The sequence below is a fragment of the Lotus japonicus genome, chromosome 1 (assembly GCF_012489685.1).
Source record: "Lotus japonicus ecotype B-129 chromosome 1, LjGifu_v1.2".
Classification (NCBI taxonomy): domain Eukaryota; kingdom Viridiplantae; phylum Streptophyta; class Magnoliopsida; order Fabales; family Fabaceae; genus Lotus; species Lotus japonicus.
In genome coordinates this window covers 18,544,275-18,673,398 of record NC_080041.1, presented here as the reverse complement: position 1 = coordinate 18,673,398, position 129,124 = coordinate 18,544,275, and the positions used below count along the sequence as shown (strand labels likewise).

Sequence of the window (129,124 nt, the reverse complement as noted above, 5' to 3'; positions counted from 1 at the left end):
TAGCTCCACTAATATAGAGGTAGTGGAGCTAGAACTTCATTTCTAGCTTATATAGAACTTCCATTCCCTTCTTTTCTTGATGTATAACCACTTACTTAAGAGAAAAATTTTGATGCACCAACGGTGTAAAGTTTTTTTACACCGTCAACCAATCAGATTTCAAGGATGTGAGAAAATCTCTCTTTTCATTTAATTTCTTTAATTGACATGTCACATCCTTGAAATCTGATTGGTTGACGGTGTAAAAAAACTTTACACCGTCGATGCATAGAAATTAAACTCCTTACTTAATGTATTAAACTATTTGATTGTTATTTAGTTGATTTTCCTTATGGATGGTTAGAGTTCTGTTTCTTATTTGTTCTAGCATCTTTAATTTTAAGATTTGGATCTTGCAGTGTCTAAATGATGGTATATGAGAAGTGAGAGTTTCTTTTTCTCCTTATCTTGGTCATTTTCAATTTCATGGTGTTTAGCTCTTGCCTTGTTATGTATATCGTTGAAACTATACTTTTTAGCATGAAAGTTTTCTTTCTGAAATCCATTTGTTTCTTATTTTAGTCTTCCTCCAAGTACAAAGGTTTATGACACTATTGGGCATTGCAAATTCAAGAGATGAGTTGCATTTTATATTTTGTTTCTGGTGTCTTTTGCTGAAACTTGAAGATGCTACCAAAAATCATTTTCTGTTTTAAAATATCTTGTTTTTTCTTTTTGCATAGTATTAATAGCATTGTACTAAATAATCAAATTTTATTTGTAATAAATATATTAAACTGAAAATTTTATAGTGTCAAAAATCATTCAACTACTTACATTAAATAGCAACATTCATAAACTTAAAATTTACTTGAGTTTTTCATTTCAAAAATATTAAAAATTAAAGCCAATATTAAAATAATATTTCTTAAAAAATAATTTCAATCAAATTGTTTTAAAATTAAATAATTTCTATATATATATATATATATTATATGTAAAGAAGACTTGAGGTTTATCATTAAATACATTAAGAAAAAAAACTTAAATATCTTTGTATTAAAATACACTAAATAATAAAAAAAATCTTTTGTAATAAATATATAAAGTAATATGATTAAAAACTGAAGAAAAAAAGTATTGTCAAAAGCTATTCAACTACCTACATTAAATATTCACAAAAACTTACATTAGATAATAACATTTATAATTTTAAAAATTAACTTGAATTTTTCATTAGTAACAAAAATTAAGAATTAAAATTAATTTTGTTTGACAGCAAAATGCATTATTATTAATGCAATATTATTTTTATATTTTTTATATCTTATAATTAAAATGTTTTTTAGGGTATATTTATTTTTAAACTATAATAATTCTATGTAATGTAAAAATATTGTATATAAACCGTTGCACGGGTATAATATCTAGTTGTAAAAGTGATACTTACTATATATGAATTGAGGGAGTATTAATTACGTTGATATAATATGATCAAGTGGGGACATGACCATTTAAATATGATCAAGTGGGGACATGATCAAGGTGTCAAACAGGTTTTAACATTTAATGATACATTGAGTAATTTTAAAATAAAATTGTTTTTATGTTTGTTCTTGCCATGAACATTGAGAGAGGGTATAGTCCCTAGAGTAGAGAGAAGTAGAGATATTGCACTTAGATAGAGAAAGTTAGAGAGAGAATATAACTGAATGTCATGTGTTATTTAGCAAATGAGCCAAAGGTCCTTTACAAATGGTAACCGCTCCCTATTTATAGTAGGAGAGGTGGGCCTAGTATGCATAACTGCCTCTGTTGGGCCGGTTGGGCCTCGCTAAAGGAGGCCCAATTCCCAGGCTAGGCGACCGTCCCTCGGTGGGTAATCCCTGGACGTAGGCACCCTAGGGGCTCGCTCAGTCCAATGTTAATTTGCAGGCTTAATCCTCAAATTGGTACCTGTATTTGTCTCGCCATCTGAGGTAGGTCTCTCCCTGGAATTTTTTTAGCAAAAGGTCCTCTATTTTGCATAACATATGAACTAAGTCCACACCGGAGCTCCTGTGAGTGATGACATGTCCTGCTGATTGTATTAATGAGGCTTAGGTGGAATTAAAAAAAGTTACAGATCAGAAAATTAAATTAAATTAAAAACTCGAATTACCCCCAAATTAATCCAATTCTAAATCCCTAAATCAGAAATACTAAGTCCCAATTTCTAACCCTAAATCAAACACAACTCTTTCATCTTCACTGCAGGTTGTGGCACAACGAGCTCTCTCTCTTTACTCCAATATTTGCTCCCCTCATTCTTTCCCTTCTCGGTTTTTCGTCGGACCGGCACGATCGGAAGCTTGTTCTGATCTACAAGCTCATGCCCACCGGGGCATTTAGGACGCACTTCTAGACCGTCGCTTCCCTAAGCTCATGCCCTGGGCGATATGGTTCGACGTCGCGATTTCAGTTGTGATGGGGCTCGAGTACCTCCACCATCACTGCGACTAGCCGGTGATTTCAAGATTAAGATTGGGGATTTTGGGCTTGCGAGGGAATAGGGGAGAAAGTCGATCTCTCTCTTTTGATCTCTTCCTCTTCTCTTCAATGGCTGAAACAACATGGAGAGTCAGAGATTGAGAAAGGGTTCTATGAGTATGATTGGGGTTAACGAGTTGTTGAGCTTGTTGGAGGTGGGGGTGGGTTTCTAGGTAGCGGGGGCTCGGTTTGGGTGGTGGTGGCTCGATGGTTGGGTTTGAAAGAGGGAAGGTGGCTTCAAGGTTGTAGATTTCATGGTCAGGAAGAGAGGCAGAGGAGATTCTGCAGTTTGGGTTCATGTTGGACATCTGGTTGTGTAACCATGCCTAGTTCCTTGCGTGGTGTTGGTATTATAATTTTTAGGATGGCTCATGTGCCTCTTGCTCTGGCTTTCTCTTTGTATTTCTGCATTTCCTTTCTTGGCCTTGGTGGTTTCGACTATGCTAGTTGGTCCCCTTTGTGATGTGTATGTATCTGATTATGAGTTTTCCTCTCATGTTTCCCATTATATTCAATAAATTGTTTTGCTTGAAAACCGATCCAATGACCAAACTCAACCCACCAAAATGTGTTTGATTCAACTTGTATTGTTGAATACGCAAATCGGATCGTACCTGCTTACACCCCTAAGATTGTTCTTTCAAAAAGGATGAAGATGAAGATGATTCAACATATTGAATTTTTGTTTAGGGATTTAGAATTACGGTTAATTTGGGGGAAATTTGAGTTTTTAATTTAATTTTCTGATGTGTAATTTTTTTTAATTCCACGTAAGTCTCATTAACACAATCAACAGGACATGTCATCACTCACCAGAGCTCCGGGCTCCGGTGAGACTTAGTTCAGATGTTTTACAAAACAGAGAACCTTTTACTAAAAAAAATTCAAGGAGGAACTTACCTAACACAACGAAACAATCACATAGACCAATTTAAGGATTAAGCTTTAATTTAATTAAAGATGGATTTATTCTCTAAATATTTAATTTTGACCACAAATTTTGTTTTAAGTTTACATAATGTTTTTAAGAGGGAATTTGAGATGTTGGCAAAGATTAAAAAAATAGAAAACTTTGGGATTTTGATTTAAAAATTAAATACAAATTAAGAATTTTTTGTACTGTATAAATTTATTTATGTTTTTTTTATATCGGAAAGATAAATTGTACTCTCCAGGGATTGAACCCTGACCTTCCCCTACCCAACTCATATATCCTCTAACTCTTACCACTTAAACTATCATTCGAGGATAAATTGTGCACAAATATAAAATTATTTTTCACTTAAATACACTAGAATAAACTGACTATTTTCTTTTTTTATTTATTTTTAAGGTAAAATGAAGTTTCCAATAAGATGAAATTGAGTCTTTACAACAGTCATAAAACAAGAAAGGGTTAAAATCGGGTGGACCATCTTCAATCTTAGGGGTGTAAGCATGTACGATTCGATTTGCATATTCAACAATACGAGTTGAATCAAACACATTTTGGTGGGTTGAGTTTGGTCATTGGATCGGTTTGAATTATTTTACTGTATTCGATAACAATCTGTTCAGATAAATGAGGTTTAAATAACTAATGAATCTAAACAATAACGCAAAAAGAACATTTTTCTTACCATTCAGCCCAAGAGCTCGAGCTCATTATATTTATTCATTTAGGTTCCACAATTATACTTTAACACCTTTACTTTTACCCTGGATAACTTTTATTGTTTACTTATGAGCTTAACATTCTGCTGCATGTTTATGTTTGTTTTAGAGATATTGGTTTACATTGTTTATGTTGGAATATATTGAATGTTTTAGTCTTTTGGAGATGTTTGGATTATATAGAATTTCTTTTTTTAATATTTTAAAAATAAATTTGGTTCAAATTTTAAAAAAGTATTATTTTATTTAAAACCGACCATTTGAACCAAATCAAACTCATTGAGATTGGGTTGGTTTGTTCAAGTTCAAATGCACACATCAAAAAATTTGAACGAACCCAAGTCAAACTTATTTGATTAATTCCAACCTAAACATCTTAAATCTGAACTGGTCCAATCTGATTACACCCTAATCAATCGATGCATTATTTTGAAGCAGTAAACTAGTATTGAAATGAAGTTTGTCGTCCTGTTGCAATCCCGCTTAATATGAGTAAGATGGCAAGAAACGAATCATAAATCCATCTCTCTACAACCCCAGACAATCATGATTATGTTAAAAGCTACTAGAAATAATTAGATTTATGGAAAACTTTTACATGCGCCTTATGTTTTACAGTATCCAATGACTCGTTTGGTACGTCATATTAGTCATGATAGTATAAGCTTATACAATAAATTATGGACTTATCAATTGTTTGATTCTTACATTGTATTGTATAGGCTTATACATCAAAATGATGGATTATTTAATTCACCCTATAGATGATGGATAAGGCATAATAACAGTGTGATGTATAAACTAATTAAATATATTTAATTAACCGCCACAACCACCACCACCCTCCACCACCACAGCCGCCACTACCACCGTCGTTGCCACCACCACGCTCCACAACTGCCACCAACGTTGATACTGTCATCGTTATCACCACTACTACCACCACCACCGCTGTCACTGCTACCACTACAACCGCCACTACCTTCGTCGCCACCGCCTTCGTCGCCGCCACCACCACACTCCACCATTGCCACCATCGTTGATACAATCATCGTTATCGATACTACGGCCACCACCCTCCACCACCACCGTTGCCTCCAACACTGCTGCCTCCACCACCACTGTCACCGCCACCACCGCCCTCCACAACCACCATCGCCACCACCCACCACCACCACCACAATTGCCGCTACCGCTACATCTACCATCACCACCACCACCCTTCACCACCACCGCCACCACCAACACCCTCCACCACCACTGTCGTCACCATTCTCCATCACTGCCACCATCACCGTTACCACCACTACTACCACCGCCGTGCCACTATCCACCACCACCGTCATTATCATCACCTTCCAATACCACCACTACCAAATTATACAGTGCATAACCAAACACTGTACAGTATTAAAATTTTATCAGGTTTTATCGTCTCAGGTCTAATACAATCAGGTCTTACACTATCATGCCTTATACTATACAGCATATCAAATAAGCCCTAAATATCCGAATTAAGATGAGTCATGTGCCACAGAAAGTCAAAACATAAGAAATAAAATCCGCAAACAATAAAAAACGTAAGAAAATATTATAGAGAATTATATTTAAAACTCCAAGTCTAGAATAGAATTATTAGATAAAATTTATAAATGAGATTTCAGTATATAGATCCTACTGATTATGAAAAGGAAATAATATTAATCTGGCAATTACCTTCTTAATAAGAATGTTAAAATCAGAATTAAGAATGTTAAAATCAGAATAATAGAAAAGTTCCTAGAAAATTTAGTTGAAGGAACAGAGATACTGGTAGAAGGTTTTCCGATGTATTAAAAAAAAAATACTAGTAGAAAGGACACATACATTCTTTTGTACAGTTGAAGAATTAAATAGTACATTAAAATGAACGAAAAGATTGATGAAAATAATTAGGTAATTACAAGCAGCTTGTTAAACAGGTAAGGAGGATACCAGACGGTACCATATGGGAGGGTAATCTTAAGCTACCCTTAAAAACTGGCTGTGAATCTTCTGGATAGGGGTGCTGAGATTAAATTCAGGTGTTGCTTTGGTTAATGAGATGAGTACTTTCACTTGCTTTTCTCATGTTCATGTTAAACATCATCTATAGGTAAGCAAACTGGATAGCTTATGCTTTGGCCAATAATGAGATGCCCCTTCTCATATCTTAAAATATTGGGAATCGTTATAGGAAACCCACCCCCCACATATATTCCAACTTTTGTTATATTCGGAAAATTTGAAAAGATCTTTATAAATTTTTTCGCTCGTACTTTAAAAATGTGTTACTGTCGCATTTTGAAAGTGTGTCTTTGTCGTACTTTGAAAGTGTGTCTTTGTCGTACTTTGAAAGTGCGTAAGTAACGCATCTTGAAAGTGTGAGCGAAACACACATATTTCTTTATTTGTTTTCTTGTTTAATTTCTAGAAGGAATATGAGACTGTTATTTCTTAGTTAAGGTAATAGAACCATTCTGCACTCAAATATGCTTACATAATCTCCAAATTTCTGCACCTTCTAGGAGTCGCTTCACAATTAGGAGCGGTGCGATTTGAAAAATTTGACATTTTTTTGTCTCGGATGCGAAGTCGAACAACTACAAAGTTGAAGAGAAAAATAAAGTAATTGGTCCCTAAGCACCTGCGGTCCTATGCAATTTAGCTAAATTCCTTCATCTGATATTTTATTTTGAATTTCAAAAAAAAATTTATTTCACAATAAATCTCCAAATATTTTATCTTGATTTACTGTGTGGTGGTCTCATAATTTTTAAAAATCACCTGATATCAGTTTTGTTGAAATTTGCAGCTAAACGCACTTTAAAAGTGTGTTAACTACGTACTTTAGAAGTAGAGATGGTAGAAAAACCCACACCCGCGGGGCATGACCCAAACCCAACCCAAATTTCGGGCGAAACCCAATTTCTTTGGGTGTGGGTTGGGTTTGGGTTTCACCCGAATTATAAAACCTATTTGGGTTCAGGCGTGGGATTGATTAAACTCGCACCCAAACCCAAACCCGAAGTCTTATGCATGTAATTACCAGCCCCTATATATATTATTAAAGTTATTAATAAGTAGGGTTTTCTTTAATTAGACATTTAGAATTGCGATGTTTATAAATCTATTAATTATGTTGTTTATAAGCTTATGTTCATGAACTATATTTTCCTTTGTATTTGAAAGATGATGAAGTTTAATCTGCTTATGTTCATGTACTCACAAGTTGTTTCCGGGTCGAATTTTTGGATTTTTTTTGCGGGTTCGGTACTCACATCGGGTTTTGGGTTTGAGTTTGGGTGACCCGAAACCCAATGGTTTGAGTTTGGGTTTAACTTTTGCACCCACATTGGGCTTGGGTTTGGATTCGGGTTTGGGTGTGGGAATGACTAGACTCGCACCCACGAGGCCCGTTGCCAACCCTATTTAGAAGTGTGTGAGTCACGCACCTCTAAAGTGTGTTTAGTTGCAGAAAAAGAAATTAAAAACAATGTTAACAACAACGACGACGGGGATGTAGGAAAGATGAGAGAGGAGAAAATGGAGGTTGTGGTAGTGTGGTGGTGGTGGTGGTGGTGGTGGTGGTGGTGGTGGGACGAAGGAGGAAAGGAGACATGAGAGAGAATGTGAGAATGAATGTGCGGATTTTTTATAATTTTTTACATTAAAGAAATTTTAGTATTTTTTACCCTTTAAGAAGGGTTGGAATAGATATGGTATTATTGGAGGTTGGAATAACAATTACCTAAAATAGAGTGTATTTCTTTTTTTAGTGTGTGTTTTTTTTGTTTGGTCTACCTTTGGTAAAAAAGGACAAAAATATTGCTTAAAAAGCACGTCTTGCATATAATTTTGTTTTTGGTCAAATACGTGTTGCATATTGGATGACACTCTGCACATGCTCCAACAGATGGCAAATTTGCATTGTAGATTGGGTGTATGGTCCATATCTTCAATCTTCATCTCCCTCCAATTTTGAGTACTCATTTTAACCGTACAATTCCAATCAATCAATTGTTCATACAAATGATGGTATGACCATCCAAGTCGGTCTACTTCTTAAAACATTATCAAATTTGGCGTGAAGAGTAAAGTGAGTCATCATGACGTTATGTAATTTAAAATGTTAAGAAAAACAACTCAATTAATAGTATAGTAACTTAATTTAACCTGGTTTCAGGAAAAAAAATAACTTACTCTAATCTATTCATTTTAGGGGAGTTGAACCTGTTAATATGTTCAGAAAATTATGGTTATCTCTTTTTACATATGATTTTTCTTAAGTTTAGATTTGTATCATTACTCTTATAAAAATCTTGTCTAGACTAGTAAGAAATAAAGAGTTAATTGAAGTCTCAAGTTCTTATCTTTATAAATAACTTTTTGCTTTCAAAAAACGTAATATATATATATATATGTATATACAAGTGCCCGCGTGAGGAAATTTTTAAAAATCATCATGATTAAAGATCACATTTAGGGAATGTTGTACTCTTTTTTCTTCTCTAGGGTTTTTCCCATTCACTACTACAGAAATGACATTTTGCCACGCCTCAATTGCCACGGTTATAGGCGGAACCGTGGCAAAAGCTCAATTGTCACGGTTATAAGCGGAACCGTGGTAATAGGGGACAATATTTTATTATTTTTTTAAGGGACCGTGACAATAGATAGCCCTAAACCTTCTCCCTGCCACGCTCTATCCCACTCTCCACACTCCAACCCTTCAAAACGACGGCGGCAGACCCAAGCTCTCTCTTCTCGAGGTCGACCTCGCAGGCTCTCTTCTGTTCACGGCGACGGTACCATGGTCTCGCTTATCCTCTTCGTGAGGTCAAGCTCGTTACTCTTCCTCTATCATCTACAGGTCTCTGTCGCGTCTTCCTCCTTCGTTCTTTTGTTCTCCATCGCGTCGTTCTCTGTGGTTGTTCTTTGTCGCGCCATCGCCCATCATCGTCATGCTAGAGTCGTTTTAGGTATGCATTTCTGTCTCTCACACTCTCTCCCTCCCTCTATCTCTCACACGGCTATTTTATTTTCTAGCTAGGGTTTCAAGGGACCAAGGTTAGAGAAGGAGTGAAGGAAATTTTGTAATCTTTTTTGAATATGATGATATGAGTAGTTGAAATTGATTGTATAGGTTCGTTTCTGTGTTTATTCGATTGTTGAAGTGTGTGAATGTCATAGATATACTTGGGAATTTCTTTGAATCAATTCAGTCGAAAAGTGTTTGATTTTTGAAACTACTAATCAATTTCTTGTAATTTTCTTTTTTATGAGCAGTGGCTGCTCTCCAGGACCTATACAGAACCTTGAACTACCAACCAGAGCTTCAAGGATGGAATGGTAGCGATCCTTGTGTATAACTGATGGACTGGGACACCAGGCTCAAAATTGCGATTGGATCAGCCAAAGGACTTGCTTATTTACATGAGGATTGTAAGTGATATGCATGCTTATCTTCTCTTAAATAATCAATTTGTGTAGACTTTTTTTTTGTTAAAAGGATGAAATCATTGTTATTAACTTATGGGAAACATCAATCAGGTCACCCTCGCATCATTCACCGAGACATAAAGGGTGCAAACATTCTAATTGAAAACAACTTTGATGCCAAAGTATGTATATCAAATTTCATGAGCTAGAGATATTTTAAGAATTGTGGCTCTTGATTCCTATTGGTAATCATTGGTTTTATCTATTCAGGTGGCAGATTTTGGATTGGCAAAGTTTAATCAAGACACTAACACATGTTTCTACTTGTGTGATGGGAACATTTGGGTAAAATACTAATAAACCAAACAATTCACAAAGTTTTATATCATTATATGTGTATGTTTCTGTCTGCTAATACCAAATTGGTCTAATCACTTGGTTTCTTATTCAGGTATTTGGCTCCTGAGTATGCATCAAGTGGCAAATTAACTGTGAAATCTGATGTTTTCTCATTTGGTATCATGCTATTGGAGCTCATTACAGGACGACGGCTGGTAGACAACACTGGTGATTATGAAGAGGATAGTTTGGTTGATTGGGTAAATTACTTCAAAGTTTTGAGCTCATTTGCCATTCTTGTGTGGAGTCCTTTAGCATGCTCTGGGTCATCAGTTATACACCTGTAATGAAACAAACAACTCTATAGTGTAGAGTAGACAAATTAAATTTTATCGATATTGGGTTTCATCCAACTAAATTTAATGTGAAATCTCGGGTCATCAACCAAATTTTGTTTGAAGGAGCAGCCAAATAAGTGGGGCTTTATGAGTTTCCTAGTTTACTTTGTAACTTCGTCCTCATGCCAAATTATATTGTTTCTAATTCATCAAACTTGCATTTCCTTTGGGGAAGAACTGTGACTTGTTCAGAAATATTTTGACTTTATCTTTGCTGGTGAAGCACGTTGTGTGTAACCTCTTGTTCTCATTTTCTTAAAAACTTCCGTTCAGAATCACATTGACTAATATTTTCTAGTTAGGTGTGCTCTTGTGTTTGTTTTCATTTTCATTGGACTTTTGTTCTGAAGCACATTGTCTCTATCTTTACTAGTAAAGAACATTTCATGTTTGTAACCTCTTTCTGATTTTCATTAGACTTGTGCTACCTTTGGGTAAGAACTCTCCACTTGTTCAGAAGCATTACTAGTAAGGCATGTCTTCGTTATCCCATTGCTCATGTTTTCATTAGACTTCTGTTTCCATATTGAGCAGATCTCTTGCTTGTTCACACTATAGATACTTACATTTAGAACTAGCACCCTAACTCTTGCTTGAGCATTTCATTTTCCTCACAGGATACTGAGTGCTCATGTTCCATTTCCTATAGAATGGTCTAAAGTCCTGTACTAAAACAGCTCTTGTTTTCATGTTTCATAACTTGAGAATAACATGCTTTCAGTCATCCAATCTTAGTCTATTTTATTGTAAATTTGCCAACATTTGGGTTTTCAAATATGAAAGTTTAAATATTTGTGGTCTGATTTTATTTTAAGAATTTCTATTTGAAATTATTTGAGCTGCAATTGTGCACTTTGATCCTAAATCAGCAAGCTAAAGCTCTTAAGCAACTGGGTCAGAACTTCAATGGTAGTTCTATCAGTTCTTCCCACAGTCATGGTAATGATTCATTCAAGAACATATTTTTTGTTTTTCGTTTTTTTTTTCACTTTGATATGGCTTTGGCTTTTTAGTTGTTGGGGAAGCTTTGAGTTTTAGCATGTCATAGTAAATTTTGCATTTATTTATAATATGTTTCTTTTGCCTATTCGGATGAAGGAAGGTCCAAAATGGAGAAAGGCAAGGGACAGATGAAAGTCATGAAACAGACATAGCACAGAATGTTGTCTCTCACAGGGGACAGAGATTGTTAAAAAGTGTGGTTGCTGTTGCAGGGTTCTAATTTGGATTCTGCAATGATGTAAAAGATGATAGCATGGTAAACTTCTACACCAAGGTGATCATATTCATATTACATCTCAAAAAGTGTTCAAAATTGAAGTACTTAAAATGATTATCACGTTCAGTTAGATCTAAGCAGGGTACATTCACATCCTAGTAGAGCTAGCGCTCCTTGCTAGAGTTTTACTTTTATTTATACACAGGACTCAAACATAAGACATTAAGAAGATGGAACAGAAACTGCCTGAAAAAAAAACTGTGAAGGTGGGTAAGAAAAGGTCTATGGGGATGGCTATGAGCCTATGATAGTGGCTATGCTCATGGGTTTGACCATGGTGTTGGCTACGGCAGCAGGAAGGATGTATATAGGAACTATGATGACAACAACATCAGTAAATACTCTTAAGCATGGCCATGGCTCTGAGCTTGGTCATGACTGCATTGACAGTGGATATGGCTACTATGAAAATTATGGCAGTGAATATGCTTTTGGAGGTTATCATGGTGCTTTGGAGTGTGTTAGAGGACGTAATATAGTTAGTCTTCACAGTTATGTAATTGGTTAGGAAAGCTATTACATGTTAGTCTGCTAGTTGATCAGTTTGGTTTAATTTTGTTATTATGCTCCAACTAATTCTGTTTTGAGAGATTAACTTGTACAAGGTTTATAATATACCCTTCATTGCCACTAATTAATGAACCCCTTAATTACCTACTTTTTGTCTTTATGCAGCAAAATTCAAGGATTGAACATCACTAGGTATCTCGGAGGCTTGCTTCACAATCTACAAAACTTGAAGCATATGTAAGTAATTGTGTATATATTTCAAGTTGTTCTGTTTCGCTGTAAACATATGTGACTTACTTGTTTCCATATTCTTGTTTATTTAGGGATGTGATTTCTAACAACATAGTTGGTGAGATACCATATAGTTTGCCACCCAATGCCACACATATGTAAGCCTATTGTTTTGATGATTTTTTCCTTCATCAGTGAATTCTATTTGTTTATGTGACCCTGTGTCTTCAGCAGTGAGTTTTTCTGATGAATCTTCTTTATTGCAGAAACATGGCTTGCAATTATTTGAGCCAAAATATCCCTCATTATTTACCAACCATGAAGAAACTGAGACTTCTGTGAGTCATTTTCTTATTGATTTTAGTCCACTGGTTGCTTATTTTGTCTTATGTTCTCATTTTTGTTGAGTGAGATATAGTGATTCAGTTTTACAAATGACTGTGAGGTGTGAAAACTTTCAGGGTCTTGGAGTTTACTAGTGTTTTTTTATCCTATTCATGTATAATTTGTTTCAGTGTTTAATTTGAGCCCATGCCATTTTCCCCATTTTCCACATGATTCATGGCATCCGGGAATTGAAAGTATGTAGTGGTTTACAATTGGATCATTTCTTAGATGGAAAAAACAATCTATAGTCAGGGAATAACTTGGCCATGCCATTTCCCCCATTTTCCTCATGGTTCATGGCTTTTCTATCATGTTAATCAGTTTGCTTGCTTGCTTCACCATTTTTTTCTCCTTCTTTTCCTAAATGTACATACATAACTTCCCTCCCTCTTACCTCGTGTGTTGCTTTTTTGAAGGCTTGGTCCCTTGGAAAATCAACTCAAACAGAGCAAAGTAGCAACACAAGGATATACAACTCATAGCCCTACAATAATGACAAGGCCTAAACAGGTGACATGCATTTCCCTTTTTTTCCATGTTACTTCTGGTTTACTACTTAGTGCTTTGCATTTAACTAATATACATTCCTCCCTCTCAAACGACCCGTTTCCATGATTTATTTGCTACATGTTTCTTCCTAGAACAAAAAGGGTTTGGTTATTTTTAGCTTTATCAAAGTGCATGTAAACAAAGTAGTGGCTTTGACATAGTGTTGCTCAATTGTGTTTGCACTGTTGAAATTTGGCATTGTAGTATTTTTGTTTCGGCTTCTGCTGTGCTGTTGGTGATGGACTGCTGTTTTTCTGCTACAGTGTGCATTATGGCAAGTTGTTGCAGATGCTCTACTCTCACTCGCGTCTTTCTGGATGCAGCTAGATCCGATTCTAATTCCAACAAAACTTTGTTAATTCATGCTTTTAACTGATGTAGCTTGCTTTAATTTCTTGAGAGAGTATGTTCTCAACAACAATTAGTATTGTTTTAGACAAATTAGTAAAGTGACATGGATTTTAGTATTGTTTTGTTATTCAAGGCTGGAATATTTGAGTAATTCTGTTAGAATATGTGAATGTTGTTCTCAACATGAGATTTTATGAAATTTATTTTTCTTGAAAAAATGTACTGCAATTTATGCATAGACCAGATCAAATAAAAAAAAAACATAAATCTGGCCGTGGTAATTGCACAGCCCAGGTGTACAACATATTGCCACGGTTAAAAAACCGTGGTACAAAAGCCTCATATTGTCACGGTTACGTGCTTGACCGTGGCAATATGTGGACCCTATTGCCACGGTTATCCTTTACCTACTGTGGTAATAGGCGAATCAATTGCCACGGTTCGCCCTTGAACCGAGGCAATTGAGCAATTGCCACGCAAGCTATCGCCACGGTTAAACCGTGGCTAAAGGGCGTGCGGAACCGTGGCGAAAAGCCTTTTCTGTAGTAGTGATTGGGTTTTCCCTAGGAAGGTTTTAACGAGGCATGTGTCCTAGGTTTGGCCTTTAGGGTGGTTTTGTTTGGTTGGGTTTATTGGTTATGTCATACTCGTGAGAGGGTTATTCTTATGAAATCTTACTCAATAATATATATCTTTTGCTTTCAAAAAAAAAAATTGAACCCTAATTTGTAAACCTTATAACCATTCGGATTCCTTTGCTATTTTCTTTTGGTATTTCATATATTTTCTGTAATAATATTAGGGCTACATTTAGGCTGATTTATCTTATCAATTTATCCGACCCAAACTGATTCGAAACAAAAAGAAAGATCAGTTTGGACTCATAGATAGGAGATTATAAAAGGGGAAATCTGATGAGCTTGGTTTGGATTTTGGGTTCTAGAAAATGAAATATGAACCAAATTATTGATCCGAACATATATAACTATTAGTGTTTTGCTGGGATTAGTTTCAAGTGTCTTACATTTTGTTCCGAAAAGTTAGTAGCTCATTAATTCACCATTATGATAACCTGTTGTATTTGATTCACTTAGTTTCATGTTGCATTACTTTTTGCTTCTTTTTAATATATTTTTTTTTTCACTTTTTTACATTCCATATTTAATATTATTTTAGTAGAGATTTAATCAATTCATCTAATCCAACCCAAACATCATCGATTTGATTTAGTTCGGACTCCAATGTAAAATCCGATCCAACCCAACTTGCACACTTTTAATTTGTTCAGATCTATTTTAGTCATTGAACAATTCAAACCAATATGTGTGCACCCTAAATGATACTACCTCCAGTCCTATTTATAAGAATAAAAAAGCTACCTCACAGTTTAAGAAAAGAAAAGAAGTTAAAAGTAGTTAAATGTGATAAATTTGTTTTAAATTAATGTTGAACTTCCAAAATTACCCTTGTCCTTTTATGAGTTTTTAAGTGCATAAGAAAGTGTAATTAGTGTTGATGAGTGGGATGAGAGAGAATATAATCAATAAGTACACATTTTACTATACCAAAATTATTAAGGACTAAGATAATCACCTCATTTAGTTCTTATAAATGGATTGGAGATAAATACTCCCTTCATTCCTAATTATAAGACATAGTTTTACATTTTTAATGTTCATAAATATAGGACCTTTTACCATAGTTCAGAAATCGGACTGGACCGATCGGTCCACCCCAAAAAAATAAATCTTTAATATGATAATAGTGCATGTGGTTGATTTTTATATAACATATTTTTTATGATTTAAAAATATATTTAAGCAGTACTTATTCAACCGGTTAGACCCCCATTGGATCTTTGTTGGACCTTTGAACCTTGAAGCGATGCATCGACCGGTTCAATGACCGGTTCGATTTTCTAAACATTGTCTTTTACAATAATCCAGCAAAAAACTTTGTACTCTTTCATATATACCCCTTACATTAATTGTGTGTTTTCATTTTCAAAATTTTAATTATCACCTACCATTAATGCAATGTTTACTAGTGAGAGAAAATGATAAAGGGTAAATACAGAAGAATATATACATTTTTTTAAAATCAATACACTAATTAGACACATTTATTGCTTCCTTAATAAGCGCAATTTTTATATTAAACCTTATAATTGGAACAGAGGGACTACATTCTATAATAAAAATATCAAAAACAAATAAAAGTTTACCATTATTATTTCTCATGTTTTTTTAATAAAATTTTCTTTATCCTATCTGACAAGCTGTGTTGGATCCATGAATATGGTATAGAGCTAAATAAATGAAGCCAATCAATTATTTGTCAGGCCTCAGCAAACTGCATGCACCCCCAAAAATTGGCTATGTACATATCAACATTCTGCTTATCTAAAAAAAATGAAAAACATATCAACATTCTTCATACTCTTCTCAGGCAAGCAGATAATTCTTTAAACACATGCATCAAATAGTTCATTAGACATAGTTGATTATTCCATCTTTATATTTATCAAATTAGTTATGAAACTATAAATGAATTAATTCAATCTTTATTTTTCCTATTAATCTATAATTATTCCGGAAATAAATAATTATATATTATGCACCAATAGTTCAATTATACAGCACATGGCATGTAGATACACACCAGTTTATAATTTTCTTCTGACATATATCTCATCCTATCATCGTATGTGATCTTTTTGTCGCAGTTCACTGATAATTGCCACATGTGAAGAAGGATAAGAAGCCTAGTCAATTTCATCATCTTCTCTTTTCGAATTGAAATAATATTGAAAGGAAAGAGGAAAAATTGAAGGAAGATATATGAATAAATAGAAAAAATAACTTATGGACTTACAGAAATTAAAAATCCGTTTTAAGAAATGAGGAAGCTAGGATCAGGAATCCTTATAATTTCATTTGAAGTACCTAAAACAATCATTTGAGTATTGATTCATTACACCAAAAAAAAAATTATCTTATTTTTTCTTCATCATTTATCATATCTTTTATTATTTCTATCTCGTTTAATTTCTATGTTTCTCTATATATTGATGTGAGTGTGTTTGAAGAGTGAACAAACCCTAATAATTTATTATTTATATATTATGTTGTAAAGCCTCTTTTATGTGTAGATTTTTTTTTCGATGAGGTCTTTTATGTGTAGATACATACATGCATGCTTCTAGGGGTATTTATTTGAATTTTAATTGAGGTAAAACTTAAGTGGATCATATTTCCTTGGATCGGATTAGTTGAAGTTTTTAATTTTTTAATTAATCAAAATCAAACTAATTTGAAAGTCATATTGGTTTAATTAATTTGGTCATAGAGCTAGATTTAAAATAAACTATGTGGGTATAGAGAATGATTTGTTTGGAGAGACTACTCACTAGTTGCTGAGTGGGTATAATATAACTTCCGAGTCTAAAGGAAATTAGTCTTGTAGTTGACGGCTATGAATAACTTACGAAAACAAAATACCATGTGGCCGGGTTGGAATGTACTTCGTCTTTTAAGCAAATAGTTAGGGTTCAAATCTAAACTTTTGTGAAAGGAAAAAACTTTTTGACCAACTCCTACGGCTTAGTGTGGTGACCTTGAGGTGAAAGATTATTAGTTTCACAACTACCGACTATAGGATACCTTTTTCAAGAAATTTTTTTTTATCAACTTTTAAATTTTCACTTTTTTAAAAATATATATAAAAGAAACAACCCCTCTCAACCTAGGTTTAAAACCAAGCCAACAAAAGTTAATAAAAATTATAATGCAGCAAAAACCCTTAAATCATCTTTTGTTATGTAAATTTTGAATTTTATATTACAAGCTAAAAAAGTTCTTTATTTTTTAATTATTTTGAATAACCGTCCATAAGAACAAATTTAAATGTTGCTACTAGTTTTTTAATTTGGTCCCTGAAAAATAAAATCGATTTTAGTCCGTTAAACATGAGTTTTTCGTCCCTCATGAAGGACAAAAACCACATGACCTAAGTATTTTTAAGGATTAAAATCACTTGATTTTTTTTTTTACTTTTTAAGGATTAAAACATATGATTTGTATTTTTTAAGAACTAAGGTAACGTTTGGTAACGGAACGGAACATGACAGAACAGAACGGAACGGGACAGAACAGGATGGAACAGGACAATAATGTTCTGTGTGTTGTGTTTGGTAACTCTAAGTCAATAGAACATAACCTTGATAAGAAAATTAAAATTTAAGGGGATATATAGAAGAAAAAATATACTATACAAGGAATAAATTACAACCGACGCATATATAAATTACAAGCGACGCATTCATGATTAGATCTAACAGTTGTGATTTATTCTCACATAAAATCACTTTTTCTCATAGGATACATTCACATATAGGAGTATGCAACCAATCTCCAAATGGAAATAGGAGTCAACCCAACAAAAACTCACAGAGGAAGCTTCAGAAACAACTCAACAACACCCGATCCAAAAAAAAAAACCTAAAATCACCTACAAAGGTCTCAACCAAAAGCCAAGTAAGAGGACAAAAATCAAACAAGACATAACACCTCCACAAAAATTGCCTAAATTTATAGGGACCATAAATTTATTTAAGTCTAACTATATTTAATATTTAAAAATATAAATTCAACTTTTACATATTTCACTATATCTACACTTACAATATGATGAATTTTAAACAACAACGACATTGGAGCTCCCTCGATGGTGCTCTGCTAGGTTTCCAAACCCTAGCTCTTCCATGATTGCGAAGACTTCCATGTCTGCCTTTCCCCCAATTGTTACGTACTAGCTCCATCGGCCATCTTCTCTAGAATTCAGGCTTTGTGATTTTGGGCTTCTCGACTTCTCTCATTACCTCTTATTAATTCCTATGTTGTTTTGGACAACCCACACACCACTTATGTGTGTTGGATCCCTAGTTTCCTCCAAGGAAGTTTGGCTGATTTGGGCGGCGATAAATCGATGGAAGGTCAACTGGTGGTCGGCCCCAAGCATGGTGGTTTCTCCTATAGATGGTATGGAGCGACATAGGAAGACAATGGAGGACCCGATGACGACGAAAATGAATGGAATAACAATGGGGACTCGACATCAGTAGAGATATTCTGAAGGTGGAGGCAATGAGAATCTTTTCATTAATGGTATTTCAGATGGTGAAGCGTATTGTAAGATCAAGGACCTTTTTGCTCTGTTTGGAATTGCAAGTGTGTTTTCTTAAAGGGGGAGGAAGGAGGGCTAGCACTTGCGCTTGAGTTTGTTCGAAAATTGTCTGGAAGAGATTCCATTGAGGCCATGAGCAAGTTTTGTGGTGCTAGGATGAGTGAGTCATTTTTATCTCTCTCGATTGCAAAATTTCCTCATATGAAGAGTGCTTTTGAGGCTATCTTTAGGGAACTAAAGGTTTCGAGGTTGATTGGAGTTGAGGGCTTGAAGAAGAAGGCGACTGAATCACCTCAGGCGTGTCAATCATCAATCGTTAAAGGATAAATTTGTTTCCGCCTCTAGATCTTAATGTGAAGTTCTGACTAGGGAGCCTAATTTGCAGTGGAAGGATATTTTTTCTTCTGTTAAGGATAACTTTGTTTGATGTCATTTATGGTTATTGTGATATGGAGCAAATGATCCCTGATACAACTTTTTTTCCAGAGATTGTTGTCTTGGATTCCATAGTGGAAGGTGATAAAGGGCATGAAGATGAAGATGGAGATAATCTTCTTTTTCCATAAGTTATCTCTACTTTGAGCCTGGACTCAAATGGTGGGGGCTATTTGATGTTGAACCTTCCTCTCTTGATTTAGGGGCATGCCGGGATCTTGGATTTCTGGAGGGAATTGATGCTTCTGCTCTGTCCATTCCCTGTGTTACGCCGAGATTTAAATCGCGAGATTGTGTATGTAAGACCAAGATTTGGTCACGTAGTACAACTCTATGTTTTGATGATTACATGATAACTACTGCGTATGAACAATTATGGTACTCTAACATTGTTTTCTGAGTGTTTAAATGACAGGCTCTGACTCTGGTCAATACTCACAATTATCAGAAGCATTTAGCCAAAGAGTAAAAAATGCAACGCTTTCGCACTCACTATGTTCTGATTAAATAGTAGTATATGCTTCTGTAAGATCAAGATTTGGTCATGTGGTACAACTCTATGTTTTGATGATAACAAGTATTTATTTGTGGATGAACAATTATGGTACTCTTACGTTTGTCTTGAGTACTTTGACAAACAGGTTATGAAGATCAGAAGATCTGAGGATCAGAAGATCTGAAGACCAGAAGCTCTGAAGGTCCAGAAGCTCTGAAGGACCAGAGGCTCTGAAGGTCCAGAAGCTCTGAAGGTCCAGAAGCTAAGAAGTGAAGACTTTGAAGTCCAAGAGTAAGCTGGCTCTGAAGACCAAGTATTTTCTACTCTGAGGTCCAGAAGCAGAAGTTACGAAGGTCAGAGGATCCAAGCTTCCCTCTGACTCTGATCACCAAGCTTCACAAGTTCCAACATGAAGCGTCGTCAGATCAGAAGTCAATGGTTAAAGGCAAATGTCACTATCAAGAAGTACAAGAGCAGTGTACTATTATGACAAGCCTACCTACCAAGGTTCAGCCACAACAGGTTCTGGAAGTTCCAGAAATGCCCTCCAACGGTCACATTTTCTCAACAGAAATATCCTTTGCACCTTGGACTATTTAAGGCTGAAGAAGAGAAGAAAGACTGAGGAGAGAGAAACCAAGAGTTGCAATACAAGAAAAGATTCAAGCCTCCACTTTCTTCATCTGTTCTTATTTAGTTTACACTTAGCTTATTCAGAAGCAAACCTTTGTAAACACCAACCTCAAACAGTTGTTTGTTTTTCCTTAAGGGACCAGGTAGGTCAGTATCCTTAAGAAGACTAGGATCTGTGTATCTTAGTGGTGATTCCTTAATGGACCAGTTAGGTCAGTATCCTTGAGAAGACTAAGAGAGTGAATATTAGTGATAGCTAAGTCAGTGTATTGTTAGTCACTTTGCAGGTTGCAAGTGCAGTTGTAACAAACTCTGATTAGTGGATTGCCTTCATTCTAAGAAGGAAGAAATCACCTTAATGAGTGGACTGGATTAGCTTGAGGGATTTATCAAGTGAACCAGGATAAAATACTTGTGTGCTTTTCTCTTCTCTCAATCTTTATCCGCTACACCTTTTATCTCAGAGAAACCGAAAAGATTTACTTTAAATCTTAAGGGGAAAGTTTTTATATTCAAAACTCTATTCAACCCCCCCCCCCCTTCTAGTCGTTTTTCACACCTTCAGCTTCAAAAGTTCTGAAGATGATAAGCTCTGATGTGGATTCAGATCACTTAAAGTTCTGAAGACCAGAGGCTCTGAAGGTCCAGAGGCTCTGAAGGTCCAAAAGCTCTGAAGGTCCAGAAGCTAAGAAGTGAAGATTCTGAAGTCCAAGAGTAAGCTGGCTCTGAAGACCAAGTACTTCCAACTCTGATGTCCAGAAGCAGAAGATACGAAGGTCAGAGGATCCAAGCTTCCCTCTGACTCTGATCACCAAGCTTCACAAGTTCCAACATGAAGCGTCGTCTGATCAGAAGTCAACTAGGATAAGGCTCACGTCGCTGTCCAAGTACAAAAGCAATTGTACTATCCTGACGACCTTACCTAAGATGTTCAGCCATAGCAGAATCTGGAAGTTCATTTGCCCTCCAACGGTAGCATTTCAAACAGCGAATACAACCCTAATCCTTGGAGTATAAATAGAGGCTGAAGATTGAAGAAGCGGCTAAGAAACTTTGTACAAACTTAAGCAACCATTCAATATTCTCTTAGCAATCTTTCTTCAATAGTTCTTACTGTGTTTACCTTAGCTTTCTCAGAAGCACTCATTGTAAACCCAAAACCCTCAAACAGTTAGTTTGATTTCCTTAAGGGACCAAGGTTGGTCAGCTCCTTGAGAAGACTAAGAGAGTGAATCTTAGTGTTTGCTAGTTCATTGTATTGTTAGTCACTGAGGAGGTTGCTAGTGCAGTTGTAACAAACATTGAATAATGGATTGCCTTCATTCTAAGAAGGAAGAAATCACCTTAACGGGTGGACTAGATTAGCTTGAGCGATTATCAAGTGAACCAGGATAAAATACTTGTGTGCTTCTCTTCATCTCTTATCTTTGCACCTTGTGTTGTTTATTCAAGAGATCTATCTAAATCTCAAGAGGGAAAAGTTTTTAGTTGAAAATGTTATTCAAACCCTCCTTTCTATCGTTTTTCATACCTTCAATTGGTATCAGAGCGCAAGTTCTGATTACAACACCTAACCGTATTCAGTGATCCGGGATGGTGTGAAAAACTGTGATGGCTACCACCAGTGATGCGCAAAAGGATGTTTACAGTGCAAAGCCTCCTATCTTTGATGGACACAAGTTTGAGTACTGGAAAGATAGAATCGAAAGCTTCTTTCTTGGCTTCGATGCTGATCTTTGGGATATTATCGTGGATGGCAATACGCGTCCAGTTGATGCTGATGGCAAAAAGCTCTCAAGAGAAAATATGACGGCTGAGGAGAAGAAGAAATTCTCAGAACATTACAAAGCGAGAACTATTCTTCTCAATGCTACTTCTTTTGAAGAATATCAAAAGATAGCAGATCGTGAGTATGCTAAGTCTATCTTTGATTTCTTAAAGATGACTCATGAAGGAAACAAAGAAGTGAAAGAGACAAAGGCGTTGTCTTTGATCAGGAAGTACGAAGCTTTCCAGATGGAACCTGGAGAATCCGTTGAAGATATGTTTTCCAGATTCCAGTTGATTATTGCTAGAATAAGACCTCTCAACAAAAGCTATACCACTGCTGATCATGTCAAGAGGATTCTTAGAGGTCTTCCTGAAAACTGGGTACCCTTGATAACTTCCTTGAAGTTTTCAAGAGATCTTGACCAGTTGAGTTTGGAAGAACTCATAAGTATGCTGAAGAGTCATGAGTTAGATCATGAAGAGCATCAGACTCACAGGAAGAAGTCCATAGCCTTGAAATCTAAATCTGAAAAGGCAAAAGCTCTCCAAGCAGCCGAAGAGTCTGAAGGAACCTCTGGTGATTCTGATGAAGATGAGCTGACCCTGATCTCCATAAAGCTCAACCGCATCTGGAAGCAGAGGTAGAGCAAATACAAAGGCTCATCAAAGGGCAAAGGAAAGCATGAATCTTCATCTGGTCAGAAGAAGTCCTCATCAAAAGAAGTCACTTGCTTTGAATGCAAAGAATCAGGACACTACCAGAGTGATTGTCCAAAGCTGAAAAAGGACAAAAAGCCAAAGAAGCATTTCAAAGCAAAGAAAGGCCTCATAGTGACTTTTGATGACTCAGAGTCAGAAGAAGTAGAATTTGATGGTGAGATCATTGAAGGGCTCATGGCAATTGTCAAGAACAAAGATGCAGAGTCTAAGGATGCACCTAATGTTGAATCTGCATCAGAGGAAGAGCCAGACTCTAACGATAAGAATGAGCACAAAAAGTTGAAAAATAATTTCTATGCTGCCTCTGAAACTTCTGCTGAACATGAGAAAAAGATTTCTGAATTAAATGTGAGTAATCATGCTTTTATTAATTCTAACTCTGTGCTCAAAAATCAAATTGCCAAATTAGAAGAGGTTGTTGCTTGTGATGCCTCTGATGTTAAGAATGAATCTAAATATGAAAAGTATTTTCAAAGATTCCTAGCTAAGAGCGTAGATAGAAGCTTAATGGCTTCAATGATCTATGGCGTAAGCAGAAATTGAATGTATGACATTGGCTATTCTAAACCCAGTAGAAGTGAGCCTCCTATGCCTAAGGAAAAATCTTTATATGAACATTTTGTACCCTCTGGTACTATACTGCATGAACCATTGCCTGATAAAATTGCTAACCCCCCTCTCAAAAAGGGAACTTTATTAATGTCTAAATATAATGCTCATATTCCTTTGCATTACCATGTTGAGAAACCCAAGGTCGTCAGAACCTCTGGGGTAACTAACAAGAAAGGACCCAGAAAATGGGTACCTAAGGAAAAGATCATCTATGTTGCAGATATCCTTGATCGCTCCACTGAAACACCAATCATGGTATCTGGACAGTGGATGCTCGCGACACATGACGGGAGATAGGCTTATGTTCCAAGACCTGAAACTTAAGCCTGGAGGCGAAGTTGGTTTTGGAGGCAATGAGAAGGGTAAAATTGTTGGTTCTGGTACTATTGGTATTGATAATAGTCCATGCATTGATAATGTTCTGTTGGTAGATGGTTTAACACATAACTTATTGTCAATAAGTCAATTAGCTGACAAGGGTTATGATGTTATTTTCAATCAAAAGTCTTGTAGGGCTGTAAGTCAGATCGATGGCTCCACTTTGTTTAACAGCAAGAGGCGGAACAACACTTATAAGATCAGACTATCTGAGTTGGAATTTCAGAAAGTAAAGTGCCTTCTTTCTGTTAATGAAGAGCAATGGGTATGGCATAGACGGTTAGAGCATGCAAGTATGAGAAAGATTTCTCAGCTGAGTAAGCTTGACCTTGTCAGGGGCTTACCCACTCTGAAGTTCTCTTCAGACGCTCTTTGTGAAGCATGTCAGAAAGGCAAATTTACAAAAGTCCCTTTCAAGGCAAAGAATGTTGTTTCCACCTCAAGGCCATTGAAACTTCTGCATATCGACCTATTTGGACCAGTGAAAACTGAGTCTATAGGTGGCAAGAGATATGGGATGGTCATTGTTGACGACTTCAGCCAATGGACATGGGTAAAATTCTTAAGCCGCAAGGATGAGTCTCATTCTGTGTTCTCTACCTTCATTGCCCAAGTGCAAAACGAGAAGGGTTGCAGGATTGTGCGTGTCATAAGTGATCATGGTGGAGAGTTTGAAAATGAAAAGTTTGAGAGTCTGTTTGATACCTACGGGATATCACATGACTTCTCTTGTCCTAGGACTCCTCAACAGAATGGTGTTGTTGAGAGTAAAAATAGAACTCTCCAAGAGATGGCTAGAACCATACTCCAAGAAACTGACATGGCAAAGCACTTCTGAGCAGAGGCAGTAAACACAACATGTTACATTCAGAACAGGATCTCTATCAGACCAATTCTGAATAAGACTCCTTATGAATTGTGGAAGAATATAAAGCCCAACATTTCTTATTTTCATCCTTTTGGTTGTGTCTGCTATGTTTTGAATACTAAGGATAGATTGTATAAGTTTGATTCTAAGTCTTCTAAATGTCTATTACTTGGCTACTCTGATCGCTCTAAAGGTTTTAGATTTTATAATACTGAAGCTAAAACTATTGAGGAATCTATACATGTTAGATTTGATGATAAGCTTGACTCTGACAAGTCAAAGCTAGCTGATAAGTTTGCAGATATGAGCATAACTGTTTCTGATAAAGGCAAAGCTCCAGAGCAAGCTGAGCTAGAGGCAGACTCTCCAGAAGAAGCTGGTCCCTCTGATCCGCTACTTCAGAAGAAGAGCAGAATAATTTCCTCTCACCCTAAAGAACTGATTCTGGGAAACAAAGATGAACTAGTCAGAACCAGATCAGCATTCAGACCCTCTGAAGAGACACTACTAAGTCTGAAGGGATTAGTGTCATTAATTGAACCAAAGTTAGTTGATGAGGCTCTTCAAGACAAAGACTGGATTCTGGCCATGGAAGAAGAGCTAAATCAATTCTCCAAGAACGATGTCTGAAATCTTGTCCAGAAACCCAAAGGTGCTCATATTATTGGAACCAAATGGGTCTACAGAAACAAACTCAATGAGAAAGGAGAAGTAGTCAGAAACAAGGCAGGCTAGTTGCTCAAGGCTACAGTCAGCAAGAAGGGATAGATTATACTGAAACGTTTGCTCCAGTAGCAAGATTAGAAGCTATCAGACTGTTGATCTCATTCTCTGTGAATCACAACATAGTTCTTCATCAAATGGATGTCAAGATTGCCTTCTTGAATGGATACATCTCTGAAGAAGTGTATGTGCACCAACCTCCTGGTTTTGAAGATGAGCAAAACCCTGGCCATGTCTTCAAATTGAAGAAATCTCTCTATGGTCTGAAGCAAGCTCCCAGAGCATGTATGAGAGATTAAGCTCATTCCTTCTAGAAAATGAGTTTGTAAGGGGTAAAGTAGATACAAATCTCTTTTGCAAAACTTACAAAGATGATATCTTAATTGTACAAATTTATGTTGATGATATTATATTTGGATCTGCTAATCCATCTCTTTGCAAGGAATTTTCTGAGATGATGCAGGCTGAATTTGAAATGAGTATGATGGGAGAACTCAAGTACTTTCTGGGAATACAAGTTGATCAAAAACTAGAAGCAACATATATCCATCAGAGCAAGTACACAAAAGAACTTCTGAAGAAGTTTAACATGACAGAATCTACAATAGCCAAGACTCCAATGCATCCTACATGCATTCTGGAGAAAGAAGATGTCAGTGGCAAAGTATGCCAAAAGCTCTATCGTGGTATGATAGGCTCTCTTCTATACTTAACTGCATCTAGGTCAGATATTCTCTTTAGTGTACATTTATGTGCTCGATTCCAATCAGATCCGAGAGAAACTCACTTAACTGTTGTTAAGAGAATTCTCAGATATTTGAAAGGTACCACTAACCTTGACTTGATGTTTAAGAAAACATCAGAGTATAAGCTTTCAGGTTATTGTGATGCTGATTATGCTGGAGATAGAACAGAAAGAAAAAGTACTTCTAGAAATTGTCAATTTATGGGAAGTAACTTAGTCTCATGGGCAAGCAAGAGGAAGTCAACCATTGCACTATCCACTGCAGAGGCAGAATATATCTCAGCAGCTATTTGTAGCACTCAGATGCTCTGGATGAAACATCAGCTAGAGGATTATCAAATCCTTGAGAGCAACATTCCAATTTACTGTGACAATACTGCTGCTATCTCACTCAGTAAGAATCCAACCTTACATTCAAGGGTAAAGCACATTGAGGTAAAGTATCATTTTATTAGAGATTATGTTCAGAAGGGCGTACTTCTTCTGAAGTTTGTTGATACTGACCATCAATGGGCAGATATCTTTACAAAGCCCTTAGTAGAGGATAGATTTAATTTTATACTGAAAAATCTGAATATGGACTTTTGTCCAGTATGAAGATGGATCAGAACCTCTGACTATGATGCTTCTTATCAGAAGATGTCTAGTTCAGAAGGTAACCTTGTCAGATGCTGTGTATCCATTGGTACCCACTCTGAGACAAGACAACAAACGTGTGTCAGTGTATTCTGATGCCTTGTTCCTTATGCCTCTTGGGATAATCTGTTGTAATGATTTTGATCTGCTTATTCTCCACCGTGTGTTATGTGCATTTACTATTTAACTTTATTTCATTAACTTCTAGCCGTTGATTTAACTTTTGGTTGTACAACCGCCAACGGTTACCTTTAAACCCACTTATGCACACACGTTCTCCATTACACTTTCTTCATTTCTCTCTCTCAATTCAAAAGCTCTAAGTTTTTCTTTCAAAACCCTCTCTTCTCTCTCCTGTTCATAGTCCTTCTACCCAAACTCTCTTCCGCCATGGAAAGATCAGAGAAAGCTGATTCTGCTGATCGCAGAGTGTTTCCTAAGTTGGTTGTAGGCCTGACAACTGGTCAATCAAGTCCAATTCTTCGATCGCGGTCAACTGAATCAACTCAGGCTGAGACTCAAAAGTCGGAGAAAGCCGTTTCGATTGCTTAGAGAGGTTGTGCAGTTACGTGCAATTTCTCTCCAGAAGATCTTCAGGTTCTCTGCGAATTGCGAGTCGATTTCAGGAATATCGCAGAAAATGGGTTGGATCTTCGTCCAGCAGTTAAGCTTCAAGGCTGGGAAGGATACTTCAACAGGCTTACTAGACCCATCTATGACAAGTTGGTAAAGGAATTCTGGAAACATGTTGATTGTGACGATCTTCAAGTGGTTTCCTATGTGCTGGGCAAGAAGATCATCATTACTGAGAGATTAATTGCTCTGCTTCTGGGTCCAGACACCATCAAGGGTTACAGATTTCAAGCAAATGATTCCAAGTTGCGGGCAATTAAAGACACGATCAACTCAGTGCTGTATGCAAATTGGAAACCTGGAAAGTCTGACTACAAGACTAGAGAGCTTCATCCTGATTTGAGGATCTGGCACAAGATTATGCTAAATTGCTTCAATCCCAGACCCATTGGAAGCTCTCCTAACTACATCAACTTCAATCAGAAGGTGATGCTCTACTTCATCAAGACTGAGCAGAAGATATGTCTTCCTTACTTTTTATTCAACTATCTGAAGGACTGCATAAGAAGATCAAGAACAACTGCAATTGTGACCAAGAACACGATCAAGTACATTCCTTTTGGAAAGTTGCTATCTGATCTGTTTGTTGAGAGCAACTTGGTCAAGGACTTGATTGCTGCAGGATGCACTGAAGACATCACCACTCTGACCGGAGATGCCTTCACTTCTACAACGATGAAGAGGATGTGCCTGGTAGAAAAGAAGATCAAGGCTGACTCTGTCATCACACCAGAAGAAATCAAGGGAAGAAGAATCCCTCTCAATGATTATCCCCTCTGGTATAAGGCTGATGATCCAGAGGCTATCATGTACTATCTTGAGGATCTGAAGAGTCTCGGATGTGAGATTGATGTAGATGAGTTCTTCAGAGCTCTTCCAGAAGCTCCTGACTATGAATCCCCCAAGAAGAAGAAGACAAAGAGGAAGAAAGAGAATATTGCGGTTGCAAATGATGACTCTGAGGATGGTGATGATGATGAGCAACCACCTCAGAAGAAGAAGAAGAAGAAGGTCAGAATAACCGCCAGTGTTATCCAGCAGGAAACCCCTCAAGCACCAAGAGTCACCAGAGTCACAAGATCTTATGTCAGGAACTCAAGTAAGTTTGTAGTTCTTACTGATGATGATGAATCTGCTGCTCTTTTGGCTGTATCTAACCCCATTCCTACCCAAGCTCTACATTCTCCTCCTAGCCAACAAACCTCTGTCATCTAACCAACCACCATAATCACCATTACCTGTTCATCCCCACCAAAGACTTCATTAATTCAACCTTCCATTGAAGATGAACCTCTTTGGCAACGAATCCAAACTCCTCAACCCTCTGAACAGACTTCAACCATTCTACTTCCATACCCTTCACAAGCCTCTGAACCCCAACAAGCCTCTGACCAGCAAGCACTTGAAAAACAAGACTCTGAACCACAACCTTCTGACCATTCTGAACAAGAAACTTCATCTCCCACTGACATTGAAGAACAAATCCTCTTCAAATGCCTTCCTCCTAAGCTCATTGATGCAATTCTCAATGGAAGCCATTGTCGTATTTATTACAAGATGAAGATGTTTTTGTGAAGACTGTTATGGCTTAAACTGTTATTTATACACCAAGTTCAGTCTCCAGAAGTTAATGCTAATTCAGTTTCTCGAGGTGTTTACGTTGGAAACTTATGCACACCTTAAACTCTCTGGCTGGTGGTAAACGTTTCATTCTCTTTTGACCGGTGTTATTCACTTCATTAAATTTTCTACATCTGCATTAATTAACTATTTTCCTAATTAATCTTATTCACTTTTTTATCTTTTTCTCCACAATTCTTTTCAACTTAGTCCTTCTCTGAGGGGGGTACCTTGTACTTCAAGCTAAGTTTTTCACACCCCATTCTTTTTGCTTATGACAAAAAGGGGGAGTACAGCCCAGTTTTTGATGTAAGCTGTGTTAGTGTGATTTTTTTTTTGGAGAATTTTAAGTGATCCATCACTATGACCATAGATCTATCAGTGAGGAAATAGCAAGGAATACATTTTCACTTCCTCTGAAGTGATAGTATGCTCAAGTCAGTTGACTCTAATACCTTATCCTTGTTTTGACTCTGATTATTCATGCGCTCTGATAATTTCATATATATGTGAATCTGACTGATATATCAATATGACCAATTTCACTTTAGCTCAGAATCTAGATATTACTAATGTTTCATTAACTCTTAGATTCAGGGGGAGTTAAGCTCAGAATCAAACTGTGACTTGGATTCAGGACGAGCAAAATAAACCATACATATCAGGATAAGTTTACCTCTGATACCCTAAACTCTGAGTGTATTCAGTTTATTGTTTAAGAATTGTTCATCAAAATACTTAGTTTTGTCATCAAAAAGGGGGAGTTTGTAAGACCAAGATTTGGTCACGTAGTACAACTCTATGTTTTGATGATTACATGATAACTATTGTGTATGAACAATTATGGTACTCTAACATTGTTTTCTGAGTGTTTAAATGACAGGCTCTGACTCTGGTCAATACTCACAATTATCAGAAGCATTTAGCCAAAGAGTAACCAACGCAACGCTTTCGTACTCATTATGTTTTGATTGAACAGTAGTATATGCTTCAGAAGTTCTGAAGATGATAAGCTCTGATGTGGATTCAGATCACTTAAAGTTCTGAAGACCAAAAGCTCTGAAGGTCCAGAGGCTCTGAAGGTCCAAAAGCTCTGAAGGTGCAGAAGTTAAGAAGTGAAGATTCTAAAGTCCAAGAGTAAGCTGGCTCTGAAGACCAAGTACTTCCAACTCTGATGTCCAGAACCAGAAGATACGAAGGTCAGAGGATCCAAGCTTCCCTCTGACTCTGATCACCAAGCTTCACAAGTTCCAACATGAAGCGTCGTCTGATCAGAAGTCAACTAGGATAAGGCTCACGTCGCTGTCCAAGTACAAAAGCAATTGTACTATCCTGACGACCTTACTTAACATGTTCAGCCATAGCAGAATCTGGAAGTTTTGGATTTGCCCTCCAACGGTAGCATTTCAAACATCGAATACAACCCTAATCCTTGAAGTATAAATAGAGGCTGAAGATTGAAGAAGCGGCTAAGAAACTTTGTACAAACTTAAGCAACCATTCAATATTCTCTTAGCAATCTTTCTTCAATAGTTCTTACTGTGTTTACCTTAGCTTTCTCAGAAGCACTCATTGTAAACCTAAAACCCTCAAACAGTTAGTTTGATTTCCCTAAGGGACCAAGGTTGGTCAGCTCCTTGAGAAGACTAAGAGAGTGAATCTTAGTGTTTGCTAGTTCATTGTATTGTTAGTCACTGAGAAGGTTGCTAGTGCAGTTGTAACAAACATTGAATAGTGGATTGCCTTCATTCTAAGAAGGAAGAAATCACCTTAACGGGTGGACTGGATTCGCTTGAGCGATTATCAAGTGAACCAGGATAAAATACTTGTGTGCTTCTCTTCATCTCTTATCTTTGCACCTTGTGTTGTTTATTCGAGAGATTTATCTAAATCTCAAGAGGGAAAAGTTTTTAGTTGAAAACGCTATTCAAACCCCCATTTCTATCGTTTTTCATACCTTCAGTGTAGAGAAGCCAAAAGGGGTAGGGGAATACCTAAGAAAGTTGAGAAGAGAGGTAAAAAGAAGAAGGGCCTTGTTGTGCATTTCAGTGAGGTTGCTTTGGCGGAGGTTTCAGATGTAGATACTTGGTTTGAAAGGGGGGAGATGATGCTTTTGCCGACAGAGCTTTCCGAACCTATGAGTGTTCAGACTAGGGAGTGGAGTGCTCTTTTGATGGGAAACGAATGGGAATGGTGTATAATTGTACATATGTTGCTTCCATCAACCAAATTGCAACCTAGATTCTTGCAATGAGGAGTCTGAAGCTGCTTTTGTTGATTGAGATAGAGTTTGTGATTGTCTCTTGTTGTTTGAGAGTTGACTTATTTTGAGAGTTTTGGAGTTTTGACTTTGTTCTAGGGCCTTTTTAATTTGTTGTTATGACGACATGATTGTTGTTGCTTTGGGTGTTGGTTCTAGTTGTGGGGTTGCCTTTTTCTTTCCCTCTATATGGGTATCTTGTTGGTTAAGTTGTTTTTTTTTTCTGCCTTTAGATTTGTTGGCGTTTGTTCCATTCTGAGAAGGATTGTGTAGTACCATATATATGCGCGCTTTTTGCTTTAAAAAATATGATGATGAAATTAGATAACAAGCATGACAAATTAATGAAACGTTTTAACGCTAGATAACATGGTGCAAATGAATTAGAAAAGACAATAATATATGAGAATTCTAGGTACTAAAATTTAAAAAGACAAATTTAAGGAGATTACATTAAAAACGGTCCACTCGCTTATAAAAAAAAACGGTCCACTCATGAATCATTTTTTACTTCTAACATTTAGTATATGTTATTTACAATATTTTTTTGTATTAAAATTAATTTGCACAAAACCTCTTTTAACTTGTAGACCATGTCTTGATCCACAGTAAATGATGTGTGTCTATTTTACATGATTTTTTCTAGGTTTTCTAGTATGAGTGATTTTGTGTCAAAATATTGCATTACCTTTACAAAAAACACATGTTCTGTAGTAATTAGTAAATACGCAATAGGCAGGTCACATGTGGAAAATTTGGGAAAAATGAAATCATGGAAAAAAGAAAAAACAACGACTTCGCGATTTCTGCATACCGTCAACTTTGAGCACTCGTCATAAAATTATTATTATAGATTCTTTCACTGTTGGATTGGGCTGAAATATCAGTATGTGATTCATAACATCTAACGATGCATTCTAAACAGTTGGATCAGTGAGAAAATATCTGTATACACAATCGTGTTGGTTTTTTAGCACACTCATTTTGCTCTTAACCAACGGTCATTCATCTGTCATAGAGCACGGCTATGTTAACATCTAAGGGCTCGTTTGGTAGTCAGGATATGATATGATATGATATGTGAACAAGATAGCAACAGGATAAGATAAGAGCAATAGACTCTTATCTTATCCTGTGTTTGAGGTGCACATGATAAGGACAGGATATGATAAGGAAAAATGTATCAAAGTTATATTTGAATAAAAAATACATTTAAAAATTGATCATTCTATTAAATTTATTTTTTTTATACATTTTCATGAATGAGTCTATATTTTAAAATAACTAAATTAATTTAAATTTTATTAATTAACTTATTTTATTGTTTTGAAGATAGCCTATATTTTAAATAAAATTATGCAATTAACCAATTGGTTTTCACTTAGTTGTGACACTTGATAATTAACAATAAAAGTTAACTAAATTAAGAATATTATTATTTCAAAAGTAATTTATATTTAAATTATAAACTATTATATAAGTAGATAAATAATTTTAAATAATAGGAGATGAAAATAGAAAATTAGTCTATTACTATTAAAAATTTAGTATTTATAACCAATTGATTTTCACTTAATTGTGACACGTGATAAATAAGAAAAATTAACAAAATTATTATATAAGTAGATAAATAATTTTTAAATAATAGGAGATGAAAATATTAAATTAGTCTATTACTATTAATAAATCAATATTTGTAAGTGAGTAGTCTATTTTACTATGTATGAATAGTAATTTTATTTTAGTTAAATTGATATTTTATATGTATTAATTAATATTATTATAAATTATATAATATTAAAATAAATTAATTTGGAGTTAGGATACTGAAAGAAAATATATAACTGGTATCTTATCATGTTCTATCCTAACTCCCCCCTCAGGATAACTATTACACATGATGGACAAGATAGGATAGGAGACAAGATAGTGTTATCATATCCTTCTGGCGCAACAAACAACAGATAACAACAGGATATGATTACTATCCTGTGATATCCTATTATGTTCTTACCACCAAACGAGCCCTAAATTTGAGGTCCTCGAATATTTTGACTTTTGGATTACTAGCTATTTGGAAGCCTACACCTAAATTACTCGTATTATGTAATGGTGTATAAAAAAACAAGGATCATAGATAGTTGGTAGAAAATATCTTTCATAATAATTGTGATATTGATAATTATATGATTATAGTTTTTTCTTTATTTTTTTAGGATTAAATATACTCTAAGTCGGCCTGTAAAATATGAGTATATTGAATCTGCAAATCACTTAAAAAATGATAGCTTTAGTCCATGCCGTGTTTTTTGTGACGGTTTTGTGTGTTAGCGATGATTTTTAATTGGTACAAATTATTTAATTTTGGTTTTAGTGGAGGTTTAGACCGCCACCAAATGAATTGATGGAATAATTTCATCCATTCCATTAATGTTGAGGACTAAAAGTAATGAAATATTTTTATATAGTTCAAATTCAATCACATATATTTTACAATGACTAAAGTCATACTTAGCCATAAAAATATTTATCAATTTAAAAAAATGGCTTAAATATGTTGGAGGTCCCTCTAAAATAGGGGTCCTTTGGTTAAGGCCCCTACAAAAGATTTTGGGTGGAATAAGCCCCTAATGTGAAAATAATATATAGTGATAAGCCCCTGCCGTGAGGTTCCGTTTAATTTCTGATGATTCTGCAAACGACGCTGACGTGGTTTATATTTTGTGAAAATTATTCAATTAAAGAGGGTGCCACATAAGTAAATGAGGGTTGAAAAAAATAAAAATAAAATAAAAACCCAAGTACGTTTGGGGATTTTACTTGGGTTTTTTACTTTTGAGTTTTTATTTTTTTATTCTTTTCAACCCTAATTTACTTACGTGGCACCCTAATTATTTTCAAAAAATATAATCCACGTCAGCGCCGTTTGCAGAATCATCAAAAATTAAACGGAACCTCACGGCAGGGGCTTATCACTATATATTATTTTCACATTTGGGGCTTATTCCACCCAAAATATTTTGTAGGGGCCTTAACCAAAGGACCCCTATTTTAGAGGGACCTCCAACATATTTAAGCCTAAAAAAAACCTTGAAGAAAAACATAAACTGTGTCTTCAATTCAAAACCTCATGAAGTCCTTGTCCATAGAATGAAGTCATGAATGGAGCACGATGTCGTTCTTCTGCATCCAAATCTTAGTGACTTTTAGAGGTTGCTTAGAGGCATTCTCTTCGTAGTTCATGGCAATTCATCGCGGTTTACCCCCTTTGAAGTTTGGTTTATGACTTTTGGTGTCACCGTTAGGTCGTTTTAAGGGTTTGAATCCTTTTTGTTTTAGTTATTTCCTGATCCACATAAAAGTGAAGATTTTGATTGATAAAGACTTCCTCAACTTGTTTTAAATACAAATGTGTTAAACTCTCTGGTTGAAGTAACATACTAACATGAATAATTGGAATTGGTTTTTTTTTTATCACAAAAAGTAAGCTTAAATGTTTTGCAGAAATTAAGCTGAGGCTATTTAACATCAGTTCCCATATGTACGCTATGCTAAACCAACACTAATCAATATTACTATCAACTTTTGTCTACTTAGTTTCGGCTTTGAGCCAACCCTGTGAGTGCATCTTATGATAATATATGAGAATATTTTTTTATATGAAAATATAAAAATAAATCATTACGTACTGTTAGATCTAATTATGAATGATTAAGATTAAAATATTAGGTCATGTGACTTTTTAAGTGATCACATGACTATTAAATTATTTTAATCTTAACTATTCATGATTAGATCCAACAATTATGATTTATTCATATATTCTCATAAGATACATCCAGACAAATATCTTATATAGCTCCAATGATCGATGTTAGCCACACATATAAATTTACATTTCATAGTATTCCACAACACAACACTTCTATTGGCACAGTCATTCCAAGTCATTAATGAAATCATATGTAAAAGCTATAAGGTCCGATGGTGTCGCAGATGACCTACAAAGGACTGCTCTTAAGCGGATATCATAAGAGTGGTTTGCACGACCTAGTTCATAAACGAACCACCTCGATTCAACTGGTAAAGTGTTCGAGTGGCCTCACAGGGGTTGAGATAAAACACTTAAAGCATGACTACACCAATCCAACTATGCACTCGGAAGCTTCACTTAAGGACTTCTCTTACGCCTTCCCACACAGTGGCGCATCTAGAACTTTTGAGTTGTGAGAGAAATTTTTTTTGTTTATCTTAGTACTACCCATAGTTAATAGTCGTGAGATTAATCATCCGTCCCACATTCAGTGCACTAGGTGGTAGAAGACTAACATATGATTATTTTATTTTTCATTCATAAGAGTTAAAAGTCGAATCAACCACTTGCTTAAGACACAAAGTACTAAACTTTTTTTTGGAAACAAAAATATATTGATAATGGAAGAAACCAAGAGCCACAAAGAGAGCTCAAGGACCAAGTACAGTAGAGGCCAAGGCTCCGCACAAGGAGAGAAGCACAAGGCCAGCTGCAAAAAATAAAAACCAGTACAAGCATAGTACAGTAACAAGATTCAGAACAAAATAGGATAGAAATAAAAGAAAAGACAAAGGAGAAAGCCAATAAAATGCAGCATGCAGTTGGCATCACACCACAAGAAGTTGACCCAAAAACCAGAGAAGGAACGGCACAGGCAGCAACAAGAAGCAGGAAGACTAAGGAAAGGTCAAGACAGCTTCTCCCACAGAGGACACGTTCTATCACAACCTGATTTTGCAAGTTCATCTGCCTCGCCATTTGTTTCACGGAAAGTATGAACCACTCCCGAGCAACCTATTTCCTTCATGAGCCAATCTATAGCGTTCAGGTCATTGAGAAGAGTCAAGGGTCTATTGGATTTGGCATTTATCCAACCCACAGCTAGAGAAGAATCACTCTCAATCAAGACCCGAGCGAAACCAAATTCTTTGCAGAAAGTCAGCGCCAGGTAGATGGCTTTTACTTCAGCCTGATAAGCCCATAAAATCCCCAGATGCTTAGAAAACCTGCCCAAGACAACGCTCTCTGAATTCCTCAATATGCCACCAGCTCCGCTAATTCCCGGGGACCCCCTAGCTGATCCGTCAACGTTAAATTTGAGATGATTTACCTCCGGAGGGCGCCATACACAATTTCTCGACTTGATTGGCTTCCCCATAGACTTGATATTTTCAAAGTTTTGTAAGAAGTCCACAGTAGAATAGGGGCAGCCTTTCCACCAAGCTTTTGTCCACCACATAACTCTCATCAAGTGCAGATCCCAAACACTCTCAAAGACGAAACCCTTTTGATTAAAAACCACGTCGTTTCGAGCTAGCCAAATTGACCAAACCACAGCACATGGCACTAATTCCCATAACACATGGTCAGATTTTGCGCGAAGGGAAGGCTATTCCTTGAACAAATCAACAACCGAACCATGAATACACCATTGAACCCCATCTCTAGCCATGATGGAATTCCAAAATCTCCAGGATTTGTCACACCATAGCATCAAATGCTGGACAGATTCTACGGCTACCCCACACATATCACAATAGCCCCCATTTTCAATTACTATACCCCTTTTTAGCAAGTTATCCTTAACCGCAATCCGATTCTCCAGCATTTGCCAAACAAATAAGCCTACTTTAGGAGGGATAATTTTCCTGCATTGCTTTGAAATTAACCATGAGACCGGCCCAAAAATTCTCAACTCAGCTGTAGAATATCCCTCTTTCACAGTAAAGACCCCATTGGAAGCTCCCGACCAAACTAATGAGTCCTCATCATCACAAGGAAAAACAGAATTCAAAAGTGACATTAGCTCTTGAAATCTCGCCTTCTCCCAATCAGAGAGTTGACGACGCAATCCCAAATCCCACAACCAACGACCGTCCTGGAAAGAGCCCAAATCAGCAACCATTGCACTTTTATTTGTGGCGAGGGCAAAGAAGCGAGGGTATCTAGATAGCAGCGGCTGAAAATCCAGCCAAGGATCGTGCCAAAAGCGGATATTATTACCCCTCCCAATATTGCAGCAGCAACTTTCTCTAAATACTCTTGCGAAAATTGAGTCTTCAAGTAATACCTTAAGAATATCTAAGAGCATAATAGAACAGCGATTGAAATTGGTTGCTGCAAGATGCAATAGAAGAAGCCTACCGTCCCAATCATACTTAGAGCATATGATCTTCCTCCAAAGAGAATTCTTCTCTCTACCAAATCTCCATGCCCACTTGAGAAGTAAAACTCTGTTTTTCCAGCCAAGGAAACCAACACCAAGCCCTCCTACTTGAGTACTTTTGCAGATTTGTTCCCATGCGATCCATGAGATGCCACGCCCTCCATCCAACCTCCCCCAGAGAAAAGACCTCATCAATTTCTCAAGATCACCCACCACACCATTGGGGGCCAAAAACAGAGCCATATGATAGATTGGAATAGCGCTCAGGACTGCTTTCAGCATGACGAGCCTTCCACTAAGAGAAAGATACCTAGAACCCCAAGACCCTAGTCTTAATCTCATGTTTTCTATCAAAGGTTGCCAGAACCTTCTCCTACGGGGATTATCACCTAGAGGAGCTCCAAGATATTTAATTGGGAGGGTACCAACCTGCACACCAAGAATGCCCGCTGCTTGGGACAAATCGTCTAGGGAAACATTACAACCGAAAATTTGTGATTTGGACCGATTCACCTTTAGTCCTGAAATAGCCAAGAACACTTCAAGGGCAGCCGCAATAGACTTCAAATGAGTTATATTGTTCTCACACACAATCAGAGTATCATCCGCGAACTGGAGATGGTTGATCCATAAATCATTGGCAACACGAAAACCACAAGGCTCCTCAAATTGGAGCAATTTATTTAGAATACAAGATAACCCATTTGCACAAATGTTAAATAGCAATGGAGATAGTGGGTCACCTTGGCGGAGCCCTTTTTCTATAGTAAAGAAATCGGTGGGCGATCCGTTTACCAAGACCGCAAGAGTCGCCGTTGAGACGCACTCCTCAATCCATTGTACCCATCGTGAACCGAATCCCAATTCCTCTAACATGTCAAACAAGAACAGCCACTCGATGTTGTCATAAGCCTTGGCGAATTTCAATTTCACAATCAGCCCCCCCCTCACTTCGGTTCTTCATGGAATGAATGATTTCATTAGCTATGAAAATACAATCAGCTATTTGGCGCCCCGGTGTGAAAGCAAACTGGTTTTCAGAGATAATAAGTGGCATAACCTTTTGGAGGCGGAGAGCAAGGACCTTTGAGATAAGTTTATATACACTTCCGATTAAGCTAATCGGGCGAAAATCAGAAATGGAGCTTGGGTTTCCACTCTTAGGAATAAGTGCAATAAAGGCTGCGTTTAAACCTCGAACCAGTTTACCATGTGAATGGAAGTCATGGAAAACTTTGAGGACATCACCTTTTAGAGTGTCCCAAAAAGCTTTGAAGAAGTTCAAATTGAATCCGTCCGGCCCCGGAGCTTTATTCCCATCACAAGATTGAATAACAGACCAAATCTCTTCTTCAGTAAAGGGTTTTTCAAGCATAATATTATCCTCCACACACACCCTAGGAAGATTATCACACTTGATCTTAGCCCCCAATCTAGGCCCCCTCTTGAAAAAGGAATTGAAGTGGTTGAAGATAGCGAGTTTGATTGCAACCGGATCAGTGATGCAAACGCCATTGAAAATCAGATTAGCCAAGCTATTACTGGATTCCCTAACTTTGCAAGTAATATGGAAATAATGAGAATTTTTGTCCCCCAATTTTAGCCATCTCAATCGAGATTTCTGCAGCCATTTGCTTTCCTCTTTGCGGTACTCAGACCAAAGCTGATTTAAGATCACAAATCTGCCCCTTCTTAGTTCAACTGACACACCATCCCGTTCCATCCGAGTCATTGTATCATGAAGTTTCTCCTCAAGAGCCTTTATTTTTTCAGAACCCCAAACACCCCTACGCCCACGCCATGCTTTGATTTCCCCTTTTAGGCCTTTTAATTTTTCTTGAAGCATAAAGCTTGACCAGCCTTCCACTAACGCAGAATTCCACCATTCTTCCACTAGATTCTTGAAACCGTCTTCAGCAAGCCAGCAGTTGAAAAAGGTAAATGGTTTTGGGCCAAAATCATGAGAACCAAGCTTTAGTGTGACAACTCTATGATCTGAGATCCCCCAGTCTTCTACAGATTGGGATGCCCCGTCAAACCTCTGAATAGCTTCACCATTCAGTAACCATCTGTCTAATTTGCTCCAGAGACCCCCATTTCTTGAGCTACCCCAGGTGGACTCTCCATTCCATAGAGGCAGATCTGTAAGTTCAAAATCCCCAACAAAGCTTTTGAAAGTCGCATCACCCACACTGTTTACATCGCTTCCCCTTCTCTCCCCGTCATTCAATATGGCGTTAAAGTCACCACCCAAGATGATTCTCCCCGTTGCAGTACTTAAATCAGCCCTCAGATAATTAAAAAATGCTACTCTATCACTAGAATTGTTTGGCCCATACACATTTCCAACAACATCAAGAGTCAGGGAATTACCAAAATTTACAAACAGAAGGAGATACCTGTGATTTTTCTTGACATGAACAACCTTAAAAGTATTTCTTCTCCACAGAGACACCAGCCCTCCGGCCGCACCAATCGATGGAGAAAACTCAAACTCCATTCCCATGGAATTAGCCCAGCTCACAATCGTTTTCTTCCTGTTTTCATCCAGCTTTGATTCCTGTAAGAAGCATACCTCTGGTTTAATTTTCAGCAGAACCTTCTTTGCCGCCTCTCGCTTAGTAGAACTTCCCAAGCCCCTCACATTCCAGGAAGCCCACACTCTCCCCATCTAGGCTCCACACTATGAAGTTGATCTGCGATTAGAAATTTGTATGGACAAACCCTCAATAGCTTCCGCCTCTGAGCAACTGAAGACCACACCCACTGTTGTTCCAACTTCGTAAGCGCGTCGGGCTTTCACTGTTATAGGAGACTCCACATCCGTGCCCACAAGCTCCGAAGCATCGCCCCCACTTGGAGTCTGGGCACATGCAGAGGAAGGAGATGGCGACGATGCAGCACCGCAACCCACAGCAGGCTTTTTCCTTGAGGCCCTTGGACGTCGGTTAGAGCGCACAGCACGGCGCAGATTAAGCTTTAGAATAGCACAAGGATTCCCAGGAATAGAGTCAAAGGATAAGGGTTCTGAAGCTGTCGCCTGGTGTGGGGAAAGCGTGGCATCTTGAATCACCGTTGTTGGAATTGGGGGGACCATTGAATTGTCACCCACTAGCGGTTCCCCAATAGAAACCTGAACCCGACCCAAGTCCACAAAAAGAGAGAAATTCTCTTCTGATTGTCCACCCGAAAGCCCATTCCCAAGAAGCCCAATAGGATTACAACTGGTTGAGGGGGACCCACCCAAGGTAGAATGTAGGGTTAATATTGGTAATCGATGATCCTGTGCAAAAATCAAATTTCTGAATAGATGTGCAAGGTTGACTCCCTCAATCCCTCTGCACAAAGCAGGAGATAGTACAAAATTAGGGAGACTAGCCAGGATACTTTCCCCAACGCACAAAAGTACACCCTGATTATAGGCAGAGGAGGACTCTCTTTCTCTCAAGATCAGGGGAAGATTCAAATTGTTTCCTAGGTAAGGAACTACTGGAGGCTTCCCTATGCTAAGCGTCAACGTCTTACTCTGTACACTCAGAGCATCGTCTGCAGCGTCAACGCACATGGCCCCAGGCACCCCCACACCGGAGTTCAAAAACGCCGGCCCGGAATCCCCGGTAGAGGTATTCCTTTCCGACAGCAGCGATTCTTGAACCACCGTCCCTGACGAGCGTGACGAAACGCCGACGGCGAAGCTGGAGTCAGAAGTTACCGTCGGATTTAGCAGAGGGAGAACAGCGACGCCGACTGGCTCCACCTCCACCCAGATCCTCGATTTTACTCCATCAATGTTGATATCGATGGTACTGCTCTGTAACGTCGGGGAGGAGGACGAAATCAACAAACGGGCAAAATCTAGGTGGTTGACGGCTTCTGTAGCAGAGTCAAGGCCCACTAAGCTTCCAAACACTCCGGCCACTTTAGTGAAAAAGGTCAAATTCCAGGCCACCAGAGGAACCTTCAATAGCTTAATCCAATGGAGATGTCTAGTGCCCACCGAGAGCTTCCTCGCCGGAAAAACTACTTCACATACTTCTCGCAGAATAGCAGTATCTCTTTCCATAAAGACGGCCATTTTCTCGGCATCCTCAAACTCTATGGCAACCTCCTTTGGCCCCATGGAACGAACCTTTGATCTCCAGCCGTTCTCTATCAGGCGTCGTTGGACATCTTCAACGCTGCTGAGTCCTCTTAGAGAAGAAATCACCTGCTTCTCTACCCACCTCATGTCTTCCGCGTTAGAGCAAAACTGAAATTCATAACTGGCGTTTCTGGTTCTGTGCCCTGGGACAGCTAGGACCTTACGCACCCGAACTGTCTTCTTCCCCTGAGATCTGTCCTTGTTTTGATAGGAAGAGTGCACATTCTTCGGGGGTACCCTTGCCAAGGCAACCTTAATGCGAGACCCCAGGAACCAATTGTTGTTCATGCGAGAAATCGCCTTGAGCGCGTCCCTCTTTTGGACAAACCTCACAAATCCAAATTTAGTTCTTCTGTTCAGTTTGCGCTCCCTCTGAACGAAGACACCTCTAACGATCCCAAATCTGGAGAAGCACTCTTTGATGGCGGAATAGGAAGTGTGGAGAAGTACTAAACTATTCCAGTTGATATTATTTGAGAAATTTTATATATATATATATATATATATATATATATATATGATGTAGTAAAATATAAGTAGCACAGCGGAACAAATAATAATACAAACAATTATATATTATTAAAAAAATTAGAGAACTACAAGTAAAACTTTGTGGTGGCAATTGCCCCCATAGCCCACATGCTCACACATAAATGTGTCCTTATCTGCACAGACATTAAACATAGGGGAATGCTAATGCACACCCACCCTTTTTTTAGGAGGAGTGCATTAGCAACATACACCTTTTTCTTTGGACCAAAAACCCAACTTTCACTTTTAAAGTTAAGGCACTTTATAAGGGTACCAAAGTAATTTTGCAATCTACACTCTCTCTCCAATTCACACTGGGTGATAACTCATAAGTAATTTACCTATATTTTTTTTTTCAAAAAACTACCGTTTTCCTCTCTCCACCTTTATCACTTAATTTCTATTTCTTCTTCATCTTCTGGGTCGTAGCGTTTTTGGTCCGTGCAGCTCAACCTGAAGAGCAGCTTTGGCTCCTCCACGACTCCTTTCTTTAGATCGGAAATCTAGCCTCTGCCAATGGTTTATTCGGAGTGTTCCACAAGTGCTTTATTTGGATATACCCACCCAGTTATAAATTATAGAAACTGGTATCGAAATCTCCAGCTTGATTTCACCAATTTCACTTTTTTTTCTCAACATACATCCACCTTTCATTCTACAAATGGTTTTATTTTATCAAACATACCCACACACAGATTATGTAAGAAGAAAAAGAAAGAAGTGAAAATGTGTGAGGAAGAGAGCAGCGATGCAAGAGGTTCAGAGAAAGAGAAAAAGAGAAAGGGGAGAAGATAATAAATGAGCTGAGAGAAATTAAGAAGTTTAAAATTAAAATAGTAATAAAATTACCTATATGCCCATAACTTGAATTGTTTTAAAGATAAGAGAATTGGATATTTTGGTCTAAAAGAAAAGGTATTCAATGTGTAAGGCCCGAGTTTTAGGCTTATGTTAAGTGAATAAACTTTTTATTCACGATTAGGGTTGATGTAATGTGAAGGGAAACCTGAACGAAAGTTTATTAAATGAAATATATTTATGAAGGAGAAAGTTCAGGAAAAGTTCAAGGATTGCATTATGATCGGTAAAAGTTATAGCACGAACGTTTTACGTTTAAACCTAGGTCAGAAACTCTAGTATATAGCTAATTTTCACTTTTAGGCACGATGGCAGTTAATTCCAAAAATCTTCAGAGAAATGTTAGAATTTCTCTTCTTCCATATATCACAAACGTTTCGAGGCGAAACTCTAGGATCTACGAACGTCCGATTCCAATCATCGGAGGTTTGCCGAAACTGAAACCCTGGTATTCTAAAACTCTAGAATTTCCCGACTTTGAGGACTTTATCTATTCAGAGCTTCAAATGAATATTCCACACGCGTACACCCATTTCTCTTGATGATTTCAATCTTTCTTCCGAAGGAAGTTTTCCATTCCGACATTCGATGCAAAAAGCAACTTATCGGGTAAAATAGTTTTATACCGACTATGCTTTAGTTGCCAAAAATACAAGGAGACCTCTTTATAGTTTTGGAATTCTTTTGCCAAAACATATCTAACAATTCATGGAGAATGACGCCGGAAAAATCGGATTCGCGAAACTTTCATTTTCCCGCGAATTTCCACCTTCTATATATAGCAAATAAAGGAAGAAAAAACACAATTTTCCTCCATTTTCTCTCCTCTAAACCGCGGCCAAGAACAAGGAAGAAGGAAGAAGAGTTTTTCTTCATCGTTTGCTTGATCGTTGATCCGTTAGTTGCTACTTCAAGGCTTCGAGGTATAGTCGCTAATCCTTACCTCTGATCGCTTTTTCCATAGCTTTTCTGTAGAGTTTTCTGAGTGGATAGTTTATGGGTTTTTGCAAAACTATCCTGAATCTTTCATTTCTGATTCTAAACCTCTTCTATGTATGCCCAAGATCACTTCTGCCGGATTAGATTTTCCGTTATGTCGCCGGAATTCCGCCGGAATCAATTTGAGCCTAAAATACCCATTTATGTAGTTTTTGAGTAAAGTTCCAATCTTTAGGCTGTAAACTATCGCCTTAGCTTAGTGCTAGTAGGATTAGTTGTCATAAACGTCGTTGGTGACGTCCCTGCAAAATTTTATTTTTGGGATTTCAGTTTTGAAAATCCTAAGTTAAAAATCATGACCAAAATACCCCTGCGACAGTTTTTGATCCGATAATTTTTCCGAGTTCAGAATACCCTTAGTTACGGCTTATGAAAGCATAGGAACCAAGTTTGATCGAAGAAAAATCGAGCCCTACAATTACCTATAGTGGCCGAGAGCTATAAGGGGGGGAGGAGGAAATTTCCTTTTCCGAAAACTTGTCCTTTCGCGCTAGATTATCGTACCTTAGAGTATAGATTACTTCGAGTAACCTTAGTAAGTATCGATAGCTTAGTTTTCGATAGATTCTGATAGTATTCTGTGATTTTTATTGAAAAGGTGCTTTTGAGGATTTCTCGGAGGACCAACACTTCGAGTACGAGGAAGCTCTAGGCGATCATTCTGGAGAACCTTCAGGTGAGGGCTTCTCACTGAATCTCTAGTTAATGATTAGGGTCGATGTTTCGACATTGTTTACTGTTTATGCACTGAGATTGTGTGTGATTGAAAATGTTTTCTGAGGCTTCGGCTGATAATGTAGATGATTCATCTACTGAATGTTTTTGAAGATTGACTTACATGCTATGTGCTATGTGGGTAATCTAGGATGTGTGGTGCATGCTTTATATGCTAAGTGCTAAGTGTTAATGTTGAGATTTATTGATATATGACATGTTGTTGATTGTGATGATTTAAATATGCTTTACACTGAAATCTGAGATTCTGAATGGTGAGAATAGCGGGCAGGTCATGCCGATTTTATTTTGAGAGTTTTGAGAAAGTTTGATAGGACGAATGAGATTCGGGCCTTGTTGTGGCGTTGTACGGATCGAGACATTCTCTGGAGTCATTTGGGGATTTGGAGATCCCGAGAACTTATAGGATTTGCGATAAGACTAAAAAGGATATTATTTTGAAAAGAAAACTCATAAGACATTAAACAACCTCTAAATCTTTAAATAGAGATAATAAACTCGAAAGGAAGCTTCGGATGCAAACCTTAGTTTTTGGAAAACGAGAAGTGTCGTCGGATCCAATCGTTGAGGAAGTTGAGAAGGGTTGAGTTTGTTGATGCTCTGATGCTGTTGGCGCAGCGATGTGTTGGTGGGCTATCCTGGGGATAAGTCCGGGAAACCGTGAGTTTCCGAGAGTGTGATACTCTGTGCTCGTTGAGCAGTCGTGACCATCGGATTGAGATGAGTCGGATGATCTGGAGATCATCGTGGATTACGTGTGTTGGGAAGAAGTGTCTTTTGTCGCAGAATCGACTTTACCTTAGGGTAAGCTTTTAGAGACATTAATTTAGCTAGAACACGTGGCGACGTGTCGGGTGAGGTCGGAGACGTTGTTTGGCTAATCACTGCATTGCATGCACTCATTAAGTGGTTTAAACACGGTGAGATGCCGGACCGCGGCGGATTCCAAAATTGGTTATAAGACCAGGATTTCCGCGTAAGAGCACTGCTAGGTGACTCTTAGTAGCAGACCGAAATGGCAGGCCTTCGGGTTTTATGCTGATCTGACTACATGATGATGTGGGAGTAAGAGGCATCACGGGCCGAAATGGCACCACCGTGGCTGGTGAAGGGCTGATCCGATGATGTCCATCCGTTCCGGAATGCATATTGGTTGACTGGGTTAACCTGCATTGCATATCATGCAACATACATACTAATTTAGTTGTCGAGTGTGATTGTTAATTGTTAAACCTATTTGGAACATGCTACTTGCTGTTATTGCGTTTATGTTATTGTGGAACTTGCAACCCTAGGAATGATATCTCTAGTTATAAGCCTAAGTGGCTATCTATTATTTGTACCTATTGGGTGTATTATCTACATAGTTCTTTAGAGTTGACCCTCGCGTCTTCTGTGTGTGTTTTGGCGGACAACGCCTTTTGTCAGATGAACATTGCGGATTGGTTCGCAATGGTCCACCCTTCGGGGGGGATTAGGTACGAGATGATCGACCAGGACGACCCCGGGTCGTGGGTGGTTGACCCCGCGAGCCACCGAGCGACGTATTCGGGGCGTATCATGGAGGACCACGTGGATAGTGGAGGACTCTTGAGGTCAGGAGTGTTGAGGCGATGCTCTATCAGCTTCAACTTGCCACCGGGCGTTCACTGTGGACCAGGTCTTGGAGGAGCACCGCCGCCACCGTCATCTTCAGAGGAGGAGGATCCCTCAGAGGAGATTCCAGTGGGAGTGCCTTCGGCAGGGTCTAGTGCACCCTCCGTTGCGATCATTGATGATCAGGGTTCGGGCCCTAAGCCCGTGAGTCCAGCATCGGAGAGCGTTGCAGGAGCGAGGGGAGGACGGATAGGGTTGATAGACTTAGTCGTTCTGGATTCTGATTCAGACGACGATCATGCTAGCACATAGTTTTGGGTGTTGGTATGAGCTCCTCGAGTTAGGATTAGTGTAGGAGTAGAGTTTTAGCTCTGACAGTCTTGCTTCATTTGTTACTTAGGGGACAGGGTAGATCCGCCTATAGCTTTTTGTGTGGTTTCCTTACGGGAATCACAGAGAGTTGGTTGGACTTAGGAGGTCTTATTTTCAGGCCATTGGGTCAGCTGATTCTCAGTTTTGAGGGATGGTGTTGCGAGCACTTCACCCTTTTCATTTGGATTGTATATATTGCCTACGGGCGCTACTCTTCTATTACCGTCACTAGAGGTTTACTCGTGACGAGGTTGCTACTACAGCGGGGGCTGTTTATATATTGTATATTAGTTCTGATTTTGTTATTGTTGGGTTTTATTTAATTCAGTCTTCTCTTAGTTATTATCGAAAAAAAAAATATTCACGTTTTTCCGCATTAAGTTTATTTTGGTTACTAAAGTGACGCCACCGAAATCGGGGTGTTACACAATGCTAAGTTACTCATTTGTAAAAGGTGTTCTTATGAAATTACTTTGGTACCCTTATAAAGTAACTTAACTTTAAAGTTGAAAGTTGGGTTTTTTGTCTAAAGAAAAAGGTGTATGTTGCTAATGCACTCCTTCTAAAAAAAGAGTGGGTGTGCATTAGCATTCCTCATATACATAGATATATATAGCAACCTTATAAATACATGTTTCATCGTTCATTTATATAATACTTCCTCCGTCCCTAATTATAAGCTAAAGTTGTAAAAATCACACTTATTAAGAAAGCCTTAATTGATGCATTGGTTTTCAAAAAAAATGTACAACTTTCTATGTTTACCCCTATTTATGATAACACTTTTTCATCATTGTACTACTAATGGTGGTGCTCCACTACCAATAAATGCAAGGGTGAATATGGAAAGAAATATTAACTTTTGCAAGGTTAGCTTATATTTAGTGACACAAAAAAAGTCTCAATGTTAGCTTATAATTAGGGACGGAGGGAGTATTTTCTAAATTTTTTTAAGACTTATGAACTTTCTCCTTATTCACAAACTAACTGGCCGGAGCGTCCTAGTCTTTTTGTAGGTACTTTCCCTACACTCGATGTCAACATCACCACACTCTCAGGTCAAACAAGGGTGAGCACTACCACAGAATTCAAGGAGAGCGGCCAGTCCAGATTCTCGGAAGAACTCCGTTTCGTTCTTACTCAAAGTCTACACTCCTCCCTACCTTCTCTAACAACTCAACTTCATAACTATAAATGCTAAGAGAATATTCTCTTCACCTCAAACTTAATTAATTTTAGCTCAAATACTATTCTTATTCTAATCTTCTTGCTGTCCGTTGAGGATATTCTCAACTGCCCTCAGAACACTTCAATAAAAGAACAAATATATGTGGAGGGTGAGTGAGTCAGCTCCAAAACAATCACGCTGGCTTTGAAAACGAAAGAGGAAAAAAAACTGAATAGAATAGATAGCGTGCGGCGACACGACGAAGTTGCGTAAGTGTTAACAACACCTCACCAATAGTGGCAGCATATAAGGGTTTGAACATAGACCAAAATAGTAAGCATTTTGAATAAGGTTTGGTTTTTGGTTCATGTTCAACTTAAAATCTTGCATTTTCAGGGATTTAAAAATAGACAATGGACCACCTTATCCACTTACTTCAGTTAAAAAAGTGGTTAAGGGTGAAATTGTTGGATTTTTATGCTGGAAAAAGATGAAGAGCTTGATGACTTTTCTATACATACAATCCGTGAACAATGGGATGTTAATGGGTCGACCTTATCTAATTTGATTGTCAAATTCCTTTCTTATAAAAAACCCAGTTAAATTAATACTTTCATCAATAAATTCCAACACAATTAATAGATAGATGAAACTCCTTAGACATTTAATTAAGAATTCAATCATTTTAGCATGGACTAAGTGTTGGAATAATGGTATATACTTAAATGATGTATATAAAATCTTTTCCGTTTCTTTTTATTTGTTCAAAAGTTATAGGACAGGCAACAAATATCCTTTTAGGTATTTTTACCATTTTAAATCCCACATTTCATAGCTTTTTGTAGATTTTTGTTCATCACAGTTTGTGCGCATATGCCTTGAATATGCTATGCAATGCCCATCTTAATTAGTCTTACATACACGGGATGATCCCAGCACAATTGGCGACATTCAAGAGATGTATTAGGCTATTGGCGTCAAACAAACATGATATTTGTAGCAGTTTTAAATAACCACAATTTTATTTTATGTTTTCTCATGGATTGAGGCGGTTAGAAATAACTCATAAAACCAGTGATATCATGATTTAGAATTTAGATGTCCAAATCCGAACCATTTACATTATTAATTCGTGGAAGGATTCACTGTATCAATTACCATAATTGGTACAAATTCTTAGATTAGATCCACACATAACAAATTTGACTGAGTCCCTTGGACAATGCAATTTGGGTCAGAAAATGCAGAGCATATAAAGCATTATCGTTTTAGGAGTTAATTCTTGAATATGTCATCCCCTCATGAATCATCTGTCCACAAGGCTAATTATAATGGCTCCTTCATTTGCAGCGACAAGCGCGCAGTAGTAGTAGCATGGTCTCACTTGGGCTATCATTTATGAGATTGAGAGGGAGAGTTTAATAAGAGATTCTATAATTTCTTTTTTTTATTTGAATACATATATCTTTCATCGAATCAATCTCGTTTAAGCAAGGTAAAATCACTTTAGGTCGTAAAACTTTCCATGTCTATACAAAGTTTATGGGGACTCCAGCTTGAGATTCTAGTATTCTTTATAAAACAATGAAATTTCAAAACATGGGATGACACCTTACACATCAACAACTAGTGTTGGATGTCTTCTTGATAATTTTTTCACAAGTGTATTAAATTGGTACATAGTAATAAAAAGACCGTCTCCGTAGGAATTGTGAGTTTAATACCAATTTTTTTTTTTTTTTTTTTTTTGAGATAAAAATTTCAGCTTCAGCACCATATCTCTTGTGAACCATTAAAAAAAAAAATAGACTCTGCTAGGGTTTATGGAGGCTTTCTCAGAAGGCGATGGCCTTCTTCGTTCGCAACAACAAGGCAGTGGGGCAAATCAAGCCTGGGGGAAGACGTCCTTTCGAGACAAATTGCTAGGGGGAAAGGTAGCACCCCCAGCCAAGACAGCTGTTAGCTTGGTTGAACAAGGAAAGATGAAGATCGTTCACTATAATGACAACCCTATGCTGCCACAAGTGATCACAGATGCGGATGCGATCAAGGAGTTGTGCTATCCATGGCAAGAAGCTTTGGTAGTATCACTACTGGGAAAGAAGTTGGGCTATAGAACCATGAAGTCTCGCCTCTCAGCAGTGTGGAGACTTACGGCTGATTTTGATCTGCTAGACATTGACAATGGTTTCTTTATGGTGAAATTTGATCTTGCCGCTGACAGAACAAAGGTTATGGAGGGTGGGCCTTGGGTGATATTTGATCATTATCTAGCAGTGTCTACATGGAATAAGGATTTCTTGTCACCTCTGGCAAAAGTCTCTAAAACTCTTGCGTGGATTCGCATTCCAGGACTAAATGTGGTGTTCTATGATGAGAGTTTCCTTCTTGGCGTGGCTACTGCAGTGGGAAAACCTATACGAGTGGATGGCAATAAGCTTCGAGCGGAGCGGGGAAAGTTTGCAAGGATATGTGTGGAGTTGGATCTAGCTAAACCTGTGATTGGCAAAATCTGCATTGAGGGATTCTGGTACAAGGTTGAGTATGAGGGATTGCACATCATCTGCTCCAAGTGTGGTTGCTATGGACACAGGGGAAGAGATTGCACCTCAGGTACACCAACTACCATGCTAAAGGAACAGGAGGCGCCGCCGTCACAAAGCCAGCAAGATACGCCAAACCCTAGTGCACCGACGGCTGGAGCGAACATTCAGGAGGATAATTCGCAAAACATAGAAACTGATGTACTCATGGGGGCGGATTCTCAGGGAATTATTCCTGGGGGTTTAATGGTCAATGATGTGTTTATTATGGAGAAGCCACATAATATGCCAGATGCAGATTGTGAAATTTTAGGAGAATGAATGGTTGTTACAAAGAAGAAACGTGGCCCTAAGAATCAGCCAAGTAATGGAAAGAATCTCCAGACAGTAATGGAAAAAAATAAAGCTCCACCAAATCAGGAATTAAAAGGGAATGGTATCCTGGCTCCTCAGGGGAAGTCAACGCACGTGGCTATTGAGGATGATATTAATAAGGGCAAGCAGCAGGAGGAGACAGGTAGGGACCACACTAGGCAAGGGAAATTTGTTGGGGAAAAAGTGTGAATTAAGAAACGGAAAGAGGGACCCACTAGAGCAGAAAAAGATAATGCCAAGACCCAAAATTCAAACCTGTTGGGATCTGTTCCAAATTTTCACATGGGATCAACAAGTCAAATAATAAACGTAGAAAAAGATATTGGGGCCAAAGTCCGCGAACAGGTTCAACGGACAGGGGACAATCAACAAGCTCCTGTGCCAGTTTGTTCCATGGCTACAGAGATGATAGATGGTGTTTTTAAGGCAGGAACCCAATTGGCAGTAGCTTATGGGTCTCGTCCTCCTGATAACTCACAGGGAGGTGATCATGAGATGGAAGTGGCATGTGGAGTGCAGCCTACAGAGTCAATTAGCACGGATGAGATTGCGCCTGGGCAGGAGCCCAACATTAGCACAACGTAGCATCGGATTGCTGTGTGTTCTGGTTCGCGTTTAAATTGTTTTTAATGATTGTACAACCAGATTTCAATGTTCTCTCATGGAATGTGCGTGGTGCCGCGAATGCAGTATCTAAGAGGAATTTAAAAGAGATGCTGAAGAAACATAAGCCAAATATTTGTTTTATTCTGGAAACTCATGTCCAATTCAGCCGTCTTCAAAATTTCTGGACTAAACTAGGCTACAGTTCTGTTGCTATTGAAGAGGCTCAAGGCCAAGCGGGGGGAATCTGGGCGCTGGCACTGAATGATATAGCTGGTTCTGTGAGTGTTTTGGCCTCTCATGCTCAGGTTATTACCTTATCCATCTCTATTGGCAATCTTCAATGGGTTTGTTCAGGAGTATATGCGAGCCCTATTCCCATTAATAGACAGTTTCTCTGGAATCATCTGCGGGGTGTGGCTTCTACGATCTCTACTCCATGGGTTTTAGTGGGTGATTTTAATGACACCTTGGCCTCAACCGAACAACGTGGTGGTATTTTTTCTCATTCAAGAGCGCAGACGTTTCTTGATAATCTGAATTCTTGCAACTTGGTGGATATTGGTGCAACTGGTATGGCTTTCACTTGGTTCCGACACTGTCAAGGTCAGGCTCCTGTCCACAAACGACTTGATCGTGCTGTGGCTTCTCTTCCTTGGCGTGTGGCTTTCCCGGAGGGTGGAATTGAGGTCCTTCCCAGACTCCATTCAGACCATAGTCCCATTCTTCTTCGGTGTGGGAGAAAAATTGAGAATATGGGGAATCGACCATTCCGATTTGAAGCAGCCTGGGCTATGCATCCTCTATATGGTGATGTTGTTCAAGAGGCTTGGCAGAAAGGAGGGCCAGATGTGCTGACGGCTCTTCATGAGGTGAAAACCGATTCTATAGAATTTAATAAGAAGACTTTTGGCAACATTTTCCGGCGTAAGAGGCATATTGAGAATTGTATGGCGTCGATTCAATTGAGACTTGAAACAGTGGACTCGGTGGCGTTACTACATTCACTTAATAGTCTCAAGAAAGAATATAATGAGATCTTGGCCCAAGAAGAAATGTTATGGTTCCAAAAATCTAGAGAAAAATGGGTTAAATATGGAGATCGGAACACAGCTTTCTTTCATGCTCAAACTGTTATTCGCAGGAAGAGAAACCGCATTCTGGGGCTTAATCTCCCAAACGGAGTTTGGTGTGATGACGTAGAAACTCTTCAGCAAGGTGCTATTGACTACTTTAAATCTTTGTTTGCAGAAACAGTTGAGGTGGATACATCCTGCTTGCCAACTCCGGGATTGCTCCCTATCCCTGCGCATTTTATTCCGGATCTTGAGCGAGAAGTCACCAAAGATGAGGTCTATATGGCTCTTCAGCACATGGGGTCATTCAAAGCTCCAGGGTCAGATGGTTTTCATGCTTTCTTCTACAAAACATATTGGGATGTGGTAGGTGATGCAGTTTATCAGTGTGTTAAAAATGCTTTTCAGACTAAACAGTTTGATCCTGCTCTAGGGGAAACTCTTATAGCTCTCATCCCAAAATTGGATTGCCCCATCTCTTTTAAGGATTTCAGGCCTATCAGTTTGTGCAACGTGATTTATAAGCTCATCACAAAAATTATTGTGAATAGAATCAGGCCTATCCTTAATGAGATTATTAGCCCTATGCAGAGTAGTTTTATCCCTGGAAGGAGCACTAGTGATAATGCTATTGCCCTTCAGGAGATAGTGCATCATCAACAAAAGGGCCGCAGGAAAAACGGAAACTTGGTGTTTAAACTTGATCTTGAGAAGGCTTATGATCGGGTTGACTGGCGTTTCTTGAGGGAAACTTTGGTGGCTTTTGCCTTCCCACCTTCTCTTGTGGATGTCATTATGCATTGTGTTACAACATCTCAGTTATCTATTTTGTGGAATGGTGAGCGATTGCAGTCGTTTGCTGCAAAGCGGGGACTTCGTCAAGGGGACCCTCTATCTCCATATCTCTTTGTTCTTTGCATGGAAAGGTTCAGTTCTGCGATTTCTACTGCAGTTCAGGAGGGGAGGTGGGATCCCATTTGTACGGTTCGAAATGGCCCTGGTTTGTCCCATCTCTTTTTTGCAGATGATGTTCTTCTCTTTGTTAAAGCGAAGGACAGCCAAGTGGCTTGCTTAAAGGAGCTGCTAGATAATTTTTGTAATGCATCAGGCTTGAAGGTTAATGAAGCGAAATCCAAAATCTTGGGGTATGCAGGGCTGAGTACCCAGAAAAAAAACAGAATTATTGGTATTGCTGGCTTTCAATTTACTTCTGATATTGGCAGGTATTTGGGTTTTCCTATTTTCCAGAAGAGGATTAATAAGCAGGATTTTAATTTTATTTTTGATAGAATTAATTCTCGCTTGGCGGGTTGGAAGTGCAAACTCTTGAATAGAGCAGGAAGAGTAACTCTGGCACAATCAGTTCTTACTGCTATGCCAACCTATTGTATGAGTCAGGTATGGATGCCTCAGGGTGTGTGTGACAAACTGGATGCTACTGTCAGGAATTTTATTTGGAAAAATAGGGATGGCCGTGGTATTCACTTGGCTGGGTGGGATCGTATTGCTCTCCCAAAGAGACTTGGTGGCTTAGGTTTGAGGAAAGCTAGAGACCATAATGTGGCTTTATTGGGTAAGCATGTGTGGGAGATCCTTGTGGACTCTAATAAACCCTGGGTGCAACTTATGAAAGCTCGGTATTTTCCAAATTGTTCTTTTTTGCTTGCAACTGAGAACCAAGGATCGTCAGTTTGGAGGGGTTTCTTGAAGGCTAGAGAGGTGTTGCGTCCTGGCTTTGAATTTAAGATTGGTAATGGCTTGTCATCTTTCTGGCATACACCCTGGTGCACTCCTCAGCCGCTGTGTCAGCTTGTGGACTTTGTACATTTTTATGATGTAGAGCTGCAATTAAAGGATATTTGGGATGGTGAGCACTGGCGGTTGGAACGGTTATGGACGATATTACCTGATAACTTGGTTGCTATTATTAATGAGGTTGCTGGTAGAATCAATCCTGGAGTTGCAGATAGTGTTTGTTGGTCTGGGCACATCACAGGAGAGTATTCCACGGCTTCTGGTTATAATTGGATTATTAGCCAACGTATGCTTGCAGCTCCTGGTGACAACTCTCTGAATTGGACCTGGATTTGGCGTTTAAAAACACCTTTGAAGTGCTCTTTGCTTGTCTGGCTAGCGGTGCAGAATGCCCTTCCAACAAATGCCTGCCGATTTCAGAGGGGTATGGCTGCGTCTGATAGGTGCACCTTGTGCAATGCCGGTGAAGAAACGGTCCTCCATTGCCTTCGTGATTGTGACCAAGCTTTGCGGGTCTGGCGGCGCATGGGCTTTATAACGACAGGACCTTCGTTTGGCACTCCAGATTGCAGCGCTTGGCTTCGAGACATGCTAGTGGACTCCAACCCTATTGCAGCAGCAACTTTGTGGTGGATTTGGAGGGCTCGGTGCTCATTTTGCATGGAGCACACGCAGCTGAACATTCATCTTCTTGCTTCCAATATTACGGCCATGGCTTCTGATTTGAGCTACTGTTTCGGGGAGCCTGATACGGTGGGTCTCGCGGCTCCTCCAAGGCTGGTTTCATGGCTTCCTCGGGATGAGCATAGCATGGTCATTAATGTGGATGGTAGTGTGATGGATAACCCCAAGAGAGGTGGGTATGGTGGCTGTCTTCGCAGCGGCTTGGGACAATGGTTTGGAGGCTTTTTTGGTTTTTGGGATGACCCAAATATTCTACACCAAGAGCTGCTTGCAATCTATTATGGTTTGAACCTAGCTTGGGACTATGGCGCTCGTAAGGTGGAATGTCAATCGGATTCCCTCGATGCTATGAATCTTGTGTTGTCAAACCCTTCGCAGAGACACAGGTATGCTTCCCTTATATGGGATATTAAGGACCTCTTAGATCGTGCGTGGGATGTGCAGCTTTACCATACTCTCCGGGAGGGGAACGCTTGTGCTGATTTCCTAGCAAAACATGGGGCGCAACAGAATAACAAACTCGTGATTATTCAACAACCGCCAGAAGGGATGAGCTTTCTCTTGCTAGCTGATGTTATGGGTGTCTCCTATGTGAGACCTTAGTTTTCTTTTTATTTAACGACATGTACCAAAAAAAATACCAATTTTTCTAGCTTTGTATTAAAGGACCGATTCAAAAATTTGATGTGATTATGCTTCCGGAAGATTTAACTATAACTGATGAAAATGAAAATATAAACTGAGTGTCAAATATGAGAAAAACGTACTAGGGGTTGGTTTCATTAACATGTCCCATGTCCTACTCGATTAAAACATTTTTTAAAGCAAAAATGGAATATATATAAAAGAGATAATTTCTTAAGAACAACCCTTCTTAAGTGAGATTACAAAAAGAACACCACCATTAATAGCAAAGCACCAAAGGAAAGATGGATAATTCCAATGGAAACCTAGAACAAACATACATGGACCACTTCCAATTATGGTTGTTAAGCCTATATATCCACTTACCGATGACTAGCACAAACATATATGGACTATTTTGTGCTAATCCAACATACGTTTCCCGTTTTTGGTCAACTTGCAGCAACATACATTTCTCAAAAAAGCAAAGATAAAACATCTGGGATGATGACAACAAACCTCAAGCCACTAAACAAAGCAAACCCAATACAAGAAGTATGCTTTATAAAAACCATCAACAGTTATGGGCATGTGAAGATAATCAACAATGGTGACCTAAGAGATTCCCAATACAAGATTTTTTTTTCATTTGGCTTATAAAAAAAAAATATTTTTATTTTAGAAATCCTTTTTTGTCGAGAATTTTAAAACTTTTTTCTTACAAAATAACCTGAGTACTGTCAGGCTACAACATTGGGCCTTAACATTTTAGGTTATCTTGGCCCAACTATACCACTGTCCACTGTTGATATATTAAAGCAAAGACTGTTGACCAAAAAAGGCACATTCTCTTTGACCAAAAATATAAAAAGCACAATCTTTTGACAACAAAAACAACACAATCTATACTGAAGGTTCACCAAAAAAAAGTTATGCTGAAGATTTCACCCAAGAAAAATGTGCTGAAATTGACCAAAAAAAAAAAAAAGAAAAATGTGCTGAAGATATATTTCTTCCAAAAAGTCCACCAATTTTAATACTTCAAAATAAAAGAAATTGGACTCACCTGAACAAATTGCATTTTTTGACCAAAAAAAATAAATAAATCTAGGGGAAATAAACTCACTTAAACTTCAATAAAAAAATTGACAAAAAATCTTCAAACACATTTTTCATTTTTCTTTTATAAATTCACTTTAGCATGTAAAAGCACTACCTTAGCTAAATCTTTAGGGTTAATGAATCGGTCCAATATCCGTCGTCCTAACCTAAGTCCTAACTCTTTACTTCCTAAGGCTTGGTTTCGTAGAAGGTGGAATGGTGAGAGAGAAATAGAATAAAGAGAGTTAGAGTGGAGATTATACTGTAGCTCTTGTTTGGTTTGATCAAAGAGAGGGAAGAGATAGCAAAATGGTGGGTCATTTCTACTTTTTGGAGTCTCTCCACTCTCCCTTTTGTGAACAGATTGAAGAGAGGAGAGCAAATTTCTTTTTTGTTCCATTTATACCCCTCTTTACTCCTCTCTTGAACCGTTCAACCTCTTTTTTTTATCATTTCAATTGAATTGTATTCAAACTTCTTCCAGTACTATATAAAAAATATATTTGAAAGAAATAATTAAAAAGTATATTTATAATAAATATCATACAAACTATTCTATAATAAATGTTTCATACAACTTATTCTTTAATGAAATTAGACCAAAGCCACAACCCCAACTTTGTTTTAGGCTTTTAGCCATGCTGACCATTTCTCTGCTTTGAGCCATCTTAGCCATGGTTGTCTCAAACAAATACCGACTAGCTTTACCCAGGTTGTCAGTTGTCCTGGAAAAAAAAGCTCACCCAATACCTTTGGTGATCGCCTCATTTTTTATGATTTCAAGTCATCAACAATTTCATCGTCCTTTTACTTATGAAAAAAAACATTGACGCTATTCTTTCGACAACTTCAATTGTTAGTAAAATCACCTGCCAAAATTTCCTTCAAAAATGTTATCTTATGTCACTTTGACTGTCGATAACCTTTTCCTCGCTTGCGAAATAGCTAGCTTGCTAGTAGACCATCGGTAGTTTGACTCGTTACCGACAGTTTTGTGGTCATCAGTAAATCAAGCTTTTCTTATAGTGATTTAGCAACTTTATTTCAACAAGAGACCATATTTAAACTGAACATTTTTTACTGGAACCAAAAGGTCCCTTAACCCTCAATTTTATGGTTCTCTCTAATATGCACCACTTTTATAGTGGTGTACTTTTACATCACTTGATTTGACCGGTAATAACAGGTAAACACATCTTATTTTTTTTAAATATTATTAAAAATTTGTTATATGTTAAATTTTTATAATAAAATATGTGTTGACCTGTTATAGCATGTTAATTCAAGTGGTGCACATTAGGGATCACCCAATTTTATTTGTCAAATTCTAGGCCACTTTTGTTTTTGGTCAAGCACTTTTTTTCCCATTGAATGTCCAATAATTCATAGTTTTTGTTTTGTCTCACATAGGTTTTGTTTCTTTGGGCCATAGTCCGAAGCCATTAGGGTTAGCCTTCCATTGGGCTTGGACCCCTCATCAAATTTCAAAGAAGCCATATAACCCGTCCGATCATGTTCATCTAATACTAGCCGTCCAATCAATCCACCACTCATTCTATATATTCATCACCCACACATCTTTTTCCTATGCGCCGTTCTTTCTTACCCTCTTCCTCTGTAATTAGGGTTCCAAATTTCAATCCTTTTCCTCACTCACTGCCAATCCTTTGAATTTTCAATCTTCCATGCTTCTTTATCTGGTCGGTGAGGACTATTCAATTCCCATACGACTCGTTCCCTTGAAGCAATAGTGATTGTGTTGTTCCTTTTCTTATTATACCTGAATCCTTTTTTGTTGCATTTGGGTAAACAAAGGAACAACTAGATCAAATTTTCTTACAAAGTTTCAATTTTGATTTGTGGGTTTGTGTTTTTATGATGATTGTAATAATGGGGTTGCGCTATTTTTTACTGTGATGAGTCTACAGACCTGTAATGATTTGCGGGCATGATCGCAAACATTATGAACATCTAAGGGACTGAGTTTAATAGTGCATCTTCCATATAAAACTAGTAATTTTATTTTGTATTCTGGTTTTTAATTGTAGTGTCTAATAATCTATATGAATTTTTTTTTGTTAAATTTTGATTGGCTTCAATTTATATGAGGTTTTTGCTTACACCTTTTTAGTTGTGTTTGGCAATGTTGAATTGAAGCTGAGAGTTGTGTTCCCCTCGCTATCCGATGCTGCAATATTGATGCTTCATTTGGACGTCGGGGAACAAAATCTATTTGGAGTGAATTACATTCCACTACTTGAGATTTCTCTCTATTATAACTCCAAACTTACTTGAATATTCCATTCCACCGTTTTTTTGTTAGGTAATATTGTTAGAAAATTTGTTATCTACTCGAGAAAAATGGGTTGGAGTGTAATATTTCAGTAAGTTTGGATTTTATATTCATATAAGGAATCTCAAGGTAGTTGAGGGTAATTTACTCCTTTTCTTTGGTTTCAGAAATCAGGATTTTGATTTGTTAGAGTATTTTAAAAGGCTTTTGTACGGTTGTAAAGTTGCAGATTTTGAACCTCTTAACCTCCTATGATGTTGTTTTAATACTTGGTAGATTAGAAGTATATTAACATTTGTAGGTAATGATGAAGCAAAATATATAATCCAACACTTGATCTGATATAATTATGTGTGATGGTAAATTGATATAGCTTCTGAGCCAACACCTTCTGGTCTGTATTTTTCAATCATGTTTAATTTATTTTGAAATGTGGGTGTTGGCTTTTTAAATTCGAAATTGTTTGATTCCTTTTTTCTTAGATCTCAACATATTTTGATACGTAGGTATGGTAATTGTAAGCGTTTTTGATACTTCAATTACGTAAATGTAGTTCTATTATTATTTTCGGTTGCATAACTTTACATCATGTGATGATATTGGAAAAATCTTAGGACACCTTCCTACACAGTAAACTTTGCTGTGGATGAGAATAAAATTTCCACACTGATGATGTTTTTGGAGTTTAAACTATGCAGTTGAATTTTCTTGCAATTGTTGTGCAATTTTTGTGTTGTCGAATTTGAGAGTGCAAAATTAAAAACACTGCTTTTTTAATTTTTATAGATCAAATCAAAGTGACCTATTTATTATGATTTATAATACATCCAATCATATTTTATAAAATCGTAACTTAGTTAAATTCTAATGTATCTGAGATTTTTACCAACAAATTGCACAAGCTAGTTAAGTTGATTAAGGTCTATATGCTCTGTTCTACTTGTTCAAGGTAATTCAAAGTGTGCATAGTAAAAATTTAAGCATAGTTTATTCCAGCATTGTTGTGGTGTTTGTTGGCCTAAAATATGAGAATTTTCAGCTTTGATGTTGAGGCAAATGAATATTGATGAGGCTTGATTCGAGAATAGTATTGAGGAGCATTGTTGCCATCAATAAATTGTTGGTGTCCTGCCTCAATTGAAGAGAGGAACTGAAAGTATGCTCAGTATAAGTTATTGCCAAAGGAATGGAGTTTACTGCCCCACGTAATTGTTTGATCCTTAACTTGTTTATAGTGGTGTCTTGTAATCTATGCCGAACTGTTTCAACTTTCAACATGTATAATACCTTGATTTAGACCAAATTTCTTTGATCTATTTCTATAGTTTCCAATATCTAGTACGCAAGTTGCTTCTCCTAATTTTTCAGTGAAAATATGTATGTATTGCTACTTCAAATACCAAAATTGAATAGTAATAATGTTCTTTGTGATGAGAAATTTGTCATTCACATGTATAATCAAATATAAAATCTTTACAATCGCTTGTTTCATCAAAGGCTCTTTGCCATTAAGAGGTTTAACCTCCCACTAATATTTTCAAGGTATATTCTCTTTACAAAAATACACTATTCTTTGTGACAAACCTTTTACTTTTTGGTAGGAATTTAGATATAATAATCTTTTGTATTATTAGACATTGTTCAAGCTTATCTGAAGCTTGATATTTCACCTAAGCTCAAAAACCCTAAATCATCTTAAAAGTCATGTTAGCCGACTTCGGTCCATACATCATATGGTGTTAACTTGGACAAAACTTTATTTAGTGTGAAAGTTGTGGTTAACAAAGCATGCTCACATAAGGAGTTTAGGGAAATTTAGTTGATTCATCATATATTGAAGCATGTCAAATGGAGATTAGTTCCTTCATGGTCCGAATAATCTCTAATCTTATGATAGTTCCTCCATGGTCGGAATAATCTTTCAAAGAATTCTGACTTGTGTTTTCTTAGATACACAAATTCATATTGATTGAATTCAGCAGCAAATTTAAATTTAATGAAGCCATTGTGCTTATTTTTCAATATACATCATTATGTTATTGATTGATATTTTGAGATCGACATAAAATAGATTCTTCTATTTGTGCGTCAAAACAAATTATTTTAAAGAAATAAATAAAAACTTGTTCAAAAGAAACATAAACAATAGCGAATTATATATCAATTGCTTTTAGAGAGGAAATATACGATCCTACGACTAAGGAAGTAACTTTAGCATTATATCCAAACAAACGCTTTGCATGGAATAGGAGATAAAATGACAAGGTTCAAGACTAAAAGAATGAAGTAAGTTTTGCAAGGACTAATTTTGGAGTTCATGGGAAAAGAAGATCCAAATGAGTTAGAGGCTACACCTAAGTGGGCCACTTTCCTTGAACACAAGAATGATGATTTTGACCCAACTTGAAGGCAGAATTTCTAAAAGCTCAATCTGGTGGTGAATTTCCAAAAGTTCAAGATGCACTCATGGTATAGAACTATCCAAATTAGAGTCTAAAATTGTTGGACCTTAATAGTTAGTAAATATGCCCAATTTTGTTATTTTCTTTTGAATTTTCGTATGTATTCTGTGTTAAAGTAACAATTGTGAATGAAATAGTCTCACATTGGATATGTAAGCAAGAGTTGAAGAGTTTATAAGTGGAAGGACTCACTCACCAATTGCCTTAAGGTTTTGTGGTGAATGTATGTGGATGATGTCCTAGACCACTTATGCTTTTAGCCTCTTAACTCAATGTGTGGATCGTAAACTCTCAACTCCCTCATGAGTCGTAAGACTATGAAGAGTATAGCGTTCCGCTGCGCCACTCCAACATTCTGGTGGTGAATTTTTTTATGATAGTTTGTATTCTCCTAGTTGGTTTTTTAATGTCTTTTGTGAGCAATTGAATCATCTCTAGGTATAGTGAGTTTTTACTATAGTTTTCAATGCTAGTGGGTGTTTTTAATCACTGGTTATAAAAATATCTAGTGGAGTCTCTTAAGTGTTAGTGAGAGCATTAGTATGTAGTGCAAAATGTAGTAGCCCACTTATTTTATAAATAAGAACTCAACACAAACCAAATTTTGAATCTAAATGATGTTTTGAGTTTTCTCCATTTGTGAGAATTTCCTTTTTGTTCTTGGTTTAAGAACTAAACCTAATAACTTTTCCACCGCAGGTCGCCGTTAGGGTCAATTTGCTTTTATCCTTTGATAACTTTGGTTCTACTCACATTTTATGTGGTTTGGTTTTTTAGCTCTCATGAGAGGCTTGTTCTCATGGTGCATTTTTATCTCTTATTCAATAAAGTTTGTTTTGCTGTTAAAAAAACTTTGTTTCTACTGACATTTTCCTTCTATCTATGATAACTTTGGTTTTACTAGCAGATTGCGATTATGGTCAAGCTCCTATTTATCAATTACCAGTTTTCAGGACAATCCGTTGTTTCCCCGACTTTTCTACTATGAATCATATCAGCCATAGGTTTCGAGGTAGAGCCTTTTTCCCTTTTTGGTTGGACCATCAATATGGCCTTATATGGTCCTTAATGTTGTGCTCAATAGTTCTCAACATGATGAGCAATTCAGACAGTGTTTTCTCAATTTCATTCATGTTACAGGGCATGACAACTTTGCTGACTGTTAATCATTCTCAGAGAAATTCAATGTCGTGGAGGTACCCAATAACTTTAAGACTCTTGTCTTAGATTCGTACAATGATGACTTTGGCCCAAAGTAATACCTTGAGGTGTTCAATAGCAAGAACGGTGCGCCCGACCACTCTAAATGTAAGTGGATTGTTATAATTCGCCCATCACAACCGACCAAATTCATGGCCAAGATTGTCGTCAATCGGTTGACAATCTGCACCTCATCAATTATGATTGAATATATTTTTAATTTTCTCTGAATCAATTCTCCTCCATAAAATACACTCCTTATAAATTATTTCATTATCATTTTTTTTCCTCCAAATATGAAAACTAATTGAGTTTCTAAATATATACTTTATCGAACACGGTAAAAAAGATCTAGTCCAAATATTTGATCCAATGTGGAACACGGTGTTGCAAAACTTACATCTCTATACATATAATTCCTTATTTTCTAATGCGACTAGTATTATTTCCAAGTTCTTATTTAAAAACATGATTCATTTATATGATTCAGAAAGTAAATAACATTATTTGAGCAAAACATTCATTACTTGCATCAATATATAAAAAAAGTTGCAAGAAGATTACAACATATATATAAAACTAGAAATAAACTTGTTTGTACTGTTCAAAACAAAGAAATTGCAATAAAAATACAATTCTCTCACTTAGAAACAATTTTTAGTCTTTTAGAGTTGAGATTCACTTTTCAAAGCTCTCACCAAAAATTTTCATGTGCAGCCCAGTTTTAAGAGTAATGGATGTGGCTTCATCCCGTGTGCTACTCTCCATTGTTTCTACCGTTGTTATTATGTATTTTACAAATTCCACTTCAAAATCTTTACCCATAGATCCTCTTATGCTAAGTGTCTTTAGATCGTGACATATATCCTGAGAGAACTCTCTTTTGCCAAAATAAATGTTTGTTTAACTGTAAGACCCCGAAATAAATAACTAAATTATTTATTTAATTTCATTATATTAATTAATTTCAAAATATTTTATTTTCTATAGTTTCATTGAAAATAGAAATAATATCATTAGTCTTCTTATTTTCAATAAATCATAACTTTGGGTTTATTCGATAAGCTCAATTCAACGTTTCGTGAGCTATCTAACAATTGTCTTTTCCTCTCAAATGATGATAAGTAGTATTATCATTTTCTTATAATTTATACTTAGCTTAAACGCATAATATGACAACGTCATATTTGTTCTAATTGTCTCACAATTATTATTTAGCTCAGTTCTTACCCATTTTCTTGTTCATGGATTATTTTATTTTGCTCAAAGTGATTCAAATTTATATTTCATTATTTCATTGAGTTTCCTCATTATTTTTTATATAGTATTATATCATCCTTATATTTTTCTCTTAACTCTATGAACTAAATCATTCGGTGTCTAAATCAATTCGTACCGATTTTCAAAATATCTTAAATAAATATCTCACCATCCTTATCCCTCCACCTCATGCTTTCTCTCTCCTCACCCATCAGCAAATCTGTTCCCTTCCTCTCTTATAGCAAGACCCATTCCTTCCATTGTCAATTTTCTCATCCTCTGAACGTTGCTTTCTTTCTTCAAACATTCATTCATTTCTTTTATTTGTCTTTTCTCCTCACTCACCCTCTCTTCGTTCTTCTTGCTGAAGCACACCACCACCATCATGAAACCACGTGGACAGCACCACAACACCACTACAACCATGCCATTTTCTTCTTCTCGGCCAAGGCTATTATCAAGCCTTCTCCACTTCCAATTATTTCCAAGAAGCCATGCACGCAACCAGCCTTCATTCTCCCCTCTGTTTAACACAGCCGAGAGCTCCTCCATGAAAAAAAAGGGGACAATCACTACAAAGAGAAGGAGCCACAATAGCATAGGCACATTACCACCATCATCTTCATCTTCATCTTCTCATTTTATGGTAAAACTCCTCCTAGTTTCTTTGATCATGTTTTTAGTCAATGAAATTTATTCTCTTAGTTTCCACACATAGTATTTTCATTAAAGTTATGACTATGGAAATGATTCATTAAACTATGGTTTTTGTTTCAAAAAATGTTGAGTTCTTGTCTTTGTAAAATTTTCAATTAGAGCTTTTTCCAGAGTGCTTTTACAAATGTTATTCCCCATCACCGGATCTATAGATTTCACCAATTAGTTTTCTAAAAAGTTGTTTTTTTAGTTAAGTGATTTTGGGGTTTTAAGGATTTTAATTTAAGCATTGATTAATTGTTTTTAAATGTTAAAAATGGCTTTGGAAGTGATTTGGGGAAAAAGGAAAATTTATACATATTTATGTAGACGTGGCCGAGCCTATGGCATGTGTTTTGGGTTTGGAAAATCAATTCTGAAACTTGTTTTTGTTTAGTGAAAATCATAAGTTAAGTTTGAGGACTAAAAGTTTATTGTGGGAAAACCTTAGGACTAAAGCACAATATGTTTAGAAGTTTTGGGTTAAACTTGAGTTTTAAAAGTCTTGGGGTTTGTTTGATAAATTTATTAAAATTTGAGGACTGGTTTGCAAAATGAGTTTTCTTAAGGACCTTTCTTTAAAACTCACAAGTATCTTCTCTTTGGACTTTAGTCATTGAAACATAAAACATATGCATTAACCTAAGTGAGTTAGAATGATTAGCTAAGCTTATTTTGGAACTTTAGATATGACCTTAGAGGCTAAGGTTTAACATATGTACTTATGAAGGGTACGAATAACGGGAGCGCTTGGCGACGAAACCAAAGAACCAAAAAAGGAAGCGAGCCGACATGGGAAAGCAAGGATGTGTTTGGATGAGAGTTGCAGTTTAGGAAAGAAATTGGCTAAGGTAAGGGTAACTCAGTTTTAGCGCGTCTTTGAGTCTTGCATGCTTTTATCGCACTGCATGCGTTTGAGATGAAGGTGTTTAAATTGATTGGCATTTGATTATGACTGTTGTGTTGAACTGGGAAAATGTTTTCTGGAGGCTTCGGCCGAGTGAACTTATTGAGACGTGTGTCTCCATTTTCTGAGAGGCTTCGGCCGTTTACTGGTTTCTGTCATTACTGCTTTCTAGTTGATATGACAGGGTTATATTTTCCAGCACTGAATTATTGATTCATCGCTCAATAGAGCTTGATGTGTTTGTGCGGATATGGAACTGAATTGACGAATGCTTGTTGATATTAAGAGTAACATAGGGTTACTCTGTCTTGATTATTGGATTTGAAATTGTTAATATTTGTGCATATGGGTTGTTGGATTGTACTGTGTGGCCTTCATGGCGTTATTAAGTGGCGGATCAGTGGTTTTCGTTCCACGTGATTGTCCCGTCTTGCGAGACGCTTTTGATTTTACCGACTGTGTGGCCTTCGTGGCGTACTGTGTGGCCTTCGTGGCGTTATTAAGTGACATATCAGTGGTTTTCGTTCCATGTGATTGTCCCGTCTTGCGAGACGTTTTTGATTTGACCGACTGTGTGGCCTTCGTGGCGTACTGTGTGGCCTTCGTGGCGTTATTAAGTGGCAGATCAGTGGTTTTCGTTCCAGGTGACTGTCCCGTCTTGCGAGACGTTTTTTTTATTTGACTTGTCTTGGTAGTAGCACATAGTTGTACTACAGGGCACTTATATATTGGGTTATATGGATTGATTTTATGGTGGATGTTGTTGGTATCTGATTGGATGTCATATTGTTGAGGTTATTGTTATCTGATTTAGATCTTTGTTATTATGTTACTGATACCTTATTAAATCTATGTTGTTGATAGTTGATTTAAATCCATGTTGTTGGCGTTGTTGATATATGATTTGATTTCATGTTGTTAGATATATGTTGTCATCTATATTGAGATTAAGTTGCCAGCTTATGTGCTATGTTATGCACTTAAATTTGAATAGCATGCTTTTCCCTTTTATACGTGGTAATTGCATGGAGTTAACCCTTTCTGTTTGCTACTTGTTGTTTGGGCGCTTAACGCTATTAGGAGATGGCGAAACCTAGATGATTTTTAACCCGTACGAGTCGGAGAGGAGAACTTGAAGAACAGTGGAAGACTCGAAGAATAGAGTTAGGTGTAAGGCTAGAGCCTTGGGTTAGAGAGCTTACCATTATCGGTTAAAGCTTGCATAGGAATTTTATGGACTTATGTTTGAGGTTTCGGGTAGGTTCTGATACGTTGCTTTCCGGTGTTTCCCGATGTGGAGATCGCAGGGGGTATGTCAGATTTATAGTGTCATTGCATAATGGATTCTTTGTTGAATCTGATTCTTGTTAGGTTTTGTAGGTTGTGTGTTTTCGTTTTACCCTCGGGTACTTGCCTTGTTTAAGGCTTGATGTAAATCTATTGTAGTTGGGAGTATGCATGACATGTTTTGGAAATACTTCGAAAAGAAAAAAAATAATACTCGTGTTTATGAATCATTTTGGGAAAACATTGCATATTTACCTTATCAGATTGTTACCGTAACCCTTGAAATTCGGGGCGTTACAGAAACGGTAGACAATCATTTTCATTTTGATTATACACCTCACCACAATCATTGTCGGGGAAACTATGTAATGGAATACATTGACCTATAAATGAAAATTTAATAAGAATATGGATGAAGTAATCATGGCCTCACCTGACTATTAATTTCTAGATTTTCCAGCTTATGACACGTTTTAAGGGTTGATGAGAGAACTATGCCATTTTTGACATTTTTCAAATATAAATCGATCATGAGAGTGACCAGATTCTCAAACACACTAAAGATTCTTGAACCTTGAGGGATATGAGATAATGAAAAAGATATACCAAAGTATTAATAAACATAGTAATTCTACACAACCTAAAAATCATAGTTAGAGCTTTTGTAAGGGTTGTTTTATGAAGTTTTAGTAGTTCTCTCGTCAATATAATTAAAAGTACTAAACATTTAAGTTCATTATGTTAAAAGAAATGATATTTTTTTTAGAATTTTTCTATCAAACATTTTTTCTTCACGGTGAAATAAGGGTTTAGGGTTTACACAAAAATTCTAAAATAAATTACTGTAACATAAGGTTTGAAATAAGATTTGCATCAACAACATTTTAACAAATAAGGATAACGCATAGGGTGTAATTAGATCAGATTAATCTTGCGGGAACTGTACCTAGAACCGTATTAATATTAACGTAACCACATAGTCACATACATACAACACATTTTTATCACTTAAATATCATGAGGACCAAATAAAGAGTAAAACACTCACCAGATTGCCACTTGAAACTTCTAGGATTTTCTTTGCAGTCAAAAGATGATCAAATTAAGAACAGAGAACCTTAAGTTTTCGAGTCTTAAAAACCAATTTCTTAGCATTGCAAAAAAATTGTATCAATCTCTATGACTTCAATGTTAACTGCAGACACCACAATCTCTGATATAAGCATGTCACAAATTTTAAGAAATTTGAGACTTGGGCTCTGGATCATAACATCATCAACATGACACTTCTCTAAGGTTAGGTTTTCAAGAGATAAACAATGAGAAAGAATCTTTTGAAAATCATCTGGTGACACACTCACGTCACTAAGGGTTAGAGTTTTTAGAAATTGGGGAGGATAGCTCGAGGGTAAATTCTTCTAAGATAATAGTTTTTCAACTCAAGAAACTCAAAACCACATAATATATAAAATGGTAAATCAATAATCCCTCTAATATAAATTTGAAATTGACTGTTGCTGAGTGTCGCAATCGGGGGGGTCGCGGCGGGGAAGACGCACTAAAAAGCTAAATAGTAAACAGAAGAGTCGTTATCAATGTTTTTAAAGGGAACACTGGAAAACCCAAAATAATAGTCTACGAACCATATATCAAGTTCGGGAGTCTGTTACGCATGGGGAAGATACTAGCACCCCACAGCGACCGTCTTAAGACGGTACCTAAGATCAATTAGGTAGGATTCCTTAGCTTTAACAAGTATTTGTTTTACCCTCTTTTCTATTACTTTATATTTTTTATTTTATTTTTATTAAAATTATTTACACGAGAACCTTAATGGTTTTTTATTTTAGGGTGCTTGTCGGGAAATAAAATCTCGGCCTACGTATTCTCTGTAAGGAGACATTAAGACTACGTAGTTCCAACGATATAAAAGAGAAATTGCTTAAGATTTTTTAATTGGATGAGACTCAAGATGATTAAGCATACGATGAGGCCACCAACCTTGCTTATTATGCGAAATTATTAAATTGTTTTAGAATGTTTAGAATTAATCCTTTTATTTTATACATTAGTTTGTAAGTTAAGAAAATGTTTTCAATTTAGTTTTAGGCCCAAGATACATTGGTATACAATAGGCCGAGCCATACAACACATGAGAACGAAGAAATCGTATAATCACGGCTGCTGCTCTTTCAAGTGAGACTAATTTGATTTAATACAAGTTATTTTAGATATTTTAAAATTGTCAAATTTATAATTGTAAAATTAATTTAGTAATATTAAGATAAGTTTGTATTTTAGATTTGGAAGCTTTTCCTTGTAAATTTTCCGATATAAAATGGTCTTAGGATTAATCTGACAACACCTTGACCAAGGCTATTGTCAAATTCTTTCAGTAAAATAGTGATAACAAAATTAAAAAGTACATGCACAAATAAAGATAACACTATAACAGATTATATGTTAACAAGAGATGAATGGAAAAAGAAAATTAAAAGGGAAAGGAACTCTCCTCTGTTGTGAGGCTACTACTGCTTCAACGCAACACCATCTTCTGTTCCAAGCACCATGCCTAGATGGAGAGAAAGGCTTATGATTTCAGCATCATCAAACTCTGGATAAGAATTACAATGATTCAGAGGTGAGGACTTCACTTATGGGCCCATTTGAGATTTTTATTTTTTCTTAAGGAGGGGAAAATAATCAAAACGTGAAAGGGCCAATTTGAAAGAGACCAGCCCAATCATTTTTTCTTTCTTTTTATATACAAGACCAAAACACACTTGATTATTAGTAATAAAAAAAGGTTTTGCACTTTCACTATGTATTATTTTCACCTTAAATGAAGAATAAATTTGTAAGACCTGGATTTTCAGAACAAGCTAATTTCCGACTCACGCGTAGAATCAGTGTAAGCGTGACAGGAGTTTGATATTTGAGAAAGATTAATGAAGAATAAAGTTCAGGAATTGCTTGAGGAATGTTGCGTAGTCATTTTAGGAATTAGAGCGAGTCGTCTGCACACCCGCCTTATGGCAAGCGTGTCCAGAATAGGCTAATTTCGCTTTAGAGCAACGTTTTAAGTGAGATTTCGAATCCTGGGAAAATTTAAAGATTTTCTTTATTTTTCCTTCGACCAGCGTTTCATTTTGGAACTCTGGACTGTACGCACGATAGTATTCACTTTTCGGATGTCCGACGACGCTAATTTCCTTGCTTCGAAACCCTAGATTCAAGCGATGGATGAAGACTTTTTCTATTCGGGACTTCTAACGAAGTTTCCGTCCGCGTTGCCAGATTTGTTTCGACATTTCCAATCTTTCTTCAGAAGGAAGTTTTGTCGTCTGAGCATCACAGCAAAAAGTAGTTTTTCGGGACAGATTAACTTACACCGCCTTTGGGATTTTAGATATCGTTTTTCCCAAATCATAGATAATTGTTTTGAGTTCTGGAATTCTGACGCCAGAATCTCTCTTAGAATTCCTCGGTGGACGTGTTGCAAAAATCGGAATCGCGAAATTTTCATTTTCCCGCGATTTCACCTGCCTATAAATAGCTCGAAAAAGCAAAATCTCTTCATTCTCACCCATTCAAGGCCGCGAGCAAGGAGAGAGGAGGAGAGGAGAAATTTTCGCGAAAACTTGACCAATCTTCGTGCAGTTCGTCCCTACTTCTAGGTATTGAGGTAACTAGCATGAATCCTACCTCTGTTTACTGTTTCTGTTGCGTTTCTGAAGTCGTTTCTGTGCTCACAGTTTTGAGCTTTTTCTAAAATTGTCCGATTTCCTTGATTTCTTGGTTGGGTTATGTTCCTTATGTTCCCATGAGTCTAAAACCTCTGTCAGTAATCGCCGATTGCGATTCAGTTGTCCAAGATCTGAAAAATTGATTCAAAACCCCATTAGTCGCACATTTCGAAACTTTATTGTCGAAAAGCTGTAATCTGACTTCGTGCCTTTAGGATTTGTTGTCACGGATGTCATGAGGATCAATGCTGTCAAATTTGTTTTCCGAACTGATAACTTTGAAGTTTTGAGCCTTTATTTTGGACCAAAATGCCCCTGGATAGTCGTATTTCGACCCGATTGTCCGAAAATTGTTCCGACAATTTCTTTGCCTTAGTTTTACCCTAAAACTACCTTGTGAATTGATTTAGATCGAAGAAAAAGTTCGAAAACCCTATTTTCCATAGTGGCCGAAACCTAATTGCTTGGGTACCGTGTCCAAAAATAATTTTTGGGTCTCTATGACCTGAGCCATTGCGTAGCTCTTTCAATTGTCGAAATTTTGGCGCCGGTTTCGTGTCATTCTGAGTTCTGTAGCTCGAGTTATGCTCGTTTTAGCGAACGAAGTCTCCGTTGTCAATTTGTGCCTAAATAGGAACTCTGAAGCTTTAGAGGCTTTCTTTACGATTTCGATTAGTATTAGTAGATCGTGTTGCTCCTAGTGAAGCTTGTGTTGATGATTGTGTTTTCTTTGTTCTAGGTTCGCAATTTCCATGCCCAACTTCTACTCACGAAGGTAAGGGTAACTCGGTTTTAGAGCGTCTTTGAGTCTTGCATGCTTTTATCGCACTGCCTGTGTTTGAGATGAAGATGTTTATATTGATTGGCAGATGATTATGATTATTATGCTGAATTTGGAAAATGTTTTCTGAGAGGCTTCGGCCGTTTACTGGTTTCTGTCGTTACTGCTTCCTAGTGGATGGAACATGTGGTTACTTTGGATTGGTCCTTGGGTGGGCTTTGTTATTGTCTGACTTGGCATATAGGGCTTGAGTCAAGTGGCGATGAGGAGGTGTGTCCTATCATTGTCCCATCTTGCGAGGTGCTAAGTGGCGATCAGGAGGTGTGTCCTATGATTGTCCCGTCTTGTGTGACGTTAAGTGGCGATTAGGAGGTGTGTCCTATGATTGTCCCGTCATGTATGACGTTATAAGTGGCGATGAGGAGGTGTGTCCTATCATTGTCCCGTCTTGAGAGACGATATTGATCGATCCATTTTGTTAGCAGCATATAGTTGCATTATAGGGAACTAACACCTGACCCTATGTTGTTGGATTTTCGTATTGGTTTATTGATATCTGATTTGATGTTACATTGTTGAGGTTATTATTATCTGAGTCCGATTTATGTTTAAGTTGTTGATATATGAGTTGAGTTATGTTGCTAGTTATTTACCATGCCAGGTAATTAAATTCGAACAGCATGATTTTTCTCTTTTATACATGGTAATTGCATGGAGTTAACCCTTTCTATTTGCTACTTGTTGTTTGGGCGCTTAACGCTATTAGGCGATGGAGATCCTTCCGCCGAGGCATAGCTACTCGAGTTGGAGATCGAGTTGTAAGCGGTGGAGTAGAGGTATGAGAAGCAGCTTTGCTTCTCTTCTTGTGGATTATGTTGGAGTCTCTTTTACTTTATGAGAACTCTGTTATTAAAGTCTTGCTTCCGCCACTGTTAAAGTGCGCATGTTTATTCTGAACCTTACTTATGGTATTGTAAACTATTATTACTGTATATCGGGAAACAAGTTATCTAAATAAAGTTATGGTATGTTTCCAACCTTTTAGCCGAAGTGTTTAGTTGTTTTACAGAAAAAAAATTCCCTTGGTTTTTAGGGATTGCAGATTGGTCCTTAGACTTTGTTAGGTTACTAATGTGACTCCTCAGTTGAGAAATTGGGGTGTTACAAAATTAAATTCAAGTTAAGACTAAAATACATAAAATAAAAAGAGCCGGATAAAATTAGGATATGACACTAAGAAATCAACCAATCAAGTTCCCGCTCCATAGAAATCTTTCTCACCCCTTTCTCCAAAAGCCTCCTCATCCATCCCCCAACTTCCCCACTAATGCATTTCTCTGGCAAATGTCGAATCCTACAACTTTTCAAGCCAAAGTAAGCATCCACGACCAAGTTTATTAACATGGCTGCTTTTGCAATTGCATCGCCATTATCTTCATCAATCAGAGGTTCCTGTCATGACTCATTTGAAAAAAAATGTATGAATTGAAAGTGCATTAATTATATATGCACCTCTTTTAATAAAGAAATATTTTTATGTTTATTGACTATTTTTTTTTTGAAAGCACTGAGATAATTCATTAATATAACCACAATATTATAAAAAGATTGTGTCAAACCAAGCTCCAACAGCATAGAGCAACCAAAGAACCACACAAAAAAAAAAAGAATACAAGAAACTCTAGCAAACAAACCCAAACCTAGCAACCCAAGCCAAAATAAAATCTTTCAAACTCACAAACCCACCAACAAGATATGGATAATACAATCCCAACAAACACCTCAAGAACCAAATACCTAAAAAAAGCATCAGACAATCACCGAGAGACGCCTGCATTGGGGATCACAGCGGTGAGATCAACCAAAACGAGATCCATTCAAGCCACATAAACCCAATAGATTTATCTTAATCTAAAATTCCAATCAAACTCTCGACTTGACGATGTTATAGACTAATACAATACCCCAACGATCATAAAAACATGTATTAAGTAAATATCAACAAATTAATTTACATTCCATCTTTATCATTGTACCTTACGAGCCATGGCTCTTGCAAGAGTGTGCGCGGATTCGCATCTTGAAGATAATTTTCGATCGAATGCTTCAACATTTGTCTTTGATCGAAGCTAATGTGGGGACGGTCCTTCTAGATCGTTTTTCATCGCTGGAAAAGAACATTTGTTCTCGCACCTTCGGTTCCCGGAAGAAGAGAAATGGTAGAAATCAGAAGGGAATCAGGAAGATTACTGATGAAATCCGCACCTGCCAGAAGCCGTGGTTTCCCAATTTTTACCCTTATTTCGATGCTCTACTCTTTTGATCAATTGGGATGCGGCGGAGGACCTCCACAAACCAATGGTGGATGAGTTTCCCTCTGATTCATATAGTTTCCTATTGCGAATATACGACGCTTGCCAGAGCACCCTCACACGCGCAACCTAGTTTGCCTGTGATTGGCTAGGAAAGAGCATTTGTTCTATTCTTAATTACAAATATTGAGAAATATAATATATAATATTTAATTATTTTAATGACAATATTATCAGGTATTATTATTAAAAAATTACATTAAACTAATAAAAAATATAATACGACCTAATTTTTAGTGGCTATAGAAAAATTAACAAAGATAATACAAGAACATGTTTGAATTATGGGCTCGTTTGGTATAGTAGATACTATAAAGTTTGATAGTATTAGGCCTAGTAAGATAAGATAAAGATTTAATGATATATATCGTTGGTCATATTGTTTAAATTGATACAATCATATGTTTGGTAGAGGACGGTGGTGGTGATGATGATAGTCATGGGTGGTGGTGGGGGTAGAGATGGCAGTGGTGGTGACAATGATGGAGGGTAGTAGTTGTGGTAGTAAAAATGACAGTGGTGGTGGTTGCAATGACGATGGTGGTGGTGAATGAGTGGTTGAGCAGTTGTGAAGGGGATGGTGAAGTTGGTTATGGTGGTGAAGTAGTGGTAGTGGTGATGGTGACAATATTGTAGGGCAGCAATGGCGACAACGATGGTGGCTATAGCAAAATGCGGTGGTTGTGGCGGTGATAGTGATAGTGGTGGTCGGTGGTGGCGGTAGAGTGGTTGTGGTTGTAGTGGCGATGACAGTGGTGGAGGCGATGATGAGGGTGGTTGTAGAGTTGGTTGGGTGATGGCGGTGGTGAAGGGTGCTGGTGGCGGTGGATGGTGATGATGATGGCGGTGGAGATCTTCATGGTGGTGGTGAAGGGTGCTGATGGCAATGGATGGTGATGATGATGGCGTGGTCTAACAACGATTGGAAGACCAGATTAGTGACCAACTCATGACAATCACACACACCATCCACACCCTCCTCCATCACTGTCACATCCGCTGCCATCTACCTCTTCAGCCACCACTCATGATGCCTCGTCGTATTTGTGCCGCCAGTTGAACATCTCCACTCGCCGCTACCACTAACATCTTCACGCCCTCCATTTCCACCCTAACACTCACAAACCTCACCTCCGTCGTTGTCTCCTCCCTCAACCACCATGTCTGTTGGCCCTATCCCTCTAGGAAACAAATCCTTATGTCAGCTTTGGTTGATCTAGGAATCTTTTTACAATCGTATCTCATCCATTTCGTGAATATAGTTAGATGAACAATGCTTATTCAAATTCATGTTATGAGTTTAAGCCTAAGTTACTGCCTATAGGTTTATTCATACTTCTCTTATTCCTTATTCTTATGTCAGCTTTGACTGATAACTTAATTATAGGAAAAAGAAGAAGAAATTAAGAGGAAGGGGAGAGTGAGCAGTGCAATGAAGAAGTGAAGAAGCATGAGGGGTGATGTTCCTGGAGGCTTCGCAGTCGATCACCCCTAGGTTAATTGACCCAAGTAGACCAGTCGGTCACCCTTGACAGTAAGATCCTTATTACCTCACCCATCCCATCACTGACTCTATGGCTTAACTGCGGGGAGTAGGTGTGAGGCTCAAGGTCTAGTCCTCACTAACGAGAAACCCTTGGCTGTTAGATCACTGCGGAAATCTGGTGGCTCAGAGGGATCCAACGCTCCATGTGCACCAGATTATAGGCACCCATGACACCCCCTGTGCTACTCCTACCCTACAAACAAGTATATAAGGCTCTCTCACAAGAGGAGTTAGGTAAGTTACACATTCTAAATGTTTTAAAGAATTCCCTAAACTCCTTAGCCAGTAACTTAGGTATCAAAATGTCTTCACATGGACCCTTCTCGGGCTCGATGACAGTGTCCGCCCCCGGCTCCGCCCTTCTCTCTACCCTTAACCCTCACCCTTAAACTGGAGTTCTACCACTTTCTCTTCAATTAACACCTCCCTTAATGATTTGAACCGACTTAGTTCGATCAAGCGAGTTTTTGTTTTTTTTTAAGGAAGGGAGATACTTTACTATTTCAGGGAAAAAAAAAAGGATGGGTGGAAATTCGGGCGATGGGTTAGAAATCTATTTGAGTACATCTTTAATTTTTTTTTTTCAAAAGCTTCCATAATAGAAGTCTCAAGTTGGAAGTGTATTACGGGGGAGTTGCTAGTTGGTAGGAGTTGCAAGTGTAAAGATGGTGATGAATGCGAATGAAGAAATTATAAAGTTTAAAATGCATAAACTAATACTACTACTCGATCCTGTTAACGTTGGGAATGTGATCAGAACTTGTTGACATAATCATGCCAACGGTCATTAACGTGTCTGCCCTCACTCTCCCATCCCTCCCTCGCCATAACGGTAACTTCGCAGAACTTGCTCCTCTCTCTGAAACACATGCTGGGCCCCACACACCTCATGGTTGGCCCAATCAAAACAACAACAAAAACAAATCTTAATAAGTAAGGATTAAAGGGAGGACTTTGGAAGTACTTGTAGTGGTTTAAGTCAAAGCTCAAATTTGAAAACGCTCCTTTAACACTTATAGGAGTCCTTATTATAAAAACGTCAAGGATAATTTTTTTTATTCATCCGAAAATAATACATTGGAAGAAAAGAAACTAAAAAACATAAAATGAGTGTCTCAACAATAAGGTTTTCAACTCAATATTAGAGGGATAAACACACGAATTTCAATAAAAGGCGAGACACTCAATCTCATAGATAAAATGAGATTCGATTTTATAATAACTTTCTTAACCGTCGGAAAAGTGGTCGAATCTAACCTTGTGTACACAAATCATTATTGCATTTTTAATACACACTATTTTCATCCTTTCAATTCATTCTTTCACACACACAAGCGAAGACCTTCCATTTTCTTTTTCTATTTTTACAACTTTCCCTGACCTTTGCTCTCCCACACCAAAACTCACATTCTTATCCTTGTTTGTTTATTTGTTTTCTTAATGACCACGCGTTAGAGTCATTGAGTCAACATTCAAAAAAGATTTTAACACCATATAAAGTTACCAACTCTCGTGGTAATTCATGCAAATCCTCTATGTACACTTGATTACTATTACTAGTATATGTATTTAGATTTTTCTTGAATTAAGATTTTCCACAATGAAGTTAACGTGATAATATTACTATATTTTATGTGTGTTTTGCCATTTATATTTAAGAAAGCAGAAAACCAAACACATACATCAAATATAATATAAAATCATTCATGTATTTTTTACTTAATAGGTTTAAGGTTTTAGAATAATTAGTTCATGACATTATATCAGAACTTCTATAGCTAAGTGACTCATAGCTAGTTTGATCTATTTCCCTCATTATTTTAATAAATTGAATTTCAGGCTTTAACACATCACATGGTAGGTGGACATGTGAATTATTCACGCTTCAAGCCTAAGTGAGCTCTTACGTGTGTTGCAAACAAAATTTAAAATCATCCATCTGTAAATTAATCAATATTTTAAACTTTTGATATAATTGATTGATGAGATAATCATTCTTTAAAATTCAAATTGAATCTAAATGAATTTATTTTGAAAGTGATCTATATGAATTAGAACTTATATTTTTTTATTTAAATTATAATAAAATATATGTAATTAAATCTATAGTAAATTTAAAATTTATCAAATTTTAATCATCAATTGATCAACTAATATTATAATTTTTCATTTTATTCGCTAAAATACCCAATTGCTTTAAAGGAGATAAATTAATGCTAGATACAAATATCTTGTAATGCTTGAGATACTTTATATTTTTGGTTCTATTTCTTTGTATTAGGTTGATGTACCCTTGTAATTATATTCAATATATTACTTGTTTATATATACGAAGATCTTTTTAGCGCCTTGACTTTATAAGTTTCAAACATTATATATTGACTCAATGGAGAATACATATAGTTCGAACTTCAAACACAAAAAATTAAAAAGGATATAAACTAATATTTTATTCTAGCAAAATTTAGAAGTTTATCAGTTTATACAATGGAATAATGTACTGCATTTATTAAATATTTTTAATAGTTTTTTTCTTACTAAATTGCATTTCTTATGGAAGTAATCTTAAATCTTTAGATTTTCTTTACAAGCCATGAATCAGTTATATATATTTTTGTCTCGGGTCTTTCAAAAAAATATATATATATATATATATATATATATATATATATATATATCTTGGTCTCGGGACCAAAATATTTTGTTTGCTAATAAGCAAATTCAACTAATATCATTACCTAGAAAGCATTAATTCTTCTAACAAATTAGCAAAACAAAAAAATAATTTAAAAATATAAAAATATAAGTATTCTTTAGTGTGAGTTTTTTTTTAAAGTCCCATGAATGATTTTTTTTCTCTCTTTCAATAAGTTATCCATTCATGAAATGTTTATCCAAAAAATCATTCTAAAGACCTCACTTTATATCATTATATATTCTAATTTTTATACTCAGATTTATAACAATTTCTTTGACCAAAACAAATGCCAAATAAATTATTTAAAATTTTCCTTCAACAATGACCAAAGAAAAAGAGAAAAAAGAGAATGGATATAAAAATGATATAATGGAATGTATTAGTTATTAGTTTTTTACCCGTGCGCTGCACGGCGAAAAACGATTATGAATTTCTTACATTAATAACAGTATCGTTTCGAAAATGAAAATAAAAACTTAAGATTTGAACTACAACATATTTGTTTTATTGAACATAAAATACAATTGAACCAAATTGAAGCAAACAATTTAAATAAATTCTCAATTAAATCCAACAAAAGACCAATACTACAGCAATATAATTCAACAATAAGAAGGCTCAATTACAACATTAGAGTTGTTGCTTGTTCTTGCTCATTGAATTCAAATCTTTTGTACATGAAACAATTTGGAAAATGATTAATAAAGAGAAAAAAAACAGTATGCTAATTACGATGCGCATGATACAAAGAATTATAAAATCTAAGATAAAAAATATAACCAATCATATGTTCTGGAATACTTATTCGCACACGACATTCCAAATGCAATTAGAGCCTACCCCTTTGTCATCCACAATAAGCATCTTCAACAACTTTGGTATGCTAAATCCAGCTACATTGTATTCATTCATCATACATTCTATTTTCTAGGGTAACTTTAAAATCATAAATATGGACAAAATCTGCTCGATCTTTAATTCCAACATATTTTTTATGAAAAGGTGATTCTTCAAATCTCCACCACTTCCAAACACATGGCACATGAAAATTGAATGCAACCTTCACTCAAGATCAATATCAGAGAACTGGCTCAAGAGATTCTACATATCAAAAAGATACACACCATTATAATCTGGGACAGAGAAACAAAGATAAACAATGTTGCTGCAATTTTACACACTCTGCATTGTCCAATTTTGTCACAAATACATGTATAAAGTCTTAATTAAAAATAAAAGCAAGTTTAAAAGGGTATCTGGAAACCGTACGTGAATTTTACCCTTGTAATTTATATTAAAATGAAAATGGACTATATTATTATGTTGTACAAATTTAACATGAAACTATATTGTAAACCAATGAAAACTTCTTAAAATTTATTTGTATATTATTTTTTATTTGAAAGTATTTTCATTCAAAATGTTCCTCCCGTGGGAGTCATTAATTTACCTTATAACTTAAATATAAATAATATAGATTGTATATACATTAATTTTTTCTAATCTCGGTTTCAACAAAAAGTCTTATAATTCATCATCAAATTATCATACTTTTATATATATATATATATATAATTATGAAAAAGTACTAAATTAGAAGTGCGTAGCGTATTTCTTCTAAGACTAAAAATCTTAATATACTCGATTGTAAAAGGTTTATTCTCATGCTTTGTATTTTTATATACGTAATTTTGTATCCCAAGTTACATACAATCATTTGAAAATTTTAATACTCGTACAACATGTTTTTACCCTTTATAATTTTTTAAAATGCTTTCCTAAAGTATTTAGTAAAGTCGAAGGGGGCAAAATTTGTGAAAGAATACAATGATACAGCGAGATGGTGAAGAGAGTCAGAGAGTGAGAGCGGGTTTAGGAGAAAAACATGAGGAGAATGGAGGGTTGTGTGGAAGGATCCATGATGAGTTTTATCTCAAAATAGGAATCCGATAAAAGTTTGTTGGATTAAAACTTGATAGTGGAACAGGTTTCAATGAATGTTATGCATGCTGAAAGCATAAATGACCTACACATGGTAAATGTTTTAAATATACACATGTTATTATATATTTTTTTTATTTTGACTAAATTGCATTTCTTATGGAAGTAATCTTAAATATTTAGATTTTCTTACCATGCCATGAATCACTTATATATCTTGGTCCTGACCAAAGAATTTTGTTTACTAATAAGAAAATTCAACTAATATCATTACAAAGAAAGCATTAATTCTTTTACCAAAAAAACAACAAATTAAAAATAAGTTAAAAACATAATTAAAAAATAAAAATACTCTTTAGCATGATTTTTTATATCAAAATTCCATGAATAAATATAACTGATTGAAAGAATATATAGGTATATAATTACCTTAAAAAACAACTCTTACATATACATCACTAAATATTAATTTTTCTACTCACTTTATAACAATTTCTTTGACCAAAACAAATGCCAATTCCTTTAGAATGATTTTTTAAATAAAAATTCCATGAATGAATATTACTGATTGAAAGAATAGATGTAAGGTATATAATTAATTACCTTAAAAATCAACTCTCACATTGACCTCATTAATTATATTACATTATTTCTATGCATTATAGTTTTTCTACCCACTTTATAAGAATTTCTTTGACTAAATCAAATGCCAAATTATTTACAGTTTTTTTGGTTACAAAATCATTTACAATTTTCCTTCAACAATAACCAAAGAAAAAGACAAAAAACAGAATGAATATAAAAAAGATACCACGGAATTTATTAGTTATTTTTAATATATTCTTGACTAAATTGCACTTCTTATGGAAGTAATCTTAAATATTTAGATTTTCTCTCCATTCCATGAATCACTTTTATATCTTGGTCTTGACCAAGATATTTTGTTTACTAATAAGCAAATTCAACAAATATCATTACAAAGAAAACACTAATTCCTTTAACAAATAAGTATATAAAATAAAAATACTCTTAACTATAATTTTCTTATAAAAAAATCCTTGAACAAATTTAACTGATTGAAAGACTAGAAGCAAGGTAGATAATTAATTACCTTAAAAAAAATTCTCACATTGACCTCATTACATTACATTAAAATTTTTCTACTCACTTTATAACAATTTCTTGACCAAAACAAATGCCAACATTATTTCCAATTTACACACACACTCATTCCCATCAACAATACCCAAAGAAAAAGACAGAAAAAACAGAATGGACATGACATGGAGTGATGAGGTGCAAAGGGCAAATTGGAGTTTGTAGAAGATTCCCCCAATCCAAATAAATCCTTGGTCAAAGAAAATTTTAATAGTATAATTGACTGTGATAATAGCTAGCAATGTGTGTGCAGGGCAGTGCTTGCTTATTTTGCCTCGGAAGCAACACGCAAATATAGTGGGCCCCACACTGACTCTCAATACGACCCAAAAATAAGAAGCAGTATCATCATTGTCATTCATTATAAATACACACTCATTGTTCTGTTTTCTTCTTCTCTATTCATAACTTATATAGATTAGAACCAACGGTACAAAGAAAAAAGACAAAAACAACAAAGACCAATTCCAACGTTTGAATTTTGACTCAAACAAACAATAACATCATGTCTTGCTCCGTCGCAGTTTCCAACTCGCCGGTGTTCTCACCGTCGTCGTCTCTCTTCTCCATCATCTCCTCCTCGCCGGAGTCTCTCTCGCTCACGCTCTCCCACCTCAAGCCCAACGCGTCTTCCACGGCGTCGTCTTGTGCTTCTGCTTCTGCTTCTGCTTCCTCTCCTTCTGCTGCTGCTTCTTCATCGCCTTCTTCGCCGTTTCGCCTCCGTCTCCCGAAGCCACCTACTGCTTTTTCTTCTGGACCCTCCTCCTCTACTTCGCCGAACGGGGCTGTGTTGAAGAGGAAGAGGCCGACGAGGTTGGATATACCTGTAAGCTCTCTTACCTTTGGGGTTCCGCCGACGCCGTCTGCGGTGGCGCGTGATGATGTTGAGGCTGAGGGGGATGGGTTTTCTGTTTACTGTAAGAGGGGAAGAAGGGAGTACATGGAGGATCGTTACACCGCTGGGGATGATCTACGCGGAGAAAACAAACTGGTAAGAAAATTTTACCCTAATTTGGGGGAATCTAATATTTTGGGTTTGAGTTTGTTTATGATTGATGGGTTGTGGTTATGGTGTATTTCTAGGATCTGATCTGGGGTTGTGGAAAGTTTGATACTTTCTAATTGAATTTGATCTGGGTCTGGGTCTGATTGAATTGAATTGTTTTGAGAATTTGAGGAATTTTGAGTTTTTTTTTTCCTAGATGGTTTCATGAGATTTCAGGATGCTTATGAAAAATTCTGATTGATTTACACAATTTGAAAAGGCTGCTTTTGGGTTGAAAATTCAGATGCTATGAAAATTGTGAATTTGTCTGTATGTTCTTCTAAAAATTTCTTATCAAGTTTGGGTAAAGAGAAAAATAGAGCCTTTAATTGTATGTTTGAATAATTATTTTGAAATTATGAAGTTGACATGTATGGAGAGTTGAAACAGAGAAATTAGGAAAAGATTTTATGAATGTGTTGTTTATTGAGTATGCCCTAGCTTTTCTTGCTTAATGACTGATTGGATGCGAGCTGAATAAAATCTAACATGTTAACTTGTTTTATGATCATGGCAGGCTTTTTTTGGCGTATTTGATGGGCATGGAGGTGCAAAAGCTGCAGAGTTTGCTGCAAATAACTTAGAAAAGAATGTCTTGGATGAGGTGATCAAGAGAGATGATGCTGATGTAGAGGAGGCAGTGAAGCGCGGCTACCTCAACACAGATTCTGATTTCTTGAAAGAGGATCTCCATGGTGGATCTTGCTGTGTAACAGCACTGATTAGGAATGGTAACCTTGTTGTCTCCAATGCCGGTGATTGCCGTGCTGTCATTAGCAGAGGAGGTGTTGCTGAGGCCCTAACAACTGATCACAGGCCTTCAAGGGAAGATGAAAGGGAAAGAATTGAGACTCTGGTAAGCTTCTGAATTCTAACCATGGTGCTGATTTGTGATTTCTCTATTAAACAGCATGTTTGGTGTTGAGTTTTTTGGTTCTAAAGCATTGTAATTTGTCTTGTAGGGTGGCTATGTTGATTTATGCCGCGGTGTTTGGCGGATCCAGGGATCTCTAGCTGTGTCTAGGAGCATAGGCGATCGACACCTGAAGCAATGGGTGACCGCAGAGCCTGAAACCAAAGTTATCAAAATTGAACCTGAACATGACTTGTTAATATTAGCTTCAGATGGATTATGGGATAAGGTATAAGACCTATTCAATGTTTCTAGTTTCCTTTTGAGAAGAATTGCAGAATATTGTTGCTCAAGCATTGAAAGATTCACTGAATAAGTTTCTCTTTCTCATTGTTATTCCAGGTTAGTAATCAGGAAGCAGTAGATCTTGCTCGTCCTCTTTGCGTAGGAAACAACAAACCTCAATCATTGCTGGCCTGTAAAAAGCTCGTAGATTTGGCTTGTTCGCGAGGTTCTATGGATGATACAAGTGTTATGCTCATCAAATTGGAGCACTATATTTAAAGTTTCATTAGTACAAGAGAAGAAGGAGGTGCTTGATTTTAGAGTAGCTGATTCTTTTCTGTATATACATCTGATCTGAGATCTGACAATATTTATTGGGAATTTTTGCACCAGTAGGTGGCGGGAGATGTTAACAAAGTAACATTATGTAGTTTTTTTCTTTCATAGAATGATATTTATGTAATAAGCCTTTAATTACTCTATACATTTTGATCTAGCAATTCATTTATTTTTTTGACTGAAGTTATCGGATCTGTGATAGTCTACAGTTTTCCTTTATTGGCACATGAAAGCAATGAATCTCTCTTTCAAATTTTTATCAGTCAGGGCAAGTTAGCTTTCTTCTTTCTTGTGAATTTTTGACAGCTTATTCAAATGGCTGGACATTGACCATTAGTTAAGCTTCTGTCTTGCGAATTTGACAGCTTAATTAAGCTGTGCTTGCAAGAAATGAGTTTTTAGCCTCTATAATTTTGAACCTCCTACTCAAGTTCCAACCTTGTAATTCTGTTACATTGGGAGTGCTACTTCAATCCTACTCTTCTACACTTTCATTCCATGTGTTGGGTAAGTGTCAAGGTGGACTTAGAGAAAGACCTATGATAGACAAAGTTGGATCTTTGTGCTAGATACCCTGAAGGAGTTTTGGGATTGGGAAACCAATTTTGTGATATTATTAAGCAGTGTATTTCTGCTGCTTCGTTCCAAGTGTTGTTCAATGGGGAGAGGATGGAGGTTTTTTCCCGCAGCGGGGTATTAGATAGGGGATTATCCCTTTATCTGTTTGTCTTGTTCGTGAAGCGGTTGTCACATAACAATAATAGAGAAGTTGATCGAAAGGATTGGAAGTCTATTAAGCTGGCTCGTAATGGTCGGACAAGTTTCTCTTGATTGGTGAGGCGTGTACGGATCAGATAAGTGCCTTGGTGAGTTTTTTTCTATCTAGGCGCAAAAGGTTAGTAAGTAGACTAAGATGATGACTAATTTCCCATCAATTTAGCCAGTTGGGGAATAATCTTATGTTGAATCTTGGGGTACCCTTGATTCATGGTAGGGTTACAGAGCATACTTATAAGCTTCTTCTAGACTGGCAGCAACAAAGGTTGAGTTATTGGCGGGCAAGTTCGTTGAATTTTGGAGGTAGTGACCATGATGCAATAAGTGGTTGAACTTTCCCAACTTACTGTATGCAAATTGCTTTACTTACAATGGTGCGTATGCTAAGTTAGAGAAAGTCCAAAGAGATTTTGTGTAGGGTCACCCTTCTCAGGGTAGTCAATATCATTTGGTGGCTTGGGATAAACTTTGTAAGATGAAGAGGGAAAGAGGTTTAGGGTTCAAGAGGATGCAAGAGTTTAATAGAGCGTTGCTAATGAAGTTGGGTTGGGGTGAGAGCCTGTTCATACTCTTGCGACTTATGGGGAAATATCTTCGTTGTGGGGTGGGATATGCTGTGTTGATAAGGACTTGTATAACATGTTAAGGTGGAGGATCAGAGACGAGAATATTGTTATGTTATAGTTCGATAGATGGTTGTTCTCCAATGTTATCCTTCAGGATGTGGCCACTAATCTTATTCCCTAATTACCATATCTTGTTCTTACTTGTAGCCAAGTTTATAATGAGAACAGAGGTATGGCTTTTGATCATGTCTTTGAGTTGCTTCCAGGTGAGGTGGTGGTTGAAATAATGGCTATGCCTAGACCTGTAACAGAAGCGTGGTATGATTCAATTGTCTAGGCTTGGATAAGCAATGGGAAGTTATCTTATTAGTCTACATACGAGGTGCTTACTGTAGATGGTAATCATGATGGTAATAGGTTGTGGACTGAGATTTGGAACTAGAATGGGTTACCCTAGGTCAAGTATTTCATATGGGGAATTATGTAAAACGACATTATGATGAGTTCACGACGTATAAGGTCAAACCTAGTGGAGGAAAATGTGTCCCTGTTTCGTGAACCTGAAACAACACTCCACATGCTCTGCGACTACAATCTCATTAATCCCTTTGGTTGCAGCTTCTTAGAGGGTTGAACTATGCTAGCTTCTTCACGTTAGGATTGGCATATTGGATAGAATGGGGATTACGACGTTTTGTTGTCGTTCTGTGGAGTATTTGGAAAGAACTTAACAAGGTGGTATTTTAACAAGAGGAGTTTAGTACCCTGCAAATCTTGGCTCGGGTTGGATTGACTTTTAGGACTGTTGAGCTTCAATGGTCAACCTCAATCCGTCGGGGAGGTAGAGCTGATTTGGTGAAGGGAGCTGGAGGAAGGATAAGTGACTTTTAATGTGGATAGATCGTGCAGGAATATTCGGTTGCACCAGCTTGCGGAGGAGTGTGTAGAGATCTTATAGGGTACTGACTGGTTGGGGTTTGTAGGAAGATCTGATCGTCGAATGTGATTGTTGTTCCTTTTTTTATGTTGTCTGCATTTTAGCTAATGTATGTGTGTGCCAAGATGTGGGACCAGATGTTGTAACATCGTGCTGTGACATTTGTCCCTGCGGATCTGCTGTGTGTTTGGCTGATTTTTCTAGAAGCTTTGGATGGATTTCGTGATAATCAAGTTAGGGTTATTGAAGAAGCTTCTCTATGCTATCTGGAATATATTATAGTGGAATCAAATCTGTTGAAGAGGATTTGATTTGGTTTAAATTGTGAAAGTTGTTATCTTTTGTTCAAATCTTATTTGAAAAGATTTGTTACTGGTTTAAAAGATTTGTTCCAGATCTGTTTTATGGACTCTATTTTCGTGCAAGCCCATTGAAGATCAAGACCAGAAGAACGGCTATTTAAGGAGGCTTAACCCTAGTTGCAAAGTGTGCCTTGGCACCCAAGGATTGGGTTTTTAGGGTTTTGTTTTGTGAGTCCTTGTTCTGTTATTTTGTACACCTCTCTACTGCCTCCATTGATAATCATATGGCTTAGAGTTGGTTTGTTTAGTTGAGTTGTAATCTCTTCAAATTGTTGTTTGATCATGAGATCTATCTTTCAATCTCTTGTAAGGGATCGGTCACTGTGGCAGTGATCATTAGGAGTTAGGGGAAGTTTCCTCATAGCTTAGAGGAGAAGGGCTAAGCTAGATTCACTTATGTAATAGTGGTAGACATTGAAGAGGCTCTATACTAAGGGGGAGTACTTAGGTATATGAGGGACTTTCATGTGACCTGAGAGCTATTATTTGATAGTGAATTGACTCCTGGATTGGTATCCTCCAGATGTAGGTGATGTTGCACCGAACTGGGTTAACAATTCCCTGTGTTTTTTTCGTTGATTTAATTTATGTACTGTTGTGCAATTGTCGAACCGATTGTCCCAACATCGCGTTCGACATCTGTCCTGTGCGAGAACCAGAATTTCAATTGGTATCAGAGCAGGCACCCTATTCTTTTTGGGTGAGTTCCAGGGAATATATTCTGGTTTCATGGACAACGCCAAGGAAGGAGGTATCCGCTGCTGTTTATGTTATGATGTGCAACTGATAGTTGTTGATGAATATTTTCTCCACCCCTGTGCTCACAAGTTGTGTTAGCCAAAATTCTGCTAATAAGGGGGAGTATTAGTATGTGTTTTCTGAGATTGGTTTTTGTGCATAGCTGCTGATCATGGCTATGTTGAAGATGTTTTTGTGTAAGCTACCTTGATATATTCTGTTTGCTCTGATCTGATGTTTCAAGCTGCAATATTTCTAAAGAGCCTTATGGTAGTGGATTGTATTAGCTAAAATTTGACAAAGGGGGAGATTGTTGTTCCTTTTTTTATGTTGTCTGCATTTTAGCTAATGTATGTGTGTGCCAAGATGTGGGACCAGATGTTGTAACATCGTGCTGTGACATTTGTCCCTGCGGATCTGCTGTGTGTTTGGCTGATTTTTCTAGAAGCTTTGGATGGATTTCGTGATAATCAAGTTAGGGTTATTGAAGAAGCTTCTCTATGCTATCTGGAATATATTATAGTGGAATCAAATCTGTTGAAGAGGATTTGATTTGGTTTAAATTGTGAAAGTTGTTATCTTTTGTTCAAATCTTATTTGATAAGATTTGTTACTGGTTTAAAAGATTTGTTCCAGATCTGTTTTATGGACTCTATTTTCGTGCAAGCCCATTGAAGATCAAGACCAGAAGAACGGCTATTTAAGGAGGCTTAACCCTAGTTGCAAAGTGTGCCTTGGGCACCCAAGGATTGGGTTTTTAGGGTTTTGTTTTGTGAGTCCTTGTTCTGTTATTTTGTACACCTCTCTACTGCCTCCATTGATAATCATATGGCTTAGAGTTGGTTTGTTTAGTTGAGTTGTAATCTCTTCAAATTGTTGTTTGATCATGAGATCTATCTTTCAATCTCTTGTAAGGGATCGGTCACTGTGGCAGTGATCATTAGGAGTTAGGGGAAGTTTCCTCATAGCTTAGAAGAGAAGGGCTAAGCTAGATTCACTTATGTAATAGTGGTAGACATTGAAGAGGCTCTATACTAAGGGGGAGTACTTAGGTATAGGAGGGACTTTCATGTGACCTGAGAGCTATTATTTGATAGTGAATTGACTCCTGGATTGGTATCCTCCAGATGTAGGTGATGTTGCACCGAACTGGGTTAACTTAACAATTCCCTGTGTTTTTTTCGTTGATTTAATTTATGTACTGTTGTGCAATTGTCGAACCGATTGTCCCAACATCGCGTTCGACATCGCGTTCGACATCTGTCCTGTGCGAGAACCAGAATTTCAGTGCTTCTAGCAGAGTTTTGGAGTATCTTGTCTACCTACATTAAAGATTGCGTGGAGCCTTGGGATGAAGAGTGTGGTCATTGAGAGTGACTCCAATACAAGCATTAATTTGTTGGCTAGTCCAGGTAGTGGGAGTCTCCCTATGGTAGTATGAATTAGAAGAGTAGGTAGTGGAGGTTGCGCTTTGAGCATATGTTTTGGGAAGCTAATCAGATTGTGGATTTGTGGTTAATGAAGCTCATTTTTTTTTTCCTTTTGGGCTCCATGTGTTGCATGAGCCTCCTGATAGTACGTACTAGGAGATTAATTAATGTTTTAGGATGCTATGAGGGTCTCGTTCCCTAAATCAGTAGTCCGTTAGTCTCTTATTTTTTCGGGGCAATCAATAACAAAAACATGATTATGATTTTTTTATATTTTAATTCAGATTTTCTACTCAACAAAACTTTCATCTTCTATATACTATATTTCCTCTCTCTTTTCAATCACGCATCATAAATGATCATATATGTCAATATTTTACCCTTTTCCTTCAATTCTTATTATTTCGACTTTCTAAGTATATGTTTGCGTAGGCGTTGAATACAAATAAATAGTTTTTTTTTTTCATTTACAAAAAAGACAACATATATAGAGCTCATTTCACACTTTGTTTGAATAAAAGTAAATGAGTTTTCAGTTTTTAATTTACAAAAGAAGACAAAACATATGAGCTCATTTCACATTTTGTCTAGAATACTGTGTTTTTACTCAATATTTTAGTTATGAGTGTGAAACGTGCTAAGTGGAATTGGTTTCTAAATATACTTACCAACCATTTTCCATCATGTTGAGAGAGCCTCTTTGTATATCTCATTTCCCTCTTTAATTGATGAAACTCATGTCTCTTGTTGGGTTTTCTAAACTTCGGTATATATCACATGTAATTGAGAAACAAACACAGTTAAGCTAGATGTTAATGCTTTATTTAAACTAGATTTCTGCCCATATATTTTTGTTGTGTGCATTAGTCATGAAGCTCAATTTCCAATTGAGATTCAGTTATCTTCTTGCTTGATGAAATAAGCACCTCTTACATGTAAATATTACGTTCAAACATTATATCATGTTAGCCTTAACTTTAGTACTATTTCGCCTGATGCATCTATTTCTTCTTTCCCAAATTGTTGACATTGAATCAGGGAAAGCATGAAACTAGTGTGGCACTAGAATAGTTGATTTTTTCTTTAGGGTCAAAGAATAGTTGGAATTGAGTTTTTGTTTATTGCTTTAGGTGAGAGAGATAGGCACCACAAGGTCCATGCATATTTATTTAACATGAATTTCTTGTGGAGAAAACTAATGTGAACGTTGCATTATTAATTTATAAGAAGCAAACAATGGTGGAAGCTGACCATTTTATAATTCCGGGCCATGACGAGCACTGACTTTGTTCCTTGCTGCCGACCACTGAATAATAAAAGACAGAATATTATATCTACTCCTTAATTAATAAATGATCCACCTTATGAAAAATGAGGGAGTTGCTAGTCTTAGATCCACATTTTTAATTAAGCAACACTATTTACGCAAGTTTATAGAGTTTTGGATTCTTTTTATGTCTTGTGTTTTATAGACAGGTTAGACGAATAAGATTAAACAGAACATCTTGATGTAGTTTTTTCTTTTTGAAATTACATCTTGATGTAGTTAGTGCTATAATAAGAAGAGTAGAATAAAACAGGAAAAAATACTTCTTCCGTTTCAAGTTATAAGTGGAGAAGGATAACTTGGTAAATTTGGGTGTGAATTTTCTAAACCTTAGAAAAAGATTAAGAAAGCGACGTGGATAATTTTTTTTCCGGATGCCTATTTATAGGTTATCAACGACCTTGATTGTCAGTAAAGTCATTGTTAATCGGGAATTTTTTTGAATTATCAACAACCAACGGGAAATTTTATTGTTGTCGCCGTTGAAAGGTTATCGACGACCTTGATTGTCCGCAAAGTCGTTAGTAACTATTAAAAAATAAATTATTGATGGTCAAATTGCCGGCAACCCAATGTTCACATCAATGTGACCATTGGGAGGTTACCGACGTCTGAGGTCATGAATAATTTGAATATACTGATGCCTTACAAAAGGTTTGCACCATCAATAACTAATGCTCATATTTGAAAAGACAGTTAAGTTATTGACAATCGTATTTGTTGGTAATGTGTCAGTACCCACGAATTAACTACTTCCCACCCAAGTAATGATTACCTGATCGTCAGTAATACACTTTTTTTTTAAAAGAGAGCATGTTACTGATGGCTTGACTATTAGTAACATCAAAATTTATCGACGTCTTCACGCTGCCGATAAAAATCTCTCAAGATTTGGAATAATAATTCTTAATACTGATAGGAAGTAGGGTTGTCCAGTCTGAACTGGACTGAACTATATTTGAAAAAACGGAGCCCATTTTTTGTGAAATCGGACCGGTCAGGATGTAATACGGGTTTGATGGGTGAAGAAAACCAGATTTCTGTTAGGACTTCAGTCCGATGGAACCAATCGAACCAAATCTTTTAAAATAAAATTGTAAGTCCAACAACCATAGTTATAAATACTCTCACTATTCCACTTACCTTAGCCTCCAGCCTCTCATTACAAACCCTAGCTGTCACTTCTCCTCCACCATGCACCCTAAGCGTCGCAACAACCACCAATTCTCCTCTCTTTGTGCCCTAGCAACAGACCCCATGAGCCGCCGCCACCACCACTTCTCCCCTCTTCTCCTTGTTGCAATAGTCCCACTCACGCAAGAGTCCTTTAAGCTTCAACAAAATAAATGATTTTCTTCTTGTGCTTAAATTCAACTATTTATTAAAAGAATTGGGGGCGGCAAAGATCATACTCTAGACCGCTTGGTCATAATTAAAGGCTCTAATACATTGTCAAATAACCAATTATCCCCAAAGTTTAAGCTATTGGGTAAATGCCACATAAATAATTTTATATTATTATTCTAACACTCTTTAGTTGTATTCCATCTTGACCCTTATCCGCCCCAATCCGTCTAGTCTGTTTGAGACCCATATAATTCATAACCAAAGACGTCATCAGATGGTGGTGGTCCTTGGTTGTGTGTCTATTTGACCTTTTCAAATCCGATGTTGCATCCCGAATCCGCCTGGACTTGTAACTCGTTAACAAATATATATTAACAATGTCAATATATTTTAGCCTTAAATATGTTTTTGGTCCCTGTAAAATCAAGCTCTTTTGGTTAAGGCTCCTCTAATTTTTTTTATTAAGAATACACCCTTATTTTAAAAATAATATGGAGGGTAAGTCTTTGTCGTCATCCGTTACAAAATGATGATGTGAGAAACTGAAAAACTAAAACCAAAAGCCTCATTTCATTTTTTATTAATAAAATATAATTAAATATTGTTTAATTAGATTGATTACATTAATTAACCATTTAACCCAGAAAACTCCTCTCCTTCCTCATCTTCTTCCAATCACACACCCAGCAACTGATCTCTGTATATAATAATTAAATTAATCGGACAATGATTGAATTTCATCTTTATTTTCTGCGATTATTATTGCTACCTATAAAATCATACATGCACGAGTTCAGTGTACAAGGATAAAAATAATAAAAATGTGAATTATATATAGTTGTTGTGGGTTTATACTTGAGGTTGACTTGGGATTCATGTCGGTTGGAAGTATCATTGAAAGTGAAACTAGGACGCGCATGACACGTTCTCATGCTCAGGAGGATCCTTCGTAGAAGGTACCAAGTAGTGTTTGTTATACTGCTGCATGTGTACGTACGACACAGCAAATTAGAGGATTTGCCACAAGATTTGAGAAGAGAAGAGAACATATATACTTGATACATGCAATGCAACCAAACCCAATAAGATCGAATCACCAACCAGCATTTGTAATGCAGTACATGCACCACGTACCATACGACAAACATCTATACCTGTCTGTCGATTCTCGTATGAACTTGATGAGAATTGGTCATCGCTCAATGAATATTATATATGCACGTTATAATAAATTGAAACTTGCATGTTTGCTTTGCTTTTTGATTGTCTTTTTTTTTTCTTTTTTTTTTCTTGTGTTTGTCAAACCATTCTGACATATTTTTCCTCTTTTAGAAGGAAGAGACTTTTTTTTGGGTATTTTTTTTTAAAAAATTCTTGACGTTTGTGTAGAGAACTCAGATATAGAAAAAACTTATTAGTGTGTATTTTGATGGTAGTTAAGTGTAATTACAAGAAGAAAAACGTTCATTTAGTTGATACTAATGAGGAAAAAGCGTACCTACGTACCTACATTAAAATTATTATTGGTATTCACGTTAAATGACTTAAAACTAATGTTTTGACGTCAGTTTATGTGGTCGATACTACTGTAGCATCAAAATAAATTAAAGCCAACGATTTACTTGCATAAAAGATCGACATTGATAGTTTAACAACCGACGTGAATTTGACACTGTTATAAGCGGTAGTTAGGACGCCATAATTCTTATAAATACTAATTTGATGATGATGAATGAGCTTTGATTACTTATTTGAGCGTATTTGAGTTGATTATGACTAGCTATTATGCTTATGGGAAACATCTTTCTTCATGTTTAGGGTTTATGATATGGGGTTTAGTTGATGATTAATAATGAGGTACTATATAATATATGTTAAGATGATTTGTTCAACCGTAATTTCAAAGCCATGGGTTGGAATAAAACCTAATTACATTCATAACAAGATTGGGTGAAGTAGTATTGTCTAAAAACCCGGCCTCTATTAATGCATATATCATATGTTATATATAAATTGAAGCAATTAATCTGTTGCATCCCCTTTTGCCGTTTATTAAAAATTGAAGCAATCTGCTCATAAAAAAAAAGGAACATCTAAGATCTATATATGAAATATACAATTCAATGAACCATGTTCATGATATCAGGAGAAGCGAAGAGAGGAACTTAAATTTTTTAAAAAGTCTAGTTCTCCAAGCATGAAGCAATTTAGAAATTATTACAATACAAATCAACAGGGTAAGGGCAGTTACCTGGCTTGCACGACTCATACTATACGGACCTGGAATTGGAAGATACATGAACCAAATGCCTAGCTCTATTATATGTTCTTCCAGGCCAGCCTTCCCAAAAACATAACTTAGACTTTGTGAGTGAGACCATATTTTTAATTTTTAAATAAGAAGAATTATGTCTTTAAAAAAGAATTATTTAATAATTATGTTATTAGTTTTATGCTGAATTTTCATTTCTTTTTATTTTTAAAAAATATAATTTTTTATGGGAAAAAATTATCTAATTATAAGATTCTATTTATTTTAAAATTAAAAAAACATGTCATCTCATATCATTTACTCCAAACGGCCGGGTGGGTCACTAATCAGTGGGCCTAGGCTGACAATTACTAAAAAGAAGGAAATAGTGGGCTATAGCCCATTAAGTGAATGAAAAGAGAATGAGACCCTTATTCCCAAATGCATCATGTATAGTAGGACTAAGAGAATTGATTCTCGTACATGCATAAGTAAAGAGAGAGGCGTTGACAGAAATTAAGAGGAACAACTTTTTGTGTCCACCGCATATGAGTGCTACTGCAAAAGTGCTATGTTTTGACCCATTTTTTAGTATGTTGTTCTTGTTATTCAGCAGATAATTTTGGTATATTTGACTTGGGGTTTATCTTTCTTATTGGTAAAGATTGTATTTTTTGGTTAATCCCGGGTGGTTACAAAATGAATTTTTATATACCTATCAATTTCATTGGTGGATGATTTTTTAACTGGGCTATAACGCTCTGGGCTTTCACTGACTATATTTTTCGGTTAATCCTGCGTGGTTTCAAGAATTATGAATGAGTTGTTAACTCTGCTGCCTCATTTCACATTGCACTTTGAAGATTTTGGGAAAGTGAAGATGAAAAATTAAGGGATAAACAAGGTTGCTAGAATAGAATTGGAGATATCTAGTTAGAAACTGGTGTCAGATGCAAGTTGCACTTGAAGAACGTCAAACACATTCTGACATGTGCCTCAACTTATTTCAGTACATGCACTTGATGAAGATGGTTTCCACTTACCACAATGCATTTGGTGATGGTAAATTGAAATGAATCAAAGGGACATTAGTGGTTGCAAAGGGAGTGAAGTGTTGTAAGAAATGGTATAAGAAATTTGATTCTTCCATGGTGGATCATGGGTATAAAAAACTTCTTCTAATTATTTTGTGTTTGTGAAGTAGTTTTTAATGACGAATGTATTATTCCTTGTTGTTCGTGGATGGGCATGTTGATTGTTGGTTAGAACATAAAAGAGATTGAGTATCTTAACAATGAGCTGAATAAGTTCTTTGCAATGAATAATTAGGGTAGCCTTTGGCATGATCATCCATGACAGAAAGAATGGTAAAGTTCGAATATCACAACAAAAGTATATTGAAAAAAACTGTTGGAGAGGTTTAGTATGGGAAATTCAAAATCAGTTTGTACTCCATTTATAGGACACTTCAAGTCGGGAAACACGACCCACCATACTAGGCTCTTCAACCAACAAACGACACTGAGTCTCATAATACATAAAGTAGACCAATGACGTCGACCATCTGAAGGATCGAAGTGATCCGACTCGTAATTCATTAACGCCAACCTGGTTACCTGCAAACCTCTATCTTCCGACTATAGAACCGACGACATTCTAGCGCTCCCCATCTAGCAGATAAGGTGCCCAGGGCAACATCTCCCATCACCTCGTCACATCAAGTGACCACAACATCCACCAAGGTTTGGTGTGGAGCACAAGGTCTCAACATTAGTCTTAAGTCTAGATCCCCATCGTGTGATAAAAAAGGGTGTGGACAGGGGATCCAAGTTATGTCTACGATGGCCTTACCAGCCACTCATTACAACACCGAAACTCCTAGACACTTGATTCATATATAAGGCAAGACCTTTAAACATACAAGGTATTCAACTCAATTTTTACCTTCCTACCAACTCCTTCCCCTGACTTGGCGTTGGAGTGTCATTGCAGGTTCCCCCTAGGGCGTTGCACGCAATGAAGTCCTAACGCAGTCACGTTCACCCACTAGAAGTTTGTCGTCTCCCTTCAATCAACACTTTCCTAGTGATTTGACCAGACTTGTCCAATCAATTGCTCTCGTGTGTGGGAAAGACAAGACTATCCCCTCTCCACGTCATGGCATGGACTCGCAAAGCTATTCGTCCAATAATCACCCTAGCTAGATGGACATGTCCAAACTTGTGTTTAAAGCGACCCTCGCCCACTGTACCTTGACCAACCGCCACTGCAACAAAAAATGGAGAGAAACCATAAAAAAAGACATTGTTGGTGGGATCAAGAGGTTGGACCTTCCACTGGCCGATCATAAAGAATCTCAACATAGTTTGAATGAACGTGTTGTGATACCTGACTAGTAATAGTGGAAGCTGCTCCCAGTAGCCTCTCAAAGCTAAATGGCATTGGGAGCAAAATACACAAAGCTAGGAAAAACATTACTATTGTAAAAATTCTAAAGCTTCATAGGGGAAATTTTAATTTCTAAGAATTCTAAACAGACATAAAACAGAGAGGGTTGTAGTGTTTGCATGCTGCGCGTTAAAAATGATTGTGAGTGCATTAGCACTACTTGCGCATGTCATAAACCATTAATGACTTCTCTCTTGTCTTGCTCTTCCAAGACAACTTCCGCACCATTGCAATTTGCAACAAATCCATATCCCATGTCTGTTTGCTATCTCAAACTCAAATAACACCCAACAAGATTTATTTATTTTCTTTTGTTTTTTATGGAAATCAATAAATGTTATCTATCTATCTATCTATCTATCTATCTATCTATCTATCTATCTATCTATCTATCTATCTATATCTATCTATCTATCTATCTATCTATACTATATATAAAGGGAGAGTTTTTGCAATCTTGAGGGCAACTTTGTCATTCAATAGTTATTACACTATAATCTAATTGTTTACATGGGTATTTAAGTAAAAATACACATTAATTTCTAAAGATGCAATCATAGCCGTCCATTCCATTGCAACATTTCATCTTCCGTCAGTTTCTTCTATGCCTTGAGAACACTTTATGAGTTAACAATGTATTGATTTTTTACTATTTTAATTGTTACAACTTTTCTAATTTAATGATTTTATGACTTTTCAATTTCCAAAACTCCTCTTCATAATTTCAATTTATTCTAAAATGAAAAATATTCAATAATTGGATTGAGGAAGAGAATTGTTGAAACTTTTCACATTCTTCATGGTTTATTTCCATGTATAAATACTCTTCATCTGTTTGATTTGTCTGCATCTTTTCAACCTCATCCACATTTTGAGTTGTAGAGTTGTTTAAAGTATACAGGGCTTCCAGCAATGACTGCATATCAGAACTCAACTAGCTTATGTTTTAGATTTCAAGTTTTGTAAATCCCTGCACAAAACATCAAAGGGGTTTCCACTTAATGTTCATGTTCTGTTTTGTTCTTTATTTTTTTCTTTAGATTTTTGTAAGGATGTAAGATGTCAGGATTTCATGAACAACGACTTGAATTTGGTTGAAACCTTGATATTTTTAATGTTTCGAGCCTATAAAATAAGGGAAACTCATGTTTATCAATTTCATTTTTAGAGGTGTGTATTGAGTGATCAAATTTTGAGTCTTTCTTTTCCTTAAATTGTATCTTTTTATCTTAAGTCAATTTTTGTTGCAGATCCACTCTATAATGCATTAGTGCGGATATATTCATTTCCTCTTAATTTTTCTTGAAGAATTCAGCATATGGCTAAGAGAAGCTTTTGTAAACATCCTCAAGGTGTTGTCCACACCTGACAAATTGGTTTCTAGCGGCTCAATTATTCATTCATATCACCATTTAACATCTGAATTATCATTGGATAATTTTTAACAGGTATTTATTGTAAGGTGGCATCCATTTCTTTTTTTTTATTTTTGCTTTCTTTGTTCAATTGTGAAGATTCTTTGTTTAATTGGGTGTCATCCATATGTTTTATGTCAATTTTTGGCATTCTTTGTCCAATTGAGAAATGATTGTTTTTCAACTTATTTCTTCTAAATGAATGAAAGTATTTCCTTTCGGAAAAAAAAAATCCATATAGATTTTAGACCTATATATCATGAATGCATTTTTGTATAAAAAATGGATGAAAGAACAAAAATTAATAATTCTCTATTTTAGAGGGACTAAAATCAATAAAAAATCAAATGGGGACCAAATTCAATAATTGACTATTTTAAGAGACAAAAACCATATTTAACCCGAAAATAAAGAATATACATTTAAAATAAAAATAAAATAAGTTTTAAAACTTCATATTGGTTAAATATCTATTAATTAACATATTTAAAAATAAAATATAAACATCAAATTACTTTTTATATATTATACATTAAATCGTTTTAGTTATACAAAACTTAGAAAATTAAAAACCTTAAAGATTTAATTTAAATGACACTTCAAAATTTATAATCATGGGACAAAAGTTTTATCATTTTTACAATCTCAATCAGATGTAGATGTGGTTACTATTATATAGAAGTTATAAAATAAAATTACTATCCTTTTATTTTTTAGAAAGGAAAAAAATGTATTAATCACAGCTTTGAGAACAAAGCTTAAGAGGATACAAAATATGCATTTTTAACTTGGTACTTCACTTTCTTTGTAAGTTAAAAAATAAAAATGTAATTTTAAAATAAACATGTAATTTTAAAATTAAAAAAGAAAAATTGATTAAAATATTACGAAAATAAGTCTTAAAGATAAATATTAATTAACCTATTTAAAATATATATCTATATCTATTTATCCATCTAATATCTATATGTATATCTATATTTATCTGTCTATCTATATCTATATCTATATAAAATATAAAGTTTAGCAAGCTCAAGGGTAAAATAGTCTATCAATAAACAATGTTTCATATATATATTTTTCTTACCTATGGACTTTTAAGTAATTATACATATTATTTGATATGTGATTTTTCAGAACTGTTCGGTAATTAACAGACTTTTAATCTCAGTCGTTCGATATTCCCCTTGAACTTCCTCAATCAATGTTAGTATAAAACTTTCTATTATTAAGCTCAAAACTATTTTAAAATAATTTATTATTATTTAATTTATATGAGTTATGGAATGTCATATGTCAAAATTAATATCAAATATGATATTAGTTATGAATTCCATAAGACACATTTTATTAGTTTAAATTTAAATTTGTGGAAATATTAATCAACTAATAATTAATATTAATAAAAGAACCATATATAAAAGTTAAAGATCATTCGATAAAAAAACTCCCTAACCCTTCCTCTTGATCTTCCTTCACCAATGTCACTATATGAACTTATACTATTAACTACAACATTAATATAAAAAAAAACTACAACATTATTTTAAATAAATTTAATATTATTTATTTCATATGAGTTATGAAACTTAAAAATACAAACTTAATATTAAATAAGATCTTTAAAAAAAAGATCACTTCTATCTATAAAGTACAATAAATTGGTATATCAAAAGAATAAATCAAAAGCATCAACTATATAAACAAGGACAAACGGCACAAAAAATTACACTCATAAAAAACCTACGACAAAAAATATACAATAAAAAACATAAATTAACACTTCGATAACAAAAATCTAATTATAATAAAAAAAGTATTGTTTATACTCATTTTTCATACGAATAAATAATTTTAAAAAAAAATCACAAAAAACACAATACAAAATTAAAAAGAACCCCTCGTGCGTTGCACGGGTAAAAAATACTAGTAAATAGTAAATTATAAAATCGGGGGGCTTCTGAATTCTGATCCAACAGGAAAACAATGGAGTCCACGTCTTTCCCCTCTATTCATAATCAATAGCTTTATCTATTCCTTTTAAGACGTAATGAAAAGACAAAAAAAGGTTCAAGCTTTAGTTTCAATTTAATTGATAGTGGGGGATGCATGTGTTCCTCTAGCTAGCATTATTAATTGGTTAGCAGTTTTAGAAATAGAACCAAACCTCAGCCAAAACTATGGGGCCAAACAAGGTCTGTATTGAGAAAATATAAAGAAATAAATATCTTGATGAGTCAACTTATTTTATATTTTTGATGAACTAATGCGGCCAAGAAGAAACTTATAAACATCATGAGTTGGGTTAGAGTTGGCACTTCGTTGACCAGCTTAAAAAGTAGGTTAACCTGTTATTACTGACCCGTTATTGGTTGGGCTACTACAATTTAACTCATTTATTTACTTGAAGTAAAAAATCCGACAAAAGTATATTTTACAAAATTCAACCACACTTCTCGCATCTTGTAGTATTTATAACTCTTTTTTGGAATAGTCTTTTATGCACACCTATTTTTTAGATGTGTATATGTGAACGAAGAGAGAGATAAGAAGAAATGAGAGAAAATGTAAAGATGTGATAAATAATTTGATTTATAAAAGTAAAAAAAGGATAGAAGTGTAAATGAATCATAACTCCACTCATTTCCTAAGTGTTTTTTTAAATGATTTACTAAGTGTGTTTAGTGTCAAGGCTATGTGTGTGTTTTCTTTTTATAATATTATATATTTAATTGGATGACATGTACTTCCCTGTGTTTCTTTGTTTATTTGTCACAAAAATTTTCCTATTTATTTATTACTTTTAAAATTTTAAGAGACAAATAATTACTATCTCTGGTTCTATTTATAAGAACCAATTGAAAGTTTGAGCTATATTAATTATTACAATATTTTTCAATGTTGCATTTATTAATTCTAACTTGTAAAATGTGTCCCACTAATTATTCTCCTTTTCCCACTCCCCAACACTAATAACAAAAGGTAATTTTGGATGTTTATTTTAATTCAAGACAAATTAAATGCATTTATATAGTTTAACTACATTTCTTAAACTATGTGAATTTTTTTTACTTCTTATAAATAGGGTCGGAGGTAGTATATTTTACTAATTATATCCTTAACTAAAAAGATTTTTTTTTTATAGCTATACAAAAATTAGAAGTCAAATTTGATAAGAGAAATAAAGAGTATATCGAAAAACCGAGGTGACATTTTTCTTCAAGAAGCAAAATTCACTCACTAAAGCTGAAGAGTGTTTTTTTTTCATGTCGGGGTCTTCGAAATAGTTTAGAAACCCATAAAACAAAGAGATTACATGAGTAGAGGTTCATGTGACAGTGTTTGTCCTCAACTCGAATAACAATGAAGGGTTATGTTTGGGTTCCGAACCCTAAACTCCACACTCCACCATTACTGAACCTTCGATCACTGAATTCCCAACATTGAGCTCAGCCTAACCCCACTGTAAGACCACTTGTCCTCCATCCCTGAACCCCACAATCGAGCCACCTTCGTTGGAAGCTGATCTACATTCATCATCGAGAACCTAAAACCACGACCATTGCCACTTTGTCGTCACCATTCGAAACTCTTGGATCCATCACCGTGTTGGATTCTACGATTCCCACCACGAGGCACCATGATGTAGTCTTCAACGGCAAGGGCCTCAATGCCTCCTCCACGCCGCGTTGTTGCGGATTTCGCTGTCCTCCTCTTAATCTCATTTCCGCTCACTCACGATCATTTTTTTCTCTATTGGGTTTCTTCCATTTGTGTATGTTTTGCGGCTCTTTGTTGGGGAGATGGCAAGTGTTCAGGAAAAAGGGCATTAGGTTAAATTTATCATCTAGGTTTTTTGAAAATGGGTTTAGGATTGATGATATATACTTTTTTGTTGTTGCTAATTTTGATTTAAATTAAATGTGAAAAAAGATTTTGGAGCCAATTTTTTGCTCTGGATTGCAGCAAGGACAAGCAGATTTGGGATGAATTACAAGGTTGCTTGATTTGAGTTATAATCGGAAAGAGGAAGAAGGAGGAAGAAGAATATGAAGAATGTGGAAGAGGAGCGACCGAAACTAAAGTGACTAAAATGTTTTAGAGGGACCAAAACTGATGCTAACAGTCCACGTGATCATTATTCTTCATATGACTAGGCTTGCCACATGACTATTGATTAGTCAAAATTAATGACACATATACAATTGAACTTATTTTGATTGAAGAAAAGTTTCAGAAGTGTTCTTTAAAGAATTTGAAAGTCAAAGACTCAATTTGATTCTTTTTACAAAGTCATGGACCTATAAACCTATTTATTTTATTAATAATAATTAACTTTTTGTGAAAAATCTGTCATGTTGTAATTTTTTAGTGTGTTAAATTATTTTCGCAAATCTAACTCAAATGTAGTGAAAATCGAATGTCTTTTAAAAATGTGGCACCTATTAATCTATAGAAACCTATCCGTACTTAAGTTATTATTACATAAATTCTTCTTAAGGTTGTAAATAATCTTAGCTCTTTACCGACATCTACACTCTTAAGTTAACTCCTCCTCCAGGTAGTGGTCAATATGGCTTGGAAAAGGTGTGGACACGACACACCGCGTCACATACTCACATGAATAAAAAAATATTCATACATGGCTTTGCGGCAATATGCAAGTCAAGTCATGAAGCACGTTGCTTAACTCTATTAACTTGCACCTTATCCAAACCAAGTAGGTCACCGAGTAAGTTTTATATATTTCCTTCTAAGAAACCATCGTGCCTTAGTGTGAAAGGATATGCAAAATCGAACTTACTAAGAAACCATGCATTCCTACGCGTCACTTTATAGCTCGCAATTCTTGCCACATATGCATAGAGACAATTGTCACCACCATCACCACCGTGTTGTGTCGATTACGGTGGTGGTGGGGCACTAACGATTACGATCACAAGACAAAGCCAAATGGCACGGTTATAGAACTCCAATTTGATATATCCTACTTGTTGCTTTTAAAACGTTTTGAAATTGAAGAAATGGTCAGTATAATCGATTATTATATAACGTTGAAATTGAATCTCTAAGTAGATTTTCATGCCAAAAGTCATGTTTATGCTTCATTCGTTTCGCTTTCCCTCTCCGTAACGCTTTGGCCATTTAACAAAAAAAGAAAATAAGACCGTTTCGGTCAATTAAATTCAATTCAATGCATTTACACGCTGACAAATGGCGCATCATTATGTGTTCTAACTTCTAAGCACACTGAATTTACGTTTGCATACACGAAAGCATAAACTCGTGTCATAAAATAAAAGCACAAATAGTACTAATTCATAAAATTCCTCCACCATGCAAGATCCTAATGATACATTGTTTTCTTTAATGACTTCCACTAGGTTCATATTGACTATAGATATATAACCAAAACAGTTTTTTAGAGGTTAGGGCAGCTCTTATCTCACAACTAATTTTTTAGACAGAGTTATGCTTTTAATTTAAATTTTAAAATTTCCTCTTATTTAAGTGTTTTCTCTCTTCACGTGGTTAACAAGTGTCGTGAATTAGAAGACGTGGGCAACAAACTAAAGAAAAATATATTTAACCGTAATTTACATATATAGTTCAAAAACAGCTAAAGCGAATTGAAATCATTGAGGTTTAGAAGTCATTAGGATCTTCAGGTCGCCTTAGAAGTCATTAGGATCTTCAGGTCGCCAACGAGGCAACCACTTCTCTTGATAGATTACCTATTGGGCCTCTAAAGGACCAAATTGCCTCGAATATATGAATCCGGCCAAAATTAAGCCCACCTAGCAGCAATGAACCCCAATTAAACGACCATGAATCCAGGATCCCTCATCCCAATCCACATATCATCACGTATTTCATACTACATTTAACGCCAAAGCAGAGGATTCAGTCAATAAACTGTTAACTAGGTTGATCAGTCTTCATGACGGGTTAAGAACAATTTTCATATTTCTTAGACCGCATCAATTAGATCTGTCGTGATTCACGTACTGACACATCAGTATCCACGTAGGAACATTCATGAATCCTAATTTACCAAAAGAAAGTACACTAAAAAATGCAATATCCATGCATGTAGGAGGACTGGAGGAGCATTCATGAATCCTAATTTACTAAAAAGAAGTACATTAAAAAATGTAGGAGTTAGATATGCAGCATTTTGCTGTTTAGGGTGAAGTATTTGACCCATTTGAATTGGTAATCGGTAATGATTTTCCTGTTTATACAATTTAGGTTGAATTGGGCACATCAAATTAAGGTACAATCTTATCTTGACAACCCAAAAAGAAAGCTCTTACACGGTAATACAGGGTGCCACATACTTAATGAGGGAAGTAAAGAACCGCGTGCAAAATTGTCACCATAAATTGTCCAACAAAAGATAGATAGTTTCCCACAATCTCTTCCGGTCTTCCCTCATCTTCTATTAGATACGATCCTAGATTTGGGGACCATACCACAGTCCAAATAATATCACATGCAAACAAAACAAAATTCCTAATATTACAACAACGAAATGAAAATCAGAATAAAACATGTTAAAAATTGATATTTGATGTAAAAATAATATAAAACTTGGTGGAAGTATGTTGGTGCACGTCACATACTTGTAGTTTAACTACACTATCTGTGGCTTAGCCACATACAAGCATCATGGCCATCTTCAAACATCTTCAGAAGTTTCTTCAAACTGCGTGGACCAATGGATTCTCACCAAGTGTCACTCTTCTCACCCACTTTCAATTTACCCTTCTCCTACCACCACCACCGTATTATATATGCTCCCTTAGCCAACTAGTAACATCCCACCACCTCTCAACCATAAAGCTCACATTCCTCACTCCAACCACATGTTCAAATTAATATTCCAACGCAACAAGACAAAGATTTAAATAATAAAAAACCGAACACCCCTTCAAAACTTTACACTATAAACTAAAAAAATTCACTTAATTCTTAGTTAGGAAGAATATACTTTGTACTGGTACCTAATTATTGTTTGTGAGTGACATAAGAATGTTAAAATTGAGAAGAGAAGTGTGTGGATAAGGATTAAAACTTCAATCCCATAAGAAAAAAACAGGATCAAGTACTTTATTCCCATACTAGTGCTCCATTTTTTTACGTCAAAAACTCTTTACCTCAACGTCACCCACCGTTTTTCTTAATTATCCACAACACTCTCCCAAATTCCACGCTGTACCAAAAAAACAATAAAGAATCTCCAAAAAAAAACAAAACACCGAATGTTAGAACTAAACACGCACTACGTGTGTGTATAAATAGAGCACAAAACCAAACTCAAAGGTCAATTACACACTTCGAAAAAAAGTTGGAACTACTGAAAAACAGAGAGCAACATGCTTGTTATGCAATCATCGTGGGTGAGAGGCAAGTGTATCGGTCAGGGCGCGTTTGGTACAGCGTATTTAGCAGTATCGAACCGCGATGGAAGGGTTTTCGCGGTGAAGTCAGTTGACCGGACAACAGGTCAACCGGGTCAGGTGGAGGCGTTGGAGAACGAGATTCGGATCCTCCGTGATATGAGTTCTTCACCACACGTGGTGGCGTTTCTCGGCGAGGATCACACGTGCGAGCGTGGGAAGACGGCGTCGTTTCGCAACCTTCATATGGAGTATTTGCCAGGTGGCACTGTGGCCGACGTGGCGGGGAATGGTGACGTGGACGAGCGGTTAGTTAGGCGATACGCTTGGTGCTTGACGAGCGCGCTGCGTGATGTCCACGCGCGCGGCGTGGTTCACTGCGACGTGAAGGGGAGAAATGTTCTCGTCGCCGGTGACGGCGCGGCGAAGCTTGCTGACTTCGGCGCGGCGGTGGAGTTTACCGGCGGGGAGTGTTGTTCTCGAGGGAGTCCGTTGTGGATGGCGCCGGAGGTTGTTCGCCGGGAGTATCAGGGGCCGGAGTCTGACGTGTGGTCGCTTGGCTGCACGGTGATCGAGATGGTCACCGGGAAACCGGCGTGGGAGGATCGCGGCGTTGACACGCTGAGTCGAATCGGTTTCTCCGACGAGTTACCGGAGTTCCCTGGCGGCTTGTCGGAGCTCGGGCGTGATTTCGTGGAGAAGTGTTTGAGAAGAGATCGGAGCAGACGGTGGAGCTGCGATCAGCTGCTTCAGCATCCGTTTTTGCTTCCGGTGGAATCGTCGCCGCGTTGCGTAATGGACTGGGTTGACTCGCGATTCTCCGAGTCAGAAACCGAGTTTGAAGATGAAGAAGAAGTGGAATTGAGTAAGGAAGAGGAGAATTCAGTGAGGGAGAGAATTGGAAAATTGGCTAATGTTTCGAGGGTAAATTGGGAAAGTGAGGGTTGGGTGGTGGTTAGGGAAGTTGCGTCCGACGCGGAAGCAACGATGGAAAAAGTAACGGCGGCGTGTGATGAAGGTGAATGTGTAGGGGCAAGGTGGGAATTAGGGAATGTTACGAGGGTAGAAGAGGAAATTGAGGTAGGGACTAGTTTGGAATATTCGGATTCAGGGGGATTCGGTGGTGAAAGGGTAAATCGGGAAATGTGGGAGTTTGGTGGTGGGTGGAAGCGGTGGTTGTTGTGGCGGCGTGAGTGTGATCAGTGCAACCGCAACCACCGCAAAGACAATATCACAGGTGGAAGTTGTTGGAGGTGTCGGTATGAGGAAAAGTTCAACAGGATTATAATACTGTTCACCATTTACAGATTGTATTGTAAAATTTTCAATTCATGTTATTTATTCTCAATATATAATTACCCTTTTCGATTAATTATTATTGCATTGCTTACTTTTATTCAATTCATAAATGGGATTCTAATTCTAGAAAATATTCACATAAATTCCTCCACTATTAATTCTAACTTTAGAATCCATACTTACTGGGTTTTGAAAGGTTAAGATTGAAAAGATGAAAAGCTATTGAGAAGGTTCTTGCACTGCAATTTGGAGCCACAAGGGAAGATAAGAGTAAATAAAATAATCGATATTTTCTATTGAAATCTCATAGCTTGATGGTTGTGAGTTGGATTGGAACTTTAGGTATGGGCCAATAAATTGGGTGGAATATTGTAGAATAAGAACTGAGTGGATCGCATGAAATGAGAAATGATGCAGAGTAAATGCACACATCATGGTGCCCTCTTCATTTTAGTGTCAATAATAATATGGAAGGTAAAAAAAAAGTGATTCTTTTTAGCTCAAGGTATCGCCCACCGGAGGCAGTGATAATTCTCTAATCGCGGATGCTCGTACTAAGTAGTAAAGGACTGACCACATAATAGAGATAGAATTTTGAACTGAGATTAGATGATCATGATTCTGCATGTTGATCCTAGTGGACACCATCTTGTTAGATGTTTTAATCTGTCCAGTAACTTTTAACTGTCTAATATACTTACACTTAGTGAACATTTTTTTTGGTATTTTCAAACAAAGGTTAAATGAAATGTCTCTACAAAATCACACTATTTACTCTAAAATTCTACACACACATCATCTTCTTTCATGTATATATTAGTAATACTGGAATTTTGCAAAAGGACAATTCCTTGTGTATCATATTTTAAAGGACAGAGCAATTAAGAGCCACACAACATGGAAATGAAAAATTGAAGATTGCACTTTATGACTGTAGTATCTACTTTGAAGTGGGAGAGACAGAGACAACGAGAGTGAGTGTTCTGTTTTGATTGCGGCTTATATGAGAGGCACACACGACAGAAGTGGGATAAGACTTAGGAAGATAAGCAGCACATCACATGGAACTTGAGATTTGGTGTTTTTTTTTGTTCAACTTGATGTCAATTGGGTAACAACACACATGTTGTCAAAGCAGGACAAGCTGCTTCTGCTGTTGTTGCCATGTTTTTTGCTTTGTGCCAACATTTGCATATGGCAAATGGATGTGGAAAACACAAATTGATGAGTTCAGAGTGTAATAAAGAAACAGAAAAGGAGAAATAAAAGGTCGGATGAAACATAATGTTGGATAAACTTGGATTGATGTGTGTGGACATTCTATCACTTTAAGTGGCAAACTTATCTATATAGAAGCAAAAGGATACACACACGTAAAGATTGATTACCATGCAAGTGTAAAGTGAGATTGAGTGTTACCATTGTCGTCATACTATAAGTATGTCTAGATTAATTGTTTTTAAGAAAAACAACTTACATTTATGTATATTAGAGATAGAAGCTCTTTCTAAAACAAAAAGTATTACAGATAGAATGTGGCTCAAAGGTTATTTTTTTTTTCATAAACTAGTGAGTCAAAACAAGCATGCATTAAAGTTGAAATGCTTACAACTTACAAGTTTAATAATTAATTAAGTGCTTATGGTAATAAGCGTTTATCGTGTAAATATTTAGGCCCAGTTTGGAAGAGCTTATTTGAGCTTATCTGACAGCATAATCTCTTATGTCAGTGTTTGGAAAAGCTTATGCAAACAGCTTATGGTCTGCCGTAAGCTATTTTCAGCTTATTTTCATAAGCTACTCAGGATAGCTTATGAAAAACAGTTTATGCTTATACACAACTTATTTTTAATTTATTTCAATAAATTTTTAAAAATAGCTTATGAATAAGCGCTTATGTCATAAGCGCTTATGATCATAAGCGCTTAATTAAGCTGTTTATCCAAACGGGGCCTTATTCATATATAAGCGCTTATCCAAAAGATAATATAAGTAGCTTATAAAAATAAGCTCAAATCAACTTACAGGTCGGTCATAAGCTGTTTACATAAGCTCTCCCAAACACTTGCATAACACTTATACTACAGGATAAGCTTCAATAAACTCTTCCAAACGAGCCATAATTACATTTAGAATTTTGTTGAAAAATAAATGAGATGACTAATAAAAGAATTGGAACGGGAAGTAAAAGAGTGCACTAATCCTTGTTTGATTGTGTAATTTGTGTTCATGAAAAAAGACTAAGAAAAAAGTCAAACATCAATTTGCCCTGAGAAGTCTGTAGTCAACATTATATACAATGTATGATAGCTCCTTTATATATTTAGGCCTCTCAGATAATGATTAATGTGGGAAGAAGATTGTGCGATTACATTCACGTGGAGGGAGAATCGTGTGATTACATTTATGTGGAGGGGAGGATCATGCAATTACAATAATTTGGGGGAGAGGGAATCAAGGAAACTTAATAATGAGGTGAGAGGGGATGAATATTCGTTCTCCCTTGCAAGTGGCTAACTTATAGTTATATCAACGTATACTAGGTGGGTCAAATAATCTCTTACAGTCCACGACCCCCCAAAGCTTGGAGTCAAGAAGTCTTGACGACAAAAGCCTTACAATTTTGTCCATTGGTACTCGACCGACCTTATAATCCATAACATTTTGTAGCCCCCAAGGCTTGGAGCTAAAGGCATAGCGACAAAAGCCTGTGCTATTTGTTTTTGTAAGTATCGATTGATGGTTTGGCCGATCGTATCCACAATCACAAAGGAGAATTCGACCTAGTTGACTTATTGAACTATTTTTTTTGCAGTTTCGTTGACCTATTTAGGCAAAATAGGTAGGAGAATTTTTATTTTTTGCATGGATACTTGGTCGGACAAATTTAGGCTAATGGCAATACACTTAGAAGATGAAAAATTGAAGATTGCACTTTATGACTATGGAGTATCTACTTTGAAGTGGGAGAGACAGAGACAACGAGTGTGAGTGTTCTATTTCAATTGCGGCTGATATGAGAGGCACACACGACAGAAGTGGGATAAGACTTAAGAAGATAAGCAGCACATCGCATGGAACTTGAGATTTGGTGTTTTTTTTTGTTCAACTTGATATCAATTGGGCAACAACATACATGTTGTCAAGCAGGACAAGCTGCTTCTGCTTCTGCTGCTGCTGCCATGTTTTTTGCTTTGTGCCAACATTTGCATATGGCAAATGGATGTGGAAAACACAAATTGATGAGTTCAGAGTGTAATAAAGAAACAAAGAAGGAGAAAAAAGTCAAACATCAATTTGCCCTAAGAACTCTGTAGTCAACATTATATACAATGTATGATGGCTCCTTTAAATATTTAGGTCTCTCCGCTAATGATTAATGTAGGAAGAAGATTTTGCGATTACATTTATGTGAAGGGAGAATTGTGTGATTACATTTATGTGGAGGAGAGGATCATGCATTTACAATTATGTGGGGGAGGCAATCAAGGAAACTTAGTAATGTGGTGAGAGGGGATGAATATTCGTTCTCCCTAGCGAGTGGCTAACTTATATCAACATGTGCTTTCTGGCTAGAATTCTAGCAAGTTGTTCGTAACTTTGTGGGTCAAATAATCTCTTACGGTCCACGCCCCCCAAAGGTTGGAGTCAAGAAGTCTTGACGACAAAAGCCTTACAATTTTGTCCATGGGCACTCGATCGACCTTATAATCCATAACTGTCTGTAGCCCCCCCCCCCCCCCCCCCCCCCAAGGCTCGGAGCTAAAGGCATAGCGACAAAAGCCTTTGCTATTTATTTTGTAAGTATCGATTGATGGTTTGACCGATCGTATCCCACGATCACATAGGAGAATTTAGCCAGCCAACTTATTGAAGCATTTTTTTTTTGCAGTTTCGTTGACCGATCTAGGCAAAATGGTTAGGAGAATTTTCATTTAAGCATAAGATTGAAGGCTATAGAAGCGACACCAACAGTCATGGACCGTTGATATGTCCCGTGCAAAGCTAGCAGTGTTACCAGAATGATAACAACTCAGGTAATGAAGCCAACCAGAAGACAAATCAATAGTCTTTTATGGAATTAGGTGAAGAACTATATCAGTAAGAGAATTAAAGAGAAGTATGATACAAAAAAGTATTAAAGATACCCATATGGCCATATAAGCACGCTCAGTCCTAGTTCACTCTCCATCAGAGATATGAGTTCATTGAAGCATCTTCTCTTCTGGCAATACACACTAACCTCTTCCAGATCATCCACCTTCACAAGTCACAACAATAAAGAGTGATTAGTAGTCAAAACAGAAAATGACAAAATCATCAAAAGTTTATCTGTCACTTGTTTCTACACTTCCCAATTTTCATACATCTCATTAACTAGCATGCAAAGAATTTGCAATATAAGGGTTTATACTGAATTGGAGTGAGGAGGAAGGAACTGGATTATCAAGAGATGTTAAATTATTCTACAAAAGTAGTGCCGACTGACACCTGAATAATGATATTAACACCACAAATCTGAGCTAAGCAAAATTCCTCAGCATCAACGCAGCAGGGCCGGCCCAACACTAAATGAGGCCTAAAGCAAACTTTAAAAGTGAGGTCTTTTTACCTAAAGAAATATTTATTTATTAAAAATTTTGGGGCTTTTTTTACTTAGTAAAAAAAGTTTCGAGGCCTTTTTTACTTGGTAAAAAAAAAAAAATTGGAAGCCTAAAACCCTTGCTTGGGTGGCTTGGCCCTTGGGCCGGCCCTGCAACGCAGACAAAACAAACTTTGTTCCATGTTTTTGAACTGTTTACTTTCCTAGCAGCACCAAGCCTCACCAATGTTACTGCTAACTTAGCGCAGTTGGAAATAAAAGCAAATATAATTTTTGCAGCCTTATACATAGAGTCTCATCATATATGAGGTCTACAACATTTGATAAATAAGCAACATTTGGCATCAAAATAAACTCATCAATTTCTCCAAGCCGATCAATCTTTGCATATGCATAAATGAGCTCACTGTCCACTTTGGGCTCTTTGGTCTTCTGCCTAAATATGAGAAGGTACCTTACTTGGTCATGGTACACATCTGAATCTTCAGAAGCCCTTAAATCCTCTAAGAAGTGAGTGAGAAGTGAGTGGCATCATCTGCACGGAAGAATGACTCAATTGTGTCACATACTAAGCCTTCTCTTAGTTGTTCCTTAGCCACCTGGCTCCACACCGCATCTTCTTCAACTCGAATCCCAGACTCCACAGCTCAATCAATGGTCCGAAGGTTATCTAAAAGCACATTAACAGCCTGAACATTCAAATTAAATTTCTTGAAAATGGAAAAAGCTTCTTCATATAGCAGTTCTTCCACTGCCACCTCCCCAATAGCAGGACCATAAGAAATGTCCAGCCTACTTATGTAATCCATAACTCTTGGTGGATCTGCCTTCATTGCAGTAAGGATCAGCAAATTTTGCAGTTTAAAGTTTCCGCTATAACATAGTTTTGTAGCACAAACTTTTCAAGAAGTTCAATCAACTCATGGGGAAGATCAGCAGTCCTGAACGCTTTCACTGCCGCTGAAATCTGATCTGGACTCTTGCTTTCAGGTAAAGCAGTGGACACCACTTGATCAATCAATTGCCTTCGGAACTCATTCTCAGGAGTTAGGACTTTCTCCCAGAGGTCAGCGTCCACCCGTTCCACACATATCTGACACAAGCATCATGAAATAACATGACTGTCCAAGACTAGCATTATGAAATGCAATGACACCATCCTATGAAGAACAGTATACATACCTGCCTTGGAGTTTGAACAAGGAATTTTATTGGTAATGTTAACAAGCTCATCATCACATAGCCCCCTTTAGTAAGCAACAACGGCAAGTGTAGGATCCCATTTCTCACAATATTTAACAACTCAAGAATCATAGTATGGGTTGGTTGTCAGAAAATGTTTGGGATCATGCACATCTTGGCTTCCCTCACTTACAGGATGCTCCAGGAACTGAGTAACAAGCAGAGACGATTCCTGCACAAAGAACGTAAAATGAGAATAGATAAAAAGGTAATACTGAGATGCAGGGCATACTGAAAAATAGCACACCTCTTCTCACATTCTTCAACAAAAGGTCAACTAGAAGAAGAGAATGAACTGAAAGTATAAGACCCTTAATGAAATCTTCAGGGAAATCATCATCTAACAGTTGCCCCACAATTAGAGGAGCATTTCCTGGATTGACCTATAAGCAAGAACTATTATGTTAGAATCCATATTCCATATTAGAATAGAAATATATACCAAGAATCACAAAAAAAGAATACAAAGCCTCATAAAAACTAAACCTTTTGAACATATCCTTCAATATAACGAAGCATGTGGTTAGTATAGAGTTAATGTGTGAGATCAGGAACAAAACCAAAACAATCACATACATTAATCAATGGCCCTGCATCTGGAACTTTGGCCTCCATTCCAAAGTTCTTTGTCTTTTCAGCATCATAAAATTTTGATTTCCAGTCATAAGCTCTGCCTCCTTAATTGGACACCTAATGAGAAGTGTCAAACACGTATCATACAGGTGCCAACATCAAATGCGTGACCGATACTCCAATACTTCAAGAAGTAGACATATTCATGCTTCATAGCTTCCAATATAAAAACAATTGCAATCTTCAATTATAAAATATATGTTGATAATTACTTTCATAAGAAAATAATTTAATTAAGAACAATAGCTAGTTTAAGGAGGATAATAATTCCTCGGAAAAAGAAATAAAAAGAAGGTATTCCCAACTTTAGTAGTTAGTACACGAAGTAAACTGTTTGTAATTAAAAGAGAAAAAATATAAATAATTAAGCAATATAAAAACTACATACAAGGTTGAGAAAGAATTACCAAAATAAAAGATCAATAAAATATAGACAGGAACCATCAAATGAATACTTAGAAATGGTCAAGTAAATTTATTTCATAAGAAATATGTAGATATCATAATTTGATATTAATATATCATATATCCTAATATTGTGTGTGTGTAGGCCTAAAAAAAGGTTACCAGGTAGACAATTAATATAAAGTTGATTAATAAAATTACAACCAGATAGCATTAGTACTTTGTAACTTGAGTGCCATATAATACATTTTGGCAAAAGATCAGGTAGGATCTTCCTATTTGGCTTGTCCAAAAAAAAGGAACTTCCAATTTGCATCATCACATACCCATCAGAAAGACCTTTTGAGTGCATAACTTGTGTTGTGAGAGAGGAACAGGGTGGTTAGTTAGATCATCCCATAATTTGCAAAATAAGTTTACACATGTTAATCAATAAAATTAGCACTTATAGTTAATACTTGCTACATGTCAAGAGATGATTTTAATGTCATCCTAACAAACTGGAACAATTAACCCATAAGATTGCCAAAATTTGAAGCCAATTAATGAGCTCATAGGAGGAGGAATTACCAATACCTCAAACCAATACCTCAAAAGCAATGGCTGCACATATATGAAACACGAAGAATTTACATACCTCAGGTGAACCAGGGGCAACTCCAATCAAAACCAGCCCTTTTCAATAGGATCACAACGATAATTGATAATCTGGTTATCTGCCAGATTAGCTGTTCGGCCAAACATCTTCACCGGCACACTATCACCTAAAATATGAGAAACGGTAAAAATATTTAATTCACAATTATAAAGAGTTCCACCACATAGTATGAACTTAGAGCCTAAGATGTTCAACTGCATATACTCATATTGAGATAGAACCCCAGAAGAGAAGAGTTGAAAGCAGAATACGTTACCTTCAACTGACCAATGATACACAGCGTCTGAGTGACAATGCCTATTGTGTTTCGAGTTATCCACCTCCAAAAGACAATCTAAATGAAATGGAATATCGAACACAAGAAACTTAGTAACCACATGTAGAGTCTACTAAATTATCTGGCAAGATTCTTACAAGGCCATATCCAAGGTTTTAAACTGCTGACTGCATCACATGATGTGGAGAGCTGGCTACAACATCTCAGTTGTGGTGGCTACTGCAATTTCCCCAAGCAGTGATAGTGGACAGCGTCAGCTCCAACTCGCCCACATCAACCTACAACAAGGCCACAAACCACAATTTAAAACCTTGGACAGGCCTAAATGATTTACAAATCTGCACCTTCTTGATCATCTGGTGTGAATTCATATTTGTTTTCGCTACAATGTTAAATACTTGCAAATGATCCTGAGGGGTCCCTGGAACTTGAGCTGCATATAGAACCTCAACCTCAACCTCACATTCATGAGAGAACAAAACCCATAGGTACACATGCTGCAGTTCTCCAAAATCATTCACTATGACAATAACATGACCTTAAATGTTCCTTAACCATCATAAATGCCCACAAATGACTTACGGATTGGGACATCACTACACCATCATTTTGGTTCTTGCCAAAACCACATAACCATAGTACATCAGCTGCCACTGGGAGCTACTAACACAAATCAGAGCCTGCAATGTTACCTATAAGGCCAAGAATTCTGGAATTCGGGTTCACCAAAACAGAATCAGAAGTTACGGGCCGTCTCAAATGCTGAATTGGCATGCTCATATCAATGACAACGAGTAACAAGTAACAACACTCTTATGGGGTGCCATTTCTGATTTCCCTGATACATATGTAATTAATAATTATCTGATTCCATAGTCACATGAGTAAATGTAATGAATTGCGGGTTGATTCCAAGTTTCCAACAGCTTCCGAGCTGCAAATGAATACCAAATTGCAAATCAAAATATAGAAACAAGAAGAAAACGAGGAAAAAAAAACCGAAATTTCTCAATGTGGTTACTGTAACAGAATGGTGACAATACTGTGTAGGATTGTGAACTGAAGAAGGTACAAGGGAAGAAAAAAACGCCACCCCATTTTCTGAAAAGACAAAAAGCTTTGAATTTTGGAATGGAAATGAGAAATTAAGAGAATGATACTGTGATAGCACTAACCGATAAGCTCACTTTCATGGTGATATGGGCGTTTGCAGCCATGGCACGTGAACTAGAGCTTCAGAGAGAGGGAATGGATTGAGTGAGAATGTTGAAGTTTTGAGGAAGCACTTTGTTGCACTGCAAGAGATTTGAAGCAGTGAAGCCCAAGAGCAGTGAGAGAGAGAGAGAGAGAAAGAGAGAGAGAGGGGAGAGACAGAAGAGAGAGTGTTGGCGATGAACAAGATGGACATTTGAAGGGTATAATGGTAATTGCATTTCAAGCCCAGCCCAGTTGTGGCCCAAGAAATTAAAATAGCTGGGCCTAGTTATTTTTGGGCTTGGCTGACATGCTTTGGAAATGTATTGTAATAAAGACAGGAATTGCATAAATTGCATACGGCAGAGCCGACAAGGTTGAGAAGAAGCGCATTTAAAATCTCAAGATTAGTTTTTCGCTTTTGTTTGCAGGAAATCAAGTGTTTGGAGCTTTTCCTGATAGTCGTTGTCGTTCCTCCTCAGACACTGCTCTGTCGTCCCTTCCCTGTGGTTGGCTAGGGTTTGGAGATTCAGGCTAGGGTTTTTCTAACCCAGGTTCTCTTCGGCTCAATCTTTTGGGCATGTTTCCTATTGGGTCTCTTGCAAATAGTTTTTTTTAATCTCTCTTAGACTATAACTCTGTTTAGTGTACTAAGGAGTCACGTACCTATTTGTTATGAACTATCATGTAAGCTGTCTTTGGGGGCATATGACCCAAATTTCCTCATTCATTCAACGAATAATCATTTGTAAGTGTCGTTTGGCTTTTTTTGTTGAATGAATATGAACCGTTGACCAAAAAACACTGGAATTACTTTTTAACACTAAAAATATATGTTTTAAAACTTAGCTCGATTATCGACTTAGCCGAGGTACAAAGTTAGTAAATCACTGATCCGATCAATGGGTTATTTGTCAGATTATTTTGGCTTGATGTATATTAAAAAAATTAATATTTAAATATCAGTTTTTAACTTTTTTTTATGTCAAAAAAAAAAGTAAATTTTGAATGTTAATTAAGGGAAAATATGTAAAAGATAATGGTTACAATTAGTTAACCACCAGAACGTGTAAAGAAGGGTTGTGCAACCAGATTGAAGTTGAAAAATGATCGAGTTGATTGGGACTCCATAACAACATTGAATTGTTGCGCAGCTAGAATATTGGTGGTAGAGTTGGAGCACAAAACTATATATAATCAATTCAACAAGATGAAAGATGTGCCTAACTGGGCAACTACAAGGGAATCCAAATTATGTTTAACGTAACTATAATTAAGAAACTAGAAGTAGCCATCCCATTCAGTATGGTACCTTTAAAATTAGGTTTGGACTTGTAATTTTGGTGATAAAATATACACATAATTAATCTCTAACCAACTTGGTGAGCTTTTGATATAAGATGAAGAGTATTAGAATCATACATGTCAATTAAGAGGAAATCATGATATGCTGGAAGATTATCGACAAGACTCGTGGAGAGAGTATGCCAACTGCTGTAGGTGTTTATTTTTCACATTCTGTTGATTTTTGTTACAAACGTGTGGCTTTTACCAATCGAACTGGTTTCGAACTTTCGATCAAGTGGTTAAAAGTCATTGTAGGAAAGATCTCTGGTATATCTTTATATACTATATCTAAGAGTGGCAATATGGGTTGGCGGGCCAGGCCGGATCTAACCCATCATTGGCCCGCCAAAATGCGGGTTGGGTTGGGCTAGCCCCCTTTTAACATTTGGGTTCAAAGTCTCAACTCAACCCATATTTTAACGGACTGGTGGGTTGGCAGACTAGTCCACCTAGAGAATGTAGTGAAATAAAAAAGGTTGTGCAATAAGTAATTTTAAGAAGTTTTTCACGTTTTATATGTTGACTCATGTAGAAATTAGTATCATTAAAATATTATACTTGTTCATGGTGCCCACCGGTGGACCATGATCTATCACCATTAGATTTTAGCATCTAGGAATATTCTTTAATTGGATGGTCAGGATTTAATAGAAGACAAAAGGGTAAAAATGTAAGTGTAACACTTCTTCCCCACCATTTCCCCTCCTTGCTGAAGCTGAATCACGTCCCTGAGCCACTACTTTTTTTTGAGGTTTGCCACTACTTTTTTTTGAGGTTAACTAATTCCATGAATCACCACGTTCGTCATAATTTTTTGAAGAAACTAGCAAATCACCACTTCCAGAATCAAGAAACTGTTACAAGATCCTTAATTTTATTTTTTTTAAAGTTCAATATATATTGATGAATGAAAATGTCAGAGACCTGTACAATAGGAACCAACAGACAACACATGAGAAAACAAGATGAAGATTCTAAAAAACAAACAATAGGAACAGGCTCCTAAAGATACAATACGAGTACTAACAGTGGCTTTCATATCCTACAAAGCAAGGAAATAGCTAATAAAAATCAAGGGGAAGAGCCACAAAATGGCTAACAAAAAAGATCCTTAAATTTGTCCTCCAAATCCCTAACTAGAACCACCACAGCCTTCATCTTCTCCGTCGCTTCTCCCTCACGAGAAATTGGTCATTGCCACAAAAACCACAAAAGCTCCAACCTAAACTCAAATCCATCTCCATCGCACCCTTCTTTGCGTAACCAAGCCCCAGACTCACTAAGACTGAAACACAGACGATGGAGAAGATGAAGAAGCGAGCCAGATACACTACCACTCACACCCAGATTTCTCCACCACTGCTCCTCGCCGTTGAGAGCCGGATCGGAGCCGTACAACCACCGTCGGACCAGATCTGGCACTCTCCCCTTCGATTCACACCAGATCTGCAACTCTTCACTTCGACCCACTCCTCAGCAACGTTAAGCTTTGGTTAGGGGAAACAAGGAGAAATAAAAATTAAAAAACAAAAAGAGAGAAGGAAAAGGAGAAATTCACCTTGACGTTTTCTTCTTGGTAGTGCTATTGCTGCTGATGGTGCCTGTGCAGCTGGAGATGGTTGAAGTGAGAGGAGGGGAGGGTGGGAGGGAGAAGAAGGAGAAGGGGAAAAGTCTAAAATATCCCGAATGCAAAGTCTGAAATGCCCCTGGTCCACCGGTGGACCAAAAAGAAAGTTTCTCACCCTAGTGGGCACCCTTGTTCATTATCTTTAAAAGTTATGAGTTCAACAAGAAAGTTTCACCGATAAAAATATCCTGAATGCAAAGTCTGAAATGCCCCTGGTCCACCGGTGGACCAACCAAAAAGAAAGTTTCTCACCCTAGTGGGCACCCTTGTTCATTATCTTTAAAAGTTATGAGTTCAACAAGAAAGTTTCACCGATAAAAATATCAAACAAATATTTACCATGAATTACTATTTAAAATTGTAATTGTAATCTTAATATCAACTATCAAATGTATGTGTTATGTTTTTTTACACTTACGTTTAATGGTCGTCAAAACACCACTAAACGCGTATATTTGTTGTATGTTATGAATTTTTTATGTACAACAATTACTATTGTTTCTGTTTTAAGCTTAATTCCCGATTGTAGGGTGATTTAAGAAAACTCTTTTGTTCTGTTCTCTTGCTTTGAGGTTTTCCTTCTAAGTACCTTCTACATATTACACATGCCTTTCTTCTTCCTTTCTTGGTAATAACTTTTCGTTTGACTTAGGAATATTTGCCAAATTTGTTTATTTTTTCCTTATGGCTCTTCCTCCATATTTGGTATGTTTAGTTACCATTCTAATATTGTTTGGCACGCACGCATATGGTGGTTGCTAATCTCTCTATAGGAAAACTCCCCTACTACTTGCCATTCCAATATATAGCTGTGTCGAATACGAATGCATTTGAAATATCCATCTTGATTCAAATCTCACTGGCCAGGAGATTTGTCAAATATGATCTCCACAGGAAAAATTTCGTCAGTCGTTTTAGGTTTCTTTGTGCTCCAAACAAGTTGATCTTTCTCCTCCCTTGAAGACTACAGAACGTTATCAAAACACCATCTTAGAAACATTCCCTAATCTCCTTATTAAAACAACGTGGAAACGTACCTCAGACACCTTCATACCCTAGACATGGCCTATTTGTTTATTTTTTATTTTATTGTATGGGTGTGATTGAAATTTAATTTTTTGTTGCCAGCTACTTGATTCCGCTACTTTTATTTCTCAGCCGAATAGTTATATCTTCACACCTCATTTTTGAGGTGTGGAGAGGTGAAGGAAGAGAGAGATAGGAATAAATGAGAGAGAAAGTAAAGATGTGATATGTGATTTAATTGATAGAGAAAAGAAAAATGGATAAAAAATGAAGGTGAAAAATGAGTGAAGAAGTATGTATATATCATTACTCGTTGACAAGAGGAAATTAAAGCACTCAACCTATAGTTTAATAAGCTTAATTTCTTTTATTAAATTCTTTTTTAATAAAGGAGAAGCCTAAGGAAAAAAGAGAAAAGGCACATAGATGAAACTAGAATATCACATATGAGGAAACCAATCCTATCTTTATCAAGAAACTGAAGAAAGGCTTAAACTTTGTGAGAATAATATTTTTTTAATTTTCATCATATTTCTATTTATTCTAGTGACATATACTATTTTGTCACAATAATATAAGGAAAGCTCAAGCAAAGACACATAGACATTTACTTTGGCTTAACTCCTTTAGACATACGATTTTGGGGTAATCTTTAACCTCCATAGCGTATATCTAATGAATGTCCGTTACAAAAATGTATCCTTACATATCATTATTAAAAACTCACAAGCAGTCTTTTAGGATAAGTTTGAGAGGTCCCGTCAACCTCACTCGTGTGCCACCTTTTGTTGATCGTGGAAGGTAGAATTTATGTACGATTTGGAACCGAGTGGAGGAAAGTGGGGACTAGCAATTAATACCTGATATAGAAAGCATACCAGACTATGTACTATGTATACTAGTTCAATTTTCAGAACTTCAATTTTGAACCTTTCTTCGGTTCTATCTATCTTTTCAAACATATGCAATGTACTAGCAATAATTCTTGTACGTACGATTAGACTGCACTCATATTTCAAAGAATCACAATAATTTGATCTGGCTATTATGATGAATAGATAATCTTATAAATCATCAGGCTCAAAATTGTTGACTAGTATGGTTCCATTGCGAAATTTCGTTGTTATGTGATGCTGAAATGATTGATTATGTTATATAAGTATAAATAAGGATTGCATTGTCTTCAATGGATCCAATAAATAAGTTGTTCATGGTCCCAGAATCAAAGATATATATGTTGACTTGTTACCATCTTATTCAGTCATTAACGTTAATTGACAGATATGCTGTGGAGTTTCAATTCTCCTTCAATCACCTCAAACAAAGATTTAATTTGGGATAAGATTCTCTCAAAAAAGTTTCAAATAAAAACCAATGATAGTAGTACAAAAATACATTCGAGATTCGTTTTTATTTTTATTTTTCTAAAAAAAATACATTCGAGATTAAGGTCTCGTTTGGAAAAACAACATAATTACGCACTTATGGTCATAAGTAAGCGCCACGCACTTTAGACAACAACTCATCTTACTTCAACTCCCGGTGAAACAGCAAGAACTATGGTTGAAAGAAAAACAAGAGTTTCCCCGGAAACCACTAGAAGTTACTCATCGTCATAAGCGCTTATTCATATGCTATTTTAAAAAAATATATATATTGAAATAAATTGAAAATAAGCTATATATAAGCATAAACTCTTTTTCATAAGATATCCTGAGTAACTTATGAAAATAAGCTCATAACAGCTTATGGTAGGTCAAAAACTGTTTGCATAAGCTCTATCAAACACTGCATAAACGCTTATGCTATCAGATAAGCTTAAATAAGCTCTTCCAAACAAGGCCTAAATGTACATGAAACTCTTATTAGAAATTCCATTTTCATCAATCTCCTATTGAGTGAAATTCATTTTCTTCAAAAAAAAATGTTTTAACGTTTGGACTCGAACGAATCGATGTTTTGGATGATGAGTATCAAACTTGTGGTCTGGTAGAGATAGGTGGACTAGAAGGTTTGGACCAATGTCCTAAGGTGAGAGACTTAGACCAAAGTGGGAGACCTCATTAAACACATGATAAACAACGTGGTTCCACTAAAAGAAAACAGATGACTAGCGAATTGTCATTTCACAACCGCTGTTTAGCAACTAACACTAGGTTTGGCGCCACGAAGTAAACTATCTACTATTATAGGCAATCACCAACACAACTGTTGCTAGATGCGTACAAAACGCTAATGGCGGTTCAAACCGGCCGCCATGAAAAGTGCCAGTGTGTGGCGAAGACAAGAGAGCGTGACCTAAATTGTGTAAGTAAAGAGAGAAGAGAAGTTAAAAAAACTTGTTATTAAATGTTAGTTGCTATCGACGCGAGTCACAAAATTAATTTAATTTTAAATCTCTTATCCATTTAACGACAGTTAAAACCGACACTAATGAAAGCGACTTAATTATTTAATTTATCACATGCATGTCTTGTTAAATACCATTGTGGCTTAGATATTTTATCTTTGATCATAGGTTAAGGCGCACGACCTTGATCATACTGGACACTGTAGTCACATGATTAAGGGTATTTACACAATAAATTAGAGTTTCTATATGAAGAGGCAAACATTCACTCTATTATTAAAAAAATTATTAAAAAAAACTAGGTTTTGAATTTTTCCCTGATAATTAGCTTAATTTCTCAGATTCATTTCGTGAAAAACGTCGCACTGGTATTCAAAAATTATAATACAGTATCTACCTATCTCATAGCTAGCTAGGAATTAAATGAGAAATGGTGAACTGGAATCATGATCAGATAATTATAAATATATAAAATACATCATGGGGGTTGGGAGATCACCAAAACATATGAATCTCATGTGGAGTAGTCAAGAGAGATATAAATACAAGCGGTGAGTTTTATTATAGTTTCTGGAATTATAGAGCCCCCACATGAATTTTCCTTTTCTCTACCTCGTTAGTGCACCTGCGGTTCAGCTGTATAGTGGGTCTCGTGTTAATAATTTTTTGTTATTTTTTATGAAAGTGCCAATAGACACAATCAACCCAGGTAGAGATGAGAACATCAACCACCGAAAAAAGAAATAATATATATACCATTGATATTATATTTGGAAACTTAGATCAAAGTCTTTTATGTATTTTTTCTATTTTTATAGTTTGGTGTGGTGTTAACATCATATTATGGGTGCCTAATTCGAGTTCGCCAGACTTGGTTCTTAACTAGACAGGTTGCTCTTCAATTGTGGAATTCTGCACAGGATATAGGTGCATTCTTGTTTCGAAATTTCACATGATATTATCATGTTAATTTTAATGCTTATTTCTTTCAGTATACCTATTAAAGAAACGACATTCTCTGAATATTTTTAAAAATATAAATATAAAATTTATATGATAATTGATCGGGGAAACAGACCAGGGGATGTTGATAGAAGAGGAATGGTGAAACTCCGGTAAAGGGGTGGCGAGATGATGGTCTTGACGATGCTCCATTATTCGTCGTGCCCGGGAGGGGTCCCTGCGATGACACTCCGACGCTCAAGTTAGAACGTGGGTCTAAGGGATTGAGAAATGATGATAGATTAATGTGCACCTTAAGTTCTTCATAATTACGTAGTTGGTCGTCTCTAGTCTCGGTCGGGTGAGGAGACAGCATGATCCACCCGGGGGGTGACCGGCTGGAGCGTATCCCAGAAAAATAGTCTCCTAGCTCTTGTCCACAAGAATTGTGGAGCTTGAGCTAATAAAGTTGGAGTTATGAGTCAGAAGTAATTACATGGTTGGTCGGTCGGGATTGGTCGTCCCTAGTCTCGGTCGGGTGAGGAGACAACATGATCGATCCAGGGGATGGCCGACTGGAGCGTCTCCCAAAACAATAATGTTATGTGACATGAGAGAATTCTAATAAACACGTGATTATGAAAAGATGGTAAAAAGACCTTCAACCCAAAGCCTTTGTTTCGTGCAAAACTTGGCTCTTTAATTACCTTCATAGGAAGCATTGGACAAAAAAAAAATACCTTGATTGGATGCAATAAAGGTCAAGGAAGATCAGACTGTGATGTTAGTATGTTACTAGTTGCTTATTAAAGATGTCCCACTTTGTCCTTTATTTAATTCGGTGATGAACTTTTTAGGTGCCCACTAGGGTGAACCATTAATATTATGGTCCACCGGTGAACCATTAATAAGAACCGTTGGATGCAAGAATCTAAGAATATTCTCTAAATCAATGGTTAGGATTAAAAGAACAATAAGAGGGTATATACGTAACTGGACTTCTTCCAAGACTCAACCTCTCCATCAGTATCATGATTATGGGAAAGAGGCAGGCTTTCTCACCAGATCTATCACTGAGCATTTTTGATTGCTTTCTTCTTGACCAACCTCCATTGATGAGACTTGAGTTGAATTGAAAAGATAACAGAAGAAAAATGCACTGTTGATCTGTTTGGCAAGCATAGGATCCGTTTCTTTTTTTTTCCTCTTCCCCAGCACTGTGTTTGTTTCTTTTTCTGAAAAAAAGGTTCAGATTTCTTTAATTGAGAAAAAAATTTCGATTATTCTTGTTCTCCCCTTTACAGATCTAGGAACCCAGAGCTTTGACAGAGGGTCTATTGTTACCTTTTGCTGCGTTTTTGGTGGAAATAAAACCTAAGGTGGGATTTTGTGGTTGTCACTGTTTTTGCTGCAACATTTCTAGTTCGATCAAGAAAAATGGAGGTAGCTGATTTTGGGGCTGTCATGATGAGAGGGGGGAAGGGTGGAAAGGAAATAAGGGTGAGGGTGAGGGTGGGGGATAAGAGGGTCGTGGCGGTAGTCGTCGGCGGTGACGAAGAGGTCGGTGAGAGAACCATTGTTGCAGAAGATAGAACATCAAATGGTGATTTTGGAGCAGGTAGGGAGGGGACAGGGGAAGGGAGAAGATAAAGAGGGAAAAGTCAAAAATACCCTCTGGTGCACCGGTGGACCAAAATAATAATGGTCCACCCTAGTGGGCACCAACTTTTTAAAAGGAAAAAAATCCAGAATCTTACTTTCAGTGTTTCAGACTTTTAGTACTTCTTCCTTTTCCTTATTTTCAATTTCTCATAAACTCCAAAAAAGAAAATACAATTTTAATATATGTAAGTTATTTTTCTTATATACCAATTTTACCATTTTTCTTTTTTATCTCTTATTCACATCAACATCATATCTCTTACTTTTTATCTTTAATTTATTTTTCTCCTAATCAAGGAAAAATATCTTAATCATAATTATTGTCTAACTAAAAGCTACTCTTTTGTAGTGTCTACAAACTATTCAATTGTAGCATTTTCATAATTTGAGGTCTTTCTTATAAAAAACTTCATGCACTAAGATTTTCATTTCTATTATTTTCCTTTTTCCTTATTTTCAATTCTATCATTTTCTATTATTTTACTGTAATGGCCTTTTAAGGATAGTGCGCTTTTCGAGACCAAACTTCTTTTTTTAGGAAGAACTTAGCCACTTATAAAGTGAACATAAATTAAAACAACATAAATTAACATCCCAATGACTTGAAATAAGAGTAACTTTATCTCTAGCTGGTTCTACAAAGTAACTCAAAACAAGTAGACCAATGGTTTTTTATGGGAATTGTTATTCAAACCACTTCCACATCTATTCAAACCACCCTTTAAAATATGAAAAGTTCAAAATGCTCTTAATGAAAAAACTTCTCCAAACCACACACCATCCCCACCTTAATGCATCTTTTGAGAAAAGTGCATTCATTAGGGAACATAGATTCAAGGACATGTTGTACAACAACTAGTGGGGCCTAGTCTCATGGAAAACACTTTAGTTGATTGCAAAGGAGAAAGCGGGTTGGTCAATGCAACTGTACTATCAGGAAGACGCACGACCTCCCTTTGTTCATGTGAGATTGGTAGGTAATCTTTTATTCAACTACAGGAAGTGGATCTACATTGGAGGAGACTTGCAACAACAACTGCACCTGATAAATCCGAGCCTGTTTTGGAATTGAGTATTCTGACAGAAATGGAGGTGATATAAAAATGTTCAAAGGAGGTAGGGTTCCAAGAAGGCAAACTATCAAAGAGAAGCTTCAGGATATTGCCTACTTAGATCAAACTTCCATGTGTCCTCCACCTGACAAACACAATCCACCAAAACTAGGGTCCACCAATACATAACGTTTCAGGTAAAAAAAAAAGGAAGAAATAGGAAAAGGAAAACGATGACAAAAATATTTTGGTGGTTGAGAGGGTTGGGTGAATTCAAATTGAGGTTGAGAGGGTGGTAATCTTTGGGAGAAGAGAGAAAGTGATATGGTGGGTGGTGGGAAAAAGATATTGAAAAGGCAAATGAACTGAGCGAATTGATTTTGTTGCTCTATGGTGTGATAAAACACATCTAAAAAGATAATAAAAAGAGACAAATATATCTTATTATCTATGACAGTTGTTGTAATCTCATTGGCGGCACGGGTGCAAGACTTAAGTACTATTGCACCATGTGGTCTTCGTATGCTTCACACCAAGAAAAAGAGAGTGAAAGAGGGCACCTAGAAATAGAGAACGAGTTCAGTAACAAAAAAAAATTGTTCTTCATAATGAGAAAAATGGTCCAAAACTTTCTAGGACTTTTGTTTAAGAGGTTCCGTTCAACCACTAAAAGAACTCCACCACCACCCTGGCCTCAAGAAGGGCTTATCTTGTCCGTGGACAACTTGCATACTCGTCGTCCACTGTATATGGGTCAGGCGTGCTCCGGGACGTATATGGAAACTGGATCACCGGTTTCTCCAAGAGATTTTCGGGAACTTTAGCCAAAGCAATTGAAATACACATCATGTGGTCGTGCAAGGACATGTATAAGAACTACAACACGACGATAACCCTCTTTACCGACTGCTAGAATTTGATCAACTGTCTAAATGGGGATGGGACCCCGAGATCGTTGCTCTCCTAAAAAAAATCAATGAAACAAGAGAACAATAAACTTATATCTTGGCAAAGGAGTCAGCAACATTCGACATCTAGTAGAGGGGAAGATGAACATTCCGGACTTGCTAGAATATGATACGATGTCAAAAATTGGATTTCTAAGGTAAACTGTTAGATTAAATTTTAGGTTTATGTGTTAAGTTTTGGCGAATGATTAAATATTAATAAAATAGACAAGCATATGCCTGAATTTTTTCCATGTGGAATGTCTAATCTTCTCTATGAGGCTGAGAATTTGCATTTTCTGGATGCATTGCAAGTTTTTGATTGTAGCATCTCTCCCCTATTCCCATTTCTTTTTTTGTTTTATCAGTGTCCTAGAAGCTCTTCCCCTAGATCTGCAAGCCATGTGGTCGTGCATAAAAAAGTACAAGAACTTCAACACAAAAACTACATGAAGTTATTTGTTAGTCAAGGTCTATAATAATTTCAAAATATTGTATTAACAAATAATAATATATAAATAAATCGTTGTTCTCAATTATCCATATATTTTTGAAAACTGAAAAGTCATGTACACTGTAAGCATCTCTTTTGAATGTAAGTAAGTTTAGGATTTATGTTTTGTTTCTTTATTCAAAGTCATTAAAACATCAGGTCAGTAACCTTTTAATGTGAATGTCAGAAGAGTAAATCTCGATCACATATGACATAATTATAAGGGATTTTTATAACCCTAGCCGTCCTAATTTGAAGTTTCATCGTCCAAACCTTCCTCTTCTCTTCATCCTCTTACAATGAACCCGAACCAGAACCAAATTGCTGGAAGATATAACTTGGTAAGGGATCCCAATACCCATAGGCCGCTAAGGTTTTTCTCTAGTGTGGCATATCCACACCAACGGCCCGACGAGGTTCCAAACCTAAATCCGGCGCATATCTCGCATATGACTAATGAGAGAATGCATCAAGATAATCATGTAGATGAGGCGTTGCACATGATAAGCTCCAAGGTCAACAACTTCACCCATCTTCCATATCATGATCCAAATTATCAACCGCATCCGAAGATAAGAACTGTGCTCTACCTTCCGGGTTACAAGAACGTCTCTGAAATGTTGAAACTGTGGCAGACCATCGAGGTTGCAATTCATGACGCACCCATTCAACAACATCTTCAAAATGCTAATGTTTCTTACTCTTGGACTCCGGCCCCATTGCCCGGCGTTAGCGGTCGCGATCGCGGTAGGGCCATCACCCTAGTTGGCCACGGTAACGTGGTCTTTCAAGGTGTTGATGGCTTGGTACACACCCACACACATGACTATGGCAATGTTTATGTGATCGATGGGGCGGCGGGGGTTCATATGGAGATCGAAGAAGAAGAAGAGGTTGTTGAGGATGTAGCAGCTTGGGCGGCCAAGTTTTTTCAGTCGCCTTACCTTGCCGAGGTTGGCGAATGAAAGTTTAGTTAAAGTCTGTAATAATTTTCAAATATTGTATTAACAAAAGAAGAATATTTTGCAGCTGATAATTTATGTATGCTTTGCAAGTTTATTGTTTGTTTGTACATATAACGCATTCTAGCACCTCTCTGAAATTTTCTTTTCTTCTTTTTGTTAAGTCACTAATCTTGTTTATTCATGAATATTGAATTAATATCAGTTTGTCAATTTATTGCTCCTTTTCTGTTAATGTTTACTATACTATTTTTGACCTGCAGTTCATGCCGCACCCATTCAACAACATCTTCAAGATACTAATGTTTCTTACTCTTGGACTCCGGCCCCGTTTCCCGGAGTTGGCGGTCGCGGTCGCGGCAGGGCCATCACCCAAGTTGGTCACGGTAACGTGGTCTTTCAAGGTGGTGAGGGCTTGGTACACACCCACGCGCATGCCTATGGCAATATTTATGTGATCGTTGGGGCGGCGAGGGTTCATATGGAAATCGAAGAAGAGGAAAGCTTGTTGAGGATGTAGCAGCTTGGGCGGCCAAGTTTTTTCAGCCGCCTTACCTTGCCGAGTTTGGCGAATGGGAGTTTTGTTAAAGTCTGTAATAATTTTGAAATATTAAATTAACAAAAGAAGAATATTTTGCAGCTGATAATTTATGTATGCTTTGCAAGTTTTTTTTTTATTTGTACATATAACGCATTCTAGCACCTCTCTGAAATTCTCTTTTCTTATTTTTGTTAAGTCACTAATCTCGTTTATTCATCAATATTGAATTAATATAAGTTTGTCATTTTGTTGCTCCTTTTCTGTTAATGTTTACTATACTATTTTTGGCCGGCAGTTCATGTCGCACCCATTCAACAACATCTTCAAGATGCTAATGTTTCTTACTCTAGGACTCCGGCCCCGTAGCGCGGCGTTGGCGGTTGCGGTCGCGGTAGGGCCATCACCCAAGTTGGCCACGGTAACATGGTCTTTCAAGGTGGTGATGGCTTGGTACACACCCACGCGCATGCCTATGGCAATGTTTATGTGATCGATGGGGCGGCGGGGGTTCATATGGAGATCGAAGAAGAAGAAGAGGTTGTTGAGGATGTAGCAGCTTGGGCGGCCAAGTTTTTCAGCCGCCTTACCTTGCCGAGGTTGGCGAATGAGAGTTTAGTTAAAGTCTATAATAATTTTGAAATATTGTATTAACAAAATAAGAATATTTTGCAGCTGATAATTTATGTATGCTTTGCAAGTTTTTTGTTTATTTGTACATATAACGCATTCTAGCACCTCTCTGAAATTCTCTTTTCTTCTTTTTGTTATGTCACTAATCTCGTTTATTCATGAATATTGAATGAATATAAGTTTGTCATTTTGTTGCTCCTTTTATGTTAATGTTTACTATACTATTTTTGACCTGCTGTTCATGCCGCACCCATTCAACAACATCTTCAAGATGCTAATGTTTCTTACTCTTGGACTCCGGCCCCGTTTCCCGGCGTTGGCTGTCGCGGTCGCGGTAGGGCCATCACCCAAGTTGGCCACGGTAACGTGGTCTTTCAAGGTGGTGATGGCTTGGTACTCACCCACGCGCATGCCTATGGCAATGTTTATGTGATCGATGGGGCGGCGGGGGTTCATATGGTGATCGAAGAAGAAGAAGAGGTTGTTGAGGATGTAGCAGCTTGGGCGGCCAAGTTTTTTCAGCCGCCTTACCTTGCCGAGGTTGGCGAATGAGAGTTTAGTTAAAGTCTGTAATAATTTTGAAATATAGTATTAACAAAAGAAGAATATTTTGCAGCTGATAATT

The 129,124-nt window shown here is 36.7% G+C and overlaps 5 protein-coding genes, 2 long non-coding RNA genes and 3 other non-coding genes across 15 annotated transcripts; 9 read left to right on the top strand and 1 right to left on the bottom strand.

Annotated features, from left to right (window-relative positions):
* The first annotated feature begins 9,540 nt into the window (after window positions 1-9,540).
* LOC130731679 (proline-rich receptor-like protein kinase PERK7) lies at window positions 9,541-10,158 on the top strand. Its single transcript, XM_057583940.1, has 3 exons — window positions 9,541-9,624; window positions 9,733-9,803; window positions 9,892-10,158. Exons 1-3 carry the CDS (start codon window positions 9,555-9,557, stop codon window positions 9,976-9,978), a joined length of 228 nt encoding a protein of 75 aa, XP_057439923.1. The 5' UTR covers window positions 9,541-9,554; the 3' UTR covers window positions 9,979-10,158.
* A 17,097-nt stretch (window positions 10,159-27,255) lies between these two features.
* Window positions 27,256-31,372, top strand: LOC130729021 (uncharacterized). The gene is made up of 3 exons (XM_057580637.1): window positions 27,256-27,328; window positions 27,452-28,440; window positions 31,082-31,372. Exons 1-3 carry the CDS (start codon window positions 27,256-27,258, stop codon window positions 31,370-31,372), a joined length of 1,353 nt encoding a protein of 450 aa, XP_057436620.1.
* Window positions 31,373-49,801: 18,429 nt separating this feature from the next.
* On the top strand, window positions 49,802-50,842 carry LOC130728997 (uncharacterized). Its single transcript, XM_057580603.1, has one exon. It carries the CDS (start codon window positions 49,802-49,804, stop codon window positions 50,840-50,842), a length of 1,041 nt encoding a protein of 346 aa, XP_057436586.1.
* A 7,803-nt stretch (window positions 50,843-58,645) lies between these two features.
* LOC130734731 (small nucleolar RNA SNORD25) lies at window positions 58,646-58,728 on the top strand. Its single transcript, XR_009018077.1, has one exon. It is a non-coding gene; the product is annotated as a small nucleolar RNA SNORD25 (small nucleolar RNA).
* A 100-nt stretch (window positions 58,729-58,828) lies between these two features.
* On the top strand, window positions 58,829-58,970 carry LOC130734971 (small nucleolar RNA snoR136). Its single transcript, XR_009018299.1, has one exon. It is a non-coding gene; the product is annotated as a small nucleolar RNA snoR136 (small nucleolar RNA).
* Window positions 58,971-59,330: 360 nt separating this feature from the next.
* LOC130734942 (small nucleolar RNA snoR31) lies at window positions 59,331-59,418 on the top strand. Its single transcript, XR_009018275.1, has one exon. It is a non-coding gene; the product is annotated as a small nucleolar RNA snoR31 (small nucleolar RNA).
* Window positions 59,419-64,210: 4,792 nt separating this feature from the next.
* Window positions 64,211-67,074, top strand: LOC130733970 (uncharacterized). The gene is made up of 3 exons (XR_009017704.1): window positions 64,211-64,600; window positions 65,381-65,501; window positions 66,638-67,074. It is a non-coding gene; the product is annotated as an uncharacterized LOC130733970 (long non-coding RNA).
* Window positions 67,075-81,482: 14,408 nt separating this feature from the next.
* On the top strand, window positions 81,483-83,791 carry LOC130733969 (probable protein phosphatase 2C 25). Its single transcript, XM_057586260.1, has 4 exons — window positions 81,483-82,077; window positions 82,649-82,987; window positions 83,094-83,273; window positions 83,387-83,791. Exons 1-4 carry the CDS (start codon window positions 81,592-81,594, stop codon window positions 83,546-83,548), a joined length of 1,167 nt encoding a protein of 388 aa, XP_057442243.1. The 5' UTR covers window positions 81,483-81,591; the 3' UTR covers window positions 83,549-83,791.
* A 20,736-nt stretch (window positions 83,792-104,527) lies between these two features.
* Window positions 104,528-106,124, top strand: LOC130733968 (mitogen-activated protein kinase kinase kinase 17-like). Its single transcript, XM_057586259.1, has one exon. The coding sequence runs from the start codon at window positions 104,586-104,588 to the stop codon at window positions 106,107-106,109; it is 1,524 nt and encodes a 507-aa protein (XP_057442242.1). The 5' UTR covers window positions 104,528-104,585; the 3' UTR covers window positions 106,110-106,124.
* A 3,839-nt stretch (window positions 106,125-109,963) lies between these two features.
* On the bottom strand, window positions 109,964-115,110 carry LOC130733967 (uncharacterized). 6 transcript variants are annotated; one of them, XR_009017700.1, is made up of 9 exons: window positions 114,902-115,106; window positions 113,864-114,660; window positions 113,706-113,783; window positions 113,429-113,555; window positions 112,330-112,443; window positions 112,001-112,136; window positions 111,694-111,925; window positions 110,966-111,604; window positions 109,964-110,169 (listed from the first exon to the last, which is right to left on the bottom strand). It is a non-coding gene; the product is annotated as an uncharacterized LOC130733967 (long non-coding RNA). The 6 variants fall into 6 exon arrangements; XR_009017703.1 differs by lacking the exon at window positions 109,964-110,169 and having other exon boundaries at window positions 110,738-111,604; window positions 113,864-114,004; window positions 114,309-114,660; window positions 114,902-115,108; XR_009017702.1 differs by lacking the exon at window positions 109,964-110,169 and having other exon boundaries at window positions 110,738-111,604; window positions 112,330-112,542; window positions 114,902-115,110.
* Between the last annotated feature and the right edge of the window lie 14,014 nt (window positions 115,111-129,124).

What these genes read in the sequence shown, in the direction of transcription:
- LOC130731679 (XM_057583940.1), top strand. Translation starts at nt 9,555, where the DNA reads ATGGACTGGGACACCAGGCTCAAAATTGCGATTGGATCAGCCAAAGGA. An exon ending in TGCTTATTTACATGAGGATT is followed by an intron (nt 9,625 to 9,732) that starts GTAAGTGATATG and finishes AACATCAATCAG; the next exon opens with GTCACCCTCGCATCATTCAC. An exon ending in AAAACAACTTTGATGCCAAA is followed by an intron (nt 9,804 to 9,891) that starts GTATGTATATCA and finishes TTATCTATTCAG; the next exon opens with GTGGCAGATTTTGGATTGGC.
- LOC130729021 (XM_057580637.1), top strand. Translation starts at nt 27,256, where the DNA reads ATGGAAAGATCAGAGAAAGCTGATTCTGCTGATCGCAGAGTGTTTCCT. An exon ending in GGTTGTAGGCCTGACAACTG is followed by an intron (nt 27,329 to 27,451) that starts GTCAATCAAGTC and finishes ATTTCTCTCCAG; the next exon opens with AAGATCTTCAGGTTCTCTGC. An exon ending in GGAAGAAAGAGAATATTGCG is followed by an intron (nt 28,441 to 31,081) that starts GTTGCAAATGAT and finishes TCATACCTTCAG; the next exon opens with TGTAGAGAAGCCAAAAGGGG.
- LOC130728997 (XM_057580603.1), top strand. Translation starts at nt 49,802, where the DNA reads ATGGAGGCTTTCTCAGAAGGCGATGGCCTTCTTCGTTCGCAACAACAA.
- LOC130733969 (XM_057586260.1), top strand. Translation starts at nt 81,592, where the DNA reads ATGTCTTGCTCCGTCGCAGTTTCCAACTCGCCGGTGTTCTCACCGTCG. An exon ending in TACGCGGAGAAAACAAACTG is followed by an intron (nt 82,078 to 82,648) that starts GTAAGAAAATTT and finishes TGATCATGGCAG; the next exon opens with GCTTTTTTTGGCGTATTTGA. An exon ending in CAGATGGATTATGGGATAAG is followed by an intron (nt 83,274 to 83,386) that starts GTATAAGACCTA and finishes TTGTTATTCCAG; the next exon opens with GTTAGTAATCAGGAAGCAGT.
- LOC130733968 (XM_057586259.1), top strand. Translation starts at nt 104,586, where the DNA reads ATGCTTGTTATGCAATCATCGTGGGTGAGAGGCAAGTGTATCGGTCAG.